Raw genomic sequence first — 137079 nt, forward strand, 5'->3', positions numbered from 1 at the left:
GACGAGTTCTGCAAGAATCAGTTGCACCGGTTGAACCGGTGAGCCAGCACCGGTCTATCTGGTAGGGCTCGAATGCACCGGTGTCCCTGCACCGGAGCAATATGCAGTGCTGGTGCCCACAATCAAGTGGCACCGGATGCACCGGTAGTGTCAAGATGATGCACTAGTGCAAGCACCATATCATGCATCAAAGAGCATGTCAAGTGGTCTGGACGAAGTTCTTCAGCACCGGTTGAACCGGTGGTACACCGAAAGAAGCACCGGTGTAATTTCGGGAGAGTTGCAAGAAAGAGAAGCTGCACCGGATGAACTGGGGACTGGACACCGGTCTATCCGATGACACCACGTCAGCTGTCAGAGACCCAACGGCTACCCCATGGCGCAGAGTGACCGGATGCACCGGTGCTATACCTTCGGATACACAGGTGCATGCGCAGAAAGTTAAGTAACGGCTCTAAACGGCTACTTCGACTTGGAGGCCTATATATATATATGCCATCCCCCAGCTATTTAAAACTTGCTGGAGTTCAAGAAAGTCACAAACACACCCAAGAACATCTCCAAGCCATCCAAGAACTTAGCACTCATATCCTTAGCCCTTAGCATATTTTGAGAGTGTTGTGTAAATATTAGCTCTTAGTGAGTGAGATTGCAAGGCCTTGTACCTTTGTGCTGTGGTTTCTGAGTGAACCAAAAGAAGATTTCGGTGCGCCGGCACCTTGGAGCTTTGAAGGCTCGCCGGCACGTCATCGACCCTCCGACTTGGTATGGAGTGGCGACGACAACTTTGTGCGGGGGATGTGGAGACCCCCATTCTTTATGGAGAAGCTACTTAGTGGAACACGTGGCCAAAGTGATCGTGATAGTGTTCATGGAAGAGACTTGGTGGCCGAGTAGCAATATTCTTAGTGAGTGCTACAACAACGTGGATGTAGGTGTGTTTTTGTGGCTAACCGAACCACGGGATAAACACCCGCGTTAAGAGTTTGTTTTTTCCTATCCCTCTCTTTAAGCTTCCGCATTTCATACTAGAAATTTGTGTCTTTATTTTCATAGAGTAGTTTCTTGATAGGAAAGGCTATAGGTTTGTCGATACCCTGCAACTGGGGTACCCACTCCTACTGTGCCAAGACTCGCGTAGTTATCCGTAACTACGCCCTAAGGAGCTGAGCAGCCGGACCCCTGGGGTCCGACTCCATCTCACCGGACCATCGGTCCCGGACCCGCTTCCCGCTCGGGGACGGGTCCGGTGTCACCACGTGTCCTAGAGGTGGAAATGCTCAGTACCTGTGGCCGCGGACCCGGACCCCCGCAGGTGGGTCCGGGACCTCCACGTGCCATCCAGACTCCCGCAGATGGGTTCGGGACCTCCACGTGCCTATCCGGACCCCCGTGAGCTCTCGGCTCAGCTAGCTGATAGGGAGGGGTCCGGAGCCACCACGTGTCACGCAGACGCGGGCACGGGCGCAAGCCTTCCGCTGGAAGCTCCCTCACCCACCCGCATTAAGTGCGAGTGGTCGAGGCAGGCTCTGCTTCCTCTGGGCACGGGGCAGCTTTTGTCAGTCCACACTGTGGATCGCCAGTTACCGAGGCGGCTCGTCAGTTACCAAGACAAGCATTAAATACTCAGCGCCGTACGCATGGACGACGAGTCATGATGACCAGCTACTGACTGGAGCAACAGTGCACGCTGCTATAGTGGACTAAGTCAGTAGTTCGGCGCTTCATCATGACCTCGACGCGCGGCTGCAGAGGCTAGACTCTACTCTGACAGGACAGCTCAAGACCATCCCTGGTCAGAAGCTACGCATGGTAGCCGACGACAAGATCTCGGATCTGAGGCATTGAAGGCCAAAGTGTAGTTTATAATACATCGCCGGGTCCACATGTCGACATTTGGCACGCCAGGTAGGGGCATTTAGCTGGTCGCAGTTCATCTCTTCCTCGTCTCCATGGTTCGTGTGGACGACGTGGAGATGACAGAGGGTGTGGCATCATCCGCGCCACACGCATCTCGCCTTCCTGCTCCAAGGGCAACCGTGCCTATGGAGCAACCACCGTCGGCGACGGCGCGCGCTGCTCGCCGGCAAGAGTCAGGGCGCCCATCAAGGGCCCCCTCACAAGCTGCGAGCGGCAGAGTGACAAATCCCAGCTCGCAGCATACCTCACTCATGTGAGGAAGCCCGCTCCGGCGGAAAGCCGACTCCGGTCGCACCAAGCCCGCTCCGGCGGAAAGCCCACTCCGGTCGCACTAAGCCGACTCTGGTGGCTCTCTCCGACGTTAAGCCGACTCCGGTCGCACCCCCGACTCTACATCTCTGTAAGTCCTACCCTTAGAGGCCCAGCAGGGAATAAAATATTTTCCTTTGTAACTAGGTAGTACTTCCGTGTGGTCCAGTCCGGTGAGCCTCCCCCGTGGAGGGGTCCGGACCTCTGCAAACCAGGTTCAGGGAAGCGTACTCACCCTCCGGGGAGGTCCGGAGCCGTGTAGCCGCTTAGCCTGGTTCCGTACCCTAAGCCTGCATGCTCTACCTCCCTAGGGCGAGTACCGTAGTACCTAAGACTGGGGGCCCGGAGGTCCGGACAGCTCCGGCCTCATAAACCCGTGTTCTGGCTTACATCGCACATCTCATTTACATCTAGTTATAAAGGAAAAGTTTATTCTCAGTTCGCCTCTAAGGATGTTACATTCCAATTTCAATCTACGCATTCTATTTGCGCTAACCCCCACGTGGCTTCTTACTCTTGTGCGGTGATTGTGGTCCGAATTGAGTTGGCTAGTTAGTGACTTAGCTCGAGACCCCTCATGGAAGAGAGGGGTTCGGACCCCTGGGAACCTGCAGGTTCAGGGAAGCGCACTCATTCTCCGGGGAGGTCCGGAGCCGTGTAGCCGCTTAGCCTGGTTCCGTACCCTAAGCCTGCACGCACCACCTCCTGTGAATGAGTGCCGTAGTACCTAGGACTGGGAACCTGGAGGTCCGGACTTTCTCTTAACCTAAAGGCCGGCCCCTTGAGCTCCGTTCACTGAACCTAGCTGTCTATCTCAAAGGATTACAGCCAACAGGATTTGGGACCCGTGGGCACGCTACTAAGCATCTACCTTGAGTCATGTGCAGGTCCAAACGTGATGATGCAGCAGGTGACCCAAAGGATGGACGACGCAGGACAAGACCCTTGCGGCGCGCACCGCTGGGCGCCAGAAGCAGCCAAGTTGCTCACAGTAGTGGCCCCACCTGCGGGTTCGTTGCCTTTCTCGAGGCGGGCCCGGGGGCCTCTGTCGGTACCCTGCAACTGGGGTACCCACTCCTACTGTGCCAAAACTCGCGTAGTTATCCGTAACTACGCCCTAAGGAGCTGAGCAGCCGGACCCCTGGGGTCCGACTCCATCTCACCGGACCAACGGTCCCGGACCCGCTTCCCGCTCGGGGACGGGTCCGGTGTCACCACGTGTTCTAGAGGTGGAAATGCTCAGTACCTATGGCCGCGGACCCGGACCCCCGCAGGTGGGTCCGGGACCTCCACGTGCCATCCGGACTCCCGCAGATGGGTCCGGGACCTCCACGTGCCTATCCGGACCCCCGTGAGCTCTCGGCTCAGCTAGCTGATAGGGAGGGGTCCGGAGCCGCCACGTGTCACGCAGACGCGGGCGTGGGCGCAAGCCTTCCGTTGGAAGCTCCCTCACCCACCCGCATTAAGTGCGAGTGGTCGAGGCAGGCTCTGCTGCCTCTGGGCACGGGGCAGCTTTTGTCAGTCCACACTGTGGATCGCCAGTTACCGAGGCGGCTCGTCAGTTACCAAGACAAGCATTAAATACTCAGCGTTGTGCGCATGGGCGACGAGTCATGATGACCAGCTACTGACTGGAGCAACAGTGCACGCTGTTATAGTGGACTGAGTCAGTAGTTCGGCGCTTCATCATGACCTCGACGCGCGGCTGCAGAGGCTAGACTCTACTCTGACAGGACAGCTCAAGACCATCCCTGGTCAGAAGCTACGCACGGAAGCCGACGACAAGATCTCGGATCTGAGGCATTGAAGGCCAAAGTGTAGTTTATAATACATCGCCGGGTCCACATATCGGGGCCCCGCTCAGTGTACGTGCTCCCCTTGGACATATAAAAGGGAGAGCACGCCCGCTAGAACACAGATTGACGGGGAGGCTCTCCGGACACACAAGTTCTCGCGAACTCTCTCACTCTCGTGGGAGGGCAATACAACACACAGTGGACGTAGGGTATTACGCTCCGGCGGCTCGAACCACTCTAAATCTTGTTGTGTTCATCGTGTTCTTGAGTGAGATCTAACTGGGACTAGCTAACCCCCGAGTACACACCCTCTGGGCTAGGGCGGGTGCCTTCCGCCACCCGGCTGTGGTTTGCAGCACCACGACAAGGTTGCTAAACTTTTTTAGGATAGGAGTTTCACACTAGAACAACCATAGTTGCACATCTAGATAGTATGCTTAGTTTAATTTTGTGTAAATAGTTGGAGTCTTAGGTCTAAGATTTTAGTTTATTTAATTCATCTTCTCTACTTCTTAGTCTAGAGCGCACCAGTCGTTTCAAATGGCAGCCAACGCAGCCGAGTTTTTCTTTTAACCGGCGGGTCTTTATATTCTAATCAAAGTGAAAGGACGCATGCTTAGATGTTTATTATTCCGCTGTGAAAAGTGATCTGATGATGCAACTAGCTTTAGCATTGATGGGGCATTGGAAAGCCTGCACGAGGACCACATGACAGGATCGTCCTGACCTCACACCTTTGGACCTGGTGCTGGTGGGCACCGCGTGTCTGCTGAATCGTTCCGGACATGCTCGTGTCCACGGCATCAGTGGCGGAGCCACCATTACGGCTTTTAGGCAAGATCCAGATCATACTATTAACAACAGAGGTAGCGTAAAACAAGAAGTATGATGGATCTAAGGAATATAGAAAAAATAGAGGAGAACAAGGAATTAGCTTTCAGAGGACAGATTACTTGAGTAAGAAGTAACAATTTATACAAATTGTTCGATACCCTTCCTCCTCGTATGCACTCAATATTTTAATCAGCAACTCTCTTGCATTTATATGGGTTGGGCTTGATACGTGCACGCAGGCACATCTAGCGAACCCATTTGCTGTCGCCAAAACTAACACTAGGATTCCTGGTGCGGCGACCCATAGTAGTAGATACTTCCTCCGGTTCGTGGGCGCTGACAATATCCCACGTTCTCAACTCCGGTAGGGGATCGTGACGATGTGATGGCGCCCCCCCCCGAAACGCTAGGATGACGGTCCTCTACTGCCGAGAGTCGCGAGACTCAGATTGGGCCATTGAAGCACTGGGCGAGAGGACTTCGTGATCTTGTCGGCCATCCGGTTGAGTGGGCTATTGCCTCTTGAGAGGTTCAGCCTAGCCCCAGCCCAACATTGCGTCTTCTTGCCACTAGATGCCGTTGGCGACTTTGGCAGTTCATCACCCCCACGCCCCCCCCCCCCCCCCGCCTGCAGTCCCGCTCAGGCACTCACGTCGACGCGTTGTTGTCATTGCGCGATGGCGCTTCGCGTCCGTCCGTCTTGCAACCCCGCATCGACACCCACCAGCCGCGTCAGTGGATCCCGTGCACCACTGCCGCGGGCGCCTGCAACCGGGCAGCAAGCATCGGCACCTCACTTTGGCTGTGCAAAAAAATTAACGTAGAACTCCGCCCTAGGTCATTTCTTGGGCTGGCTTCGCCACTGCGCGGCATTATGATCGTTCCGCGAGTTGGTTGATGGAGAACGGATCGCGATGGTGGACGTGGAAATCTTGTTCCAAAACTGGAGAGCAGCACAACGCATGAGGTGGACTGAAGACTCGGTTTAGACCTAACCAACAACGGCAGCTGTAGATTAGGCCATCCCTGTCGGAATTTCCACATGACAGACAACTGAGAGCGCACTATAAAAAAACGGGAGCATATCATTAGAGCTGAAATTCCTTTGAAGATTAGGTTTCTTAGTATCTTGTTAATACCATTAGAAGTTTAGAGCTGACTTGTAGAGACCATGTGCCCTTTGGAGTAGATGATCTCTTTTTTTTCATCACTTGACGCGCGGTACACAATGGGACCCTAAGGCGACCGTAAGTCCACATACAACAAGGAGCTGTTTTGAATAACCGGTAGCGTTTCCCTTTCTTCGTTCTCGTCATGATCAGTGCTCAGCTCCTCGGAGCAGGCCAGTTCAACTGGGCCGGCCGGGTGGAAAAAGAATATTGATGAAAAATTCGCATATGTGGAAACACGTCAGCCTCACTTTGTATACATCTATGATGCACTATAGACTATAGAGAATCTAGCGAGCACATGATTTGCGTACATCTTTTCCTAGCCAATACTTACTATATTATTAACATGTCCATCAGGAAGAAATGCATGCTAAGAGCAGCACAACAGATCCTGGCAAACGCCAACAAGCCGATGAGGATCGGAGGAACGACCCCTTCAAAAGCTTGAAGAAATGTTGACTAGCAGCTAGCTCTGATGCAGATTGCCTAACGCATGCCGCCCTCGCTCGCCATGCATGCGGCATGCGTGGTGCGGCCTGCAGCTAGCCTTGAAACGAACGGCTCTTCTATCTCCCTTCTTGATTCCCATTTCCGAAAATATCTAGCTGCAACGATCGAGCGCGAGCTCAAGCGCTGCTGAATGTTCAAAACGATTTGATATGAGGTTTTGGAAGAGACCGGAAAACGGATGCCGAATAGTCGCTGTCCCGTGCCGAACGAGTGCGCCTACTACGCTGTGAGCCGGTGACCGCCGCGTCAGGTAGTTTGCAATCTAGCGAGCGGCCAAGTCCGCGTCGGTCAACTGCATCGCCGGACGCTAGTGGGAAAAGTCCTGCTCTCGAAGCAGACCTTTGACATGTGCTGGATTTGCTTGCAGCTGGCTTGCTATCATGCTATCGATGGATCAAATGCAACTCCAACAAAGCTGGAAGCTCACATGCATGCGTGATCTCAGAAAATCATGCCAGGAACTAAGGATGGAGTGGCTCATCATCTGTTGATGCTAATGAACTTCAATTGTGGTGGTAATCAGCTGTACAAGCGCATCGTTATGGCCAGTGTATATCATTATCCTAACATAAGTGGGAGATGCTATGTATTATTCAGAGTAGTTCAGGATGACCAGCAGTACTTGGTACTAAATGCATGGACTGAAAGCTTTTGAGCTAGGCTTCCCGGCCGGCCTGGGAAACACCAGCATTGCGATTGCATACACGCAAGGACGGTATGGATACACCCATGAACACAGTCCTGGCACGCCTGTGGGGGTCGACTCCATCATTATTACCTAACGTGCAGGTCGTGCTGCGCTTGATTTCCATGGCCACACCACACCGTCTGACTTGCATACTACCAGCAGTACTTTATGGACGATATCCAAACAGATGGTGGAGCATGCTCATGTTTTGCATGACTTGTGAGACGATGGCGACTAGCTATAGACACCATATATGTTGACGAATCATGAACGATCCTCTCTCTCTTTTTTTTTTGGCAATATAATTCTTGTGTTCGTTCCAGGTCTTGGTTTTGGACTGGCACTTCTACGGGCTCGGCTTCAGGGTCACCTCTTCTGGAAATACGGCATTGGAAGATTCATACAAGAGACAAAAACATTTCGAAATCACTCGTACGTTGTTCTCAGTTTTGTAAACTAGCATACACGTACGATGATCTGACTAGTATGCATGTATTGGGAGTAATCTATGCACGAAGAAGGCATGCATGATCGAGCGACATGCGCCGTGGTGAGACTAGCTAGAGCAACTGCTACGTCTAACCATCCCTCCTAGACTTCAAAACCTGCCGAACTTGGCCAAGCACAGCACGGACGTTTACTACTAGTAAAACCGCAACTGAATTGATGTTGACCTCATCGTCAGCATTGTGTACTGCTGCAGTAGTGCTCTGCTGCATCTGCATCGTCGGTCGACCGATCTGCGCTATATAGTCCACGAAGAAAAGGCCTCTCTCGAACGAGAGAGCGAGCAAGGGGAAAATCTAGCTAGCGGGGCACGTCCCGGCCAGTCGATCCCTCTCTCTATATATAGCACCACCAAATTTAACTTCTGATTTACCAGCAGATCATTATTCCACCACGTACACGTACCCTAGCTAGCTAACACTAGCTGCTGCCACCGCTCGGTCATGGACTACGGCAGCGGGAGCACGGGCACGGGCACCACGGCGACGCCGCCGCCGCCGCCGCAGCAGCAGTATAGTAGCTGCCGCTCCGTTTCGCCGCCGTCGCGGGTGTCGTCGTGCTCGCCGCCGCCTGCTCCTCCCCCCGCCGTGCAGGTGGTGGGCAACGCGCCGCCGACCGTGGTGCTGAGCCCGTGCGCGGCGTGCAAGATCCTCCGCCGCCGCTGCGCCGACGGCTGCGTGCTGGCTCCCTACTTCCCGCCGACCGAGCCGGCCAAGTTCACCACCGCGCACCGCGTCTTCGGCGCCAGCAACATCATCAAGCTCCTCCAGGTAACGCGCGCGTCTCGTCGCGACACGTACTACTTCTACTTCTCCAGGTAATGTGATCGATGTGCTGATCGACGCGGGCGCGCGGCGTTACTGGGGGATGCGCAGGACCTGCCGGAGAGCTCGCGCGCGGACGCGGTGAGCAGCATGGTGTACGAGGCGGAGGCGCGGCTGCGGGACCCCGTGTACGGGTGCGCGGGGGCGGTGTGCCGGCTGCAGAAGCAGGCCAACGAGCTCAAGGTGCAGCTGGCCCGGGCGCAGGCCGACCTGCTCAACGCGCAGGCGCAGCACGCCAACCTGCTCGCGCTCGTCTGCGTCGAGATGGCGAACCGCCGCGACAGCCACCACCACCAGCAGCACCCGTCGCCGCCGCTGGTGGACGGCGGCGGCGACTTCGGCGCGGCGGCGTACCACGCGTTTTACGACTCGGACCTGGACTCGGCGACGTGGCCGGATCACGAAGCCCAGCTCTGGACCTGATCTGATCGGCAGCCGATAGGCCTTATCAGTGGCTCCGGTGATACAAGTACTTGGATAATAACACACATACGTGCTGCAAGTCTGCAACCGTGTAGTTAGTTTCAAAAAAAAAAATCTGCAACCGTGTAGCTCGGAACGGTAACGTTTCTCTGGTTGTTTGCATGCTGGCTGCTGCAAGACGCATAGTAGCCGGCCGAAATTATGGCTGTACGACTATAGTACTTCGTCAATACGATTAATTTGCTCTTGAATCCATGCAGTACCTGCCGATGTTGTTGGCGAAATGAAAAAAAATTGTTTTTGTTACGAACTTGCGATCATACAAACAAGCGTACTCTTACAGAAGTACTCCCCCATCATGAGGGCGTGAGGCGACGCAGACATGCAGTTACGTATGACGGTTTGAGCTGCCTTTTGCTAGCAGCTAGTTGGTAGCAGCTGTGTTTATTACTAGAAGGTCATCGCCTATTTTGCGCTATTGCTAGACGAACTGATTTTAGGCGATCGCCGGCTGAATGGACCTCGAACGAACGGTCATGTGCGGATCGGATACGCGAGGCAGCTGACCAGCTCCGTGCAGTTTGACTACGTCTACTACTATACTGATGATGCTAGCTCAACCCGGCCTGTCTGCATGATCACACGTAGTCTTGCAAATCAAAAACAGCTAGAGTTGGCAATCTGAAGAACATTGCGAAATTCATAAAGCTAAACACAGACTAATATCTAGTATATATATACCACTCTACGAGCTGATGCTCTGTTACTGTGATAGTGTGATAGCTAGATCATAATTTCGTGGACAATGCCCGCGTGTTGGTGTTGCTTTGCGTGGAACATGCCCCGCGCCCATCGCCACCAGGGTCGATACAGGTGTACAAAGGAGCGAGCAGAACGCACTGAGCACACACGCGTGAAAGGATCGGGTGCTCTGGCCTAAGAGGGGGAGGAGGTGAATTAGACATTCTAAAAACTTAGATCTATGACTCCAACTAGTTTGCACAAAATTTAAGCTAAAACAAGCTATCTAGATGTGCAACTATGGTTGATCTAGTGTGAAACCCCTATCCCAAAAGAGTTTAGCAACATATAGCCTTTCCTATCAAGAAACTACTCTATGAAAGTAAAGGCACACAAATTGCTAGTATGAAATGCGGAAGCTTAAAGAGCGGGATAGGAGATAGCAAACTCTTGACGCGGGTGTTTATCCCGTGGTTCGGTTAGCCACAAAGGCACACCTACATCCACGTTGTTGTAGCACTCACTAAGAGTATTGCTACTCGGCCACCAAGTCTCTTCCGTGAACACAATCACGGTCACCTTGGCCCCGGGTTCCACTAAGGAGCTTCTCCACAAAGTATGGGGGTCTCCACGTCCCCCGCACAAAGATGTCGTCGCCGCTCCACACCAATTCGGAGGGTCGATGACGTTGCCGGCGAGCTTCACGCTCCAAGGTGCCGGCGCACCAAGCTCTTGTTTTGGTTCGCTAATGAACCACAGCACAAAGACTCGAAGCCTTGCAATCTCACTCACTAAGAGCTAATCCTTTACACAACACTCTCAAAGTGTACTAAGGGGTAAGGATATGAACACTAAGCTCTTGGATGGCTTGGAGTGGTTCTTAGGTGTGTATGTGACTTCCTTGGACTCCAGCAAGCTTCAAATGACCGGGTGATGCCATATATATAGGCCACCAAGTCTTGTAGCCGTTGCTCCAACGGTCAGCAGAAATCTGCGCATCATCGGATGAACCGATGCCTCTGGCAGGGGTAGCGTCGGTTCATCCGGTCACTCTAAGACCCGAAGTAGCCGTTGAACTCCTGACAGCTGACACAGTGATCATCGGTTGAACCGATGCTTGACCGTCGGTTAAACCGGTCACTCACAGGTCACAGCACTCCGTTGGCCTTCTTCTCTTCTGCTGACGTCATTACACCGATGGTATGCACCGATACTTCACCGGTTCAACCGGTGCTGAAGTATCTTTTCCTGGGCGCTTGACATTGTCTCTGGAACATAGTATGCCCAATGCACCGATGCCCCTTTTTGAACCATCGGTTCATCCGGTGCCTATAAGCTGACTTAGCTTTGATTCCCTTCTGCACCAAAATACCATGGCGTCGGTTCTTCCGACAACCATCGGATGCACTGATGCTTATGCGTCGGTTCTTCCGGTGCTACCGACCGAAGAGCCTAACTTTTTCTATCTTTTCTTTGTCATCACTTGAATCTAAAAGCTTGAGAATGGTCATCTTAACAATCATATTAGTCCCAATGATTGCGTTGTCAATCGATCACCAAAATCACTCAAAATGGCATAAATGATGCCATGTTCGTTTCAACGCGCAACAGTAGAGCAGGGGCTGGAGCTACGCATGCATGACGACCCCATGGCCATGGGTCGGTCAGTCACTCTCGCAATAATCGCAGACGACACCAAAAGAAGGCCGCCTAACTCTATCTCCAAAACGTACTTGTTGCATTGGACACAGTTTGGACTGACAGGGAGGCGGCCGGCCGTCTCATTAACGGTTTCCAACAATATGTTATCAAAAAAAAAAACGGTTTCCAACAATCAGGTCTCTCGCATGCCAACCATGTGAGGTGAGCTGGCTGTTAGACGAGACGTCGTCTGAGTCTGACGCGCGCGCGGTCATCGTCGGACGGCGAAGGGGGAGACTAATTTAGTCGACCGTACGGAAGGGGTACGTACGGTCGATTTCCGACCGCTACATTTCTTTTTCATTTTTAGTAATTTTTTTGAAAAAAAATTCAAGAAAAAATAAAAAAGTTGAAGAAAAATTTCTGGAGAGCGGAAAAAAAATTCAAGGGCGAATGGAGAGCAGCAGAAATTTTTTTAAAAAAATTGGCGACCACAAAGATTTTTCAAAGAAAAAATTAGGGGAGAAGGAAACTTTCAAAGAAAAAATTTGGAAGGCTGTACGGAAACAAATTAAAAAATCTCATGAGAAAAACTTTTACATCAAAAAAAATATCAGGTAAAAAATTGAAAAAAAAGAAAAAAAACATGCCGGTGCGCAGGAGGCGGCGCTGCCCCGTCGCCGCCGCCTCCCCGCCACCGCCACCCCGCCGTGGAGCCCGTTGCCGCCACCGCCACTCGAGGAGCTCAGCCCCAGGGGAGCCCGCTGCCGCCGTCGCCGCTCGCGAAGGTCTGCCCCGGGGAGGCCCGCCGCCGCACAACTGATTCGCCACCATGGAGCCTGGCCCCATGGAGCTTCAGCAGCTACAACATCGCCGCGCCGTGCCTACCCGCCGCCGGCGCGCCGCGCCGCGCCTCCCTGCTGCCGGTCTTCCGCGCCGCTCGCCAAGGAGGGCGGAGCTCGCACGACCAGATCCGGATCTGAGAGAAGAAGAAAGAGAGAGAAGATAGAGAAGGGAACGGGATTTGGGAAAGGGAAAGAGAGCGCGGGGCTGGGAGGGGTATTCACGTGGGTGTGGGCTCCACCACGTGGGTCAGCGCGTCGACCACGAGTTCTCGTGTGGACGGTCGACCGGAAAACCAGCATTGCGGACAGCGAAGTACATGTTCCAGCGAATCGCTGAACAGCATCTGTCCGCGGCGTGCGATTAACCGCTCTGAAGTACATGTTCCAGCGAATGTGTCATGAGCATCGCCCAGAATTTAAACACACTTTACGAGCACAACAGTAATACCATTACATAGGCACGTCCAACACACGAGATTATATTACTGTTATCGCCAGAATTTGACCAGGATTGGTAGGCCAAATGTCAGAAGAAGCCCACGGTAAAGGAGCCCACTTAGCCAGGCTTATATCATAAGTTTGGCCAAATACAATGATAATTGGGCACTCAAGGGTCAAGCTGAGATGGGGTCACGGGCCTAATTCATATTGAAGCCCAGTCTATTCACGAAGCTGGATTGCAGAAAGAGACTGCACTCGTTGACACCTCCGACGTGCTACATGCGGCCATCAGCCGATCCCAGTCGACGTCTGCGTGGGAGGTCTGCCTCGCCCGACCCCACAGCAGGGGTTCCCGATGCTGCTGGAATCACGTCAAGATACGTTAGGAGTCGATGGGGATTGCCGAAACAATAAGATCTGCCACGATTGTTTCGGCTGATATCTGGAAGCTTCATGAAGATCTAGATTGACGGAAGGCAGGAGTCCAGATTTAGTTAGTTATTTAGATATTATATTTTGTTTCCTTTTGTTAGTTAGAGTTTGCCTTACGGGTCAAGTTATCTAAACTATAAATATATACCTATTCATTTAATGAAAAAGAAGAACGTCATCACGTCTCGCAACAATAATTCTCGGCGCACCGCCACCCCTAATCCTAGGGTTTCATCCAAGTAAGCGCCACGCTGCCCTGATCACTTCTTGCGATCAAGGCAGCATTGTTCTTGCTTTTACCTTGGTATTACTCGTACTGAAGTGTTTTTTATGGCGAGTAGTGCTAGTTATCCTGATGTTCGTAGCATGACCTTTAGTAGATTTATCATGCTTTTGTTGTTCATCATCTACGAATATCATGTTATCTCTGCGTGATCATGTATTAATCTTACGCTAATTCTCGTTGCATAGAGTTAGTCGCTTAGAGATAACACTATGCTTCTTTTCTATCTAATAGATCTAATCTATTATGGTTTGTTCTTATACTTAAGAATCGGCTTAATATCTATTAGGTTAGGTCTTGCAAACGGGTTGGACGATCCGGTGACGTATTAGATGTTTTGCCTTGATCTTAATAGTGATTGATCCGGGAATCGGCTTTCGCTTATTCTTAGGCCTCTATTCTGGTTAAGGTTTGGTTATCTATTACGCTCGTTAGGCCTAACTACGTGTAGGATGTTCCGATCTAGCAGTGAAGCTTTTACCGTCGTGGATTGGATTAGCTAGATCTAATTGAAGCAGTTTTTGCAGTTATTTGCTTTATCTATTAATATCCGGATATGCAGATCTAATCTGACACCGGGACTCGATCGGCTCTTTAAAGCCGATGCAAGAGTCATCCCGGGGAGCCGACCACGGCTCGGACTAATGTTTACACGTGTTTGTGCATGCAGGCAAATCGTCGAAAACACGTTTGCACCTTCCTGATCGGGTATAGGTCAGGTGGCACGCCCTGCATCTCCGGAAGCGTCGGCGTGTGCCAGGATCTGGGCCGTTGACCGAGGGACCGGTGCCAGCCAGCGCCCCGGCAGCCTCCCGGCTCTTCGTGTTGCCTGTCGCTACTCGCCGGTGGGTTTTGACCGACAACAATTACAAAGCGGTTCAAAGTTTAATACAACAAGTCTTCAGATTTTTTGCAGCGGAAATTCTACTACTAGCACTCCATACATAACGTAAAATAAGAAGGTAACACTATATGCCGATAGTGCCCTTCACATAGCTACCGGCCATCTACTCCTCACCCGCACCTCCGTCCGCGGGGTAGAAGTAGCCGAACACGGCCTCCGGCTGCGCATCACCTGCAACAATTTTAACGATAGCACCATGAGTACAAAAGGTACTCGCAGGGCTTATCCAATATGGGTATATACTATCCCGACCTCAAGGAGAATGCATTTGGTTAGTAGCAAGGATAGGGTACGGTATTTAACTTTTGCATAAAAGCATCTAACTTTGATCAAGTTGTAATAAGCAAAAGACAGAGCATCTATGATCTCTAAAGCATGCATCAAACAATTACATAAGTAAAGTGTTCATAAATCATAAACTCAATCTTCCATGAACTTCCTCGATAACTCTACGTTAAAGTCAAAGTACAAGAGCATGCTCAATGTCCGAGAGCGCGTCTATTGCAATAAATCAAAAACCCTGCAGGGGTGTACAACTTTTCCCACACGAGAACAAGACCAATGACCATACCCACGGCCAAGGATAAGTGTTGATTCATGCCTCAACCTTTCACACAAACACAACCGACTATGAGCGAACGGTCGAGAAGGACAAGTGCACCGAAAACGCCGATCACACTCCATCACAACTCGCACCGAATCCGATCAAGGCAAGGTGTGACTTATGCTAGTTGGCTTACTGTCTCATTTTATAGTATGTGGTTTGTACGAAAAGGTGCTCAAGTATCAAAGCGATTACGCATCGGTCCTTAATCAACTCAAGCAAGACTAACTATGTGAGCTCCATCCCAACATGGCACTATCATACTTGTCCAAGTCCGAATCATCTTTCATATTTGCTCAACTTTTATCCATTCTTGACTAATCATGTAAATTAATCAAACATCCTATAGCTCGCGAGTAGTGGTGACCTTGCCACCTCTCGTCTTGTACCGTAGCTAAGCATGGCTAAACATATAGTTCGTGACACCTATTCAAGCATACTCATCTAAGGATGATATCCTAATCAAGGTTGATAATGCATCAGATAGGTTCTACGCAATCAATGATATATATATAATAACTCATGCGCAAACGAGACACATATACTTCATTGATCTAAAATAGGGTGTAAGAAATGCTTAAGGGTCTGCCTTGAGTCTCAAAAGAAGCGTCGTCTCCCACGGGTTCCGGCTCACCCTCCTCTAGCTCCGGTGTCACGGTCTCTACATGAATGCAAATGATGTTTGAGAAATGATCATGCTATGAATGCGTGCAATGATTGCTAATGATAGGAGAATGCATGCTTTAACAAGGCTAAACTGTGGTATAGAGACTGGACATAAGGTACAAAGGTGGGTGGTACATGAATTAGTGAAAGGGTGCTGAACAGGTAATTGCGGACCGTCCGGGTTAGGGAAGCGGACCGTCCGGTCTGAACAGCGGACCGAGTGGTGGACTGTCCGCCAGTCAGTCGCGGACCGTGTTGGGTGGAAAATATGCTCTCTGACTAAATCGCGGACCGTCCGCGTGGGTTGAGCGGACTGTCCGCCTTTCAAATGTTGAAAGGCCAGAACTCGTGTAGAGGCTCTGTTGCATTTGGTCATGAGCTGGCGGACTGTCCGGCCATGTCGGGCGGATCGTCCGCGACACAGCCGAGGCTCACCGGCGAGTTCGTCGCCGGCGATTCCGGCCACGGGTTGGGGTGGGGTTTGTTCCTAGAGGTGCTTGGGAGTCTAGGGAGTTCACTTTGATAATTAAATCACACATGCATTAGGGTTTCGAAGCTCTAGGTCATCAATGGTGATTTGTGCTCTATGTGTGTTCTTGGCTTCGAATCCTAGGGCAATGCGGATGGATCGGGGAGGGGAAACACTCACCGGCGTCGAGTGGGTCACCGGTAAGGGCTTCAAGTCGTCGGGAAAGGCTTGGAGTAGCTCGGGGTCGTCCTCCTTGCTTAGGCTTGAGGAAGAGGATGAAGTAGAGGAAGAAGCTTGTTGGGGAAGCTCCTCCCCAAGGAAGAAGAGGAGATCGGGGTGGTGCAGCTCGTAGGCGTCGTTCTCCGGCGTTCTCCGGTGATGCTCCGGCGAGGTAGGGCTTCAATGGCAAGAGTGGAGGAAGGGGAGCTCCTCCATGGCTTTGCTAGAGAGAGAGGGTGTTTGGGGAGAGTGAGAGGGAGAGAGAGAGCAGAGGGGTGCTGGGGAGATGGAGAGCTCGGGCTGACGAGTGGACCCGAGGGTGGGACGTGGCGCCTAGACTCTGCGCGCGTGACACGCATCGGAGATGCGCTAGCGGACCGTCCGCGAGTAAGGTGCGGACTGTTCGCGGGTAGGGTGACGTGGCAGTGGATTCGATGTGCCCGAGGTGAACCGTGGTCGGCCACGTGGCATAGTCGCGGACCGTCCGCCGTATAGGGGCGGACTGTCCGCCACTACCAAACAGTGGATTAGCCTAAGGTTTAAGTCTCTCCTTAATTGCGAGCTAATTATACTTAATGCTTTAAGATGCACATGATGACATGTTTAACTAGTTAATCAACATAAGGCTGTTACAGTTTTGGGGCTCATGCGATCAGATATTCAGATATACCTTACTCCTCTTCGCCAAAGAAAAAAAGCATATGAATATCTCCTTTGAGAAATTCATGTTGGATAAATATCTAAGGAACATGTAAATATAATTGGATCAAGATGAAACTTTTTTGTAGACATAAAAAAAAACTAGGGACTATCCGATATCAACAGGTCGTAGTTCAGGATCACTTTTTTCCTATTTCAGAAGCCAAGAGCCCAAGAGTTGAAGCCTGTTAGGTGATTTGACAGGCCTTGTTGCAAAGAACTCCGACCACATAGATCAGGCCATCAACCGCCACGATCCATCAATTGGGTGATAGAACTGTGCCTTTTCAAGGCATAAATTCTTCCTGGCCAAGTGTTTTTCCCCTGACGCAAGAACGGAAAAGGGGTGGGCACCATCGTCTGGGCGCCCGGGCGGATGCCGGCATCTTCCCTTTTCCATCAGCTGGAGGATACGTTACATAAAGGCAATCGGTGACGTTCGTAAGCTTCCCACCGCACAGCTCGTTTCGATGTAGACCTGCCCATTTCTAGGTTCTTTGCAAATCTGTCCTCCTGGAACTTCAGTTTAGCACCTCAAGGATATGTAAATCCGTTTTTGCCTATTCTGAGAGTGCATATTGTTCAACGCAGGTAGAATGGGATTTCACATTTATAAGAGGGTATTTACGTCAGAAGTTTATAAGGATTAAAAATTGCTCCTTGGCTATGTCCATTGCCTTCTTCAACCACCAAAGGACATAAGAACGCGAAAAACAGGCAAAAGCTCTTCCTCCCCCTCCCTCCCACCATCAGACTTGCTTATCTTGACATTACTTCTGCCATGGTTCACATCAAGGAATTGTATCCTCCCTAAAGTTTTATGCTGACACTGCTTCCTGCCCATTTTTTTGTTTTCTGTATCTTTTAAAAAAAATGTTTGTGTTTTCTGTATGATTTTGGGCACACCTTGACTTCAATCTTGTGCAAAGTCGGATCGTCATGCCTATGTCCATGGAAGAGGTATAATGACAAAAGGAGCAGAAAAATGAAGCTTCGGCATTCCTGCGTTGAATTATGAACTGACCAAGCTCGATTCTTGTGTTACAGTATGAAATAGGCCTCAGCTACACCATCATGAAGATGGAGCAGGAAAACACAAACAGCAAGGAGGGCGTAGAGGTACTGCAGCCAGAATCACCCCGATTCCGACACGCGTGTCGGACACGATATGTGTCGGACACGGCGATTCGTCATTTTCCTAAAAATAGCGACACTGCGATACGTAAGATAAAATAAAATAAAAATAAAAAAATAGCAATCAACAGCACAAAAAGCAAAGTAAAATATGCTCCTTTCTCTCTTCCTATTTCTCCTCACCTCATTTTCTCTTCCCCGGCTCTCTCCTCCTTTACTCATTTTCTCCTCCCCTGCTCTGCTCTCTCCCTCTCCGCCGCGTGCCCCTCCCTCTCCCGTGGCGGCGTGCCCCCCTCCCTCTCCCTTCCCTCTCCCGCGCCCCTCCCTATCCCTTCCCTCTCCGGTGCGCGGCAGGGCAGCGGCCGTGGCAGGGCCAAGGTGCCGGCGGCGCCATGGGTGGAGGAGACGGAAACGGCGAGGAGGCAGGGGCGGAAAGCGGCCGTGGGCGCGGCGGAAAGCAGCCGTGGGCGCGGCGGAGGTGGAGGAAGCCGGCGGATCCCAACCTGCCCGCCTCCTCACGGCGGCGGCGGCGGAGGCCCGCGCGGCGGGCGCAGCATGACGGCACGGCACGGCGGAGGACACGGGGAGGCGGCGGCCTGAAGGGAGGCGGCGGTGTGTCGATTCGTGGAGGCGCGGCAAGCTGGCTCCCGGCAGCGCCGGCGTCGAGCTAGGGGAGGAGGCGAGGAGCGACGGCGGCGCGCGGAACATAGAGGAGGCGGCAGCTCGAGCGCTTATTGGGCCGGGCCGTGTCAGCGACGCGTCGGCGAGGTGTCGGAAATTGAAAATATTTTTTTAGATGTTTAATCCGCCGATACTCCTTCGATACGTATCGGAGACGTATCGGGGACGTATCGGTGTCGGACACGGTGTCCGACACCGACACGTGACTTCAGTGAAGTGTCGGGTAACAGAGACTGCAGTAGGTCCCATTTGAGGATGAGAAGCTTGGCAAGGGCCAACTCACCTCAAATGTCTATCATCTGCAGAGGTTGGAATTTATTTTAATTTTATCATCTACTTCTACTTGTTACTCTAGGTATACTTGGTGACCTTCACAAGTATTTCACGGTTAGCAAAGGTTTTTAAATTCAGAAACATGATTGTTAAGGCTTTATTTATAGATTTATGAATTACTTATTTTATGTACTACTCTTAAGTTTCTATGAACATTGTAAGACTGCCTTCCTTGGCAGGCATAACTGAATAGCTAGATGTCTGGGAAAAAAAACTAGGACAATAATTTTGGCCTGTTCAACATAGCTTCTTGTTCAACAATTACAACTAAATTATGTGCAGCAAAATTCCATCCTGGATGAAGGGCTTTGCTCCTGCCACTGCTCTCACGGTGCATGAGGATTCTTGGTGTGCGTTTCCAAAGAGCAGAACAGGTTAGCAATGGTCAGTTTAAAGCAGTCTGCAATGTAATGTTCAGTCCATGAGAATGTACGCTAAACTTGTTCTACTGTGCTTTGATGTATACTGTGAACTCCATCATCTCTGATGCTCACTAGTGATCAAGGTATTCGGAAGTGTTTCTCAAACCTTGACACTACATTGATAGCTGAATACTTCAGAACTAACTTGGTTGTCTTCATCATTTGTCGCCAGTGCCCACTTTTCAGCAAATGCTCATTGACCATCGACACCATAAACAGACCCGACAACGGCTGTTCCGAAAATGTTAGTACACTGAAATCATAATAATGCTTCAAAATCAGTCTTTCAGACAAAGTAAGAATACCAGGATATACTAATAAGAGAGTACTACTATACATCAGGCGCATAATCTGAACAGTGAACAATTAGCTGCGAGAGAAGTTGAGGTCATCGACATCGCATCTATATCCCGAGATTACTGGAGCAAGGTGATCAGTGCTCCAAATGTCGACCTGACAGCCTTCAAGTCGCAAAGAACAGAGCGAGGCCCTCTTCTGAAGGGATGGATGGTCTGCAGTCATGCAGACTTTTCCTCAACTAGTATGTTCAGAAGCTAGTGCTGCCATCGTCAAGAGACAAATCAGAAATCACATTACGCATGATGTTTGCTGTAGGATTCATGCCGTCCAGTCATGACCACATACAAGCTGGTGATCATGGATGCCCCAATCTGGGGCTTGGGCGAACGGCTCGAAGACTGCATCATTGCGGTACGCTCTGAATGTGCACAAGTTCAGAGCCTTTTTACTTCTTCTGGATTCAGAAGTCCAGAGCTAATAATGCAGCGTGCTTCGTCCATGCAGGGGGAGAGGGCGCTATTCTTGGCATGCCACCGGCTGTGCTTCGCGTGGATCGACGAGTGGTACGGCATGACCGTGGAGCAGATACGGGAGATGGAGCGGCAGACGGACATGCTGCTGAAGAAGGTCGGTGTCTCTAGGCCCTTATTCATCCGTTTGTCTGCCACAAATCTAATGTTGCTCGAGCGGAGCTTCTGAACATTGCCGGACTCTGACTGAATAATCTAATGCGTTGCTGCATTGCAGACGCTGAAAAAGCCTGGGAAGGCCGGGAGCAAGCACGAGGGCAAGAGGAAGACGCTCAAAGACGAGATCGCGGTGGTGGGGAGCTGCACGTAGTGCTAGTTCGGGTGATGGGCCATTTGATTCTGGTTCCCGTAGGCCTGATGGCATTGTCGCCTGAAGAAATGTAGAAAAAGTCTGCCAGGGCCCAGGGGACGGGGACGATTAGTTGTGGGTAGAATCTGGTGTACGCGTGTACATATCCATCCACCGACGATGCTGTATATATACACTCAGGGCATTCATGATCTGCACAAACCTAAAGTATCGAATGCTTAAATGATTCTTAAGATTCAGAATGAATCCTAGCTGGGTGAAGAAAGCTGTCTGTTTTAGTACGCGAGTTATTTCATCAGTCTGATGCTCTTTCATAATTGTGAAAATGGCCTTGAGGGAGTAGGCGGCAATTTGATATCCTTTACATGCCTTTCCTTACCTGATTGAACTGATTGGAATCTTGGATGACGAGGATGATCAAAGCAGGAATTTGTGAGAATCCCTTCCTTTGGCTCGCCTTCAATAGGTTTGTAAACTTCGAAAAGAAACAATTTAACCTCTGAAAAATGTCCTGAGCGCATCGAATTCGATCCAGAAATCCGCATATGTTGTTCAGTTCAGTCTGAATCAAAACCTCTGACCATAACAATTCAATCGGGGGAATGTACAACATTGGTTCTACATCAGGGGCCCTTCTGCAAAACAATTTTGTACCCCGAAGCCGCCTCGCCGTCTCGGTGGCCCGACGGCCTGTCTCCATGGCCATGCCCCGCCGGCCCCGGCCAGGGCACTCATTCCTCCGCCCGAAACCGCCGCGCCCATGGTGATGAATGACAGAGAGGAGGAGGAAGCGGCCATGGACTTCCGAGCCGCAAGCTTCAGTCGGTGCGCACCTGGAAGCTGCGCTGGGGTTGATGGGTGCGGCGACTTGGAAGCGGCGCGGCGGCGGAAGCCCATCTATAATTCCGAACGGTCAAGATGAAATTCCGAAGAAGATTACTAGCAACTGGACACCTTTTTCTGTACCAAGTGCAGCTGCTTTTTTTTTCTCCAAAAAAAGATCAAATTCTGAAGATTATTAACATATTTCCCAGACTTTCAATAAAGCAAAGGTGTGCTATATGGCGATTGATTCTGTTCAGACTGCCACTTTGGTTCTTTCAGATTTTATATCTTGTCCAGAAGGTTCAGCAATATATCATTGTGATGGTGTAACTATAATCTTGACCAGAAGATACAGCTAGTCCTGAAACAAAATACCCGGGTTAACTCTAAAAACATAACACCCGGGAAATAAGATGGTGCAATCCTCTGATAGGTTGCATAATGAGGATGGCGGATGCACAGCCGATCTTCTTGGCAGCACAACGACCCTTCCGAAGTACGAGTTACACACCATCTCTGCAATTTTCTGAAACTTTCACACGTCAACTTGTATGGCTCAGAAGGCCACACACAAACAGCTTGATTTTGTCTACTGTAAGTAACTAAGTATCATACCATGTATCATGGTGTACTTTTTGTGCCAACCGTGCGTCCAGCAGCAGGATTTGGCCTCGTGCAGGGAGCAAAAAATAGTACTTATGCAATTCTACAAATGGTTTTGTTTGCAGTTCTCAGGCCTGCGAACAAAACTTCAGAGCTCTGAATAATCCTGAATGCATCAGCTTGAGTCCAAAATCTGCACATGCTCGTTCACTGCGCTTTGTTGCATGAATCTTCGACCTAGACGACTTTGTGCAGGCAAGAGGCTGCTCATAATACAGAGGACTTATGCAGTACAGCTGAATCTGTAAACGAGTAATCCACCATATCAAGTGTGAAGATCACTTTGCCTGATCTTCTAATATCAACACAAGCAGCGTACCCTGACCAAACTTCCACTGTCAATCGGAGTATCTGACCAAACTTTGTTCTTCTTGTTTAATCTTCTTTTTTTATGAAGTTTTGGAAATTAGCTGCTGACAGTAATATGTGCTTTTCCTCTAACAAGGGCTGAAAGGGCACTAGAAAACTATACGCTAAGCTGAAGTCATGTTACTCTGGCGATCGCTTATGACCAGCATTCCTTGTTATGTTGTGCAGGCTAAAAGACTCAAGGCTATTATGTTGGTTGTTGGCTGCGCCTACCAGATCTACCAGACAGTGATGGGGGAACTGGCAACTGCAAGAACCTGGTTTTCTGTCAATTACTTGAAAAGAAGCTGCACACTATCGATAGCGTGGTGTCTCATGATCTCATCCATGCCTGCCACAAGGAGCTGGGTGACAAATTGCCTGTCAGCTGATCTGGAACTTATAACAATCTACCGAACCCAACCAGACCACAATGTTATTTTTGCTTAGCGTACTTATTCTACACCATTAAGTGGCCCCCACCACGAATTGTAAATACTCTCTCGAATGTACATGGCATTGCATGCAATTCAGAAAAGTTGTAGCTGTTTGTTGAGTTGTTGCTCAATCGAGAAATTAAGGGAAGCAATTATTGGTTAATGTATTTGGATTCCTTCGAAATAATCCGTCATCTTGGGTGTGCACTAGCAACTCCAATAGTTCCTTATTCCTCTTCCCTATACTTGTTTTTTAGAAAAAGGAAAAAAACATCACCAATAGTTCCCATATTCTAATTCTCCATCTCCTAACAATTGGCATATTTTCCATTTTGTGCTCAAAGATAGGCACCACATCGTGACTCACAATCCCTTTTCCCATCACCGTTTTTTTTGCCGACCCCTGTTCTCCCGCCCTTCTTGGCGCCGCGTCTGCTCCTCTTCGCAGCAAGATCGTCGAGGAAAGATCCAGGTATGGTTTTTTCCATCCGATTTGTAGGACTTGCGCCGGCATAGGGTTTGCGCCAGCCATGGGGACTTGGCAAAGGTGACCTGCAGTAGCTCTGGCCATTGCGCCGGCGTTTGGTGCCACAGAGGAGATGGCGGGAGAAATCTTGTGAGGCCAATTTTTTTCATTTATGGGAGGAAATAGGGAACTCTTGGAGATAGTTTTTTTTTCCTCCCTATATCTATTTGGGGACTTGGCAAATAACAAATTTTGTGAAGAACAAATAAAAAAACTATTGAAGATGCTTAGAACCTACCAGACTTGCACTTCCCCTTTCCATTAAACAAACTAGTGCCAAAAGACAATCTTGAATTGGATTTCCATAGTGACTCGGCTGAAGGTAGTATAACCTACTTGAAGCTCTTATAGTATCTCCAGTAACAGTCCTTATATTAGACTCTCTAAGTGTTAAATAGAGGTTGCTTCTATTTTTTAAAGACCTTCAAATTTGGTTCAACTCCAAGCTCTAGCAATAACCCTCAATTCTAACACATAATAGAGTCCTACCTAGAGACTCCTAAGGAATAGAGGGTGGATGGGTAAATTTGGAGGTCTCTCCAAAAATAGAGGGCTAAGCAGATAGTCTACTAGAGTGTATCTTTTTAGTCTAGTCCTCTAAATTTGAGATAGAGCTGTTTGGAGGGCTTGCTGAAGTTGCTCTTAGCTGGAGAAACAGAATGTCTGTGCTATTTGTAAAAATAAAAAAACTGCAAAAATTTCAAATTGCTGTTTGCATCATATTTAGGTATTTGGTAATTCGATCTGCTGATCTGCTCCCAACAAAGAGATAGACACGCCAGGGTTTTCTATTGGCTCATGAATCACGAGGGATGGGCTGTGCAGGCGAACCGCCAGCTGTCGCGACCGCAAAGGCATCGAGCCTAACTCTCAGTATTACGATATCCTCATCAGCCAGGCAAGCAGATGCTGACACCAAGATCAGAGGCGGATCGGCGAAGAAAGGCCCGCCCCCTTTCACGGAGAACACACCAGAAGAAGAGCCACCGAAAGCGTATAGTTTTACCCGCGTCCGGATCGCGCAGTTCGCCGCGGTGCCCGAGTCCCGCACGGAACAGCCGCCGGCCGGCGACGTGGTGCGAGGCCGCGCCCGCCGCGTGCCGCGGCGGCGGACACGTACGCCCCCTCTCTCGATGGGATCGGAGCAGTTGCTACGGAGTAGTACCACTTGTCCAACTAAAACCACCCTCTGAGTAGGCTTATTATATAAACAGGGTTGTGCGCCACTTCTGATCAGGCAGTTGCACAGTTCCAGGCGCATCTTCTTCTTCCTCGACTTCGACTCGGAGAGAAAGAGAGCGCCATCGGCAAGCGGATACTACGTACACGACGGTGTGCAGGGAGCCATGGGGACGGCGACGTTCGTGGAAGTGCTCCTCGCCATCTTCCTGCCGCCGGTCGGCGTCTTCCTGCGCTACGGCTGCGGCGTAAGTGACATGACATGACCCCGCTATGTGTGATACGAATACATTCTAGCTAGCATTCCCGCTTGATGACCTCGATTGGTTGGCTATCAAAATATGAACATGTAAGAATGTGGGTATACCAAAACTTGAACGTAAAATGTTGGTAATATTATAAATTGAGCTATTTTTTTATTCCAACCAAATAAGGGCTAGAACTTTAGCATACTCCATCCGTCCTAAAAAGAACGCAATTATGGGATTCGCGCCGGCCAAATTTGTTAAAGTTTGACCATGTCTATAATGATTAATATTAATATTTATGTATCGACCAAAATCTATTACGAAAATATATCACATCATTAATCTATTGATACTAATTTTGTATTATAAATGTTGATATCTTTTGCATAAATTTTGGTCAAACTTGAAAACCATTGACTCCTCGAGAAGCGAGAATTGTATTCTTTTTGGGACGGAGGGAGTACTCATATTTTGACATGGTAAATTTTGGTAGCCAACCAATTACATCCAACTGACTGTCATCATGGATGATGGATCGATCGATGATGCAGGTAGAGTTCTGGCTGGACCTGCTGCTGACCATACTGGGGTACATCCCGGGGATCATCTACGCGCTGTACGTGCTGGTGGCGTGAGGGCCGGGGGTGCCGAGGCAGCCTTGGGCCGGGGAACGGACCATGCCGCCGCCCGCCGGAGAGAGTACTACGAATGGTGTAGTGTAGCTTGTACCTGTGTCTCGGTGACGTGGATTCTGTCAGGGTGGCGACAAGCCTGGTGGTCCCTGGAGGGGTTCTGGGGGGTGTTCTGTATGCTCGAGCATTGTGCGTCGTTTCTTTCTTGGATCGCAACGCAGCATTGCAACTGCTGTAACGTAAAAATGGGGTGTATTGATTTATGTATTGTCGCCGTTGCTTATGGTGTGTTTACCGATGCCTCATGTCTGCTATCTGTGTGTGAGCTGAGCCCTGCCCCTGTGATTTACTAGGATTTTCCGGGCTAGTTTGGCTAGCAACGGGCCCGAAAAGTTTTCCTGGTTCTTTGGGCCTGCCCAACAAGGCCGCCGGAAAGACTCACGAAAAAGGAGAGGAAATTCCAGCCCAACTTACTCAACCGGGTCGTCTTCTTCTAGGGAAGAAGGGTGGTCTAACTCTAACGCGTCGGCGTCAAGCCGTCGTCCTCGCGAAGCACGTACGACGCTACGGCCAGGCCAGCTCGACAGAGGCCAAAATTTCCCCCGGGAACGACCAGGAAAAGCCAGAATTCTGTGAATCTCTGTTGTGCCATCTAGCGTCGTCGTCTTTGCCCGTCACGGTCCGCCCTGGGCGCGAACGCCTCTCCCGTCAGTCTCATCGGCAACAGCAACAGAAAGCCAATCGAAAACTTCCTCTTAACGCTACAGCATCAACGAAGTTGCAGCTGGAAAGTCGCCAATAAAATTAGGTGGAGCACCAAGGGAGGCATCAGCAATTCAGCACACAACGTTACAGTACACGCTATTAAAGATGAAGACGTAACAGATGGCACAACTGAATTCAGACGCTGAGTTCATTGGGCAAAGTTGCCAACCAGGATACTTGCTTGACTCAGAAGTCAGAACCTACAGGTGTACAGGTTACCGTGGACACCAACACCAGCGACTGCATTTCCAGATTATGCAGGGACAATGCATTGCCAGAGGCGAAACAACTAAAATACTGATTCTGAATGTTGCAGCACCAAGGAAAGCTTATGTACATACAGCACGGCCAAAACCGCAATTCAGGCTCAGCAAGAGCCAACATACAGTTCATAATTACACATGCTGGGAGCACAATTTATTTTACTACAACTATGTATATGACATTTGAGAAATTGAGTGTATCCAGTAAAGCTACAATAGAACAGACGAAGAGAAACGCTGCCACACTACCTATTTGAGCTTCTTAAGTATCCCGATCTATATTCCTCTGGGTGCATTGTAGGAGGCACATCCCGCAGCATAGCTTCTTATGTAAAACTGCAAACTAGGACTTGTGCAGTTTGCTCCAACATGAAGCCAGAGCCAGGCTGCAAAATTCTCCTGCTTTAGCTACGTCACAATGCATTCCCTGGGATCAGAGTTTTCCCTTTCGTCCCTTTCTGCATTTCCAAATCCAATGTAGAAAGCATCATCATCACTGGCGAAATCCGCAGCACCTGGCTCATTCTCCTGATGCAGTTCAGACTGTCTCCTATGCAACCTCAACACACGCATGATGACATCAGATGAAAGCGTCACTTCCGCTCGAGAAGCGTCAACCTCTCTCCCCCGTTCATTAGAGGCTATTATCTGTTACGAAATGATATAAAAAAACTCGACCTGCAAGGGGCTAGCCGCCCCCCGAGCATTCTTATAAGAAGGAGGCCTTCTAACGCAGGCCGAGAAACCCCCCGAACCCCGGCTCTTTCTGACCTTGGGTCTGGTGCCATTTCCTGGAACCGTTACCCGGGCCGGGACCGTTACCCACTGGGCCGGGAAACCGTGACGCCAGGCCGGGCCAGGCTGACTACACAGCCCAAGCTATCAGGAGCACAGCGAGGGGGTTTTTTCCCCACAGGCGGGGAAATTCGCCCCGGTGGGGGTTCGAACCCCCCACCTGTGGAGTGCCGCCGGTTGCTTCGCACCACTCGGGCTAACAACATTAGGCTTACGAAATGATATAACACATTGTAAGAAGTAAAATTGGAGGAAATGTAGCAAGTGCAAGCCCTAATCACTCGTATTTGCATAAGTAAAAACAACTTACTTCCTTTGCGTTTTTAGGCAGTGACATCACTTTTTTTGCGGAAGGTGTCCAAAGCTTGACAGTTTTGTCAATCCCACTAGTAGCCATGAAGGGAAAATGTGGGTGGGGTTCAATGCAGTTAACTACACTTTTGTCACCATTCATCATCCTCATCAATTCACCTCCTTTCTTTCTCCATATGAATACATTCCCACAATCTGATCCACTCACAACATATTCATCATTTGGTCCAAAGAAATTGACTCCCTTAACAGTTCGATAATTCCTGTGACCTGAGTATGCTTGTGGCTGATCGAGCATGTCAAAACACTCTGGCTGTGCTGCCACGGGATTTGGACCAAGACCCATATTGCTTTGGAACAAATAGACAAGTTCATCATTGTAGGAAACAAGTATCTCCCTTGCATAGGAATATGCAATACCTGTGATGCGGACCTTCCCGCCCTTAACAAGATGCTTAGGGCAGAAGGTATCTACAGGCTGGTTTATATTTCTTGAATCATCCAACTGGAATCTCCTCATGTCATACAATCGTACATACTCATCAGAACCACCAATTGAAAAATAGTAAGGGTTCTGTGGGTCAATGGCAATGCTATTCAGTCTTACACGACGTCTGCCATTCAAGAAAGAATAGCAGGTGAACAGCTTTGTTGCCGAATCACTTCTCAAGTCAAACTGTAAGGGAAAAAACGAGTTAAATCCCACTGCACTAATTGTGTACGTTACCAGATAATGGCTCAGTGACATACATGCTGTACCAAGCCATCCTCTCCACAACTGTAAAAAATATAAGGGCTTCCTGGTTCGATAGCCATCTTATGCACCCGGGAATCGTGCTCCCCAACTAATCTGGTTGTCACTTCACCGCCCTCCTTCAGTTGTCCCACTCTTACCTGTGTGGAAGAAGTGGTTCATTTGGTTGCAATGAAGAGAAGACTCTGCATGGTGTTTTAGCATGGAGTACAAGCAGCTGGCAGCCAGTAAAATCATTTCCAATATAATACCCAATAGGAAGGAAAAAAAAGAAAAGTAGGCAAATGCTTATATCAAAATAATATGCAGTGCAAGAAACACTGCTAGTTAAGCGAAGCAAATGCATCAGGACAAGGTCATAAAGATGCATGCAATCATTTGCTGGAATGGAGCCGTGTTGCCCTGTTTGCCAACAATTTCCACAATAACAAAGTTCTAATCATGTATATCCCTAACTTTGAAGGTAAATGCTCCAGTGAAGGCAAAAGGGATTGGAACGCTAAAAGCCTGAGACGGAAACAGAAGTATATGTGATTTGCCTTTTGTGTTCTTGCCTTCTTGGTTAAGGATCTTGGGCAATGCTGGTACAAGAATATAGATGCACTCTATGAATGGAATAAAAGTTGACATCATGCCACCTAGGTAAAAAAAACAAATAAGCTAGAACCATGGCAGAAGCTCAGCATGGTTTACAAATTTGTTGCCCAACTTGATGGCAAAGGGTTCGGTGTTCCACATACACCAGTATTTTTCATAATAATTGATTATGAGATTCTGTGCAATGACCTGAGTCTCTTTACACATGGTTCACATGCCAGAAAATAAATCATGATATAAGTTTCTTGAGCCGTTATGGTTTGTGCGACAGATAGAAAATGTATTGTATCCATTCAAATCATTGTTGGTAGAGACAAACCTGTCCATCAGCAGCGACAGTTACAATAGTGCTATCATCAGTAAACGGCATCACACGAGCATGGAAGACATTTTCATGGTGGCCAGAAGGGTAAACCAGCCTCTTAGTTTTAGCAAGCCAGTCCCATAGTATAATGTTGGTGTCATCTGAACTGGACACAAGGAGGTCACCAGCAGGGTTAAAGCTCACGGTATTAACACAGCCATCATGTCCACGCAACTTTCCATACTGAGTCATCCGCATCAGTATATGCTACACACAAGAAGAAAACGAAAATGACAAGCAATTAGCACTAAGAATGGTGGTTAATCTAGAAACCCAGAATTGTCGAAATAAATTATTAAATACCAAAGCTATGACAAAATTCATCAGCATAATCTGTAATACAGCTCGCCATTTCGGGTTGGACCATATTTGTAACGCATGTGATCCATTAAGACATTTATCAAGCTTGAAAATGAACAGTGACTAAAAGAAACTAGATAACAAGTAGAGATCAAACATGAACAAAACACATAAATCTTACCCTCCAGGTTACAAACAATACGCAGCATTTCATCAGTGTAACTATGTCTAGTATATAGGCTCTGGCATTGGCTAATTTTATAAAAACGATTAAAGATTTGATAATTATAGCACTAATTCCATAAATTTTGTAGATTTAAGTTTCTGAACTGATACAGACAAGCTCGCAACCACATCAAGAATACATAACCTACCGTCCTACCCTCCAGCCATCATATTCTACCGAACCGACAGATATATGAGCTCGTACACCTTCTCTAACAATGTGCACGCAGCAGATATGCTCGAATCATCTGCCGACTAATAGATATCGAAGATCGACGAAGTACTAGGATCGCATAGAACAATAATGGAGAAGAAAAGAACCTCGGAGCCGCTGATTCGGCGGGAGGAGGCGCGGGGAAAGGAGGAGCCGATCTCGCGCCGGCCGACCTCAAGGAAGCAACTGCCCTTCCGACCTCCAGCTGCTTTGACGGCGGCGGCCATGGTGAGCGGTGGAATGCGAGAAGCGAGCGCGGAGCAGCGGAAGGGATGGGGGATTTTGCGTGGGTTTTTTAAGCGGTAGAATCTGCTAGTCTAGTCGAGGGCTCGAGGCTCAGGGATGGTTCTGGCCTTTGGGGATTTGGAGTTTTGGACCCTCCATCATAAAAGCTTTTATTTTTCGTGTGCTTTCTTTTTCTTTCTTTCTTTCCGTTTTCATTTAGAGAAAAAGGAAAGATACTTCTAAGTTTTTTTATCTGATCAGATATGCCACGTCGAGCATCTCCAAAAAAACTCATTATATTAAGAAATAGAAATTTTGATTAAAAATTACCCTTCAATAGCCTCTTCAATTAGAGCAACTCCAAGAGACTCTCTATCCATACTAATTGTTAGGAATAGAGATTTTGATGGAAAAATAGCCTCCAAGAGCTTCTCTAAGTGGTTATCTAAATATAGACATTATCTATTCTGGATTTCTCACTAGTCAAAGATAGATAGCGAAAATGGCTCTCTAGAGTATAAGCAAAATATAAAAAAACTATTGGAGAGTGAAGATGTATAGAAAGTGATTTTTATGTACATGACTCTTCAAATGGTGATTTAAAGAGTGAAATTTAGAAAGACTCTTGGAGATGCTCATAGATGTCTAAATGTAGACCTCCGTTGCTCTGGATTTATGTTATTCTACTTTTCACATTATATAGAAAAGTTGTTGGAGAGTAAAGTGATTTTTACAAATGACTCTTTAAATATCATTTAGAGAGTAGATTTTAGAAAAAGTTTTGGAGATGCTCTTACTGATTTATGCAAAGTGTTTCACTCAAAAATTATACCATACTATAAGTGAAGTAAGTTTTAGATTCAATTTGCTAACTACACGGTATACTCGTATTATTCACTAGTTAGTTTTTTAATTGTACACCATGTTTTGAACTTGTCAATTTTCGAATCTATCGGTCCAATCCGTCAGAGTTGTAACAAAAACAGAGTAATTTTGCCCATCACAACAATAGTAAATAGATAAGACCCATTCCTTATTTCCTTAGCACCAAGAAGCACAATGAATGGGAGGTGGAATGATAGGCCTATTTTGAAGTATAAAATTTTGGTTTGTCAAGATATATAGATATAAACATCCATGCGGCTTCATCAAAAAATAATCATGTGAAAGGTAAGTGGGTTTTGTGTGCACGGCATGAGTATTTGTCTAATAGAGTAAAATGCAGCAAAATCGACGCTATGAATTTTATTGGTGCAGTGTCCTTGTCATTCGAAATAGAGACGGATGTGCCAAGGGTCTAAATAGAGGATTTCGTTGGCTGACCGTCTTGTCATGTATCGGGGGCATGGATTTTGATTGGATAGAGCCGTATTCGGGGCACCTAAACACATGTGTTTCGGGTGTAGCGTACCAAAGCGCGTCCGTAGGGAGCATGAGCAAAGCGACATGTCACGCTGCAATGCAGCCGCTGCTGGTCGATTCAGTCGTACTCACTACTGAAATATAATATAAGTCATTCTAGGAGTATGTTACTGTGTCCAAATTTATAGAATGTTCAATAAAATTAGACATACAATTTGTCTAGATTTAGAAAATATTCAATAAATTTTGTAAAATAGCCGTGTGTTTGGTTTGGGGGTGGGTTGGGTCCATTCTTGATTTTTAGGTCGAGTCCGACCCATCTAGTGTTTGGATGAGAAGGTTGGGTCCGACCCAATTTTTTGTTTGGTTAGAGGGTTATACAGGAATGGGTTGGGACTTGGGGCTTATTTTGACACCGTTAAAACAGTCCTCAATGGGGCCCACTTGTCATCCCCTCTATTTTTTCTTTCTCTTCCATCCTTTTCTTCCTCGTTGAGCTCGACGCTTGGCCCCGCCGGACCGGCGCCGGCTGCCATCGCCCTGCACTGCCGGCGGCCTCCTCGCCCACCCACCCTGCACCGCCGGCGGCCTCCTCCTCCGCGCCGCCTGCCCTGCACCGCGCCGGCCTCCTCCGCCCGCCCGCGCCCGCGCCGGCGCTGTCTCTCTCCGCCCGCTCCGCCACCACCATCGCGCCGGCCTCCTCCGCCCGCCCGCGCCCGCGCCGGCGCTGTCTCTCTCCGCCCGCTCCGCCACCACCATCGCGCCGGCGCTGGCCTCGCCCGCCCGCCCTGCACCGCCGGCGGCCTCCTCCGCGCCGCCCGCCCTGCACCGCGCCGGCCTCCTCCGCCCGCCCTGCACCGCGCCGGCCTCCTCCGCCCGCCCGCGCCCGCGCCGGCGCTGTCTCTCTCCGCCCGCTCCGCCACCACCATCGCGCCGGCGCTGGCCTCGCCTGCCCGCCCTGCACCGCCGGCGGCCTCCTCCGCCCGCTATGGCCGCCCAGCTCGAGCTCGCCCGCCATGGCCGCCTAGATCGAGGTCGGCCCCCATGGCCCCCAGCTCGAGGTCGGCCCCCATGGTCGCCATGGCGCCTCCTCCTCCTCTCCCACGGGCGCGCCGCACAGCCCCACCTCCTGCCAATGCCCACGGCTGCGCGCTCCGGAGCTCGGCTACGCCTCCCACGCGCTCACGGACTCACGGAGGAAGACGACGTCGATGTGGGTCGAGTTGCTCCGCTCGAATCGGACGGATCAACTCAACCCGCATCTAAGGAGTATATTCCTCTTCAGGGACCAACTCAACCCATACAACCCACCAACCAAACACGGGTCGATGTGGGTCGAACCCGTCCCAACACATTTCGACCCACCAACCAAACACACGGTAGCAGAATGGTTTATATTTCAGGACAGAGCGACCAGCTCGCACTCAAGTCGCAGGCGGAGCGGGTTCTTACATGAGCCCGCAAACCTTCCCCGCAAATTCATTGATTGCGATGCAAGCGGATCAGCTGCAATTTATTTGCGGCCCGCTACTGTCCGCATCACCAAGCCCGCGAGAACCTGCGAAGTCTCGCGAACCCTATCGCCAGTTCCGCCGCCATCGAACAACTCCACCCGCCGCCGCCCGCCGCCGTCTACTTCCGCTGCTGCTGTCCACGTGTTCCCGTCCCCGAGGCCGTTCATGGCGATGGCGCTGCCTCAGGTAGGGCTCCTGGACGGCTCCTCCGAGGGTCCCTCATCGGCCATGAGCCCCAACTCCATTCTCGAGACTAAGCAGTTCTGCTGCGTCGCCCCGTTCCTGTCGGAGCGGAGCCTCAGGCGCACACCACGTGAACGCGGCCGTCGCGCCAGAGCCGGCTGGCGTTGGCCTCGCTGACGTGCTCCGGGACCACGGGACGCCAAGCTCGGCGGCGGCAAGGTGGTGTTCAGGTCCCAGCTCCGGATCCAGTTCCCCTCCGGCAGGGCCGTCGAGCTGGTGTCCTCCCCGATTGAGTTCGGCTTCAAGAACCGGGACATGCAGCTGGCAGTGCTGTCGCCCGCCAGGAGGTTCCTGCCCAGGTGCATGCTGGATCTTCTCGTACAGATCCCCACCAATGTGATTGATCCATGGTTAAACACCTCAGGTGTTATTTTTCATTACCTGCACATTTCTGCTTCCCCTTGAGTTGCACTGGTCTGAATCTCATGGTCAGTGCAATTCAGACATTGCAATGTCAGGTGTCAATTCCCCAATTCAAGGTTTGGGATATCCTTCAGTACCAAAAAAAAAATTCTAATTACTTGTATTTTAGTAAGATTTGCCTATGAAAATGTAGGCTTTAGACTAGTAATAACTTCGGAAAAATGTTTCTGACTACTTTGATATAATTGCTATTTTGCCAAGTTCTTAGAACAGTAGATCTTGTTAGTAAGTAGTGCCTGTTTTGGCCTTCTTATTCACTATTGCTCTGAAATCAGAGTTATCAACTCTGCAAGAGTATCCAATACACTCTGATTGCTTGTTCAGCTAAGATTTCATATAATAGTCCGACTGCTCTAATCAAGATTTTTTCTTTTGATTTCAATGTACTCCCAGGTTGTGGTTGAAGGAAGAATGATCTGCAGCTACTCCTTTTTTTTTTACTTAAAATATTGTGAGATGCTGAGTTCTATTGCTGAACATGTTCATCTCAGATGTTGTAATCTATCCCAATTCTCGAGTTGTTAGTTTAATTAATTCGAATAGAACCATATGAGGATCCTGAATGTTAATGCATTTCTAAATCAGTGGTTTCTTCTAGATTTTTATTTACATTTTTTAGCACTAATACTCTGTTCTTAAATATATGACACCATTGATTTTTTTTCTTCATTTGACTATTCATTTTTTCTACAAATATTTATGCAAATAGCTAAATCTTCAAGTTAGATTCAAGAGACTCTTGATAATAGACATAAAGATACTTATTTTATTTTATTTAACTAACTAATTAATTAAATATTATTGGTCAAAGTTGAAGAAAAAAGTCAACAGTGTCGTATAAAAAAACGGAGGGAGTACTCGTGGCCTGGAAGCAAATAGATAAGTAGTGGGAAGCCAGCCAACCATGATGTACGCGTGGATCATGCGGGGTTGTGGGTTGTGCCACTATGCCCACGGAATACATATCAGCGGCATAGTTATAAATTTGTTATTTTTATAAATTATAAATGAAGTCGAGTTTGGACAAAATATTTTATAAGATTGTGTATTTTCATATTATCTATATATGTGATTTTTAGTGAATCTAGACGATTTTTTTACCGTGATTTGTACAGATTTTTACAAAAATTATAGTTTCCACCAGATATATTTGCTAATTAAATTTGCGGACGGTCGCAAACCCGCAAACTAATTTGGTGGCAAGCCTCGTCCCACGCCTGCAACGTGAGCTCGCACCGTCATTGCAAACTGAAGTGATCCCAACCCAAGATCCAAATATCTGACTGAGTTGGAATTGGAACCCGAGCGAAAAAAAATTGTTGCAGCGCGAGAGACTAGTCTGTTCGTCAGTCTCCAAGATATTGACAACTCTACCCGAGTGGGGAAAAAAAAACAGACTTGAGATATGCCATTGGCGGGCCACTACTCGACAGGCAAGTCCGACGTACCAGTTTACTTAAAGTGTCTGTGTCTTGTTTAGTTGCAAAATTCAAAATTCCAAAACTATTATATCGAAATAGAATCATATATGTATGAAATATTAAATCTATACAAAATAAAAAACGAATTGCATAATTTGCATGTAAATTGCGAGACGAATCTAATGAATCTAATTAGACTATGATTAGATATTAAATTGCTACAGTACATGTCGGCTCGAAATATGGCCGCCGTACAAACTACTCGATTGCTAGTGTGTCGTGCGTTGAATTGGAGTGATCTAACACACAATGACTCAAGAATTTAGACTGATTCGGGCCGGAAAATGCCCTACATCCAATTGGGGGTGATTCTCTTGTTGTATTGCTCGAGCCCAAGTGCTCAAAGTTGGAGGGGAGCTTACAAACATTCAAGCAGTGGTCTGCTCTCTCAAACTCCCTTGAATTCGAACCCCTCTCCTCCGCGGGGGCTTTTCCTTTTATCCTTCAAGGTGGGGCCCATTTACATAGTTCTATCGTGATATCTTGGTCCGCCCGGGGGTCCTTCGTCTTCGTCAGTCGGCGGGTCCCGCCCGGTCGGTCGGGAATGGAGATGTTGTGTCAGGTCGGTTTCCTTGGGCGACAGGTTGTCAAGCTGATGTCCCGTCTTGGTCAGTCCATGTGGCTTCGGTGCTCAGTCGGGGCTCGGCGGTCATCCTCTCCCCTGTCCGTCCGTATTGGCGCCGCACGTCCTTCCCCTCGTGGCTTCTGACCCAAGGACGACACGCTCGTTGAGGGCGCCTGACATGGTCAGGCAGCCTTGCCCTGTCGCAGTCCCTGGCGTAATGGCGTGGTGTCAGGGGGAGTCGTGATTATGGCGTGCAGGACGGAACTCGTTAACACCCTCTCTCATCCCCCATCCGTTAGGCCGAGTAGGTTGCACGGCCTGCACTGTGTTTATGTCAGGGGGCCATGTTGATCGTGCGTGCGTGGCGTGCTGCAGGATGGGGCAGCGCGTACGGGCGCACGAGGGCTGGCTTGACCGACACGCCTGTTGTACTGGGTGGCGTTCTTGGTGCGCACGGCACGGGGCGCGCGGTACGGCGCTGACCCGGCGGGTCCTCGGTCGGAAGGCCTCCACATGTTCCTCTTTGAGGGTCGGTAACCGACCGGGCCGGGCCCTGGAGGTTGGCATCTGCTCGTGCCCTTGGTTGGCTTTGCTGGTGTGCGCCTAATGGGATATTGGGTTGACGTTATTAAGGTGGGCACGCTGGGGACCCTGGGTCCGTGCCCCCATCACTACATATGTGCTAATGCCGAATTAATTAGTCTTAATAAATTCGTCTCGTAGTTTATAGACAAGTTCTGTAATTGATTTCGTAATTAATCTATATTTAATACTTCAAATGTGAAAAATTCTATTTCAAAAACTTTAACGCAACTAAACGAGGACTTTTATCCAGCACGACGACACAAACGGTTCCCGACTGAGAAAGATCCATTCTGCAGCAACCCCTCTTGTCGCCTGCAAAGATCACCAAATGTTCTGCCAATAACACTTGCTCGAAAAAGATTCTCAAACCTGAAGCGCTGCACAGAAGCCTCAGAGATTGATACATGATTTGCTACACTCAGGTTTAAACGATGGCAAGTATACGTCCATCAGTCCATGGAAGAGTGTGGTGTTCAGCCGTTCAGTCAGAAAAAAAAAGTCATGCAGCGAAAATTCATGCCATCAAACGAAATGGATTGGTAAGAGAAGGGCAGCGGAAATTATTGTTCAGTGCCCGGACTTTCCGAAAAGTTTCAAAGAAAAGGAACAGATACAATACCAGGTGAATTGCAGAGTAGCACTTGATAAAATCTCAGAGGTCCAAACTCGCTTCGCTAGCTTTGTTGATTGGGAACGTATCTAGTGCAAACCACAGTCTTCGTGAAAACTCATGCAAATCACGGTAAAAAAGTCGTCTAAATTCACCAAAAAAAATCACACATGTAGATGATATGATGATACACAAACGAAGTCGAGTTTGGATAAAATATTTTACAAAATTGTATATCATCATATCATCTACATGTGTGATTTTTTAATGAATTTAGACAACTTTTTTACCGTGGTTTGTATAGATTTTCACGAAATTATGGTTTGCACCAGATAGGTTCCTGATTTGATTGATTAGTTAGCTGAACAATACAGTCGTCAAAGATCTCCTTTGGCGCCAAAGTACTAGAAAATAGAAAGCGACCAGACACCGTTAGTTGGCCGGTCGGATCCGACTCAGTCCCTCTGGAGCTCACACGACTTGATCTGCACAGCCACAGTGGGAATCTACTAGCGAGTTGTGAGCTGACTAATCTCACTTGAAGGAAATGATGTGCACATTGACGCCAAATTCAGACAAGCCTTTTTATTTGACGCTACTCCTGCATTGCAGTGAGCGTGTCTTCAGGCAATCAGAGGAAGAAGATAGGTTCTTCAGTATGAACCGCAAGCCGGCCGTGCTGCCTCATCAGGGGAAAAACGAGAGCAAAACTCTCCCCAATTTAGTTCCGTAGTGCGAGAAGAGCAGTGGACAACCAGGCGATTCATCGCCGCACTGGCAGATGCCCGGCCGCCGTCCGTCTTCATGCGCATCTGAAGCCGCAGCCGCCGGGCCTTTTCCTCATCCACCTCCACCGTTGCTATCAATTTGTCGGGATCGGAGTAGCCCGCAGATCGATTTGGGTTCCGATGTAGGACGAATGGAGCGAAGCTCTCCTGTGACCTGTCCAGTCCTGGCCTACGTATTACCGATACGGCAAAGAGGCCGCCGTACCCGTATCCGATACGGCGGGATATGGAGATACGCCGCGATCCGCCTCTCTTGCACAGCCGCCGCTGGAAGGACCCCCTCTGCATGCACACGAAGCTGCTGGCCCCGTAGACAAGGAGAAAGGTCCTGCAGCCTCTAGGTTTCAAAGCTAAATCACAATTGCAACGCTAGCTATGATCGATGATAGGCTTGCCGTATCATTGGCATTGCTCTAAATGATAGCACATCCTTCAAATGCTTCATAATTAAGCTGCAAATGTTGATGATAATAGGATTTCTTCTTTTATGGGTAGGTATATCTTTCTAAAAAATGCTAAATAATTATTTTTTAAAATATATATATATGCCGTATCGGCATATTTTTATTTTTTGAGAGAAGCCATATCGCCGTATCCGTATTGGTATCGCCGTATCGCATATCGGTGACCCATAGGTCCTGGCTAGTCAGCACTTCAGCAACCGCCGCTTCTCCGCTGTGCATGCAGGCGGGGTCAGCAAGCTCGCCGTTGGATGAACGCACGATTCACATCGTAAACTTGGAGCGGCATGCTAGGTGTCTCCGGAAATCTTTCGTCCAACAGCAAAGGCGGCGGCGGCGGCGTTACATGTGGGCGAGAACGCGCCAGCGCGGCGAAGCCATCAAACGGCGGGGCGCCGGCGCGGCAATGCCATCCGGATTCTGGAGCCGCTCGAGGCGCCCAGCTCGAGGAATACTGAATACTGATGAGCGCGTTTTGCGACGGCAGGATTCAGTCAACCCCAGCGCCGCTCAACAGCCTGCCGGCGGCGGCGCGAAGGCGGTGGCCGCGGTCCGCAGCGGCGACGGGGAACGGGGTGGACGGCATGTTGTGTACCGACCGGGTGGACGGTATTTCATTTACCGTCCACCCTGAGTTGACGTAGGCCGTCAGATCAAGAACGGACGGCAGGATCCGAACAGGCGTAGGCGAGCAGGAGCGTCGTGTGGGCCGAAAGGCGGCCAGCACGGCCCAGTTTACTGCCGAGGCCCAGAAAACGAATACTAGGCTCGTCAGGTTTCGGCTCTTGTCACCGTGCCACGGGATGACGGCGGCCATACCGCCACACTCCACGGGTCCGTTCGTTCTGCGGGAGACGGCGATGAAGGTGGAGGCTGGTTCGGTCGCCGCAGGACGGCGCCGCCCCGGCTACCAGCTGCGCGCGCTATGAGCGCGGTCTTTTGGATCAGAGCGGACGGCCGGCCGGGTGCCGCAGACACGGCGACGCGGCGCTGCGCCACCCCAACAGCAGTGTGCGTTGCTTGTAGCGTGCGGATGGACCAGTTCGGAGCAGCTCGTGCCACCTGCTCGGCGGTGTCCGTGTGCAGAGGGCGGCGAGGCCATCGTCAGCATGCACGCTGTCAGTGGACGACGCGCGGCGCGGCAATGCCAGCCGAAGCCGCTCGAGGAGCACAGATCGAAAGATCCTGATGAGCGGGCCGTGCGACTGCAGGGTCCCGTCAACCCCAGCGCGGCAGCGCCTCTCAACAACCGGCGAACGGCGGCGCGAAGGCGGTGACCACGGCCAGACGGGTCACGGGGAACAAGCGGTGGACGGTATCTTGTTTACCGACCGGGTGGACGGTATTTCATTTCCCGTCCACCCGCTGGTCATGGAAGCCTCTCCGCGACAAGTCCCGCGTCGTCCCCTCCTTCACGGCCCGGTAGTCAAACAACAGAAGCGAGCCTGGCGCCCCCGTCACCATGCCCATGCCCCGCCGCCTCCGCAGAACCACAACCACCGGGGCGGTTATCACAAGACTTGCCAGGAGTGGAGCCGCTACCGGCTAGTCCGAGGATCGCCGTTGATTGACTTGCAAGTGTGGTGTGGACCGCTGTATGACTTGATCACTTGACAATCACAATTCATGCACATATTGGATCCTCAACTGGGCCGCTTGTAGGCCGGATGGACGAATGCCAGGATCTCCTCATCCTGGGCCAAGCTTCCCCGATTGCTATCGAGTTCATGGCCGGTTGGAGGCAGCACGCAGGTACGGGAGTTTTTTTAATTTTTATATTATTAATTTTTTGATTTCTCAAAAATATATGCCGCAATTTTTTTTTTTGTAAATCTGGCCTCCTGTCGCCAGTTCAACTGGCGGTAAGGACAGTACCCTATCGCCGGTTCATCCGGCGGTATTTTTTTTACCTAGGCAGCTCATTTTCAAAAAATCATAACTAATATATATGAACTTGGATGGAGATAAACTTTAAATGAAAATTGTAGATCTCGACGAGATCTACAACTTTGTAGTTCAAACTTTTTTCATTTGGAGCCATCTTGGTGCTCAAATAATCGATAAATGCTCCAGATCTAACATTTAATTTTGGATCTGAAACTTGTGACAATTATTTGAGCACCAAGATGGCTTCAAATGAAATAATTTTGAACTACAAAGTTGTAGATCTTGTTGATTTCTATAATTTCTATATAAAGTTTATCTCCATACGAGTTCATATAAATTAATTATGATTTTTTGAAGGTGTGCTGTCCAGTGTTGAGACCAAAATTTAAATTTTAGATCTAAAATTTGTGTCGATTATTTGAGCACCAAGATGGCTCCAAATGAAAAAAATTTGAACTACAAAGTTGTAGATCGCATCGAGATCTACAATTTTTGTATAAAGTTTATATCCATCCAAATTCATATAAATTAGTTATGATTTTTTGAAAGTGAGCTGCCCAAGTCAAAAGAAATTCCGCCGGATGAACCAGCGATAACACCGCTACAATACCCCTATCGCCCGTTCATCCGGCGGTATCTCCTTGCCGCCAGTTGAACTGGCGACAGGAGGCCAGATCTGCAAAAAAACAATTGCGGCATATATTTTTCAAAAATAAAAAAATTAAATAATATAAAAATTAAAAAAAGTCGGACGGACTGACGGAAGACGCTGTTGTTTTCCCGAAATTGAGAGACAGGGAGGGATGAGCCTCGAAGAGAAGAGAGAGAACCTATAGGAATTTCCACTCGATCGGGTACCGACAAGACGTCAAGAGGATCGGAACAGCCTGGTCCAACCGGCGGACACCCTGCAGCAAGCACATCGCGCCCTGCACCTGCACGCACGCAGCATACATGGCGACGCCGCGTCGCGGAAAAGGCCTCCCGACACGCTGTGACCTAGCAAGCTCGGAAACAGCGCAACCGAGCTGCTCGACGTCAGAACAGATCCCGAGTCCTGACGACCTCTCCACTCGGCGGCCGCTCAATCCCGCCCAAGCATGCACATGGAAGCCTCGTGTAGTCGCCTCATCGTCAGCTACTAGCGGATCCGTCGACGATGATGCTACGCCTAACGCCTCCCTCCAGTCTTCCGTCGGCGAGGCTTAACCGACACAGATCGCCGGTGACCTGGAATCGTGTACGGACAGCTTTTCGCCACTTCTTTCTTGGTTGTCCACTAATCAGCAGGCCATGCATGTACGGCGCGGTTGCAACGCCTTGATGTTTCTTTCTCGTCGATTTTAAGTGTCGTGGTGTGAAAACCCACAGTCGGGTGGCGTAGTGCACCCGCCTAAATCCAGAGGGTGGGTACTCGGGGGTTAGCTAAGATTAGCCCAATCTCAGAGGAAGAACACTATGAACACAGCTGGTTTAGAGTGGTTCGGGCCGCCGGAGCGTAATACCCTACGTCCATTGTGTGTTGTATTGCTTGCGCTCTCCAGCTGTGTCTCGAGAGAGTCTGAGGATCTGTGTGCATATGTGTTCTAGCGGGCGTGCTCTCCCTTTTATATGTTCAAGGGGAGCACGTACATTAAGCGGGGCCCCGACATGTGGACCCGGAGATGTATTATAAAGGAAAAAGCTATCCTACAATCAGTCGCGCTGAGATGCGAGCGCGCGACCGTGCGCAGGCCTGCCTACGGCCTAGTATGCATCCGCGGGCCGCGGCCCAGCAAATCCCATATACCAGACTGTGCTATACACCTATGGCCCAGCGATCCACGCACCTCTGCACGTTGTTGCTGTTGCATTTTTGTTTGTCCACGCACATAGCATTCATGGAAGGAAATGGACCCCTTTCTATATATGAAGATTTCCTAAAAAATATTTTATCTACTTCATAGTACCTCTGTTTCGAGAATCGATTGCACCAATGCGTTCTACGCGACAAGACGAACAAAACTAGACCTCATTTGCATATGTTTTAACGATGTTTTTCACTATAGCAACTTATGTGATCACTTGCTCTCTTTCTGTAACAACTTAAGTGTATGTTATATTAATGTAGTAACAACTTATGTGTATATCAACTATTATTTTGTGTTAACTCATATGTACCAATGTATGATTAATTCTATTTGCGGCAACTTGTACCTTATATGTGGGGAAACTCGTGTATGATAGATGTTGGTTTTGTGACAACTTTTATTTTTACATGTACGAATATTTTTATTTGTATAGCAATTTGTATATAAATTTATTTGTTTTAAATTTTATAGCAATTTGTATATAAATTTATGTGGACGACAAGTTACTCCTTTTTAACTACTTATGTGTACAACACTTTATCATTGTGACAACTTATTCATATTACATATATGACTGATTTTATTTTTGCGTATGACCGATTCTATTTTAACAAATTATGTTTTTTTGCCAACTTTATTCTTTCACAACTTATAATATTTCTTTTTGATAATTATTATCTTACATATACGATAACTCATATATTATATGCTTGGCAACTCATGTCATCATAAATTTTGTTTTTATGGCAACTTTCGTTTTACTTCTATGACAACTTTTATGTTTATGATAATTTATATATAAACTTATGAGTTTGATACTTACTTTTTTACTACTTATATGATTGTTCGTGGCAATTGATGTTTACAACATATTTTGCTTATGTGGCACTATTTTTGTGATAATTTATAAATATTTTTTATGACAATTTTTGTCATATATGTGTGGCAACTTATATCTTATATGTATGGCAACTCATGCGCATGAAATCTTCTGTTTTTGTGGCAACTTATTGTATAACATATAGCAACTTGCTACCTTTGCAAAATATCGTCAAAATATATACAAGTGAGATCTTGTTTTGACCGTCTCATCACATAGAACACAACGGTGCAATCGGTATTTAAAACGGTGCTCGCACGAAGGAGATAAAACATTTTTTAGAATGTCATTTTGTACTAAAAAAATTAGTGTAGTTTTAACTTAATATTGTACGTAGAAGTCAAAATAGAAGGGAGGGGTGTCGCGCGCTGCGCCTCCCGAGCGACTGGTCGCGCATTAACCTCCTCCTATTATAAACTACACTTTGGCCTTCAATGCCTCAGATCCGGAGATCTTGTCGTCGGTTTCCGTGCGTAGCTTCTGACCAGGGACGGTCTCGAGCTGTCAGAGTAGAGTCTAGCCTCTGCAGCCGCGCGTCGAGGTCCTGATGAAGCGCCGAACTACTGACTCAGTCCACTGTAGCAGCGTGCACTGTTGCTCCAGTCAGTAGCTGTTCATCATGACTCGTCGCCCATGCGCACGGCGCTAAGTCTTTAATGCTTGTCTTGGTAACTGATGAGCCGCCTCGGTAACTGGCGATCCACAGTGTGGACTGACAAAAGCTGCCTTGAGCCCAGAGGCAGCAGAGCTCGCCTCAATCACTCGCACTTAATGCGGGTAGGTGAGGGAGCTTCCAGCGGAAGGCTTGCGCCCGCGCCCGCGTCTGCGTGACATGTGGCGGCTCCGGACCCCTCCCGAGCAGCTAGCTGAGCCGAGAGCTCACGGGGTCCGGATAGGCACGTGGAGGTCCCGGACCCATCTGCGGGAATCCGGATGGCACGTGGAGGTCCCGGACCCACCTGCGGTGGTCCGGGTCCGCGGTCACAGGTGCTGAGCATTTCCACCTCTGGGACACGTGGTGACACAGGACCCGTCCCCGAGCAGGAAGCAGGTCCGGGACCGTTGGTCCGGTGAGATGGAGTCGGACCCCAGAGGTCCGGCTGCTCAGCTCATTAGGGCGTAGTTACGGATAACTACGCGAGTCTTGGCACAGTAGGAGTGGGTACCCAGCTGTACTGTACCGACATTAAGTTAAGGCCAGACGGGACTGGCTACTGACAGACAGGTTGATCATCAGACCGGGAGTACAAAACACTAAAACAAACTGACGCTGATCCACCGAGTTGAGTTCATCATGTAGCCCACACACACCGGACCGGAGCTGCTCGCCGGCTGGCGAACGGCAACAAGTGTCCGTGCTCATCAGCCAACCGAGATCGACACCCAGCATTGGCCTAGCACGCATCGCCGTCTCGGCCACTTGTTTTTTTTTATTATCCTTCTTTTTTCTCGTACCGGCCGGCCGCGTGAGAGCCCGCGCCGTTGCCAACTTGCCATCGCCGTCGTCGTGCACCCGCGCGCCAATGCCAATGCGTAGTAGCATATACGTACTGGCTGGTGGCGGATGGATCCACGGTCGCCGAACGTGGCAGGGGGTACTGCTGCAGTGGGTGGGGGGCCTCAAAGCGACACACCGCCGGCCCATCTTGAGTTGCATCCTCTCCAACGTGGTGGCATGACTCGATCGGAGCGGAGCAGAGAGACAAATGGTCTCCAGAGGGATGCCTGCCGCCTGCCGGCCAGCTCGCACGCGCATGTGCACCATCAGGACGTACGTGACCGATGGAGTTAAAAGGCTGGAGAGGCGGGAGCGCCTCGACGTGTGGCCATGCCCGTCATAGGCGTATTTTTTTTTAGACATTAGTTTAATTATTTGCGTCCATGGTATCTTAGCTTCATCTTCCTCGTCAAGCTTCCTTGTTCTTATTACTACCACATGGCACATGCAAGTGCATGCACCCTTGATTAGCATTTACGTACGTACTTATATTAAGCAGCAGGTAGTGGATGTACCTGTCAGAGACAAGTTTCTTCAGAGGCTCTGTACTTGAATTAATTGCCTGTGTTCACTTTGGAAATTTACTTTGGAGCTACAGCTTCTCAGCTGTATATGTACATGTAGCAGAATATATCGTTCAGAGAAAAACTATCTACACATGCAAACCGCAGCCTTTTTCAGGTTTCAGAAGCTTATTAGCAGTTAGCCGTACGCGTGAGCCATAGAAAAAGGCTACATCGCGGGCCAAATTGATGAGGAGCACAAAAGTTACTGCATGCACGGCCAGACAAGAACTACTAGCAGCACCCATCCATACATGGCCACATATGGGCCATCAACTGTCGTCCGTAGTATAATAGACGATAATGCAAAGTTGTGAAACACTGCCTGCTGCCCGGTGCCCGTCCTGGCAGCTTTTGTAAACCCCATCTGATGATGATCACCCCGGCGTTGTTTAGTGGGAACGACTCCCTCTCACTCCACTCCCCCCTCAGCCCTTTTCTTCCCACCAGCTCACTTCTCAGGTCTTACAGCTAGCTCCCATCCCGACCCTGTCCCTACCGCGTGCTCCACAGCTCCTCGCGCGAGCAGTCCCCTCCGGCCTCCGCTCCGATCCCCCGCCGGTCCAGTCAAACCTACCAACGTGATCCATCGATCCCTCTCCAGACTGCTCCAGCGCGGCAGTGCAGCGCAGTCCAGTAGTGCTGCAATGCCCCCTGCCTGCCGGAACGAGATCCGCTGCAGTTGAGTGCCCTGCAGTGGTGTCCCTGACACATGGGCCCCACACATACAGGCCCACCTGTCAGTGGCCCAACTGCAGGCTACCGAACTGCAGCGGATCCCTTTCCCTGCCTGCCTGCCGGTGGTGCCGGGCCACCGGTCGCCTCGTCCGGCCCGGGCATGTGGACAGGAGTTACAGTTGCCCACGTTGCGGCCACGCAGGGCGCGGCATGCAGTGGAATAGTGGATGACTGCCCGGGCGGAGGCCACAGGCCGGGCCGGGGGGACGGCGAGGAGAGGATCTCGCGGGCGGGGGAGCATGTGCCCCGCCCACCATCCGGCCCCGGCCACTGCGGGCTTGCGCCGTGCGCGTCGCGGCGGAGACGGGCGGCCGGATTCCCGCGATCCTGCCAATCCTTGCATTGGCGCGCCCGCCCGGCCATCGCGCCGGCCCGCCCGTCCCCTAGCTCGGTCGTGCATCGCCGCGCGCCGCCGGTGTAGATTGGAGCACGCGAGGAGCCAATGACGCGTCAGTGCGTCACGGTACTCGCGTAGTACGCCACGTGGGCTTTGGCCGCTGGGCTCCAATGGAGGGGGTGCTTTGTCCATGATTTTACTGCTAACTTTCTAATTTATAAGGTGGAAATTTAATGATTAGCATTGAGTTTTTGTTTCGGCGTGGGTGACTGGGCACCCCCAAACTCTACCTAGCTCCGCCCCTGGCTCGTGGATCTGGTCTGCTCATGCTCTGCGGTCTGCAGTCTGCGCTGGCAATTGGCGAGCAGGCGACGCGACGCTGGTGTTGCTGCGCTGATGTCGGGGGCCGTCAGCGGACGTGATGGGCTGTGTTCAGTTCCCACAAAAACCCCCACAAAAAACATCACATCTCCATCACATCGAAACATTAAATGTAGCAAATGACATATGCATGGAGTACTAAATGTAGGTAAATAAAAAACTAATTGCATAGTTTTGATGTACGTTGCGAGACGAATCTTTTGAGCCTAGTTAGGTCATGGTAGAATAATATCTATCACAAACAAACGAAAAGTGCCACAGTGTGCTACAGTGTATTTTCCCCACGCTACAGTGCATTTCAGGGAACTAAACACAGCCATGGTGTAAATTGGTGTTTGCCTGTTTGGGACTCTGGGTGCAGGCACGCATGGGACAGGAGACTTGCTGTTTTTTAGGAGACTAGGGGGTTGTTTGGTTAGGGATTTTTTTTAAGTCCCTGGAACTGTTTAGTATTTAGAAGTATTAAATAAAAGTTAATTATAAAACTAACTGCAGAACCCTGGGGTTAAATTGCGAGACGAATCTAATGAGGTATATTAATCTATGATTAGCGGATGGTTACTGTAGTATCATTGTAGCAAATTATGAATTAATTAGGCTCATTAGATTCGTCTCGCGAAAAAGCACTCAGCTGTAAAAAAACATTTATAAACAGATTTTATTTAATACTATAAAATAGTAAGATTCCTTTTGATGTGATAGGGATTTCTGAAAAAAGTTTGGTTCCAGGCCCTGTTTGGATCCGACCCGTAAACTCTTTAAACGCAAAAAAAAATGTCACATTAAATATTTCGACACATGTATAGAGTACTAAATGAAGTCTATTTATAAAACTTTTGGCATGTATGGCCGGTAAATCGCAAGACGAATAGCGTCATTAGATTCGTCTCGCGATTTACAACCCATCTGAGAAAAAAAAATTGTAAATAGACTTCATTTAGTACTTCAAATTAGTAAGATTCCTTTGGAAATTTTTTTGCAACAGAACTAAACACGCCTCAGTTGTTTTTGGGTTGCTGATGTTGCCTACGCGCCCCCGGTCCCCCCTACCTACTCGGTCAGAGTAACTCCACTGACCAATGAGTGCATCGGGAAGGGTAAACAGATGGATCAATGGCAATAGCTGATCAGATGGAAGAGATTCAAATGTACAATGCCACGGTGGCACTGGCATTGCACCCAGCAGCTACAGCGGCGTTAGATCGTGGCGACAGACGCCGATGGGACCACATGCCCTTCGCTGCCTGCTGATGACAGTCTGAATCAGCCACGTAGGTACGCGGTAGCCTCCTCCCCGCGTTGCGTCCAAAACCGTATCGTCGTATCTTTCTGATAGTACGATGTAACTCGCTCGATCATCTTTGCTCTGTAAAACAGCTGCTGTTGCCGCCCATCACAGTCACTGATTCACATGCTAGCATCCGGGCGCTGGCGCTGAAGAAAAGAAATTCGAGATTCCCATCTGAGCAACGGCATTTCTGCATGATCCCTTGGACAAATTGTCGGCTCTCTTGACTGGGCCTTTTAAGTTTTTTTGAGGGGTCAATTTGCTTTGCCAAAAGGATCGGGACGAATAGGTGCCGATCTTGCAAGCCCTAAAACAAACCTGTAAAGGAAAGGAGCCGATTGCTTTTTTATTTCTCACGAGGAAATAAATAAATGTTCAGTGCGTGCAACCGTGTCGCGTGACGGCGTACACGTACCATATATTTATACCCCCCGTGTACAGCATACATACATGTCCTTGAGGTATCTGCGCGCTCACGTACAGTGGTGGGGCCTATGCAGACTCCTTTCTTACCAGGCACGAATATCATGGAAGGAGTAGTCATCTTACATGAAACTATCTATGAACTGAAACTATCCATGAACTGCATACCAAAAACAAAATGGGGTCATTTTTAAAATTGACTTTAAAAAGGCCTATGACAAAGTAAAATGGTCATTCCTTCAACAAACGCTACGCATGAAAGGGTTTTCTCCTAAGTGGTGTAGATGGGTTGAAGGGATGATTTCTGGTGGAAATGTGGGGATCAAAGTTAATGACGAAATTGGTCCATATTTCCAAACTAAGAGAGGGCTCCGTCAAGGAGATCATATGTCACCCATTTTATTTAACATCATTGCAGATATGCTGGCTCTCATCATTAAGAGGGCGAAAGACGATGGTCAAATAAGGGGAGTCATACCTAACCTTTTGGATGATGATTTGTCTATCCTACAGTATGCCGATGACACCATCATCTTCATTTATCATGACCTGGAACAAGCTAAAAATCTTAAGCTGTTGCTTTGTGCTTTCGAACAGTTATCCGGGTTAAAGATGAACTTCCACAAGAGTGAATTTTTTTGCTACGGGACAACTAAAGAGATGCAGGATTTCTACACTGATCTCTTTGGTTGTAATGCTGGGGAATATCCTTTTAGATATTTGAGAATTCCAATGCACCATCGCAAGCTACTCAATTCTGAGTGGGGAAAGGTTGAAGAACGTTTTGAGAAAAAACTCTCTTGTTGGAAAGCTAAGTACCTGTCTTATGGGGGCCGTTTGGTCTTGTTAAATTCGATACTAAGTAGCCTTCCCATATTCATGATGTCCTTTTTTGAAATTCCAAAAGGGGTACTAAAAAATCTTGACCATTTTAGATCGAGATTTTTTTGGCAAGGCTCGTCGAATAAGCATAAATTTCGACTTGCCAAATTGGACATATTATGTCGTCCTAAAGATTAAGGAGGACTTGGCATCTTAAATCTGCAACTGCAGAATAAATGCTTGCTGGCAAAATGGTTAGTTAATTTGCTTAATACCAATGGTATTTGGCAAAGCTTACTAACGAACAAATATCTAGGTTTCAAATCCCTCACGCAAGTGAAGGCAAAGCCTTATGACTCTCATTTCTGGAGAGAGCTTATGAAGATCAAAGATGTGGTTTTTGCCCATAGCTCCTTCACTATTAAAGATGGGAGCAAGACTAGATTCTGGGATGATGTATGGGAAGGACAAGTGTCATTCAAAGATAAATATCCATCACTTTACAAGGTTGTGAGGAATCCTCATGCGACTGTGGCCAGTGTCATGGCCACAAGGCCACTCAATTTATATTTTAGGAGGGCTTTGGTGGATACCAAACTGGTTGAATGTCAAAACCTTGTAGCACAGATTGATCATGTTCAACTGGTGAGTGGGTCGGATACGTTTAGATGGAATTTGACCAAATCAGGGTCTTTTACTGTTCGATCTTTGTATCTGCACTGTTTAGATAGTCAACCACCCTTTAGACATAAGATGATATGGAAATTGAAGATTCCTCTAAAGATTAAGATTTTCCTCTGGTTTCTTCAAAGGGGATACTTTTAACTAAGGACAATCTTGCTAAGAAGAATTGGACAAGAAGCCAAAAATGTTGTGGATGTAATAGTAATGAGACTATACATCTTTTCTTGAATTGTCCTTATGCAAGAATGGTTAGGAGGATTATCTTTTATGCTACAGGTTTAACGCCACCAAGATCAATGCGCCATATGTTTAATTCTTTGCTGTCTAATCAATCTAAAAAGATTAGGAATGTCATCTGGGTGGGGGTTGCTGCTATTTGTTGGGCGATTTAGAGATGTCGCAATGATATTATTTTTAACAAAATCAAAGTTAACTCGATTTTGCAGGTCATCTTCAGGGGAACATACTGGTTTCGGTTCTGGGTTCAATAGCAGCGTGATGTGCACGCCAAGGACGCTCTCCAGCTTGAGCAGACATCTTGAGACAGTTGCTCTTGATTTAGTTAAAGGAGGGTGGAAGTATGTCTATCGCTTCCAATAGTTTTGGGTCTTTCTAGAGTTTGGTGTGCATTTTTTGTTTTTCAAACTTTGTTTCTTTGGCTGTGTATGCCTCGTCATAGAGACCGGATTGATTATTCTTTATCTAAAAATAATCTGCGCGCTCACGTGAGGCGTGCCTGGCAGGCTTCAGTCCATGCATTTGCGAGGCTCCCGTATGCGGCCAACCGAACCGGGGCAGCTCAGATCAGGTCTCCAGGCTGGCAAGGCAATGCCCCAAGCGGAGTCCTAAAGCACTGGACGTACGTACATGCGCGCGTACGTTGGCGAATGGGGCACCATACAACGACGACGGCGACCGGAGATGTATGTACCTGGCCGCGCGCGGGGCGCTGCCTCGCTGGCCAGATCGCCAGGGCCTGCTGGTGCTATAGCTTCACGAGAAAAGCGAGGAGACGAGGGAACGGGGCGCCGGCGATCGCGCGCGCGGTGGGCAGAGGGTACGACGACGGCGACGGGTCCGTCGTCGATCGGCCGAGGTAGAGGGAGGAGGCCGGGAGGACGGTCACGGCGCGATCGAGGTGTTCCGGCCCCCCTCTCACGTGCGATCTAGGAGGGGTTTGCCGGGACCGCGCTGCCCGCAGCCTCGCCGGGCCCGGCGTTGGCGTCACCCGCAGCCTCGATCTGCTTTTGCGCTGCCTTTGCCAATTGCCATGCCATGCCTCCTCGGCCGCGAGCTGAATAGCTGATGCGAGATCCCGTCCTGCCTATAGCTAGTACAAACAGAACGAAATGCTGGATCTGCCGAAAACGAAATGAACTTTCAAGTCTCGCGGGGAACGCTAGCTGACACGGCCGCCGGACGAGGATGCTCGGGATCTCTCTCGGAGGAGAAAGGCCAGCTGCCAGCACCCTTCTCGGTTTGAAAACATATATCTTTGCCTGGACCGCCTGGAGTAGTGGAGAGTTTACGTCAGCGCCAGCGGAGTGGCTGTTGCCAGCACCTGCGTACGTATAAAACCTGCGATGCGCGCGTATATACGTACACGAGTAACCGTACGCAGCGCTGCGGATCTAATACTCTGTGGTCACGGCCGTTTGTACTCCTGGTCGGGCGTGTCAGTCTCGTCGTGTTCTCCTGCCGAGGAACGACCATCAGACCGTCACGTGCGTTCTCCCCCTACCGATAAGATGTGTCTTTCTGGTGTAGTACTACCGTGTACGCTGCCCCCCCCCCCTCTCTCTCTTAAAAATACGCGTCGAACGCTTTAAAGACTGCTACTGTATACACAATATAATACTCACGCTTACTACGAAGCACTACTAGTATAAAAGGAAACGGAAAGGATTCCTTTTCAGAAGGGCTCGCCGGATCAACACGAATTGTTAATTGGGGGGGGGGGGGGGGGGGGGGTTGAAATACTAGGCGAGGAAAGCGGGGGAGAGGGAGGGAGGGAATGGAACGGGGTCAGCACGTTGTGTGGTTAAAGTCAGGCTCTGCAGACTGCAGCTGCGAGGCCAGCTGTTCCCCACCCGCTCTTACAGCTCGTCCACCTCGCTCGTTGCCGATCCGGTTCGGCTCGGCTGGCCACGCGCCCCAGCTGCTCCTGTCTCCGACCCGGCAGTCTGTACCGTAAACAAATGGATGGTCTCCTTATGAACTTGTATAATGACAAGGAGGAGAGGAGAAACAGATTGTAAACTTACAACTAGTTTTGACGTAACAACTAGGAAATTTTACAAGAGAGACACATGGATGATGTATTAATTTTGCTTTTTAACTAGAGAGTAGCGTGGTTAATCACGCACGACCTGGAGGGAGAAGAAGACATGCAGCCCTTTTCTGTTACAGTTGCAGAGCAGCAGGGGCAGAGGCCAATTGTTGCCAGGCTAGAGCCTAGAGGACCAGGAGTAGCCCTCTCTCCTGTTTCCGTTATCCGCCCGCCCAACCACGTCTCCCTCCCCCGGAATTACAAACTCCGCTCGATATAAAACCCCCGCACCCCGCCCAGTCGCCTCTCCTGCATTCGCATCCCCATTCCCCCCTCGCGCGCATCTCGTCGTCGAGCTCCGGTCCGCTCGAGGAAGGGAAGGAGCGGCAGCGCGCGGCCAGCCCGGCAATGACGATGATGGCGCCGCAGCCGCATCCCCTGCCGCTGGCGCAGCCGGCGCCGTTCGGGGACACCACGCTGACCAAGGTGTTCGTGGGCGGGCTGGCGTGGGAGACCCACAAGGACACGCTCCGCGAGCACTTCGAGCGCTACGGCGACATCCTCGAGGCCGTCATCATCTCCGACAAGCTCACCGGCCGCTCCAAGGGCTACGGCTTCGTCAGTGCCCCTCTCATCCACCCTCCCTCCCTAGTTTAATCTAGCCCGTTCGCCGGTCATGCATTGTCGCATGGAGTCGGTGGCGTTCCTCTTCTGAGTTCTGACGCCCGAGCGCTCGCGCGTGATCTAAACCTGGCTGCACGCATGGATACGACAGGTGACGTTCAAGGAGGCGGACGCGGCGAAGAAGGCGTGCGAGGACGCCACCCCCGTCATCAACGGCCGCCGCGCCAACTGCAACCTGGCCTCCCTCGGCGCCAAGCCGCGGCCCCAGCCGCTGCACCTCCTCCGCCCCTCGCTGCCGGCCACCCCGGCGCCGCACGCGCCCGCGCTCCCGTCCCCGCACCAGCCCGCGCCAGGTACGCTGCTGCCCCTGTCACTGCTCGGCTAATCACTGCCGGTTTAACGTGGGTACTGACGAGGGATCACATGCCTTTGGCTGCCGCGAATTCCACCTGAGTGCAGCCATCGCGGTGGGGTCCAGGGGCGTCTCGCCGGTGCCGTGGTACTACCACCCCTCCACGACGCCGCCGTCGGCCGCGCACTACGCCCACGCCGCGCACCAGCAGTACCACGGCGTGCTCCCGTTCTACCCCGCCGCCACCACCTACGGGTACGTTCCCGCACCCCCGCTCCTTGCCTCAAATTCCAATTCCCCCGCGCGCGACGTTTTGGATCGAGCCCAGAGAGAGAGAGACGCGCCTCGAGCGCCGCGAATTGTCTGCGCAGCCAGGTGCCGTGCCGGCTGGAACGGGACGGCATGCGGCGGCCAAGGGGCAGGAGGGCGCGGCGGGGACCGGACGACCGGTCACCGGTAGCGTGGGCGCGCGCACACACATGGTGTGGCAGTGGCAGCGGGCCGGTCCGGAGCGCGCGACGCGACGGGGCACGAGGCGCGGGCACAGGCTGGACCTGTGGGCCGCCGGACCGCGCGCCCGGCTGGGACAGCTGCTGCCTCGTCGTGCTCGCACGTGCCCACGTGCCGGCCTGCACGGCGGCAGGGAAAGGAGGGGCAGATTAATAATGCTACTGGCCATGTGTTAGGCCAAAGGACTCAGCTCAGCACCCTAGTTGAACGCTTTAAACAGTTACTAAACTAGTAGATTAACTACTACCAGACAATGGATCCGTCGTTTTTTTTCTGACATGTTTTACCGGTTTAAACTACGTGCTACCGGTACTGATCGATGTGTGGTTTTGGGCGACGTGTTTCTGTTCAGGTACTCGCCGAACTACGTCGCTGACCTGAGCTACAACGCGGTAAATGACCTGATCTCTCTCGGTTTTTTCTTCCCCTGCGCTGCACCGTTTCTCTCACTAACAATTATTACTGCCTGATTGGTGGGCAAAGTGCTAATCGCACTGTTTTTTCGGGTGCAGAAGCTAGGCCAGGCGGCGGCGGCCGCCGGCACGGCAGGGTCCTACCTGCAGGGGCACTTCACGTACCCGGCGGCGGCGCAGGGCGGCATGGTGGCGCCCAACGGCATGATGCCCGTGTACCCGTTCTATCACTACCAGTACCACGGCTCGCAGGGGCTGGGCGTCCCCGCCGCGCACTTCTTCCCGCCGGCCTCGGCTGCCGCCGTCGCCACCGTCCCGGCCATCATCTCCAAGCCCACCGTCATGGCGTCTCCCCCCAAAGGTAGCAAACACCGCCACACAACACCCAAATAAAATCAAATCAAATAACCGTGCCAAGTTGGCATGTGCGGCCGATCGGGCATCATGGCCGTCGCATGTGCGCGGCGCCATGACGCTCCCCTGCCGTGCCAAGTTGGCCCCGGCCGATCGGGCATCTCGTCCAGTCCAGCTGAGCTGATGGCCCCGGCCGCATCTTTTCGTACTGTGTGTACCCGCAGTGGAGCAGGTGACGGGTTGCAGCTGAAGGCGCACGCGCGCGCGGCGGTGACGGCTGGCTGGCGACGGTGAGCGGCGGTGCAACGGAAGGGGGAAGGAGGCCGAAGGTGCTCTGGTGGGTTTAACAAAGCTGCGCGTGAAGGCCGTCGCACTGCATTCGTTCAATTCCCTCTGTCTCTAACTCTCGTCGTGTGGGGGAGCGCGACCACCGGCAAGGAAGAAACCTCGCAAAAAAAAAACTGTAACAAATGATTCGATTCGTCTCTCGTTTACCACCGTATTTTTCCAATGGTAAACCCGTTACCAGTGTCTGTAGTAGTCCGATCGCTGCAGGGGGGCAGTGAACCTCGATCAGTAATAATGATGTCACAATCTTTCGTCGTCATCCTTTTGTCTGTTCGTGTGTGCTTGAAGAACAACCGTTTAATCGCAAACAGAGTCGCTGATTGAGCTCGTTGCTCGTAGTTCTGTAGACTTGTAAGGACAGCACAGCGTGGAGACAGATTTTGCGACGGTGAATCACTGAAGCTACAGCCTACAGGATGCAAGTGGCTAGATTGACCAGAAATGACAGAATCTTTCCTTATTCATTGAGGGGGTGTTTAGTTGGTGAAAAAGTTTGGATTTGGCTACTGTAGCACATTTCGTTGTTATTTGACAATTAATGTCCAATCATGAATTAATTAGCATCATTAGATTCATCTTGTAGGAATCAGATAGACTATGTAATTAGTTATTTTTTTCAACTGCATTTAATGCTCTATGCATGTGTCCAAAAATTCGATGTGACAGGTACTATACAATTTTTTTAGAAACTAAACGCATCCTGAGACTACAAATTATCATACGCTACAACAATTCAAATTGTCAGCAGGTATACCTCGGGAGTATGTAGCGACAGCAGGACGTTTACAGATTCCATAGGAGTGCAGTTGTAGACCCGCAGTTGAACTTTTTGTGCTTTCTTAACGAGTTGAAGGCTGGCAGGCACCAGGAATGCTCAGTCCATAGAATGACCAGAAATGACAGGTTCGCGCAGTCACGAATCATTCTCCATTTGCCGAGTTGGATCGACAGCAGATCACCAACCTCTGGAAATGAACTTGAGCATTCCAAATACAGATACGACTAAAATCAGAACATAAAAGCCTGAAACCAATGTCCTTGTAGAATTGTACTACCTTTATGTTCTTCCAAACCAATACATAAACCGACACTATCAGTAAAAACGCAGTACTTTAACATGCATTATCAATACACGGACGTGCTCTTTGCGCAGCTTCGGTTAGAGCAAAACTCATGCGTCCAAACATGCAGCATTTGACAGGGTTCATAGCAGTATAGCACCATCCCTGTGAGTCTACTGTACGCCCTAACTTTTAACGATTGCAATGATAAGAAAAATCCAACAGAAGAATTTTTCTTCATGCAAAAACGATACCAACTGTCGACAGTTGGATATAATCTTGAACCAACAATATAGACTGCATATTGGCAGTCATTTGATAAGGCAAACTACAACATAGCAGGAGAATACACCAACAGTCACACTAGTTGAGCTTAAATTCAGTGTCATAATATATTAGGAGGTCCTGGAGCAAAGTTTGGTACAGGCAGTCTTCAGAACAAAAGAAATGGAACTTACAACAGCAGACAAATAGAAGAGGACAATTTCCAAGAACTAAACGTATTAACCAATTCTGGCAGTGTGAGCCACAATTCTCTAACACAAAAAAATTATATTCTATCCATCATCACCATTAGCAAAACAAAATGCCTCCCAGATGCCAAGGGAACACTACAGGTATTATTGGACTTCTATCCTCAATGTCCAATCACTGAGGCGCCAAAGGGCATAGGATTTGTTGCAACCGCCCCGGTGTAGTTCCCCATCATATATTAGCTCTGGGCACTGACCGGACAAAGAAAGGATGGCCATATTTACTGTCTTCTAGGGTGCTCACGGCTTGTTGCTGCGCTTTTTGGACTCACTGTAAAGAATAACGCCTATAACTGTGAGAGTGTAACCAAGCATTCCTGTTATAGACACAGGATTCCTGAATATCATAATTGAGACGACAACTGCCACAGCACCCTTTGCATTTCCGAGAACCTGGAGAGACATCGATGTCAAATCTCTTTTAAACCATAATTTAAGGCAAACTATAACAGACATTATAGCATGTGGTAAATAAATCAATCTAGAGCAATATGATGTATACATCTAAAAGATGAGTAGAAAGCTTTACTTGTTTCACATGTCTTATTCGTAGGACAGTAAGGTACATATGTTACTTCTTTAAAATGGATTTTCGGAAGTGCAGTAGATCTCCAAAAAATTAAGACCAATAACATTCAATTCTGACAGATCTCTAATCAATTCAGTTTCCAAATATTTTCCAGTAAAAGACACTAAAAGCATTAGCTATTAGTGCAGCAAATCTATACTTTAGCCAATTACAGTCCCAATTTGAGTCATGTATAGTTCAGATTCAATGTTAAGTACTTCTAGCTATATACTTGCACAAGACAACAACTGTGTATTTCTAGCTCAGTGAAAACAGCAAATTAAAGGGGTTGAAAAAGGTCGAATATTACTCGATACTTGGGATGTAGGTAGATCTAAGTACCATTACCCAACACATCTTAAATAGCATTGATAAATTTTGAGATGTGTCAATGTGGATAAAAATTAAGATGTGTCTATGTGGCTCGTGAGTGATGCAGGATCATGGATAATTAACAGATGCAACTTCATTTTTAAACCCTAAAACTTTCAGCGAGAAAAGCCAAAGTCAAACATCTCGCACGCAACTAAACCCTAACTGAATTAAATTCTGCAGGAAAGATGAATTGATGGGTAATAAAGCATTTCGTACCTGTAGAGTCAGTGCACTAGTATGCTTGGTCACCAAGAAATTGGTCAGATTAACAAAATATGCCAAGCAGGAATTGAACAACAGCAACCAAACAATCGTGAAATCCTTTTTAGCCAGCTGAATTGTAACGCCAACAACATTGTCCTCCATAAAGATAGTTGCAGGAAGCAAGAGAATAACAGCTATTGGAGCCATGTACAATAACAAATTCATAGAATTAAGCTTCTCCCTGCGCGATATCAGCAAAAAGAAACACTCAGAATCCACACAATGTGCAAAATGAAACTAGTATATGAATACAAAGCAATGTAGCGAATTCATAAAAAAGGGAAAATGGAGTTACCCCTCAGAAGACAGAAGAATTCCTTGCAAAACCGTCTTCAACGCCCTTGCTGCAGTGGCTCCTATGCACATGATGAATCCAAACAGATGAAAGCTTGGCTCACCCTGGAAGTTCAATTTGTATGCTCCATATTAGTTGATGTAAAAAACTTAGGTCCAACAACAGCTTTACTTCGTACATACTAGCATGCATGAGTGATGCATACAAAGCTCTAGGATATCCACTTGATCAACATTTTGAGATATATATACTTGTGAGAATCATATACCTCCTAAAGATTTTTTGATAGCAAGAACTTCTATACTGAGATGCTACACATTAACACAAGATTCCCCACATTATTATAGGTAAGTGCCTCCAGTAGTCATCCGAGGCTTTGCTAATCTAGTATGCCGTATTGCACAAAGTAGCTATGATACAGTGTAGTTCATATTACATAGAACACAAAGGAATAAACCTAACAATGACACAATTAACGACACGATTCAGGTTCCATGAATATTAAAGCATTAACATTTCACAATTGCAATTTCACAGCTGTCCCTGTAGTATTTCCTGAGGGAACAAATATTAAAAAATGATCAGCTGATAAAGCTCAGTCAGCTGGATTATTCTCCAGCTGATCACATAGATAGTGAACAGCTGTTATGAAAGTTGACCACTTGGCCCTAACAAATAGCCAGCGCCTGAGATATAATCTACAGGCATCACGACACACAATGAATGGTTTCTATCTGATGATCCCAAAATCCTATTCCCAACGAAGGGAACACCATCCAATATTCCAATGAACTGAGGCTAGATGCTTGTCATTTTACTCCAATTATAGTTAGACGACAGATCCACCTCTCGCCGCCAGCTCGATCCCACTCTTACCGAGTTCCGAGCCAGGAAAACCAGAATTCCCCCCCAGATCCAACCCCAACTCCGATAGATCTACCGAACCGAGAGAGAAGGAAGCGGAGCAGGCGGTAACTTACGCCGCTGGCGATGATGACTCCGGTGACGACGGGCACGAGGGTGAGGTAGGTGACCCACGACTCGCGCTTGACGGTCATGACGTACGCGAACACGGCGGTGAAGAAGGGCGTGGTGGCGCCGACGGCCTGGTTGAAGGAGACCGGTAGGTACCGCAGCGAGACGTTCCCCGACACGACGGAGCCGCAGAAGACGAGGCTGAGCGCGGCGATCTTGGCGAGCTGGACGCGGGAGCGCACGAGCTGCATGGGCACGACGCGGAGCCAGGCGATGGCGGCGTAGGAGAGCAGGGCGCAGGCGGACATGTGGCACATGGTGAGGAAGATTGGGTACTTGAAGCCGTAGTTGCTGAGGAGGTACTTGTTGAGCAGGAGCACGCCGATGTTGGAGGAGTACCAGGCGGTGACGAGCCCCACGGTGAAGAGGCGCCCGGTCCCCGCCGCGGCCCCCGTGCCGCCGGGGGACGGCGCGGCGCCGCCCTTCGCCGTCATGGCGGTCCTCGGTCGTCGCCGCCGCCGGCGAAGGCAGCACCCCGGCGCGCGCGCGCAGGGGGGAGAGAGATCTGGGGGGAGGGAGGGAGGGAGGGAGGGAGGAGGTGGGAATGCGTGCGGGGGTCGGGTCGGGTCGCAGTTGAATTGGTGGTGGTGGACTGGTGGGTTTGGGCTTGGGCTTGGAGCGAGGCGGAGGCGTCCGCGTGAGCCTGCGTTTATGAGAGGAGCCGGGGAGGAGACGCCCGCGCGCGCCCCCTCTGTCGGTGGGTGGACGGAGCTCGCAGGGGAGATCCTCTCCGGCTTCTCTTTCTGCTGCGCTGTTCGCTCGCGTGTTCATGTAGGCTGGTTTTGTTTTGAGTAAATTCCCTATATGTTATTGGGAAATAGAAGTGATCATTTATATGTCATTGAAAATTATCTCATCTCTTCTATGTCATCATTTATAATTTTCCATCCCTTACATGCCATTGCCGTTAAATTCTAAGGTTAACACCGTCAATCTTTTTGTGCTGGGACGTTTTCACCCCTGCCTATTGCATGGCCCGACGCCCCTGCTGCCCATCCCCATCCGGAGCCCAGCGCCCCTGCTAAGCCCCCGCGAATAGACGTCGCTCGTCGAGAGGCTGCCGGCGCCGCCAATGCGCGAGCGGATGCTGCACTTCTCTGAGGGGTCGGTGTTGGGGCTCAAGGAACGCGCGCGGCAGGAGCTCCTGGCGGCGAGGGACGCGGCCGGCGTGTCCGCCGTGACGAAGTTCCAGGCGCTGGCGTTCTTCATGTTGCGGTGCTTCGCCCGCGCGTGGCACCTGGCGCCGGACGAGGAGATCGTCTTCGGCGCGGCCAGTGAGGGCCGTGGCGGTCGCGACGATCGGCAAGGAGCGCGAGCGCGGCGGCCGCGGCACCGGCGGGGAGCGCGCGCGGGGGCGAGGGCCCCGGCGGCCAGCAGCCAGTAGCCAGCATGACCGCTGGTGAGGGCCGCGGCAAGCACGGCGGCCGGCGGGGAGCGCGAGCGTGGCCGCCGCGGCGCCGGCGGGGAGCGCGAGCGTGGCGGCCGGCGGGGAGCGCGAGCGTGGCGGCCGCGGCGCCGACGGGGAGCGCGAGGGCGGGCGAGGGCCGCGACGGCCGGCGGCCAGCGCTGCCAAGGGCTGCGGCGGGAAGGGTGGCCGCGCGCCCCTTGGTGCGTTCGCGGAGTGCCACGGCGGCCGCGGTTAGCGTGGGCACGGAGGGCCACGTTATCGCGGCGGCCGGCGGCCGGCGGGGAACGCGGCGTCTGGAGCCCCGCGGGTCTGGCTGCTGCCGCGGGGGTAGGCTTGGAGCCGCTGCCGGTTCCAGCGAGACGCAAGGGCGCACGTTCCACCTGGCGGAGAGGGAGTCCGGCGACGGCTCGCCGCCAGCCGTCCGCGCTCGCCCGCCCGCCCTACTCCCGCGAGGCAGGCGGCCCTAGCGCCCGCCGCGCTTAGTGCCGCCCACGCTAGCGCCTGCGCGAGGGGGCACGCGGGGCCCGCGCGAGGGGCGCGCGGCGCGGGGCCTGCGCAAGGGAGGCGCGGCTCCTTCCCCTCCGGCACCGGCGCGCCCTCGCCCCACGGCGAGTCATGGGGACGCGGGATTGGCGTCGGGGATGGGAGGGGCGGGGCGCTCGGGGAAAAAAATGGCGGTGAGGAAACGGAGGGGTATTGTTGTCTTTTTCCCTGTACCTTTTAACGGATCTGTTAGAGAAATTAACGGCAATGACATGGAAGGGATGGAAAATTATAAATGATGGCATAGAAGGGATGAGGTAATTTTCAATGTCATATAAGGGATCACATCTATTTTCCAATGGCATATAGTGAATTTACTCTTTTCTTTTCATATTGTTTGGCAGCTCGGCGTTTAGGGTTGGGTGGTTTTCAAACGGGAAATGCATCATTTTATCCCTAGTGCATCGAGCTACAAGGTGGCTATAGGCGATATCTACCGGCCTATAGATATCTATAGTGGGGTTGGATATAAATTCGTCTACAGATCTTTAAATTTGTGCAGTGGAAGAAGATTGAGCTTTAGTGCTTTACCGAACTAATTGATGAAGAGTTCAGAAAAAAACATACTACTATGCATGCGGAGTAATGATTTGTTCAAAGGTTATACGGACTGGTATGAATCTATCAAGTAGTAGTGTTTTGTTTTCATACGTTTATCTGTGATGTAATTTGCGGACACATAAGTTTAAATGGCCACATCATATGTTTTACAAGATTAAATCAGTGCAAAAATTTGCGTTGAAGCTTCCTTTTGGCGACAATAGTCGTCATCAACTACAAGATTAGAGGACAATTCAGCCTCTTAAATTTAACACCAGTAGCCTCCCAGCGATCATGACTCCTAACTCCTAACTAGCACGCCCCACAAGGTCGACAGGTGCGTTTGGTCTGTAAAGTTCGGCAGGGAGGCGCAAATCGGCAACGACTTCGGAAGCTCGTTCGGCAGCCGAGCACAACAGCACCGGCCGCTCAGGAAACCCAGCCCAGCTCCGCACCCCGCTGATCGGGTCTCTCCCGCGAGTATAAAAAAAAAACTTTGACTTGCGGGGGTGAGACCGCCCCTACGATATTATTTGAGAGGTAGAATAACATTCTTACAGTAGGCCAAGCAAAAACCCCCGAACTCCTGCCCTACCCGCCCTACCCGTACACAGGGCCTATGCGAGCCGGGTATCGAACCCCCGACCTGGTGATTTTCGCTGCCGCACTCCACCAGCCGAGCTAGCGCTCGTTCGCCTCCCCCGCGAGTACAAAAATGATATACTAGCTACAGCCGGTGCGACGGCTACGTCTACGCTCTGCTCAGCACCGGCACGGGCCGAGCACGAGTGAGAGTGATTGCCTGCCTGCCTGCCTAATTCGTGGACCCGCCGACCCGGTCGCCCGGTCCGGTGGCACGGGTGCGCGTGCGTGTACGTGCTCGCTCATCTTCAACCAGCAGGAGCGGAGCAACGCGCCAAACTTGTGCTCGGCCTGATGATGACTCTCGGGTTGGCAATGGGCACAAACCCGCTGGATTTTGTCAACCCAAACCCGTGCCCGCGAACATGAAACCCGCCCGCGAAGAAACCCGTGACCCGTCACGGGCTCAGGTTTTTGCCCAAACCCGTGCCCGCTCGGGTCACGGGCGACCCACGGGTGACCCGTGCCCGATAATAGTAGGTTCCCCACCACGATATGGCAGCCGCACATTCACAGAATCACAAGAATCACAAGCCATATGCCCATATATTATCAGCAGCAAGCAAAAGAGATTAGCATGCAAGTAGTATTACAAGTCTACAAGTTCATTACAATTTGCTATTGACAAATCACAGTTCAATCAAAAGGAGAGAGGGCCATCAATAGTTCTTTGCAGGCTTGCATCTAGGGCTCTTGATTTGTTACTTGCTGCTTGAAGGTTCCCCCAAAAGAACAACACCACATGACTCGAACCAATTAAATTGAAAGCTCCTGCGTATGTACCAGATCGAGAGAGACAGAGTCAGAGAGAGAGAGATAGATCGAGAGTCAGAGAGAGAGAGAGATCGAGAGTGTATCAGAGAGAGAGAAGCACCATACAGCAAGCAGCGATGAGGAGCGGAGGGCGGGCGGCCGAGCGGCGCCGCATGGCCAGTCCTGCCGATGCGCCGTTGGGCGCTGCAAGGGGCTTGGCCGCTTGGGGCGTGTGGCTGCTGGGGGTGGGGAATAGGATTAGGGTTTGAGGGTGGCTGTGATATTTTATACCATCTATATTGGGTTGGGCTACTTGGGCCGTTTTGGGCCAGAATAAGAGATCTGATTTGTGGACCGGGTGGAAAAAACCCACGGGTTTACGGGTTCGGGTTCAATGTTCCCAGACCCATACCCGTAAACCCGATGGGTCTAACTTTTTACCCATTAGCAGACCCACGGGTCGAAAAATTGACCCAAACCCGTGCCCTAATGGAGCAAAAACCCATCGGGTTTCGGGTTTCGGGTACCCGTTGCCAACCCTACTCTCGCAGGGAGCAAGAGACAGAACGCCGCGCCGGATACGAACCCGGCCGACCTGGCGACGGCCAGGTGACGGTGTTTGGTGACACCTAGCCTCGTGGTTGGATCTATTGCGCGTGCCAGCCCAGCCATACACTCAACAGCGACGCGCTTGCTACCAGTGCTGTAAGGCCCTGTTTGGGACCGCTTTTCTGAAACTCGCTTATAAGCTGAGCAGGCTTATCTGATAAACTGCGGTCTGGAGAATCTGCTGTCTAGAATAAGCAAGGTGTTTGGCTGTCCTGATTATTGCTGGTAGATTATCTGTCCTGTATATAAAATGACTGCTATACCTCTAAGCAGCAGGGAGGAGGGGAGGCCGGCGGCGCCTCCTGGCGGGCGCAGCAGGGAGGAGGGGAGGCCGGCGTCGCCTCCCGGCGGGCGCAGCAGGGAGGAGGGGAGGCCGGTGGCGCCTCCCGGCGGGCGCAGCAGGGAGGAGGGGAGGCCGGTGGCGCCTCCCGGCGGGCGCAGCAGGGAGGCAGACTGGGACGGGGCCGGCGTCAGTGAGGAAGGAGAGGCCGGCGGCCGGCGCTAGGGTGGGAGAGGGGCGGCGGCCGGCGGTAGGGAGGGAGAGGGGCGGCGCCCCCCGATCCAGATCTGCTCGGGTGCGGGAGAAGGGGCCGAGGGTCTCTGAGGGAAAAAGCCTCGCGTTTCCAGAGAAGCGACGGTCGAGCCGCGTTTCAAAACGCAGTGCTACGGAGGATTTTTTGGCGTTGGCGTTGGAAATAAGCCAGTTGATAATCAGCACGTTTGGCGGGATTATTTTGTTTATTTCGCTTAAAATCTGAGTTGAGCGGTTCCAAACATGACCTAAGTTATCCGCGACCTCGACCGGTGGTGTGGACGTTCGCTGCCCGAACTGTGGGATGAGGATGGGGATGAGACCGGTCAGGTTCGGCATCGGAAAAAGGGCGACGAAGCTCGAGGGAGAAGAGGCGAGGCGCTGAGCGGGGAGGCATATTCCGAGCGCTCGGAGGAATGGGTTCTCTATCCTCTTCCCTCTACTCATCATCGCCCTTTGTGTGTGAAGTGGGGTCAGCTCGGGGCTCTGATCAACGAGGAAAATGCTACAAGCATGCTTACATCGTACGACGGTCAAGTGGGGGAAAGAGAGCACGAACTGTACGCGAACGGGCCCGAGACCGTTTCCTCACGAGATCCGAAGAAACTAGGCCACCAGGCCATGTGTACAAGCCCGTATTCGGCAGTAAGCCGAGCCGTTGACCTAGTTTTTCCCCAACTCCAACCTACCAAAGGTACCCAGTTCCCGTCGTCTCCACGCGTCCGTTCTCTTACTCGGTAAAACCTGACACTGACAGGATTGCTGATGCTTGATGATCCTGGAGAGAGAATAAGAGATGTTACACGAGGAGTGACGGCCAACACCGGTGCAGTCATTACGAGGCCGGTAATTCCTCGCATATTCTTTGACTGTCTCTTAAAGTTCCAGTTATTCAAAGGCAGAATAAACGGACGGAGACCGGAGAGCACATGGTAGAGCTCGGAGTGAAGAGCATAATCATATACTAAGCGAGAAGACCATGTGGGTTGCTCGAATGTTTCCTCCACAAAAGATTATTCTCCAGCTCCGCACCAATACTTAAACATCAGTTACAGAGTAGCAGGTTGTAAACTGGAGTCAACTTCCAGGCAATTACCTTGTAGACTATACAAAATTAACAACAGACCCATTTGACCTCGCACAGATAAAGGCAACGAACCAAACAGCCTTTCTTCCACGCACGGAAAGTTTGGCCATCGTCTGACCCGGAGGCATAGACTGAAAGAGCACCCATAGAGTCATCCAAATGAACAAGGAAACACAACAGTTCTTTGGAATTTTGCCATGATACTACAGTGCACATGACAGGATCATTGCTTGCCGCAATGACAAAACAGTTCAATTAAAACACATAAACTTTTTTAGGCAGCAGGAGGGTTTAAACAACCAAACTAACACACAAAACTATTCTGCTATAGCTGTTTTTCACAAATCAAATATCCAACCCTTGATCTATATATGCGTTCTAACAGGCTCCTGCATAATTGGAGATAAAAGAAATCATCTCTTTAAGGTATCCTCCTCGGTCCTTGCATAGAAGAACATCAGCAGCAAAAGATGTGATCTTCTTCCCAATATCATAACCAAATGCATGCCTCCCATGCTCTACAATTCTAATGCAGATAATCCATTTTGCCCCATCAAAATTACCAGTAGGCTGATAATTGCTCCTGTCTTTCCAACTGCCTGCCCATTTCACCCAGTTTCTGCAAATCCTGGATTAGAAGACAATTGTGAAATAGAATCCTTGAGGAAATAAATTATTAGTGTAGCGACAAAACTTTCCACATTCATAAATTATCAGATATATGCACACCCAGTACTCTCTCTCCATTTTTTCCATAAGGTGCAACAAGGTTTCTAGATTCAAACTTCATAATCTTTAACAAAAAAATTAGCCTATCAATTTAAATCTAATCACACAATCTCCACATGAAGCTCAGTATTCTACTTCAACTCGACCCAAGCAACTACAGGAACAGATATGATACACAAAAGCCTAGCACTCCCTCCATTTTTCCATAAGGTGCAACAAGATTTCGAGATTCAAACTTCATAATTTTAACCAAACAATAAGCCTACAATTTTGTAAATGTTTTCATGCAAATTGGTACCATTAAGATCTATCGTATTTTCTCTAGATCACGATAACCCCCCAAGGTAGTTGTTTGTTAAAAACTGAAAGCTGGCGGGATGTGGCTTGTGTATTGTAGGGTTAAGGAGGTTGGATTCTATCAATCTGATTAAAAAACACTGCATTTGTTAGCGTTTTAAAGCTGAATCCACAATCTGAAGCTAAAACAGATAGTTCCTGAGTTACTCAACTTCAATCACATTCAAATAGGTCTGGCATGTTTTTACCCATTTAAAATCGAAAAAATGCTCTACTTTCCTGACAAAACAGCAGACACAGGTATTCATTACTCACCAGCATGTGATCTGTAGATACTTGCTATCTAAGGTTCATTCACATCTGTAGGATAGCTTCCCAGGACTCTTAAAAAGGTTGCAAACTCCTGTGAATAAAGCAACATGAGCGCAGTTCTCTTTGACCAGATAGTACTAACCAAGAAAGAGCACCTTCAAATTTCCTAGAGCATTCTGAGTTTTTGGATCAGCCATTGAAGCCTCAAGGTCGACATAAAAGAGGTAATCGAAGTTCCTGATGCAACCAAGGATTGAATGGGTTAGTAGGATCTAAACATCAGAGGTAATGCTCGTAAACATGTATAATTGCAGGAAGTGAAATCGAATAATTTAGAAGGCCACAGGTTTGGCATCTAACTTTAATAGACAGTCATCGGATACACGAAGAGGCCTTTCCTTGTGTGGACGACTTTCAATCTGCAAATCCATTAAAAAAACGAGCATATAGTGAATCATTTCTACAACATGCATAAATGTGACAAGACAAAGTTATTGGGCAGACCTTTGTCAGATTGATTTGCCTCAGTGCGAATACAGCAAGAGCCTTGAAGAGCTGTCCAGGCCCTTCTTCTAGTGAAAAGACTATACTAGTCTGGTAAAACGACCATACAACAGATCAGCAGGGTTGTCATACAGCGCGGGTCGGGTCCAGGCAGCTAAATTGAAGATGAAAAAAAGTTTGCACAATGATTCGTACCTTGAATGGTTTATCAGTGCGAGGTATGATGGGTTCTCGAGCTAGCATCATAAAACGGGTGACATTATCTTTGTCATCCTAAAGGAAGTGATAGGGTAAATGTTGAGAACAAACAGAACATTCTCTCTTATTTTACTATTTTAACATGAGTTCACTATACCTGAATATTCTCAGCAAGAACATCTAGTCCATACAGTTTGGCAGCCAATGAACTAGCAATAGCACCAGTGTCCTGGAGCATTTCTTCTGCAACAAACTAGGAAGGAAGAGACATGTTATGATTGACGACAGAGAGTTCACTTGATGAGTAACTGAAATCACATTCTATCAAAAAATTCAAAAGATTTGCTAAACAATAATGAGAAAAAGAGAGATATGCGCATTAAAACATGACTCTTCCAGGTGAAGAAAACATCAGTCTACCTTTGCTGCGCCAGCAGTGTCATCAACAGCTTCTCTGTGCTCGATTCCTAACTCTGTCAATGTGTGCTCACATTGCGCAAGAGCCTAAGAATTAAAAGAAAATGATATGTTTGCATGATTACCTCCGCCAAATAAAAAGAATAAACGGTATTAATGCCAGATCAACCAAACAGTTCACCTGGGGATGACTCATAGCACTTTTCAGGTTTTCAATCTTCACGCCAGGATTGGCTAACAGGCAATGACGAACTGCAAGGCGAACTTCTCCAACAATGTGCAAACTATGCCGAAGCAAAAGGTCATAGTTACGATGAATGCTACCTCCCAATGAATTCTCAAGTGGCAGTACAGCCCTATCAGCCACCCAGTTTTGAACAGCCTGTCAAAGGAACATGCACAAAAAAAAATCTTTCATATCTATTCCTTGACTACAATACCTCATTCTATGTGACTATACATTTAAACAAAATGACTACATAAGTGTCTGAAGGGAAAATAGAAAACCTGAGCTCCAATTCTTATAGTATTTACATTTGCTACTAACCTCTCTTGACAAAACAACAATTGGTTTCAGGAAAAAGAAAGAGATTCTGTTACATGCTACAATGGCAGTAAAAGAGGTGCTCCCCTAGTAGCCTATTCCAGGAAATTAACAATTTAACATGCCAAGTGACTTAGTCTTATCTACCTCAATTAATAAATAATATATAAGCAGATACCCAGGTTTGGGCCATTTTCAGAACTACGATTAAATCTGCATGAACAACTATTGCTGCCAAGAGAATTTTTTCCCAGCACAACGGTGTTTAAATAAGGCAACAGTTTATGTATATCATGTGCTAGTGATAGGTTATTTGGACGAATTACTATCAACGAAAGCAACATGTATATCATCTGCATGAACAATTGCTTGATATATTTCATAAATCAAAATATCTAACCACTCCAATTTGACGTCCTTCTTCCAAAACTACAATATGAATTAGGTAAACTAACTAGGATATGTGTTTCAACAAGCAACACACTTAGCTACCTGAAATGCAGTATCGAAGTGCTCGCAGGGCACAGTCTCACAATTCGGGTATGCCTTTTTTGCTGCTGCCTCGCTGTACGCCCCAGGGCAACCCTGAATCAGACACCATAAGTCCATAACCAGACTCAAAGTCTCAAAGTCCCATTAAGATAATTCGAAACACACAAGCACAGACGATGTAAAAACTGAAACAGAAGACGCGTTTCGTCGAGCACCTGGTAAGCAACCTTGAGTCCCTTCCCATTCGCATCCAAGACGTCCGCACTAGTGAGCGGCCCTGAACACATTTGAAAAATAAAAAAGAAATAAATCCACACGCAGCTACCGCGGAATCAAGTGATTAACAAACCGGAATCATCTAACGGGAGCGTCGCCGAGCCCGCGCGACTTACGAGGCAACCAGTGGGAATCGCGGGCGCCAGGGACGGTGAGGCCGGAGACGGGCGCGGGCGGGCGGCGCAGCCCGTTGGCATCCGCCGACTCAACGCCGTCCGCCACCGTCGCCCGCGGTGGCGAGATCGGGGAGATGGAGATGGAATTGGGGCTGGAGATGGAGCTGTCGCCGTTGGCGGCGCTGCATTTCAGGGAGGGGCGGTGGGGCGACGGGTAGGTGGCGGCCGGGTTGGCGGAGCGGGCCGGGGCTCGAGCCGGGAGATAGGGGAACCGGAGGCAGGCCGTGGGCGCCATTGCCGCCGCCGCGCTGCGCGCGCAGGGCGTTTATGCCTGGTCGCCTGCTCCGCAGCTGGTCACACGAGACGAGAGGGACGCATACGCAGCGGAGGAGCAGAGGCGTGGAGAAGCGGAGATTTTCTTCTTTTCCCGGCTCGGCAAATGCTCTAGGCTGCTGTGTAGCCTGTGTGTGTCGCGTGTGGGCGTGCGGCCGCGTGAAGCACGTGCTGAACCAGATTTTCGTCGTTCTCGGGCTCACGCGGTCACGCCGACGACACCGGCCGGGAGGAACTCCGGAAGGAAGCTGCGGGCCTGTCGGCAGCCGTCTCTCTTACAAGGGGCCCGAGGGAGAACTGGGCTGTCCATTAACTCAAGTCTTGGGCAGGCCCAACATTTCGAGAGTTAGCTTCCAGCAAGTGTTAGTTTAGTGTTTGCTGATGCAGGGATCAGGCTCTCAATACTATCGCGATGTCACACCACCGAGGCACCGACGCCCCCTCTGCGAACATCGGCGCCAGCAGGTGGGCTTGGGCTGCCCTCGCCTCAACCTGTATACTTTATACAAGTTGTTGACCTCTACAACAACAATAACAACAACATAGCTTTTTATCCCAAGTGAATTAGAGTAGGCTAGAGATGAAACCCAAAAGACACAAAGATCACGGTTCAGTCACATTGATATCTAGTCTCCAAGCGCTCATATCCAAAGCTACTTCCTCAGAGATATCCCAATCTTTCAGGTCTCTCTTAACCGACTCGTCCCAAGTCAGTTTAGGTCTACCTCTACCCCTCTTTACCTTATCGACACGTTTTAGCACCCCACTACGGACCGGCACCTCCGGAGTCCTCCGTTGGAGATGTCCAAACCATCTCAACCGATGTTGGGTAAGTTTTCCTCAATTGGTGCCACTCCTACCCTTTTCCCGAATAACTTCGTTCCGGACTCTATCCCTCCTTGTGTGCCCGCAAAACCACCGCAACATCCGCATCTCTGCTACACTCAGTTGTTGGACATGTCGCTTTTTTGTAGGCTAATATTCAACACCGTATAACATCGCCGGACGAATCGTTGTCCTATAAAACTTACCTTTTAGTTTTTGTGGCACCTTCTTGTCACAGAGGACACCAGAAGTTTGATGTCATTTCAACCAACCAGCTGAGATTCAATGCCTAATATCTTCATCAATGTCGCCATCCTTTTGTAGCATCAAACATAAATACCGAAAAGTGTCATTCTGGGCCACCACTTGCCCACCGAGACTAACATCACCACCCTCATGCCTAGATGCGCTAAAATCGCACATCATGTACTCGGTCTTGGTCCTACTGAGTCTGAACCCTTTTGACTCTAACGTGCGTCTCCACAGCTCTAACTTCCTATTAAACCCTACTCTACTCTCGTCAACTAACACCACATCATCAGCAAAGATCATACACCAAGGGATATCACCTTGTATGCCCTTTGTGACCTTATTCATCACGAAAGCAAATAAATAAGGGCTCAATACCGATCCCTGATGTAGACCTATGTTAATAGAAAAGTCAGTCGCCACCACATATCCGGACAAACATCATCATATTTTTGTACATATCCTTGACGAGGGTAATATACTTAGTTTGGACTTTGTGTTTCTCCAAATTGTTGACCTCTGTATCTCTAAAAAATTTGGTCGCACATGGGTGCCCTCGCGCGAATTTTTTTACCCTTATACTCTTTTGGACGGAATGGAGACTAACAGTGGCGGCTGATGGAGGTGGATAAAGACGGTTGTACCCTTCTTATCTTCTTCCTTCCCCAGCTCCTCTCCTCGCGCTCCCGATGGCGAGCTGCCGCGTCGCCGCTTCCTACTACCTGTCGCCCTCCTCCTCAACCAACGTCGCAGCTGGCACAACGAGGGCGCCCAGGCTCTGCATAGGCTCCTGCTACCCCTCGCCTGCTCCCAGGGCGGCGGCCATGGCGGGCGGCAGCACCGCTCGGGCGCAAGGGAGAGAGGCCGGCCGGCGGAGGCAGCGGCCACCGTGGCAGGGCGGGGCCGGCGCGCCCGACGGCGTGGTGCAGGCCCCCGCAGGGGCGCCATGCGACGAGCGGGCGACGACGGCAGGCTGACCGGCGGCAGCGCGGCCGTGTTCCTAGCGACCAGGGCAAGGATGCCCAAAACCAGAGGGAGCACCACGAGGAGGATGACGAGGCGAACCCATTTTTGTGGTTAGCTCATGTAGAGGAGGTCGGGAGGTAGATGCTCACCGTGGAGGTCAAGTTGGCGGCCATGGTGGTCTAGGTTTCGTTGGCGGGAAGCTCCTTCGTCACTTGGCTGGCATGGCCGGTGGGTTGGGATGGTTGGGGAGCTCACAGGCTAGCTGATGGTGCCAGCAATCGAAGGATGGTGGCTTCAATAGGGTGAATTTGGGAAGGGGGCGGAGCTCGACCATGGGGCTGCCATGGCGGCCGCATGCACTCTGCGCGGGCATGGGAGGAGGACGAGGCGCGGGAAGCGGGGCGCACACGTGAGAAGGCTGATGCCGAGGGTGTGGAGGAACTCGGCTGCCCTGGCCGGTCGCGCTCTGGCCGAGCGGCGACAGCTGCGCGACCGGCGGACCTGCCCCGGCCGGCCTCGCCGCAGCTGCCGGCACACGGCGGCCAATGATAGCAGCACACGGGCCGTCCTCTTCAACCTCTGGACGCCGCCGCGAGCTAGGGTTTGGGGGAGGGGGTGGCCAGGGAGGGTGGGAGGTCGGCAGAGTGGCCGCTGGCGGCTGGGGTGGTGGCAGGAGGCGGCGGCCTTAGAGTCCGGGTTGCTTGGGGTGGGGGCGGCTCCATGTCTGCCGGCCATAGAGGAGGGTCCGGGTTGCTGGGGAGCGCCGCCAGCCGGGCGGAGCCGGACAATCGGTGGGCGGTGGCCGACGGCGGGGGCGACGGGATGGCGTGACGATGGCGGGCTCGGTTAGGCGGCGGAGGCCGCCGGTGTCGGAGGAGGTGGTCGGTGGTGGGGGCGACGGAAAGAACAAAGAAGGAAGAAGAAGGAAGAAAGAATGAGGGAGGAGGAAGATGAACAGTAGTATGAGGGAGTACCTATTCGTCGCGATGCTCTTGTGGCGTGAGAGCGTTGTCCAGTGTCCCCCGGGGGCGGGGGGAGCGAGGGAAAGGGCTGCCCTGGCCGCGCGGCGAGTGAACGAGCGAGGGAGGAGGCGAGGGGACAAGCGAGTGGGGGGCTGCCATGCCGCACGGCGGCCTCGCCGCGGCAGCCCAGGCGCGCGTCGCCGGGATCCCAGGGAGGGGATGGAGGGCGACCCCGAGGGCAATATTGACATTTTACATAGTGGGTCCCACATGTCAGGGAACCTTAACCATAGATACTAACGGCAGGTGGATGGAAGAATATAGGGGTAAAAAAAAGTTCGCAGCAGGATACACAGGTGATGGTAAACTTTTTAGGGGTATCGGAGTCAAGAGCAATTTTTATAAGGGTATACAGGTTAAAGACTCCGTCTCCCATGCAGTGCCTCAATGAACTTGGTAGAAGTGCCGCAGACTCCTCGCCATGATTTTTCCGATTTCCTCGTTCTCTCCTCACCCACGCCGCAACTACCTCGCCGAGCTACGCATCCATTGACTCCTAATCCACCTCCTGGTTAGGATACCCTATCGCCGCAACTCCTCACCGAGCTCCGCATCCATCGACTCCTGATCCGCCACCACGACCTATCTCGACAAGTAAACCAAGGAAGCCTCTCGGAACCGCCCAGTTGATCCAACTGCTCATAGCCTCCAGCAGATCCGGCGGCGCCCGTGCGGCTCCTACTCCTCCCCAGCCACAGGGATCGTGGAGCCGTGCAACTCCACCAGCAGCCAATTCCCCCGATTCGCCCGGCCTTTCCTTTTCTGCAACAATCGATTTGAGCCGTCCATTCGTTGCCTCATCCTCTAGGTGTCGTCCGTGCTCACCCCACGTCCCACGCCCTCACAAACCGCACCGAGGCAGATTGACGGTTGCTTTGCTCGCATGGTTAAGCATTTGCTTGCGCCTGACTAAGTTGAAGTGAAGAGTATGTATTATTGTAGCAACAGGAGTGTCATCCAGGAAAATAACAAGGAAGAAAACACAACACAATGTCATTATTTAAATTAAAAAAAAACACGGTGGAGAAAGATTCCCAACTAAAAGAAGCAACACACACCTTTATTTGGACGGAGCCCTGCCAGCCATGTTGAGCAGAGACCATACCGTTTTCTCTCTAAAGGAGTGAGGCTTGATACAATGCTAACAGTCAAGTGTATCTGATTTGGATAGGCCAGTGGGGATGATGATATGGAAAAGGCTCTTTTCTTTATAGGAGGCGTTAATTGCACCAACCATTCGAAAGGCATTTGCACCGAAGGAAAACCCTGCAATACCTAAAACCAGCACAAATCCATGTTAATGTCACTACTAGCATGCTAACATATGCACGGCAGGAAAATTGTTATAAATCTATGGTGAAGGCATTACTTCTAGAACAGTCCTCTTCTCCTTCTGATTGTACCAGCTGAGGTCATCCTCTTCTCCTTCTGATTCGAAAGGCATTCCTTCAGGAGAAGCAAGATACTTGAGTCTCCTCTTTTCGCACTCAGCTGTTGCAAAATAGCTCATGATCTGCAAAACAACATTTGTCAGAGTGGGCATATTAGTCATTGGCATCGACATATAAGAGCTATTGATAATTGATAATATATCAAACAACTGGAGAATGTGTACGAGATGAAGCATTCATCAATGAGGCAAAAGGATGTCAGGGCAATCAATCTTGCCTCAAAGAAATATCGACGAGGTGAAGCTGATGCAACATCCATTGTCAAAGCAACAAAGGTCTTCGGCTTGATGCGATCTGTCGAACTGTTCATAATCGAACAATTGGGAATACCAATCCTGCCTTTTGCTTCAATCTGGGTACAAAAAAGATTAAATCTCTTTGGTTAGCTGGATAATTACAATTGGTTGACCAGATAAAAAGCACCACCACCTGATGTATCCCTTTTAATGAACAATCCTAGGAGCGTTTGTTAAAAAAATATGGGTGTATTGTCTAAAGCAAAAATATGTTGATTTGGCAACCAATAATGTGCATACAGCTGCCAATATGGATGCAAAGTGTTGAGAAACTAAAGTTGAAACCACAACAGAGAAACACACAAAGAAACAACAAGGCTAAATCCGCAAGACAACAAAACAGATCAACATACCGTTATGTAACAATCTGGATCCAATTTACAGCATTCAATAAAAACATCAACAGCTGCTGGATTCTGAGTTGGTAGAATTTCTAGAGAATCACCAACTTGATAATTGATGCCCTAATATAAAAAGAAGGAAACAATCTTTCAATCTCGTTCAGCAGATAATTGCAAGTGAATATCATCTAGCCAAAGGAGAACAAAGAGCATACATAGCATGGATCTTCCAATTCGAAGTGGCGGACATCTCTTTCAGAGTCCTCCATAGTCAAACGTTGATTTGTTACCTACAGAGTTTAACAGAAAATAAATAAATAAAGATGGACACACTAAATTAGAACACAACTGTTGCACCATCCAATTTCAGTGGAGGATACCCACAATGAACCATTATATGTTATAGCAGTACAGATACAACCCAGCTATTATTTAGTAATTCTTCTTTTTCCTTGCTGGAAACTGTGGGGGTAAGTCCCCATAGTGAGAGCCATTTCTAATTTATACAGATCAAAAGCCAGTCCATAATATATACATAGGGAAAAAAGAAGAAGGAAAAAACAGATGATGCTAGGGAGTCAAAACCAAATTATGTCAAGAGCCACAATCCAAATCACGGCAAAGAGTCAAAACCATAAGTTAACTCATTTTAGGCAGGGCTGGTCATCCTAAAACCAAGTAGCATGGCATCATTCCTGAAGCACTGTTTCCACTGTGCCAACCTTGGAATTTTGACCTCGAAGGTTATTGCATTGTGTTGTTTTTAGATGCTTTAGGCAGTATTGGGGAAAAAATTCCATGAAGGGGGTTGAAAGTCAGACTTGGCATGGTGAATCATATAGAAGAAATTAGAAATTCAGATAAAAATGTAACATGTTAACATTGGACCAGAGATGGACCATACTGTAATGGCAGCTGAAAAAGAGATAAAAGGCATTGGCGGACACTTTTTAATATTTCCAGCATTGTAATATCCTTGTTGAAAGATGTTCTTTTGTGTTTAGGCTATCCATGAACCATATCAGCAAAACACCTTGAGCTTCATTGTGCAATAGCTTTTCCAGAGCCATTTGAATGGGAGTGGAGGGTTCTGTTTTTCGCAGCTCAGCATGTACAATTTCCTTGAGGTGTATGCGCCCCTGCCCATATATATTGATCATCATATCTCATGATGTCACACCACCAGAAGGATCCATCTTCTTTACCAGCATGTGGAGCAGCATGTCCTTCGTGTTATGAATCATATACGAGCTTCACCAGTTCACCAAAAGGTGATCATGTTTACTTAGTGATTCGCTGATTTTAGACTTTCTTTGTGTATGGTACTGAGCAAAACAGCATCACAATCATGACAGAAAAATAGAATGGACTATTTAGGTGTCTATAAAAGAAGCAACTGCATCGTACTCAAAGCTTGCCTATGGAGGAAATTGCCAAGTGAAAAAAAAAAGTTGCAAACTAAGCTATATCCAGCATAATATGCCACAATAGTCAATAGGAAATGAGAAAATTCCCCATTTGACACTGGTAAAATGGGCGGATCCTTGGCCCTCGAAAGTTCGAACTTCCCTATTTGACACAAAGCCTGAGTTTGGTTCCTAAAATGACACTACCGCCAATTATGTTAGTAATTTCCGTAACATGAGCTTCTCCCTTGTCAGTTTTGATATGTGTAGACAAAATTCTCCTGGTTACTTGATTCTGAAGAGGAAGAAAAAGATTGGCTACCCCTTTGGGGCTGCATCTCCCATTGTGTATGAATTTGTAACTTTCCTCATTATGTTCTAACACAATATTACTGCTACACAGCATGCTTGCATAAACAAAAATGATACTGCCTTTATGATATGATGTCCAAAATGGTGCTCAAACAAAGCCCTTATATACAAATACACTTTTCTGAAATTATGGATGGCAAAACTGCATCAGTTATGCTCAGGGGCAAAATGATGTATTCAACTGCCACTTAACACCATTTCTACTCAAAATGGATGGCAGTATCAATTTGGGAACAAAACTCAGACATAGTGTCAGATAGGGAACTTTAAACTTTCAAGGCCAAAGGAAGGAACCACTCATTTTACCAGGGTCAAATAGGAGATTTTCTTTCTATAAATCTACTCTGCATGGGCTTATGCATAATAAAATTTTACCACAAGGCCAGTGCAAAATAGCCTACTAAACTGTAGGTATGGAAACCTACTACTATACAGATTAGTTCAAACCCGTTCAACTACTGATGAATATGGTGCGTACAGGAGATGAAAGGTTCTGAGGAGCAAACAATTCAGCAAACTAATACATACAACAATATTTATGATGCAAAATATTTTCTAGACGAATGTATATCCATATCTAGAATTGCTAGATCGGCTAAACATGTATAAATGGGTGATAAGAATACAACAACAACATAGCCTTTTGTCCCAAGCAAGTTGGGGTAGGCTAGAGATGAAACCCAAAAGAAATAAGGATGAGAGAAACACAAAAAGAACACAAGACAGAAGGTAGAGTTAAGGATATGAAACCCATAAGAAATGGTGATAAGAATAAAATAAAAATATCTTATCTGTAAGCTCATGGAGAGGATACAGAACATACTATTCGTAGCATGTAGTGTGGCTCTCCATCATTGTAGAACTTAAGAGTAGGGGACATCGAGCGTGTGTAAGGATCGATGGACCAAGAGGGGGGGTGAATTGGGCCTTTTTCAATTTCTAAAGCAAAGTAAGGCAACCTTAACCTATGCAAAGCTAGTAGGGCACCAATTCACCAACCGGATAACTAAGCTACCTACACAAGCTAAGAGAGATAAAAACAAAGTAAAGCCTAGCAAGGTAGAGCTAAGTTATGATCTCTAAGTCAAGCACATGAGTAAATTGCATGAAGGAAAATGCTTGAATAAAAGGAATGGACAAGAGACAACCGGATTTTTTCCCGTGGTATCGATGTGTTGGCACACACCCCTAATCCACGTTGTGACACTCTCAAAGAGTCTTGTCACCTCCCAAGTCACCGAGACGAGGGCGCTCACTAAGAGTCTCCGTTCACCATCCCGGCGTGGTGGAGATCAAGCCACGTACAATCTTCTTCTCCGGGCTCCCACAATCCTTGGCAAGCTCCGCGAGAAACACCTCGATCACCAAGATCGCCTAGGTGATGCCAATCACCAAGAGTAACAAGCTAAGGCCTTCACTTGAGCAAGAACCGATCACCAAGAACGGATGCACACTAGCTTCTCTCTACTCAAGTCCTTAATCTTGCTTCTTGATTGATTGAATGCACAAGTATGTGAATGATGAAGCTCAAGGTGGCTCTTGACTATGGTATGAGTGTTTGGATGTTGCCTGGTGTCAAGAGTGGGCGAAATGACCCATTGGAGGGGTATATATAGGCAGCTCACACAAATAGAGCCGTTGGAGAAAAGCTGCCAGAAAACTGCGTAGCGCCGGTTAATCCGACGTACCCCCCATTGTCATCGTCGGTTTAACCGGTGAATGTAAACTGCCTCTTCTGAAAACTAGCCGTTACAACTGGGGCAGATTAACCGACGTAGCATCGGTTTAACCGGTGAGTGTAGTTGTCCACTGAACCACTGAAAAACCAAGTCTCTGGACAACTGCACCGACGTTAACTCAAACCTATCGTCGGTTTAACCGGTGAGTACAACTTTTAAATTCCTCTGAAAAACCATCTCACTGGTCAATTGCACCGACGTCTTGATTCAAACAGCGTCGGTTAATCCGGTGAATAGAACTTGAATTTCCCTGGAAAAACCAACTCTGGACCAATGCACCGACGTTAAATTCAAACACGTCGGTTTAACCGGTGTATTGAATTTGTCCAGACTCTGCTGACTTCGTTTAACCGACGTATAGAAAATTGAGAGCGTCGGTTAAACCGGTGTATAGACTTTTTCTGATTTTGTCTTTTCTGATTTGAGTCTTGAATGAAATCCAAATATTCTTGAGATATAGTTTGAGAACCACTTATTTGAACTTCTAGAAACCTGAGTGACCATAGTGTGCATCCATTTTCAAATGACCATGTCCATGCTCAAGTTACTAAGCCTTAACCCCTCTTAATAGTGCGATCACTACAAAACTATAAAACCTATACTAACCTAAGTGTCCTTCTCAACCTTGTGACACTTAGGACTAGAAAGATCCTTAGCCTTGACATATATAAGTTGAAAACCGAGATCGCCTTTTAGAATAACCGAAATTGAGGGGCCTCTTTTGACATATGACCAAATGAGCGATAATGATCTATTAAGCTGCACAAACTCATTAGTCACAATAATGGTTGTCATTAATCACCGAAACATACCTTGAGGGCCTAGATGCTTACAATCTCCCCCTTTTTGGTGATTGATGACAACACAAACATAAATAGCGAGAGAGTGAGAAAGATAAAACAGGATAAACACAAGCAAACTCGAAAGCAGGACCAAAGAGCTCAACGGCTCAAACGAAATCCATAGATATGTCTCAAAGAACGGCAAACTCAAGCGACAAATGTACATATCCATGAATTAACACCAAATGTGATACAAAGAATCAAAGTCCTGATAACTACGAGTTCTCTCTAGCTCTACCCTCCCCCTAACTCTGGTGCTCCCCCTAACTCCTCTCCCCCTTTGGCATCAAAGCACCAAAAGGCGAGCTACGGGTCGTGCTGTCGTGGTACGGCGACGAAGCGGTCCGGGTCGTCGTCGTCGGACGGAGAACTCTCACCCTCGGTGACAGACGGAAGCTGCTGGTCTGGGTCTGAGCTCACTGGGGGAGTAACTGTCGTGGAGGCTCTCGTGCTGGCACTGCCTGGTAGAGGATCCGTAGAAGTCGTAACCGGGTCAGCAGAAGAAGTATCAATATCTGAAGAAGTGACTGCTGAAGCTGCCGGCTGCGTCGACTGTGGAAGCAGGGACTCCTCTACTGCTCCTCCCCCTGAAGGTGCTGCCTGAAGTGAGGAGGGGAGGGCGACCGACTGAACCGCTGACGGTGAGTCCTGAAAGAGTGTGGTCGCCGGCAGTGGTGAAAAGAGCGGACGACCGGCAGACCCAAAGAGAGCTGACATCGAGAACGTGGTCTCCGGTGTCGCTGAGGTGGCTGGAGCTGCAGTAGGAGCTGGAGGAGGAGGAGCTGGTGTGACGGCAAGCTGAGGTGCTCCAACACCCTGAAGGCCTGGCTGTCCTGGCTGCTGCGGGGCGAGTCCGGTGTGAGAGTAAAGCTGTGAGATCATCCCGAACATCGCCATCATCCCCTGCTGCATCTGCTGAAACTGAGCGTCTGTCCTCTGTGAAACTCTGTCGATAAGCCCGACAAAACGCTCCTCGGTCGCAGCACGCTCTCGGGCTGCCTCTCTCTGAATAGCAGCAATCTGAGCCTCATGGGCTCTCCTGGCCTCCTCCTGAGCAAGTCTGTCCTCCCTCTGCTGGGTCACGAGCTGCTGTAGAAGTGAAGTGAGCTCGGACGGCTGAGTCACCTGAGACTCAGAGACTGTAGCAGCTGCTGGTGACTCTGGAGCTGGCTCTCTAGACCCCCCTGCCTCGTGGTCGTGACTAGCTGGGGCTGCTGCAGGGAAGTACTCTACGTCCTCGGAGGAGTCTGACTCAAGCTCAGACCAGTGTATCTCATCCTCTCCTCCGGGAAGCTGTGCCTCGGCGGCAAGCAGTGCCTCGTCCTCCTGTGCTACACGGGCCTGTGCCTCTGGTGACAACTGTGCCATGGCAGCTCTCTCTGCCTGTCTGCCCCTCCTCCGGTCCTGTGGAGCTGTCGGTCGGTAAACTGGGAACCGGGGAGCCTCGTCGTGACGGTAGGGAGCGCTGATGGGTGACTCTGCTGGCACAATCATAGAACAAATATAACTGATCCAGTGTGCAAAGGGAAACTGTCGCACCACACCCATCCCGTCTGTGATCACATCCTCTATCTCAGCCAGAATAAAGTCAACTATGTCAAACGGCTCGTGAGTGAGGATGTGTAAAAGCAGGAGCTGCTGCAGTCCTGTAAACCCCTCTGGGTAGCCACTCCTCGGTAGCAAAGTCCTCCGGAGTGCCATGTGTACTGCGTATGCCTCTGGGGTCAGCAGGCTGGGAACTCTGGCGTAGGAGGCAGGGAACGGCTGGCGGAAACACTGAGAGATCGCCTCATGAGAGGGTGCAATCCCGCCAATCATCGCTCTGCGCGGTGGATCTGCATCTCCGTAAACCATCTCGTGCAGCGAGACGTCAACTAAGTCAACTCCGAGAATCCCTGCTATCGTCGCTCTCGACAAACCAAAGACCTGGCCTCCATAAACAAAGTGTACTGCTCGACGCTCGGGAGCAATCCAGGCCGTGGCATAGAAGACTCTGACCCAGTCCTCAATATATCTGTTCTGCTCAATCTGGAGTAACCTGGGCAGGCCCCTGAAGTGAGCGAAGTGCTCTCTGACATCTGCTCCCCCTGCGGCTGTCCTCAGAGACACCCAGTCAAGCACTCTGTGTGGGAAGATCCTGTGACCCCGCCTCTGGTAGGTCTCGTAGAAACTGGCCTGAAGAAGCGTCCAGAACCTACGGTCGACCCGGCTGTCACGGGTCACGGGGAACCAGTCCTCCTCCTGAACACTCCACCTGAACCTCTTGACCTTCGCCGCATTGGCCTTGGTCAAGTTCTGGAGCAGCACGCCTGGCTCCAGACGCACAACAGTGTCCATACGGAACACTGCGCGCTCGGCCTCTAGGGCCTCGGCTCTGCGAGCTGCTGCTGCTGCAGCTGTGGACCTGCGAGGCTCCTGTGGCTGGTGACCTCCTCGCGTCCTCGGTCCAGTGCGACGCTCGGTCGCTGGTGAAGTCTCTGCTGCTGGGGATGTCTGCCGAGTGCGGCCAGACCGTCGTAGAGTCGGTGACTCCTGTGTGCTCTGCCCCTGAGACTGCTCGGACTGCTCTGCCTCTGTATCTGAATCTGCAGCTGTATCTGACTGATCTGACTCTGCTGCTGCTGCTGCTGCGGCTCTGGTGGCCCTGGCACCTCTGACTCTACCCATACCCCTGCCTCTGCCTCTGCCTCTGCCTCTGGGGTCCTCCCTGATCTGGAACGGACGAGCACGGCCTGATGCCTGCTCCTCGGCGGCCTTGGCCACCATCTCGGCCCTCTCAGCCTCCTTCTCTGCACGAGTCCGCTTACGAGCGGGCTTCTCGACCACAACCTCCTTCCCCTTCCTCTTCTCACGACCCATCTCGACAACTGGGAGCGACAAGGACGCGGCGCTGCGAGCTAGGGCGAGCGCGATGGTTCGGGCAAAACACCGAACACTTGGCGTGCGAGGCGAGGATGCGCGAGTAGGGTTTCGCGTGCGGCGAACTTGCGTTGTGTGGGTGATGTGGCTTGGTTTGCTTGGCTTGGGTGCGGAGAGGTGGAGCTGTGCGCTGGTGGCGGCAATGGCGGGGCGCAGGCGGCGGCGTCGCGGCGCGGTGGCGGTTGCGCGCGCGGGGCGGCGCAGAAAACACGCGGGCGGCACAAGGCAGCGGCGCGGGCGAACGAGGACAGCGTACTGCGGCGGCGGAGGCCTGCAGTGGCGGCGTACGGCGGCGGCGAGGTGGAACGGCGGCGGCGCGAGCGAGTCGGGTGCGGGAGCGGAGCGGCGGCGGCGAGAAGAATAAACTGAGAGAACAGAGGCCGCGGGCAAGGGACATATATGACAGGCGGGACCCGCGATTTTCCTTTACGCCGGTCGATCCGACGCCTAGGGTATGAGCGCCGGTTGATTGCGTCGGTGTAGTTCACCCGAGACTCTACCAGATCTGTTTTTGAACGCCGGTTGAACCGATGCTGTCAAAAATGAACTCGTCGGTTGATTGATCAAAGCACCGGTTGATTGCTAGGTCTGATTTGCATTTACTGTCATCGGTTGATCCGATGCTCTGACTTTTGTATACGCCGGTTGAATGCCTGAAAACTTGACAGAGCTGAGACAAACTTAGTAACGCCGGTTAAACCGATGATGAGGCTCCATTGAACGTCGGTTTAACCGGTGAACCCAAAAACCACACTCAGCTCACTCTTCTATGCTAAGTCCAATAAACTTATAAAATTCAAATAAACTCAAGTTAATGGACTTGCATAGGCGACTTTACCCCTCAAAATAAATAGGATAGCACACTTGCTTAAATAAATTTCTTTTTAAACACAAGGAAAAGCCGTAAGAGAGACAAAGCGCCAAATAAAATGTATGAGCCATGTCATAGGAATATTGAAGATAGAAAGCTTCAAACTCATCATGACATTGCTCACTAGGCAATAACGCACCTAACACTTTGCTCTTTTCACTTTTCATGAATTAAGATCTTGTATATGAAAACAAGTCTCATTTTCATCAAGTGATCTCCTTTGTGACCCTTACGCATGCAATGATGATGCAAACTATAACCACATGCGAAAGTATAGTAAACATGAAGTGCACACCTATATGACAAGAAATGCATAACAAGAAATTAAGATCTACTTGTCAAGTTTGAACCCACGGGAAGCTTCTTCATGATGAGCCTTTCTACAAGCCTAGAGGAAAACAAGTGGACCACCACCTCTAGCTAAACCCTTGCTCATCACTATCTTACCATGGTTAGACAAGTGTCCTATATGTATGCATTTTTCTATATGACATGGCAACTTACATGACGTTTGCCGCATCTAACACATTAAGCTCATTCCTTAGCCTAACAAAGGTACTCTCGTCTAAAGGTTTTGTGAATATATCCGCCAATTGCTCCTCGGATCTCACACCTTGAAGGGAAATGTCCCCCTTGGCTTCGTGATCACGCAAGAAGTGATGGCGAATATCAATGTGCTTTGTGCGAGAGTGTTGAACTGGATTCTTGGCAATTTTTACGGCACTTTCATTGTCACAAAGGAGTGGGATCCTATCTAGTTTCACACCAAAGTCCAAAAGGGTTTGCTTCATATATAGGATTTGGGCACAACATGCACCGGCCGCTATATATTCCGCTTCCGCGGTGGACAAAGCCACGGAATTTTGCTTCTTACTCGACCAAGAAACTAGAGAACGCCCAAGCAAGTGGCAACCCCCGGAGGTACTCTTGCGATCCACACGGCTTCCGGCAAAATCCGAATCCGAGTATCCCAAGAGATCTAAACTAGCGCCTTTGGGGTACCACAAGCCTATGCTAGGAGTGTGCTTGAGATACCGAAGGATCCTATTCACAGCTGAAAGGTGTGACTCCTTTGGGTTAGCTTGAAAGCGGGCACACAAGCACACACTAAACATTATATCGGGCCTAGATGCGGTAAGGTAAAGCAAAGACCCTATCATAGAACGATAGAGGGATTGATCAACCGGTTTACCGTCCACATCCAAGTCGAGATGCCCATTGGTTGCCATGGGTGTCTTGATTGGCTTGCACTCATCCATCTTGAACTTCTTCAAGATATCTTTGGTATATTTTTCTTGATGGATGAATGTCCCTTCCTTCATTTGTTTGACTTGAAAACCAAGGAAGAAGGTCAATTCGCCAATCATGGACATCTCGAATTCCCTAGACATCATGGTAGCAAACTCATGGCTTAGTAAATCATTAGTTGAGCCAAAGATAATATCGTCAACATAAATTTGACAAATGAAAAGATCCCCGTTGACGTCTTTTGTGAACAACGTGGTGTCCACCCTCCCGATCTTGAAGCCTTGCATGATTAGGAAGTCACGAAGCCTCTCATACCAAGCCCTTGGAGCTTGTTTTAGCCCATAGAGTGCCTTGTGCAACCTATAAACATGGTTAGGATTCCTCGGATCTTCAAACCCGGGAGGTTGCTCAACATAAACAAGTTCGTTAATAACGCCATTTAAGAATGCACTTTTCACATCCATTTGATACAACTTAATGTTATGATGTGAAGAGTAAGCAAGAAGGATACGGATAGCTTCAAGTCTTGCGACCGGAGCAAAAGTTTCACCAAAATCCAAACCTTCGACTTGAGAGAACCCTTTTGCCACAAGTCTTGCTTTGTTGCGTATCACCACCCCATGTTCATCTTGCTTGTTTCGAAAGACCCACTTGGTGCCGATGATGTTCTTGTCTTTCGGAGGAGCTTCGAGGACCCAAACTTCATTGCGGGTGAAGTTGTTCAACTCATCTTGCATGGCCATCACCCAATCCGAGTCCTCAAGCGCTTCCTCTATGCTAGTGGGTTCAATACAAGAAACAAACGAGTAATGTTCGCAAAATGAAGCATGTTTAGAGCGAGTTCTTACTCCCTTGGAAGGACTACCAATGATTTGATCAATTGGATGATCCTTGGAGATGCGACCATGCTTTACTAGCGGTACTTGTGTTGATGCTTGTTGGGGTGGATCATGAGTGACTTGTGCTTGTGGTGGAACACTTTGCTCTTCTTGTTCTTGAACTTGGGGTGTTGGTGTTGGCACATCTTCTTGAGGTTGTGAATCATCTTTTTCTTGATCTTTATCCACTTGGGGCGCCGTGGAGGTGCTTGGTGTAGATGAGGAAGGTCCTCCCCCTTGATCATTGTCTTCATGCATCTCTTCTGGCTTGATATCCCCAATGGACATCTTCTTCAAAGCTTCATCAATCTCCTCATCACCTACATTCTCATAGCCAACAACCTCCTCTTGGGAGCCATTAGATTCATCAAACTCCACATCACATGTTTCTTCAACTAACCCGGAGGTTTGATTGAATACTCTATATGCTTTGGAGTTTGATGCATAACCAAGAAAGAAACCTTCATCACATCTACTTTCAAACTTACCGAGCCTTTTCTTCTTATAGATGAAGCATTTGCAACCAAAGACCCGAAAGTATGATATATTGGGTTTCTTCCCGGTGATGAGCTCATATGGAGTTTTCTTGAGGAGTCGGTGAGGATATACTCGGTTGGATGCATGACACGCCGTGTTGATTGCTTCCGCCCAAAACTTCTCGGACGTGCCATAATCATCTAACATTGCTCTAGCTAGGGTGATGAGAGTCTTGTTCTTTCTTTCCACCACTCCATTTTGTTGAGGCGTGTAGGTGGCGGAAAACTCATGCTTGATGCCCTCTTCATCGCACCATTCTTCAATCTTCATGTTCTTGAATTCGGTGCCGTTGTCACTCCGGATCTTCACAATTGGGGAGTTGTACTCCCTTTGAGCTCTTCTTGCAAATGTCTTGAAGAGTTCCGGAGTTTCACCCTTATCGCCTAGAAACATAACCCAAGTGTAACGTGAAAAATCATCAACAATTACTAGGCAATAGAGGTTACCACCAATGCTCTTGTATGTAGTTGGACCAAAGAGATCCATGTGAAGTAGCTCGAGCGGCTTGGAGGTAGACAACATCGTCTTGATGGGATGATGTGTTGCAACTTGCTTCCCGGCTTGACATGCTTTACATAGCTTGTTCTTGTCAAAGGTGACGTCCTTCAAGCCGGTGATCATCCCTCTCTTGTGGGCTTTCTTGAGATTGCTCATGCCAATATGAGCAATTCTTCTATGCCAAAGCCACCCAAGAGAAGACTTGGTGAAGAGGCATGTCATGGTGCTTGTTTGCTTTGAAGAGAAATCCACCAAGTAAATGTTGCCATGCCTAAACCCCGTGAATACCAATGACTTGTCTTTTTCATGAGTTACTACAACACCATTCTTGTCAAAGGCACACGTTAGTCCAAGATCACACAATTGAGCAATTGAAATAAGATTAAAACTAAGTGCTTCTACAAACAAAACATTAGAAATAGATAAATCTTTAGAGATTGCTATTCTACCCAAACCTAAAACTTTTCCCCTTGAGTTATCACCATAGGTGACATGTTCATGATCGCCGGGGTCTTCAAGGGAGGTGAACATGCTATCATTGCCGGTCATATGTTGAGAGCAACCGCTATCAAGTACCCAATGTTTTCCACCGGCTTTGTAGTTCACCTACACACATGAGAGTTCACTTTTGAGTTTTAGGAACCCAAACAAGCTTTGGGCCTTGCACATGTGTGACAAGAGCTTTTGGGACCCAAAGTTGCTTGGGGAGCTTTTTCTTTGACTCCTTAGTGAGTTTGCCAATGAATTTGGCCTTCACCTTGCCCTTCACTTTACTCAAGAGAAAATGGTTATTTTCAAACATTGATGAGTAATTCTTAGGTAAAGTGGGAAGAGGACGTGATGGTAAGGTGCACTCCCTAGTGTGGTGCCCGGTGACTTGACAATGTTGGCAATATGATCCAACTTCCTTGATGAAGCTAATCTTGATCTCCGGAGAAGGAGTAGTAGCTATGTTTGGCTCCGGAAATGAACCAAGACCTCTCTTGCCATAGTCACGGGCATTGTTGAAGAGAATCTCTTTGTGGATGTATTCTCCTCTTGAGAGCTTCTCCACACTACTCTTGAGGCTTGCAACTTGATCCATCAATTCCTTTTCCCTAGAAGGTGCAAGCTCGGGCAAAGCATTAGTAGCATTTGCATTAATGAGTAGGTCATCACATGAAGTAGAAGCATTGACCTTCTCAATAGTTTCATGAGCAAAGTTCTCAAGACTTGGATCAATTGCTTCATAGGCAAATTCAAGTTCTTGATACTTGTGAGCCAACTCCCTATGCTCTTGTTTAAGCTTTTTGTGGCTCTCTTCAACTTGCTTAGCAAGTACAAGTGACTCATTGTGCTTTTTGAGCAAGTCATTGTACTTGCCAAGCAAATCGGAGTGGGCAAGCTCTAACTTTGCACGAGTGCTCTCAAGAATCTTGACTTTGCCCTTTTCCCTCTTGATGACGGATGTATACTCATTAATGAGGTTAGCAAACTCATTAGGGTCAAGCTCATCATCACTATCATCTTCACTCTCACATACCTTAGAGTTACCTTTGGCCATGAGGCACATTGGAGGTGGAGGTAGTGATGGTTCTTCATTTGTGAGGGCGATGGTGACTATGTCTTCTTCATCACTTGAATCTTCGCTTGATGAGACATCGGTCACCCACTCTTGTTTTTCCACCAAGAAGCTTCTCTTGGTGTGCCCTTTCTTCTTTGGGAAGAGCTTGGTCTTCTTGTCATGGCTCTTTTTCTTCCCAAGTCTCTTGTTTTTGTTCTTCCTTTCTTCTTCATCATCATCGCTTGAATCATGGCGATGCTTGCTCTTGTGATCCTTGTTTCTTTTGTCCGGCTTGGGGCAATTTGGACGGATGTGACCTTTTTCTCCACAATTGTAGCAAATTTTGTTCTTGACATCCATTGGCCGGAACATTCCCTTCTTAGAGTCAAAGTTGAACCCCTTCTTGTTGATCTTGTCATTCAAGCGGGTGAACTTTCTCATCATAAGAGCAAGCTCTCCATCATCTTCAACATCGGATGAGCTTTCATGATGATCATCTTCTTCATTGCTTGAGCTAGAATCTTGCTTGATCATCTTGAGCTTGCGGGCTTTGTTTGCCTTGGTCTTTAGAGCAATTGATTTGCTTGAAGTTGGCTCTTCGGACATACCAAGGATACTCATCTCATGAGCGCGAATTTCGCCCACAAGTTCTCCTACTTCCATTGTGTCAAGATTCTCCTTTTGAAGCATAGCATTGATGATGTTATACTTGGGCTTCGGGAGGAGCATGAGAATCTTGCGATTGATGGAGGCACTGTCAATTTTGGATATTTCAAGTGCATTAATGTCCTTGACAATGACATTCAAGCGAGAGTACATATCATTGCAATTTTCATGAGCTAGCATTTTAAAAGAATCATACTTAGCTCTAAACAAGTGATATTTTTGTTCACGGACTTTTGTGGAGCCTTCATGAATTTCAATTAGTTCTTTCCATATATCACTTGCTAAGTCCATGCCATTAACTCTAGCAAAGACTTCCTCACTAATGGCTTCGAAAATTGCATTTCTAGCCTTAGCATTCCATTTTAATTGTTCGGTGGTGGGACATCGAGCGTGTGTAAGGATCGATGGACCAAGAGGGGGGGTGAATTGGGCCTTTTTCAATTTCTAAAGCAAAGTAAGGCAACCTTAACCTATGCAAAGCTAGTAGGGCACCAATTCACCAACCGGATAACTAAGCTACCTACACAAGCTAAGAGAGATAAAAACAAAGTAAAGCCTAGCAAGGTAGAGCTAAGTTATGATCTCTAAGTCAAGCACATGAGTAAATTGCATGAAGGAAAATGCTTGAATAAAAGGAATGGACAAGAGACAACCGGATTTTTTCCCGTGGTATCGATGTGTTGGCACACACCCCTAATCCACGTTGTGACACTCTCAAAGAGTCTTGTCACCTCCCAAGTCACCGAGACGAGGGCGCTCACTAAGAGTCTCCGTTCACCATCCCGGCGTGGTGGAGATCAAGCCACGTACAATCTTCTTCTCCGGGCTCCCACAATCCTTGGCAAGCTCCGCGAGAAACACCTCGATCACCAAGATCGCCTAGGTGATGCCAATCACCAAGAGTAACAAGCTAAGGCCTTCACTTGAGCAAGAACCGATCACCAAGAACGGATGCACACTAGCTTCTCTCTACTCAAGTCCTTAATCTTGCTTCTTGATTGATTGAATGCACAAGTATGTGAATGATGAAGCTCAAGGTGGCTCTTGACTATGGTATGAGTGTTTGGATGTTGCCTGGTGTCAAGAGTGGGCGAAATGACCCATTGGAGGGGTATATATAGGCAGCTCACACAAATAGAGCCGTTGGAGAAAAGCTGCCAGAAAACTGCGTAGCGCCGGTTAATCCGACGTACCCCCCATTGTCATCGTCGGTTTAACCGGTGAATGTAAACTGCCTCTTCTGAAAACTAGCCGTTACAACTGGGGCAGATTAACCGACGTAGCATCGGTTTAACCGGTGAGTGTAGTTGTCCACTGAACCACTGAAAAACCAAGTCTCTGGACAACTGCACCGACGTTAACTCAAACCTATCGTCGGTTTAACCGGTGAGTACAACTTTTAAATTCCTCTGAAAAACCATCTCACTGGTCAATTGCACCGACGTCTTGATTCAAACAGCGTCGGTTAATCCGGTGAATAGAACTTGAATTTCCCTGGAAAAACCAACTCTGGACCAATGCACCGACGTTAAATTCAAACACGTCGGTTTAACCGGTGTATTGAATTTGTCCAGACTCTGCTGACTTCGTTTAACCGACGTATAGAAAATTGAGAGCGTCGGTTAAACCGGTGTATAGACTTTTTCTGATTTTGTCTTTTCTGATTTGAGTCTTGAATGAAATCCAAATATTCTTGAGATATAGTTTGAGAACCACTTATTTGAACTTCTAGAAACCTGAGTGACCATAGTGTGCATCCATTTTCAAATGACCATGTCCATGCTCAAGTTACTAAGCCTTAACCCCTCTTAATAGTGCGATCACTACAAAACTATAAAACCTATACTAACCTAAGTGTCCTTCTCAACCTTGTGACACTTAGGACTAGAAAGATCCTTAGCCTTGACATATATAAGTTGAAAACCGAGATCGCCTTTTAGAATAACCGAAATTGAGGGGCCTCTTTTGACATATGACCAAATGAGCGATAATGATCTATTAAGCTGCACAAACTCATTAGTCACAATAATGGTTGTCATTAATCACCGAAACATACCTTGAGGGCCTAGATGCTTACAGCGTGCTCTCTCAATCAATCTTTTGGTGCCTGCTGAATAGATACATAGAACCTTTAAGAACAAACATTACTCGATAGCTCACAGATTGTCGGCAAATTATCAAAACGTCACACCTGAAATGTTACCATCCTCTGGAGCCAAGAAATATCTGACTTCAACCTTTGCATCCCCCAAAATATCCAAATTAGGTTGAATAATATCTGTTATTTTTGGTAACAGTAGAGGATTTGTTTCATGCAGTGATGTCCACAAAGACTGCAACCACGGATCTAGAGCTCCTTCATATCTGGTATACAACAACAAATATCTTAGTATAGTTTTGGTAAATTCATTTCCAGCACAAAGAAAAAAAATCTTGAATTTTAGTAAAAAAACATATAGCATTTGACTTCTCCTAAGCTTACTTATGAACATAGAAACAATAGCGAATGAAAAAAAATGATAGATATTAAAATCAAACCCTGCAGGGTGTTGATCATCCCCTAAGCCTTTCTCTATAATTTGTTTTGCACCAAGATCGAGAAGCCTTTGATCAAGCTTCTTTGCAGGAAACTGCATCGAAGAGGTAATTAGAAACAAGGTGGCTGTATGATTTTGCTAACCAGAATAGTCATGATTTGTTAGTAACAAAGGACAACCTACTAGCCAAGACTTTCTTGAAAAAAATTATGAGCACAAAAAACATGGACTACAGCTGAATAATGACGAGAAATCATCATGGTTTAGCATGAAGCTAAATGCATGTTCAGAACATATGAAAACTGTGAATTTCTGAACAGGCCATAACTCCAGCAAGCTTTGCAATGTTTGCTCAATGTCTGAATCAGTTATTGCTACTCAAAAGAGGCAATAATGCATGTGAAGATTCTTTTCTAACCCTGTGCACCATTATGTATCGCTAGAACTGTTGAACGTCATATCCACAATTAATTCGCAAAACTAGTAGGAAAAAAAGCACAGTGCTGTACTAAAAGCAGCACATAGCGCAATAGCATCTTATAAAGTCATGGTTAGAAGACTCACGTTGTATTTCTGATATCCTGAATCACCAAGTCCAAACACAGCATAATGTAATCCTTCCAGCCACCATGCACCCAGATGCTTTTGGAGAAGGTATTTCCAGAAACCCTACCACGTGCAAAACCCATATCAAAGTTGTAGCTAACAAATGGATAATCCAAAAACTGCTATGTAAAAATAAATTTCCAATGTCCCTACCTTCATGGAATCAGGGGGATCACCCTGCCCCATGGTGGACTCGACAAAGATCATAAATCCTTCATCTGGCAAGCAACTCTACACAAACAAGTAGAAGCAGCAAGTGATATTTCACATGAAATCCAAGGGAAAGATCGTGAGGGTGGGTTTTGAGGGTTCGGATCTTACAGGATTGAATATGTCCATTGAGAGGACGTCAACGGCCAGACAGCCACCACGCTCAGCTTCACGGCATACATGTTCCGCGACGTCCATGGCGTTACCGGTTTGTGATGCGTATAGTATGATGAGGCAGCCATTCGACACTGGCAGCGGCGATGGTGGGGATGATGGAGGTGCCATGGAGTGGTGTGGCCACGAAAGGGACCAACAGAGTCTAGCATGCATGTTCCAAGTTTAGTTCATCTAGTGTACACATATAAATTCCCTTTGAAATAGATGTGAGCTTATTATGTTTTTCTTTTCATCTAGTTCAATTGTGATAACTTCAACAGGGATAGCCCACTACAAATTTATCAGCATTAGAAACCACATTCAAAAGCATGACCTCAGAAAGAATGTGTTGTGCAGCCCCTCTAGGGCATGACGGCCATAATCACCCAATACAATGTAAATCCAACTATAATCTTGTACTGACATTATTAATGTGATAAGAACAAACTAAAACAATTGGAAAGATCTGGACTAATTAACAAGACGTATACAACAACTAATGGCATCTCAATTTTGGCAAATATCCATTGAAAGCCAATCTAATAGGTTTCTAGGACAAGGGAGGAGGAGACTGATAATATTGTAGAAATTAATAAGAGCTCCCTATATTATGATTATAGTACATGCTTAACATTTTTTACAATGTGAAGTAGGACTTAACAATCACCCAAACCATGATGAAGATCCCAAGCTATTTTGTTTCGCAACGTATTGTATGCTAGTTTCTTTCTTTCTACCTGTTTATATATGTCATGATCATTAGTTTGATGATTTCAAAGGTGAGGTACTTAAAATTATATAGCTTGGGGTCCATGAGGTACCTAAATTACATACCTCAATAACCGATTAAATATTTCAGATATCCATTGCCTAGCTATATCATTAGGTGAGCCAGCAGCATTAGTATCCACCAACTGCAATTCTGGTGTTTGCCTCCCCAAAATTGATTTCAAAGGTGAGGTACATCATTGATTGTTTGGTTTTGTAATGATTGATGTTGGGTGGGAATCATATTCGCGACAGCCAAGGTTTTTAAGGCGTCGCCTAGTCGTCCAGGCGGGAAAAAAGTTGTGGCGTCCAGGGCGCCATGAATCCTCTGCATATGGCATCGGTAGTTCTCGGGGACCACGATCAGGGACACCCTAATCGGGGTACTAAAATCACCCTAAAACGGAAACACATATTAGGCAACTGGGCCCACAAAGGTCTACGGTCTCCTTCCAATCTGGAAGAAAGGAAAGGACTCAAAGAAACCCAGCATGCGCCCCATCCGCACCCCCCTTGGACTCGCGGGGTGATCTCCGACTCGCTCGAGACCTCCCATCGAGACCCTCGACCGCGCCCCGCGTCTCTGCCTCGCTCGAGGGTAGCGAACCTACCCTCGAGGAGGCAAATCATCTCCGCCCCGTTCGAAGGTAGCGAACCTACCCTCGAGCAGGGTGAATCATCTCCGTCTCGCTCGAGGCCACCCCTCGACGTAAAAGACAAACGGCCCTTCCGCTTACCCGCCCGTCGTACGGAGGCATTAAATGCCAAACCACTCCTCACAGCGCCCAAGACAGACGGCGTCAGGCCGCCATTCCCCACAGTGGCTGTGACCGGAGTCCCGTCCGCTAACTCCGGTCACTGCTCCGCCATCCCGGACGCTGTGGCAGCACTGTGGGAACCTGCGACGCGGGACGAGACGTGATCGGCACAGCTCCCGTTACTATTCTGCCAACTCCTACTGTCCGAACTCCACCTCACCACATCTATGGCCCCGGACCCGTCCCCTGCTCGGGAAGGGGTCCGGCGTCGCCACGTGCCCCCCGAGGAGGGATGCTCAACACTAGCAGCCGGAGGCCCGGACCTCCCCCTCGAGGGGTCCGGGACCTCCACGTGACTCCCGGACCCCCTTAGTGCACGCGCTAGCACCCCGCCCAGGGGGGTCCGGGACCGCCACGTGCCCCACTACCGCTGGCGCACATATATATGCAAGACCCTGACCTGCAGGGCCCACGAAACGCCACCACGCCACATCTGGAGGATTGTACACCCTACAGCAATGACCACGCCGCCTGCTGGGGCTGGCAGGACGCCGGTGCGATCTCCGCAAGACCAAGGACGATACCCAGGACGACTGCCACGCCCGACGCCACGCCCCACAGTGTACTTCCCACAGTGCTCGACCACTGCACCTCCGCGATTCGGGGGAAAGACGACGACTTCCGCGATCCCCTGTGCATGTACACCATCCCTCCTTGCGTCTATAAAAGGAGGAGGCGGGCTTCCTTTAAGGCGGTCGACGACGTCGCGCGATCAGACCCACTCGATAGAACGCAACACTCAGCACCACTGAGCACCCGATATTGGCACTCGCCTCAATCAACTTCTCCTCTAGCAGAGACTTGGGAGCCTCCCTCCCTTTCTCGCCTCACATGTACCTTCTACTACAGGCACCTCCGGTGCAAGATAATACAGTGCCCTCGCACACCCCCTTGCTGGACGTACGGCCCCGCGGCCGAAACCAGGATAAACCCGTGCGTTACTGTGTTGCCTCTTGCATCAACATCTGGGACGAGGAAACATGCAACATTATTAGTTGGGTCCGGACTGCCGGGTCGGGACACCGACAATAGTCGTCGCCTAGGCGGTCATGGCGTCGATTTTCAGCAAGGCGGGCGCCGCGCGGTGATTTGTGCGAGAGCGCGCGGGGAAAACGAGCGGGAATCCGCGCGCCTACACTTCCCGCCGCGATGTATCAGGTTGACGGCGTGGATTCAGAAGGAGAGAGGGAAAGAGAGAGGGGAAGAGAGGGCGCAGGCCGCTAGCACCTGGAATCCTCGGCGGCAGTGCTCTGCTCCATCTCTACCTCCCTGTCGGCACCCCTTCCTAGAGCGGCGGCGCTAGTGCTCCATCTAGGGGTGGCCGCAGCAGGGAGGAGGACCGGCACCGCTGGGATTGAGATCCTCTGCAGTACTTTGAAAGTACTGCAGAGAGAGGTGAAAGGGGTGAGAGCCGTCCGATCTGGAATGGATGGATGGGATTGCATGCTACAATCACATCGAATGTTTTGATACATGCATGGAGTACTAAATAAAGTCTATTTACAAAACTTTTTGTATGGATGGGCTGTAAATCATGAGACGAATCTAATGAGCCTACTTAATCCATGATTTGCAACAGTTATGCTACAGTAACCATCCGCTAATTATGGATTAATTAGCATCGTTAGATTTGTCTCGCGATTTACAACCCATCTGTGCAAAAAGTTTTGTAAATAGACTTCATTTAGTACTTCAAATTAGCAAGATTCCGTCGCAAAAAATTTTGCGCTCTATCTAAACACGGCCTCATTTTACTATTCTGATTTGAGTACTGCAGAGGATCCGGTTCCGCAGCGCTGGTGCTCCATCTAGGGTGGCCGCGAAGGGAGGAGCAGGCGAGCGGTGGCGCACGACGATATAGGGTAGCGAGGAGAGGGTGGGCTGACGGGAGGACTCGATGATTAGTTTATGGGCTGGTAGTGACTTGGTGGGCTGGGCCTTGCATTTTTCTTGGGCTTTTTCTCTTTTCTTTCTTGTTTTCTCATTTCTTTTCCCCTTTATACTGCTAATTATACTGCTAACATGCGTCAAATGGTTGAATTGTTTCTGACTAATGTTATTTAATTTTTAATCATATAGAATCCTTCAGGTTGGCACTCCTGTAGGCTTTGAGGCCTCTCCTGTGTAAGAATGTATCAGAGATTGTATGTAGTTCTTTCATTAATTTTCTTGCAAAAAGAGATCACTAAATTACTGGTTTCTTGGAAAGACCAACCAGGTAACTGGTGGTTCAGATTATTTTGTTCCCTGCATACTATAACTTGTTTTCATCCACAGTATCCTTTGGCAATCCTACATTTTACAAGCTGTTAACATTCTCATGATCGATGTATCTTGATTGTTCTACTTACCATTTACTATAACCCCCCAACCCCATGTCTCCACCCCACACACACACACACACTCACCCCCAAAAAGAGTTCTTTCATATCTGTGCTTGATCCTGCTCTTGCACTAACTTTCATTTCACAACTATGAGAGTAGTTATCATATTGGATGTTATGTGTCAGTACTTAAACTATTAGCAAGGCAATTTGTTATCACGACACTCCATTACAAACCCTGCATATTTTGAAGCGCGGATGTAGGAAACTGTGTTTATCTCTATATATTTTTTAGACGAACAGCACGTTGGGGGGCTACTGAAAAGTTTGCAGAGATTGTTGTGCTGGTTAACATATTTTAAGTTTATTAACAGATTTGCTTATTAGAACGAATTTTTAGTGATTAGAAATATTTAGTGATTGATGAACAAACCCAAATAGTTTGATTAGATGCTATTTTGCTCCAGACCTTGACTGCCATTGGCCTATACAGTTTTGGGGTTTCGACCAACATTGGCCTATACCGTTTTTATCATCAAGGGTATGATACTAAATATGTTCCAATAAGCCAAACCATCCAGTGAGTGTAATGTCCTTGTACTATGATGCTCGAATTTATGCATGCTTTTCTAATGTACTGTCATGTTAAGTGGAACAAGCATCCATTGTATTATGTATTTGTTTCTTTCAGCACCAAGGACCCTGGGCAACAGCAATTCTATTTCATCATTGGTAGTAATTTTTTGGGCAGTGTTAATCTGTTGTGACCACGGGTCCTTTTTTCAACAATCAAATATCGGTGGATGAAATTTTGTGGCGGCTGAATATTGTACTGCATATTAGGGAACTTCGGTAGGCAGAACATAAAAAAATGTATAGATCACTTCAAGTAATAACTCAAGGTGTTAAACCTGTATACCAAGAAGAACAAAAGTTTATTTACATATCTTCCTGCCAAATAAATTTTCATCTGGTATACTTGTGATGATTTCCCTTTTTCCCCTTGCCCAATAGGTTGTTTATGTTCAGATAATTTTTATTATAATGTTGATATAATGTTTAGGGCCACAGCGGTGGTGCGGCGATGGTAGAAAATATTGGAAGTAGCGTTCGAAGATGAAAAGTAGTGGACTGCGGTGCAAATTTTCAGTAGCTTTATTGGAGTTTAACATTCTTTGTATCATTGACATCATCAATCTATTTTAGGACATGGTGATTAGGATTTAGAAGTATCCTCGCTCTGATCTAGATTTGAGTACAGCAGGGAAGGAGTGGTTGTACCAAGGATAGATGTACCTATTTATGCATTTAAATTTTTGAGATATTTGAACCTTCATTTGGTGTACATCACTAACAAAATTTATATTGTTTTGTTCCTATGTTCAGATACACGCCGCACAAGTAGGGATTTTTTTAATGATGTTTTTACTATTCCTAATTTTTTAAATGACTTGTGGCAAACCAAGTACTCCTTTAAGAATGATCTGTCAAAATAAAAAATTACAATACCCCATTGTATTTGGCTTTTCATTTTGTGTTTGCAAGCAAAGCTAGAATAAAAAAGATAGATGTGGAAGTTTTTTTTGTTGTTGAATAATTTAATCCATATGATGCTAAATAATTATTTAAAACAAGTGGCTACTATTTTTAAGAAAAACTTGTCGACATCAAAAGTTACAATACCTAATTATATTTGGGTCCCAGTTTTGTGCTTGCAAGCAAAGCTAGAATAAAGAGATATCCTGCGATGCTATGTGTTTATTTATAAATCAGTTTTTATTAATTATATTAAATTTCTAAAACACGTGCCGCAGCCTCTCTACTAGTTACTATAAAGGTATCTAAAATATATTAAGATGTATCCACACCATTTTCTTTATCTATGTCTCGGTACTAATCAAAGCTGAGTGGTTCTTTTAAGTTATTTACTTGTTTAAAAAGTACATTTCCAACAGTTTACGGGTGCCCTAATCGCAAGGGAGAAATAACAACAAACCTACTTTGAAATTAGGTATTTCATATACAGCACTTGGTCTTGTGCTTATTGCTAAAATGGAACCCTAACACCATAACATCACGCATCTCGAGTTCTATGAAATTTAGAACTGAAAAACTAATTTATTTAGATAGTGCAAAACAGCTGAGCCTCACGCTAAACTCGTTAAACCAACCCCTGCGCGACGGCGACATTCACCTCATCACCCTGCCCAGCGTGGCACTATTGCCTTAGAGGTTGATGTGTTGTTGTTGCTCACCCTTATATACTTTGGGGGGACATGTTATATTTAAAGTCTTAGTTGAATACTATTGGAGTCCTACTCAACTGTGTCGGGTAGTTTCCTTGTGTTACAGCTAGTTCTACGTCTATTCGGGTAATTACAAAAGAGATAAGGTACATCCATGCACTATCCATTATTCTAGAACATTCTACACCTATAAGCAGTCCTGGTGCCCCGGGTCTGACACTTCGTACTCAATGTTTGTGCTGTGTGTGTTCAGCTACAGTGGGAGGAGCTCAGGAGTTCGGATCTCAAGGCCTAGAGGGTATGTTGAGTCCATATACCTCTAAAAGATCTGGAAATTTTTTGTGATAACGTCAGTTTGACAATCAAACCCTACGACTGCAGGGTCTACATTTGAAACTCTATAGATTTGCGTTGCCCTAAGTTTTGTGCTTATTGTGTAATAACTTTCATCTTGTTTTTATGATATAGATTCAGCTAGTGTGTGTAATATCTGATACTCCAATACAAAACGATCATGTAATCATGACTATGGAATTGTCGTATGGAGAAGGTTCGGGTGAAGCCCGACGGACTACCGAATTTATTCTATTTTAAGAGTGTTGCCTGGATTATATACTTGTAAATGATGATCGGGCGCTCTTAAGCCGGTATAAATTAAACGGTTCCGCCACAGCATTATCCGTGGTCCCTATTATTCATCGACTGGCCACTCAATCCGCCTCGATGTCATCACAGCAGACGTATCATGTACCTATCACAAACCAAAACGTCTTCGCGTGACGATCGTACTAGCAACGCGCAATTCAACTCTGATCTTGTTAATCGTACTGGCACGCCGAGTACGATATCTTATGAGACCTTTCAAACTAAAATACCCGGCAGAATCATAGAGATTTCGGCTTCGCAATCATGCATGGCCTCGGTTTCTTAGCCGCCCTCGTTCCAATCGGCCGGGCGATACACTACTGCTGGCAGCCTAGCACCAGTCCGCATCAATCAGTTGCCGGTGTTCCTCATCCGTTCGCCCATTTTTCCGGGAAAATTTAGGGCCAGGGGGTGCGGTACTGTGCCATCAGCTTGCCGTAAACTAATCTGCAACAGCAGCCCTTGCATCGAGCCGCCATGCCCCGACCTTGTCCTTTTGCAGGGCTGTCATGCTTAACGGTAAGAGTTTCCCCTTCGGCACTAATTAAGGTATCTCATGCTTGTGGATCAATTGGTGGCTGCGAGCATACTAGTAAAATAATAAGTTAACAATGTGATCACGATGTCTAATTTTGATCGGCAGTACACGCAGATGAGTTCGGATTTCTTCTGGTTTTCTGAACTGTTCCATAGCCTGAATTCGAATTGATTGGATATCCCGCACAAGGAATTCGATGGAAGATGCGACATTTTATTCCAGGGAATCGATCATTTTCACAATTGGATGACAGACCGGCCGTGCCTTCCTCGCTTCAGATCATTTTGCGAGTAAGCATGGGTGGGACGGCCGGTTCCACTTTCTCGGAACTTTTTCCGGGCACTGGATCGAGCTTCTCCACTGTCCCACAATCTTTCAGTCATTGTCGCTCGCCATCGCCGTCTTGGTGATCGCAATTACTGTCCAGAAGGAAGATCGCGGTGGGCACAACAAAATGGTTAATTCTAGGAACCTTCAGTCCCTGTCTCTATCCGTGTTTCAGATCTATTCTTTGTTTTTTATTTTTTTTGAGGGAACAGGAGGGGCAAAGCCCCTACTGGTTTATTCTTTGTTATTTTTCAATCTCTCTTTTCTGTATCTATACTTTTATCGTTGTGCTTTTCTAATCCGTGTTTTCACAACCAGTGTCTACTCTAGCCTACTAGATTTTGTTCGGTTCAGCGTAGACGGGTGCAGGAACACCGTAGCTTCGCAGGCGACAGAGCAGACGAGCTCACGACGGGGCACCCAAGAGACGGGCCCGGGAATCCCACAGCCCCCCGAGCTCAACTCAACAACCACCAGCTAGCTTCGGAGTCGAGTCGGCACCCGACACGCAGGGCTTCCAAGTTCCCCTTTCCACACGTCGCCGCGGCTCGAACCAGGAGGACGACGACGACGCCGCGGCCGGCCGGCCGGTCAAACGCCACCGCGCCCAGGCCACGGCCGGCCACGCAGACCGCATCATCAGCCCTGGCCCAACGGCCACCACCACCACCTCTCGCCCGTCCCCGTCCAACGCAGCCGCTAACGCCAACCAAACAACGCGTCGGCGGCTATCGCCTATCGGCCAATCCCATTCTGGACCGTGGACCCCTCTCACGCAGCCGCGCTCCGTCCCCATCGCCATCGGGGTCCACGACCGGGGCCACCCTGGCACGGCAGCCCCACCCGTCAGCCGAGCCGCGTGCCAGTGCCACGCCAGCACCCGACCGGGTAGGGGCGCCCTCGTTTGACCGTTGAAACGCCCCGCCCGCCGTTGGATCCGGCGCGGCCTCCCATCGGCGGCGCCCCGCCCTCGCTCCTCTCGTGTCGAGACGGGGCGCGGTCGTGCCGCGCCGGCCGTCTCGTCATGCAGGAGTGTGGAAAAACTTACCGGCGGTAAATCATTTACCGGACGTTACCGGTAACGGTAAAACACCGAAAACCGCCGGTTTACCGGATTTACCGTTCGGTAAACCAATTCAAATTTGAAACCACCGAATTTCGTATTTTTCGACCGGTTTTCGTTGTAATTTCAGTGGTATTCTCTGAGTAAGTACCGAAAAATGTTGACCAAGATAGAAAATAACAAATTGTGTTAAGAGAAGTGTAATATTTTCAGAGAATTATATCTAATTGTTATATATAATAGTTCAATATGCATAATGATTTTCTTACAAAGCAAATATTAATAGAATTGACGTAAAACATATGTATATCAAATTATCAATACAAACCACAATCCAAATGCAATAAAATATAGGTGCAACTTGTTAACACAATTTATAGGTTCAAATTTTTATTTCGGTGTTTTCCCATAGGAAAACCTTACGACCGACTGGAAATTGTTGTGGTTTTCCATATAGAGGACGCGGAGGGACAGCCATCGGATGTGGTTGTGGTGGCCACTGAAAGGAGGGTGCCGACGGGTAGCTGTAGGTGGAACTGACAGAGATAGAGCTACCATCATCCTCACCGTCGTACGGGGCCTAATGGACGAGTATTGCTTCTTGTGCGACGTTGAGAGCTGGGTGCTCCATGATCTTGATCTTGTGTGGCATGGGTGAAGGCAGTCTCTCTCGTAAATCTCATAGCACCAGTAACAACACCACTAGTAGAAGCACCACCACGATCATCCCCATCATCATCGTCATTGTCATCACCACCCTCATTGCCATCATCATCGTCGTCGTCGTCGTCGTCATCATATTCCAAGTCAACATATTGAGTACTTCGAGCTGCAGCATCTCTCCTACGCCTATCTTGCTGTCTTTCATACTTCTTCGCCTTTATCTTGTCCAACTCGCTAATGAAAAAGTTCTTCACTGCGGGGGGGACCGAAGGGCAATCAATAACATCATGACCTCTATGTGCCTAGTGGTCCTTGAACCGTGTTGCCCCTCCACCGCTCTTTGATGTGCCACAATACTTGCACTTGAAACCCGCTCCCCTTTTTTCTCCATGCTCCCAAACAGGGTCAACCATTTACCTGCAACGGTGCAACATTCATACACATACACATGCATATTCACATACCAAAAATACATGCACATTCTCAATTTGTCATACACATGCATATTAATTTTCACATTTGTACTCATACACATACATAACAAAACATGAATAACAAATACATGCACATTCTCGTTTTCTAATCCATAAAAACATTGTATACTTCTACTAATACTTATATTACACTACTTGCTACGATAAAAAAATTCAAACAAAAAAAAGCCTTACCCACAGCAGCCGGATCCGGTCGGGAGGGAGAAAAAAACCGGTCGGAATCAGAGGTTTACCGGCCGGAACGTCCGGAAAACCGCAAAAACCGGAGCAGGCGGAGGCTACGCGCGACCGGCGACGAAATCCGGCCGAAACACCCCGATTTCCGCTCGGGAAATGGCGGGAGCGGCCGGCAGCGGCACCGGCGCCCGCGCCCGCCCGGAAACCGCTTCTGCCGGTCGGAAACCGCCTCCACGAGCGCAGAAACCGGTGGGATCCGGTCGGAAATCGCCGGGAGACAAGGAGGGAGCAGCTCAGGTGTGGGAGGACTGGAGGAGGAGAAATGGGGAGGATGGCCAGCTGCTCGGGGCGTGCGAATGGATAAGGTGAGTGCTTCAACATTAAAAGCTCAGTTTCTTTTTTTTACACAACATATGAGGTTACATTTCAAAAAAAATATTAGTCCAAAATGCTCATAAAAATGTCTAATTTTTTATCAGATTTTTATCCTATTTTATATAATTTTTTTGAATTTTTCAAATTTAAAACCGGTAAATACGAAATCACACCGAAATTGGTTTCTCGGACACCACCTGTAACGGTAAATTTTCCGGTAAACCGGATTTACCGTTAGAAATTTTTTTCCTTGCGCAGGAGTCTCCTCGCGCTCGCTTTCTCGTAACCTTCCTTGGCTGTGGCTGCTGCCTGCTGGAGTCAGTCCATCTCTGGGCAGCGGGGCCAACAGCAGCGCCAGCTCCAGCCGCCCCTCTTTATATAAATCCTCGCCTGCGCTTCCTCTTTTGACAAATCAGTCGAGAGGGGGGAGAAGACGGTCGATAAAGTCAATCTGCTTGGTTGGCTTCGTGCTTGGGCCTGCGAAGAGGAGTGAGCCTGAGCCAGCCGCCTCCTCCTCCTCCTTCGACGAGGGGAGGGAATTAGGCTAGCAAGGGGGAAGGGGAAGCGAGGATGAGCGGAGGAGGCATGGACGGGGCTCCGGCCGCCGAATTCCGGCCGACGGTGACGCACGGCGGCCGGTTCCTCCAGTACAACATCTTCGGCAACCTGTTCGAGATCACCAGCAAGTACCAGCCGCCCATCATGCCCATCGGCCGCGGCGCCTACGGGATCGTCTGGTACGTTCTGTGCCACCTCGCCCGGCTCATCGATTTCTTGCGAGTTGCAGATGATTGGCTAGCAATTGGGTTAATTCATACTAGGTCATAGGAGGATGGTCATGGATTGGTAGGGCCAATCAGTTCATTTTTCTTTTTCTGTTTTTGTAAAAAAAATTACTAGAGTACTGCAATTGAACAACAAGTTTGGTTAAATTTAGTACTGCAGTGGTTGGTGAGCTTTTTCGAATCAAATGAAACGCTCCCAGCTTTTAAGAGTGGTTGAATGATTTTGTTCTGAAAATTCTGTACGGGCCCGCGCAGCTCGGTGATGAACTTCGAGACGAGGGAGATGGTGGCCATCAAGAAGATCGCCAACGCCTTCGACAACCACATGGACGCCAAGCGCACGCTCCGGGAGATCAAGCTGCTCAGGCACCTCGAGCACGAGAACGTAAGCGCAAGGACGCGGTTTGCGTTTCAGTTACATGTATGATGATGATTTGCGTTAGTTGCGCGCCTGAACCTGCTGACGCCGGCTGCTGCTACCATTTGGGCTCTGAACAAACAACAGATCGTTGGCATCAGGGACGTGATCCCGCCGCCGATCCCGCAGGCGTTCAACGACGTGTACATCGGCACGGAGCTCATGGACACGGACCTCCACCACATCATCCGCTCCAACCAGGAGCTCTCGGAGGAGCACTGCCAGGTAATGTAACTGAAAAACTCTGATGGCACCCAAGCTGTTCCTGACGACAGAGTCAGTCAGAAAAAAAGACGACGCCATCGATGGCCGGTGTCGCCGTCAGATTTTACACGGTCTGATCTGACGGGGGTAATCTCTGTACGTGTCGGCCGTCGCCGTCGCAGTACTTCCTGTACCAGATCCTGCGCGGGCTCAAGTACATCCACTCGGCGAACGTGATCCACCGGGACCTGAAGCCCAGCAACCTGCTGCTGAACGCCAACTGCGACCTCAAGATCTGCGACTTCGGGCTGGCGCGCCCCTCGTCGGAGAGCGACATGATGACGGAGTACGTGGTGACGCGGTGGTACCGCGCGCCCGAGCTGCTGCTCAACTCCACCGACTACTCCGCCGCCATCGACGTCTGGTCCGTCGGCTGCATCTTCATGGAGCTCATCAACCGCCAGCCCCTCTTCCCCGGCCGCGACCACATGCACCAGATGCGCCTCATCACCGAGGTAATTACCCTGCCCTCGCCGACCCCGCACGCACCGATCACTTGTTCTTGGGTTGCGCGACGCCATTCCCCCGACACTGATCGTCGTCGTCGTCGGCAGGTGATCGGGACGCCGACGGACGAGGAGCTGGGGTTCATCCGGAACGAGGACGCGCGCAAGTACATGCGGCACCTGCCGCAGTTCCCGCGGCGGCCGTTCGCGACCATGTTCCCGAGGGTGCAGCCCGTGGCGCTGGACCTCATCGAGCGCATGCTCACCTTCAACCCGCTGCAGAGGATCACAGGTCAGTCGCCGCCCGGCCGCCGCCGCGGTTTTAGCTTTTCTTTTTCTTTTCTTTCCTCCTTGTGCAACTCGTGCGGCTGCTGAAACTAGAGTACTACTACTACTACACGTGTGGTTTTCTGTTCCTGCGCGTGTTGACCAATGGTAGAATCACTACCATATTGACGTGTGAGGGGCACTCACTACAATGTGGTGGTGTGCATAGGCAAGGAAACACTGGCATATACTATTTCAAGAGAGGCGTCGAGTAGGGCATAGCAGTGTAGCACTGGCCTCCGGTCAAAGAATGAGGCGTGCCACGAGCTAAGTCTGATTGACTGGTCTGGTCTGGTCCAAATGCAATCTTCTTTGTCTGAAGTAGAAACTTTTACTAATCTGCAGCTACAAAACGGGAGGGTTTGGTCGGTTTCTTCGTTGAATTCAAACCATAACAGTCTAACACAATAGTTGGGGCGTCACTTCTGTCATTCTGTGATGAAACATAGTAGTGTTCTATTTAAGGTGCGCAGCTACTCTGCTAGAGTGAATCTTTTGTTTGTTCAGTTGTTGCCAACCGCCCAACTGGCACAACAGAACCACACTCGGATTGCAAATATGCAGCTAAAGGCCAAGAGACCTCAAAGGCTAAAGCTGATCCGTTCCAGGTTATCAAGTGGAGCATTGGACAAAGAGAATTACACAAACTTTCTATCTCCACAAGACAAAAACCCTGTCCAACTCTTCTTGTTTTTGGTTCTGTGTTTTTTCAAATATCACTCGTCGGAGTCATCAAAGTTCTACTTGCTGTGGAGTGTTCTCCATCTGCATCCAAGTGTGTGTCCCTACCTTTGCATTTCGACTTATATTCAATTTGCAGTGCTGCTGCTTTGACCCATCCTCGCTTATTTTCTGCCCTCTTTGTAGACCTCCGTATTGGTTTTGTCGAAGTGGCGATGACGACTATGTACAGAATAAACACGTTTAAGATGGGAAAAGTAAACGGTAGAGATAGTCTAATCTAAGGCTCTGTTTAGTTCCCAAAATTTTTTGCACAATATCCGTCACATCAAATCTTCGGACACATGCATGAAACATTAAATGCAATCGAAAAAAATAACTAATTATACAGTCTAACTGATTAGCACGAGTTGAATATTTTAAACCTAATTAGTCTATAATTAGACATTATTTGTCAAGTAACAACGAAATGTGCTACAATACCAAAACTCAAACTTTTTCACCAACTAAACACACCTAAAAGATGTAGATTAGATCCCCTGTACTGGCACCGGACTAGGAGGGTTTAACTTCAGAGATTACTCTATTGGCTTTAAACTATCACAGTTTGACTTCAGAGATTCCTGTGCTGGGTTCAGACTAGCAGAGTTTCAATTCAGAGTATTCGTCAGGGTCCAGGTCTGACTGATTTACTCCTGCTAATGGGGCGGGGTTTGATGGGTTTTTTGGGTGGGTTTTAATACGGGTACTATTGGATGGGTGGAAACGGGTGACACTATGAAATGGGTTGGGGCGGGTTGGGTTGACGAAATAGACGGGTTGGGACGGGTTGGGGCGCTATGGTAGTAGATCGGCACGTAAGTCGCATATCATCTTCCATCGTGACTTCGGGTTCGGGCGGGTTGGGACATTGGACCGACGGGATGGGTCGGGGCGGGTGGTAGTTAGGGCTCTTGAAATATGGGTAGGGGCGGATTTGGGGTGGGTTCAACCCCATTAGCAGGCGTAGACTGATTTCAGTTCTCACCGAAATTTCTTTTGCCGTGCAGTTGAAGAGGCGCTGGACCACCCGTACCTGGAGCGACTACACGACATCGCTGACGAGCCCATCTGCACGGAGCCCTTCTCGTTCGACTTCGAGCAGCAGGCTCTGACCGAGGACCAAATGAAGCAGCTAATCTTCAACGAGGCCATCGAGATGAACCCGAATTTCCGATACTAGATTCCGTCTACTTATGCATGTCGTTTGTAAATAGGCGTACGATTGAAGAGCCGGCTAGACTGAACATTGCATTTGTTTGTTTGATGAGATGTTCGAGCCCACCATCCTGTTAGTGTAAGGCTGTGCAAGCTGTTCCTGCGGGTTTCAGGCGTTGTTGTAATCGACTGTACCAAGAATAAAAGGTTTGGAGCATGGTTTTCGAGCATTTCGTATCTTAATTTTGCCTGCCAACTTAGCACATAACTTGTTAACAAGTGCAACCCAGATTCTGACTCCACGTAGAGAGGTATGAAGGGCTTGTTTGGAACTAGCTCGTGCAAGACACCTCAAGTGCCGATCTTTTTACAATTTCGTAGGAAGGGCATACCTATATACAGACCTTTCGAAAAGATTGGAACTCAGCACATCTACACTTGACCACGCAAAGTTTTTAATTCAAACCACGATCCTGTTCAATTCATTTGAAATGCAAAATGATAAGTTTCAGAAGCATATGCACTTCATGCCTATGGATTTGTGATGCTTGACAGCACGCCTTAGTGCCTATAGGTTGATGAGGCGAGTGATCACAACTGTTGAGATTAACTTGACGGGAAAGCAAGCGCATCAGACTATCAGTAGCTCAGAGGAAAATATGATCCAGATTGCCCGAAACCAACGTTCGAACCAATAATTCTCTTCTGGTCACAACAAAGAATCATTAGCCCTATAAGTAGCTCAAGCAGTCCCGCACACAAGTTTAACACCACACAAGCTAAGAATGATACCGAGGGAAGCCAGATCCAAGAACAGGGCAGAATAGCGCAATATCACAGGAATGCAACCATTCACACGGTTTGAGGTAACAGAACGTACTGCATTCATAAGGTAGATCATAGATCTTGTAGTTTCAGTGATACAGCATCAGAGTCTAGCCAAACACTGACTTGGTAACAAATTTATTACAGAGAAGATACTTAATCTGCTGGTTCACACTGACTCCAGATGCAAAACAAGATTACACGATCCCATACAAGCAGCAGCACGTAGTAGTCTAGGATACGCCATTTTATGCATCAGCGAACCTGAAATCCACAAGGGTATACAATCAGATTTGTTCTACTGACCAAGCACAAATTCTGAGTGGTGAATTGTTACTTACCCCAGTTCAGAGAGCTTGAGGTGGGCCTCCTTGTAGTCATCAAAGAAAGCCTTCTCATCCTAGAATGCAATCAACAATTAGCATGTCTCTTACAGATCTTCACAATCTGGATAATGTTAACTGGAGACATACCGCAGCATATTTCTCCACGAGAGGGCGGAAGACAGGGTCGCTCAGCAGGGCTTTGTCACTTGGGAGCTGAAGGAGGCCCTCTTTGTCACCACTCAGAAGTTCCCTACAGAAATAGTGAAGATATGGGGTGGTATTAATGCCTAATAACATTCAGCTGCCCAGGAATGATACAACAAAGGTAGACACTTTACATGCATCTCTTCATTAAATCTAATTGCTCTACCCCTCAAAAAAATTCTAATTATTTTTCTAAACAAGCTGTAGACTCACTTGAAGTAAGAGTTGTCAAAGACCAAAGGGTTTCTAGTCCAGGGCCCCTCAAAACCAGACCGCTCCTTGTGGCACCTTCCCTGAAGAAAAACTCAAGAAAACAACATCAATGCATGCATGCATGCATGCATATTAAATTGCTATGAAGTAAACATGAGTAGACAGCAACAAACCAAGGTGTGGCCACCAGAGAGGGCAACAATGTCCTGATCGCTCAAGCCCATCTGCTTGCCAAAGACTTGCCTCAGATGGTCAGAACCTGGTTAAAAAACAAAAAGCAAGCTGTAAGTGATGTTCCTCATGTCAATTTAAAAATAAGATTCAAGATAAATTTGACAACAAAGCCCCCGAGAAAAAATAATGAATATCAGCATTCATGGCAATAGTAGTGAAGATTGATATATACCCTTAGTAGCATCAGGAAGGCGGCCCTCAGGTGGGGGCTGAGGCTTGTCCTGAAAATGACAAATGAAAGATTACAATACACTGAGTATTGAAAAATATTGTCACAACAAAAAATAAGGACCAAACAAATAAAACTATCATTCAGTCATGTCTATCTCTATAGTAATTCGGAATTACACAAGGAAAAAGAAAGATTGAATAGAACAATGTTATCACCAAATGCTAATGTCACCTGTCACTCCATAAGAACAAATCATGGAAAATACTATCAGCTTTGGATGCCCTACAGAATTTGATGTCTTATAAGTGTATACTTTTACAACGTATCGACGGGGACCACATGTGTGCATAATGTACATCACCATCAGGACACAGCAATCATAACCATCAAGACATGATTTGAAGTTTATACTCGCACCTTTTATTTATTATACTCATACCCAATCCATAATGTGGCAAATTCAAAACATCCAAGAACACGACAAGTCCACATCTGGACCTCCCCTTCAAAGACTTGCGATATGGTATTGTATAGGCCAACACGTGTAGAAGGAAAAAATGGCCCCCGACACAACTGGACCAATACACCTACCATACTCACAATATATGCACAAGAATCCAACAAGTAACTGAGCATTCATAGATGGACAATACAAACAAATGTTTTTTTTTCCAAAATAAATCCAGCATTTCAATGGTACAATTCATAAGGAAGGCTATTTAGACATTATCTATATGCAAAACCAACACAAACAAACCATTAAAGTTGGATCTGGTTTTTTTAGAAACCTAAATTTGACGATAACTGATTAATTGCATCACCTCGCACTATTATAAGTATAAAACAATTAACAAACCATAGTCCTATACATACACTGAAAGCGGCATATCGTATAGTATAAACGAAGTTAGCATTATTTTACTTTTACAGAGGGCCCATTCCTAGCTGATACCATATTATATAAAAAAACTAAAGTACTAAATTAGTGGGCACATAAAAGACAAAAGCCCAAAGCATGAGCCTACCTGGAACATACACATTGTCAGGAGCAAGGCACGAACACAAACCAACAAACGATTTCAAGGGTGAAAAGGTACCCTTAAATGATAGGATAACGTGCCATGAATAAATAGAAGAACCCACCAAACCGATGATAATACGCTCATAAATCAGAAATCAGGGGCACTATTTGGAGTAAACAACCAGATCTCGCCCAACTACCTTCACACCCTCCTCTTGGGCATTTCGAATCAAGGCCTTAAACCCAGGGAAAACCCCAAAGGCAGTAGAAAAGGGATGAAAAGTCTCACCTCCCTACCGGGGTGGAAGGGGACCTCAGGTCCACCGGTCACCTCCACGGCCACAACTCCCGCAAGCTACAGCGGAACAGAAAGAAAAAAAAACGTTAGAAACAACATCCATTTTGGGGACAGTTCGAATCGCCCGACCAGATCGGGCGAACCTGGTACAGGTCGGCGTAGGAGAGGATGGGGAACTCCTCCTTGACGGGCTCGAGCAACCGCACGGCGATGTCCAGACCCGCGTTGGCGCCGTGCGCCTGCTCCGCCGGGTTCTTCATCGTACCGAAGGGGCCGCCGGTCCTCGAGGACACGTCGAACGTCCCCGCCGAGTGCCACCTGCGCAATCAAAACGAAAACCCAGATCAGGCCACCAAAACCTCCCCCAACGATCCGGAAGCACGCACGCGGACGGGGTTAGGTAGAGTGGAGACTTGAGAGAGGACTTACGCGAGACGGAGCATGAGGGGGGCGCAGCTCTTCTCGGCGATGAGGGCGCGGAGCTTGCGCCTGGCCTTCTCGACGGCCTCCTGGTACTCGGCGCTCACGGTCGGGTAGCTCTTCCCCATGGCTGCGAGCAGAGAGCTTCGGACCGGAGAATGCGATGCGGCGGTGGGAGAGGGAGGGATCGCAAAAGCTTATGGGTCGAATGGCAGCCACGCTCCCCTGACCGCAGGGGTTTATATGGCGAGGACGGAGGACTGGAGGAGGTGGGGAGGGTGCTCGGAGAAGGGTCGCTTCTCGTCTCGTCGTCGCAGGGCGGCGCAATCCTGGCCGCCGATCCGCGGTCGAACGATCGTGCGACCAGACGGGACGTGAGGTACATCTGGACGGGCGCCATTGGCCCCAGTGGCCTGCCATTTGGGCGCATGCGACTTTACGTATCTACCCCTGCACAGTAGGCATACGGTGGAAGGTAGGGATGGTGTTTCCGTCATTTCGTCCGTGGCCGCGTCCCCACGTCTGCGCAGTTAACGGCGACGGTTCACGGCTTCACGGGCGCGCGGGGCGCGTCAGCGGATGCGCGGCGGTTGGTGGGGTGGCCGCCTGGGCCGGTTGAAATATTGTATGCCTCGTGCAGTGTGCCGCCGGCCCGCCGCCCTCCATCCATCCTACCTGGGCTACTGGCAGATGGGCCCCATGTGTTTACTGCCCACCGGTGCCATGGGCCTTGGTTGTGATACAATTGTAGTGTGACAGGGCAGTCCCGATGCAGACTCCACTCATTGAGTCTAAGCCTCAAAGACTCCATCACAAGAAACTATATTTCTCAATGCAAAGTGTGTTACTTTAGTTATATGGCCCACTTGTCTCTCTCACATTCATTCTTGATTTGCGTGAAGACTTGGAGTCTAAATAAGACTTTGAGTCTTGATTTCTCTCCATCTCTTTTTCATAAATATACTGCCACATCAGCAAAACACAATAAATAGGAGGCTTAAACTCTATGTTAGAGTCTGGGTTGGGACTGCCCTTAGAAATAGTAATAATTTTGACCACTAATTATGTTGTCAAATAAAGTCAGTTTACAAAATCAACTTTAGAACCCCGCGCTAGTGACCTTGAAGAATCTAATGAGACTTTTGACCGCGCGATTAGATGATAGTTACTGTAGCATCACTGTAGTTAATTATCGATTAATTACCGTCGTTAAATTCGTCGCGAAAAGTTATACTCATCTCTAAAAACATTTTATAAATTGACTTCATTTAGTACACCATGCATATGAAATTATCTTCTCGAAAAATATGCGCGTTACGATTCTTGCGAAACCAAACAAGGCTATGAGCGGTGATGGAAACGATCAGACGGACGACCAGCAATGGGTACACCGGACCGCGCTCCCAGATCCGTTTCTGCTTCTTCACAAGTTTTGGTCCAAGTTTTCATCTCCTCCGTGTGATCCTTTTCTCACGCAGGACTCAGAAGCTCTAGAGTCATTTCTCATTTTTCTAATCCTGCGAATGGCACGAGCAGCCGGCGCTTGCAGAGGACTCAAGGAAACACTGCTCCGCGACACATTCCTCCACCGTCGCCCGAAAGCCAAAACCAGAGTGCACGACTTGCCATTGCGGCAGCCATTTTTTTCCGGTGCAGAATATGATGCCCCATACATAGGGGTGGTAAAGGGCCCAACATTTTGAACTAGAAAATCTAAGGATCGGGCCCTAAAAGGGCCGGGCTCTAAACATATGTATTTTTGAACTAAAAATTTTAAGGGCTTTATTGGGCTGTGAAGAGTCCCATACATCACTGGTTTGAAAAACCTTAGCTGCCGGGTCTGAAGCTGACCGTTTGGTCCTACCGGCCTTTCAAAAACCTTTTGTTGACGGGGAAGACGGGCGTGTGAACGGGAACTGCAAAGACATCTTTCTGGATGCAGCATTCAAGATTTCCAGTTTTAGTCAGGCTGAGTGGATCAGTGGCAGACCGCAGACGACCCCAAAGATGGGTTCAAGTTAACATTAAACCAAATGGAAGTTGCAAGTTTAGGTCCCAAAACTGCAGTTAGAAGGTGAAAGCACACGACCTCGAATCCATTCATCACCGCAGTTTGTTGTACAAAACAAAAAATAGTTAAAAAACGATACAAAAAAAGAAAGAAAGGCGTAGAGAAAGACGATAAAAAAACATGGTATCAGTGAAAGCCATGGACGAGGCTAGCGACGGAACGGAACGGAAGCATCTTCTTATCCGAGCCGCCCAAGGTGGCTAAAAAATAGCCCACCCCTCCTGCTGGTGGCCGTTGCCCGTTGCCATTGGAGCTGCGGGGAATCCACACCAACCGTATAAAAAAAACAAGCGCGCGCGGTGGTGATCGGCGCGAAACTGGCCATGGCCTATCGGCTTGCGCCCATGCCCGCGCGTCCGCGCCGCGGACGGCACAGCACTGGCGGCTGCCGGAAAATTATTTTTTGTCGTGGTATGTCAAATCACAGTCGGGTGGCGGAATACACTCGTCTAAGTTTAGAGGGTGAGTACTAAGGGATTAGTTAGGACTAATTCGATCTCGCTCAAGAACACAATGAACACAGCCAGTTTAGAGTGGTTCGGGCCACCGGAGCGTAATACCCTACATCCACTGTGTGATGTATTGTTTGAGTCTGGGTGAGCTCGGAGAGAGCTTGGTCTGTGTGTGCTTGAGAGAGGTTGTCCTGTGCAGCGAGCGCCTCCCTTTTATATCTCAAGGGAGGCGCGTACATGACCGTTGAGTCCCCGACAGGTGGGCCCCAAACGATGTAGTATAAGATAATGTATTGTTCATACATTATGGCGTTGCAGGTCAAGGAGATCTCATCCCCGGATTCCCCTGGTTTGTCCGTGAGAATCTTCCGACCGGCGTGCTTTGCCCCGTCTTGTCGAAACGGCGCCAGGGTGTAGCGTGCGGCGTTGCCTGCAGCGTAGCTGAACGGCCGTGTAGCTTGCGGCGTAGGCGGCATGAGGGAAAAGTGTCGTGTCGTCGTATCCATTTAATGCGGCAGACGGCTCTGCGCGGATGCGGCGCAAGCGAATGCACTGTGTATCTCGGTAATACGCGGTCTACAGTGTGACCTGACAAAGGCTGTCCGCGTGCCGTGGCGGCAGAGCGCGCCTCAACCACCCACATTAAATACGGTGGGTGGTCGAGCCTTCCAGTGGAAGACCCGCGCCCGCGCCCGCGTCTGCGGGACACGTGGAGCCTCCGGACCCCCTCCCGGCGGTATGCTAGCTCTACGCGCGTGGGAGGTCCGGACAGACGCGGGGAGGTTCTGAATCCCTATGAGGTCCGAGCCCTCGGCCGTTAGCTCGGAGCTTCCTCTCCTTAGAGACACATGGCGTCACCAGACCTGTCCCAGATTTGGGAGCGGATCCGGAGCCGTTAGTCCGATAAGGTAGGGGCCTCACCCATGGGGCCTGTCAGCCCCGCCCTTCATGGCGTAGTCGCGGATAACTAATTTTCCATTTTCCCCGGCAGCTCCACTTCGGTGGTGCTTTGCGGGATTCTCGGCGACGGCTCGCGCTGCACAAAATGATAAGCAGAAGTGTTCGTTGTCAGCAAGCAGGAAAGGAAGCAGATATGTAATGTTCGTGGCCCAACTGCACGCTTTTTTGGGCCTTTCTAAAGTTTGCCGACTAGAACAGTTACATCCGCAGGAGGACGGCCCATTCAGTTCTCCAAAGCAAAAAGTGCCGAAAGCAAACCTGGGCCTGCATCTCAAACCGAAGGCCCAAGGCATCCTAAACGCACGTAAATCAGACAATTCGCAAGCCCAAGATGTGATTAGTGACGACGACGAGTCGACGACCAACGAACCAGGGGGCTGGCTTTTGGCCCAAGTCCACTGAAAGTGAAAACCGGGCACGCACCACAGACGAACAAGCATGATCTGCATCCGGATTATCTTAGCGCCGAACCCATCTAGTGCGCGCGCGCAGGAATATTCGTCTTCTACTATAACCATGTGATATGATTCGGTTGTTGATTTCGAGTGAAGATCCCCAACCGTGCGAGTGGGCACTCGAACAAGTACGAAGTAGACAAGTCATCAGCATGCATGCGCACTCCCACCACACCGTGCGGAAAATCTCTAGAATTAGAGGGCCGGGTGAGGTCGCAGCCGACAGTGGGTTCAAGCAAGGTGACCCGAGACAGAAAAACAAAATTATTAGTCGAAGATCAATGCATTCACGCAAGAACCGCAACGTCGGAAGCGTGTATCAATGCAACACAGCGAACGGTTCGCTCGGATGCAGGTCCAAGCAGGCAGGCGCGGCCCCGTCCATTGATCCAGAGTTATTGAAGAACGCACACACCAGGTAGTGCTACTGCACAACCACAAGCAGAACAAACACACACACAAGACACAACCGTCCCCGCGCTCGTCCTCCACGGCCACGCATGACGTCGCACGCACAACACGACCCGCGGGCTTAATTAGCAACCGGCCGGCACTGCACCTGGCCTATAGCAGCTGCAAACCGGCGCCGCCCAAACACTTGATGATGAGAGCCACAACTAACGTACTCCGTACCAGAGACTACCATCTCCGGGGACTGCTCCCACGCCGCGCGCGCCATGCGTCAGTCGGCGCCGTACCCGGCTGCGGCCTGCGGCAGCGGCGGACGGGCGGAGCCGCCGCCTCCGCTGCCGTTGTTGCCTCCGCCGCCGGTCAGGTCCTTGATGATCTTCCTCTTCATGTCGCCCCTCCTGGGGTACGGTGAAAGTGATCGGATCGTATTCTAGTTTAGGAGGAAGAGGAAGTGAATTAGACAAGTTAAAATCTTAACATATAGTTCTAATTAATTTGTATAATATTAAACTAAAACATGCTATCTATATGTGCAATTACTGTTCTTTTAGTGTGAAATTTCTATCCCAAAAAAATTTAGCAACCTATAGTCTTTCCTATCAAAAAACTACTCTATAAAAGTGCACACAAGAATTGCTATTATGAAATGTGGAAACGTAAAAAGCAAGATAAGAAGAAGTAAACTCTCGACGCGGGTGTTTATCCCGTGATTCGGTTAGCCACAAAGGCACACCTACATCCACGTTGTTGAAGCACTCACTAAGATAATTGATTCTCAGTAATAAAGTCTCTTCCGCGGACTCAACCACGGTCACCTTGATCCTGATTTCCACTAAGGAGCTCCTCCACAAAGGATGGGGTCTCCACGTCCCCCGCACAAGGTCATCCACGCCGCTTCACACCAAGTCAGAGGGTCGTTGACGTTGCCGGCGAGCCTCCAAGCTCTAAGGGGCCGGCGCACCAAGATATCTTGTTGGTTCACTAAAGAACCACAACACAAAGACTCAAGACCTTACTCTCTCACTCACTAAAGAGCTAACCTAGCACTAACACTCTCAGATGTGTGCTAAGGACTAAAGATATGATCACTAAGTTCTTGAATGTCTTGGAGATGTTCTTAGGTGTGAGTGTGATGTTCCTGAACTTCAGCAATCTTCAAATGACCGACCGAGGGATCACACACACACACACACACACACACACACACACACACACACACACACACACACATATATATATATATATATATGCCTCCAAATCCATAGAGCCGTTGGGTCTTTTCTACGTAGGGCACCAATTAGACCGGTGGTAGGGCACCGGTATATCCGGTCACTCACAGCTCTGCACTATCCGTTGGCCTTCTGACAGCTGATGTGGCTGTCACCGGTTAGACCGGTCCATTGCACCGGTGGTCACCGGTTTAACCGTCCTGAAGGAATCTTCAGCTTCAGACGGAAATTACACCGGTGCCTTGCACTGGTGCACCACCGGTTCATCCGGTGCTGAAGAAACTTCTTCTCGGCTACTTGATATGCTCTCTGAAGGATAGCATAGTGTTTACACCAGTGCCACAATTTTGACATCATCGATGTATCCGGTGCCACTTGACTTTCTCTACGTGGTCTGGGCATTGTATGGCCCATTGCACCGGTGTATCCGGAGCCTACCGGTTAGACCGGTGCATAATCACCGGTGCAACCGATGCTACTGATTTCTGTAGAACTCATCCAATTCGACATTTTTTTGAGTTTTTTCTTCGTGTTTTGTTTTGCTTGACCTTTTTATTTCATCCCTGGGATATATTAAAATTTACTTGACAAACTTATTAATCTCATTAATTACATTATTGCTCAATCATCAAAATCACAAAACAATAGCTAATGGGCCATTTTCCTTTACATACGGGTTCCGTGGGGCTTCCTCGGCGGGTCGCCCCCGTCCATGGCGCCCACAGGAACGCTGGCGGGCGAGAAGAACCGCCGCCCTGAGGCTGGGAGTGGTTTTATGTGGGGGTGACAGCGCGAGTAATACTTGCGTAGTTGCGTGCACGGCTGGGACGGAGCTTTCTTGTAGAGGCAAGGGCCATTTGTTTAACGAGCGCTTTTGATTTTTGGGATTAGGGGTAAGACAATGACGCCGGCGACTAGTCTTTGTATCGAGCTCTCTGTATGACCATGTCTATTTCTCATTTGTCACAGGACCCCGGACAGCGCATCCAATCCCTGTCACCACTCACCACTCACGAAGTCACATGCTCACAGTTCGCGCGCGCACTCAGCTCAGGCCGCTAGCTGTAGCCTGTAATCACGTCGGGGGAAAAAGAAAAGCTAATCACCGTAGATTCTTGTCATTGGCGACGACATAAGTAGGCGAGCTCTCACCGATCGAGTCACCGTCGCATCGCGTCGTCAGAGACACCCACGGGCACACACGCTAAGTAATTTGTCATGCACACACGTAAATTTATTGTGCTGCTATTGGGCGGCAGATTTGCATGGGCGAAGAAATGCGTGAAACCATTGTCGTGTCGATCGGAGAACCGGATCGACTACGCCCTCCACGGTCAGATGCACGAACGAGCTCAGCAAGACAGAGGGGAGGCGCTGATCTGGAAATCAAAGGTCTACGACCACGCCGCAGGCGATGACGCAAGCCCCTGACGTGATGGGTGACGATCGACTACCAGCGAAGCGAGTGGCTGGCATGAGCTGTGTATCCGGACTGTCTTAACGCCGAATCCATCTAGTGCGCGCGTGCTCGTGAATATTCTACTAGGAACAGATCGAGAGCTAGTCCGAGCAGAAGATGCTCGAGCGGGATGCGAACCGGATGTGTTAGCTAGGTTTTATTTGTCCGCGATCCTATACGATTCGATCGGTTCTTGATTGGGATCCCTTCTTGATTTCCCGTGAAAGCCCCGCACGTGCGAGTGGGCAGCACGCCCGTGCGCACGTACCAAGTAGGATTTGTTAGAATGGAACGGATAAGATCGCCGCCGGCAATGGGTTTAGACTAAGGCGAACATGCATGCATGTCCCCCTGGATCTAACTCATTGTTCTTTTGGCGAAAATTAAAATAACTAAAGTGGCTGATTGCCAGCTAGTATTAGGGATCGGATGAGCAGGATTTTTAGTTTTCTAGCTAGCTCAGAGAGTAAGAGTGTTCTTTATTTGTCGAAAGTTCAACAGTATCAAATCGACACAGCAGCATCGACCAAATTAACCCATTTCCCAGTTGATACATGCGTATGCATGATTCGAGATGGCACAAACCCCCCTGAAAGATACGCACACGAATCCCATCGAGGAGATAACAGCAAAGACTAACGTAGATCCGGACGTTTATACAAGAAGATATATACCGATCGAGGCGATCATTCGGTGCAGCAAAAGTACACACTCGCAGAGATCCAAGAAGGTAGATAGGTGCGTGCGGCCCCATCGATCGATCCAGAGAAATATTTTTGGAAAAAGATGGTCCAGAGAATTATTAAAACTCAAGTTACACGACCAAGCAGCGGAAACACACACACACACACGGTCCACTTTGTACACCACCCCCACACACGATCCGCAGGCCTAATTATTAGGAACCGGAGCTGGCTAGCCTAGCAGCAATCCGGCCGGCCGGCGGCAGCCAAACTTGAGCAGCAAACGACTAACAGTAACTGACCATCACGGGGGCTCGCTCCCACGTACTAGGTTCAGTCGGCAGCGGTGGTGGAGCCACCGCCGGCGTCTCCGGCGCCGCCGTTGCCGTCGTCGCCGTTGCCGCCGCCGCCGATCCACCAGTCCTTGATGATCTGCTTCTTGACCGCTCCCCTCCTGGGGTACGGGTTCCCTTGGGGCTTCGTCTTCTTCTTGCTGTCGCCGTCCTGCCCGTCGTCCATGGCGAGCGAGCGCGCGGCACGGCCGGGACGTCGGTGGCGAGCGCGAGAGGCGGAGCCGCCCCAGGCCGAGTCCCGAGAGTGGGTTTGCGTGAAGTGACGGCCCGCGAGTGATGTGTGGAGCGAGGCTTGCACGGTTGTGGGTGGTCTATCTTATAGTAGGACTGTAGGACCAAAATAATTGGCCCGGCCGGCCGACGACTAGTCCTCATGGTGAGCTCTGCATCGAGCTGGGTATTACTAGCATCTGCATAATCATGATCGTTGGCTGGTGAGCGGTGGCAAGGCGCGCGGCCGGCGGCTCACTGCCACATGCATGTCACGGTTCGCACACTCTCTCAGCTCAGATCGCTAGCGCTCAAGTCGAGAGAAAGATAATCGCCTTTGCTGCTAAGTATTTCCTTTTTCTGTCCGTGCGTGCTAGAGTAGGCGTCATTGGCAAGGGCGTAGGTGAGTGCTCTTAGCCTCTTACGCTACGCCCACAGAGATGCACACACTCGCGAAGTTGTTTCATGTGCATACATGTGCTGTTTGTTCATTTGGTTCATGTGCTGTTTGGGCAGTTAATTTTACCGCAAAGAGATGCGTGAAATATAATCATCAGCCGGATCGGAGTACCTTGGTTATCCTCAGGTACACTCCGGCCGGTCCCCAATCTATCTATCTATTATCTTAATACAATAGTATTAAAAGAAGCCACCACGTTCGCCGAGAAAATCTAGAAATTCTCACGTTAATCCAAAAAAAAGAAGGATATATACCATTAGATTTTATGAAGATCCAATGATCTATATTACTCTAAAGAATCCATATCACATAAATATTGGATAAAAGGTTTGTATTTCCTATTTGACTCAGCACGTCAATTAGACTGGGACTCCAATTACAATTAGAGACTCAGCACATCAATTAGACTCGGACTCCATTAAGGAAACATCACATCATAGATACATGCATGTCCGTTTATGGATACAATAAAGTTTGAGCACCCTTTGTGTCCAGAATTTTTTTAAAAAAATAAGAAAACGTCACACGATAGCTTCCACTGCCAAACCTTTAGATAGATAAACTTGGAACTAGAAAATAAAAAAAATAGGATTTAATCCAATTATTAGTAAATAGCTAATTTAAGAATTAAAAAATTAGAAAAACATAAGACAGGATCAAAGAATTCATGTCAAATACAATTAGTAGATAACTAAATTAAATAAAAAATTAGAACTTAACACATTTGAAATTAAAAGATTAAGAAGCCACTATGTTCACCGAGTGGGTCTAGAAATTAGCTCGGTCTATAAATTACCATGTCAATTAAAAAAAAGGAAAGAGTTACACTATTGGATTTTTATGAAAATCTGTCGGGTCTACTCAACTAACATGTATCTGATACATCTAATAAATATATATAAATTCAAAATTTAACAAATAATCTTTCTCTTCCTAACTTAATTGGTGTCTTGATCAACCTGGATTTCGAAGTTTCCACATTAATTAAAAATATGACCATCTATTTTTAGAATCTTTTTAATCGTGTGATCAAGATTCAAAGCAGATGTATTATATAGTTTAATTCGGCCACCTCATCTTGCTGTTGCACCAAAACAACAAAAAAAGAAAGTACATGCATTATAAGCATCCACTATATGGATTGAAAGTTGCAAGGAAAGAGGAGAGTCAGGCCAGAGAAAAAGCAAATGCATTTGATTGCAAAAGCAAACCACGCCAAATAATTGAACTCAAATTTTGCAGCCGACTTGTACAAAAGACCAAGCACCCAAACTAAACTGTCGCTTCGATGGATCAGCCTTGAGCCCTTGAGCAAAAAGTTACCACATGATAACCTCATATTTATACATTTGACATAATTCAGCAAACCTGAATTACAACTAACAGTTTGACATTATAATTTGCCGAATGATGCTTTGATGTTAATTTATGGTTATGGTGTAACAAGTGATCCATGTTCGATTAGACATAGCATTACCATGGTGCCAGAAAGCAATTGCGGGATTTGACTAGCAAACAGTCACCCGTAAAGCTGCCCTCAACCAGGGATCCAACTAACCGAGAAAAAACCAGACTTTTATACTAGATGGATTGAATCAGCACCGTTATTCCTAAGAGAAACCTAGACTACGTCTAGCAATTTTTGACATAGCATACGAGACTAATCAAACGCTACCAGCGCTGATGGAAAGGCAACACATCATTTTGTACGTACCGGTGTGTAACTTAAAAATGTAATAGCTGATTATATGGGTAGCTGCAGTGCAGATCACATGATGCAATGATGGTTCACATACTCGAGCTATGATCTTAGATGATGCTTATAGCACATGTATGTGCTTCCTACGATAAAAAAGATTTATAGTTATAGCCTTCGTTGTCCTAGAGGAACACCCCAAGAGTATATAATTTTTGGAATCAAAACTTAAATATGGTTAAAATTTGTTGACTGTCTTACCTTCAAATTAAATTTTTTGAATTATTTTTAAACACTAGAGTCTATTTAGGTTGTTTGCCTTGCACATTACCATGCTCACTACGTTATGGATGTGTAATGGAGGAAAATAATTGCCAAGTTGGACAATGTGCATTGTGAAATAAAATTTGGGGTATGGCTATATTAGTAAGGATGCTACATAGAAGCAAAACTTAGTAGCAACAGTTTATACGGAACTATGATAAAAATAAAATAGAGAAAAAAATCAGCACGGTCCAATTACAAGATGGCCGGGTGATTACTATCATGGAGAAAAATAGTATTTTGTTAGCAAAAGTAAGTTTACGCAGATAACAACATATAGAGAATCAACTGTACAATCAGAAGATAGAAAAAAGAAGCACACAGTTAAAAATCGATTTCAATCTGGAAAGCAATGAACTGATAAGAGTGTATAGACTTGAAAAGCACAACAGTAATAAGAGTATGAAATTAGAGCATGGCAATAATAGCATGATGGTGACCCACAATATGATCTCAACCCATTCACTAGGTTGAGCATTACCTTGCGCAAACTACACTGTTGCTATTATTAAAGTATGGTATCACCACTAGCGACAATGAGAAGCATTGTGATTAGTTGATAGCTGAGATTTAAAAAATTAGGAGAGAAAAAATTGATGCAATCGTGGTAGAGGGCCAACGCGATCTAGAACAAAACATGTAAGGAAATTGATGTTTAACATGCATGCAGTATGTAGCAAGCCACAGGTAGGGTTCAACTAAAGGAAACGATGTGCTGCACCATAATGGTGCATCTTCCATGACCATTGTATAGCTATACCTAAGATAATATGGGAGTATGCATATATGGGGCTATATTAATGGGCGATTGAAGGACAAAAAAAGTATATTTTTACTTTTAGCACAAAATACCTAAATCTGTTTATAAAAATCTAGAGATAATTTATCATGCACAGTAACTAAAACATTTTACTCATGTCAAAAGTGTTTGCCAGCTTGGTCTTTAAAGATGCTCATAGGGGTAGGGTTTGCGTTCGTGCGTACATAAGGGTGAGTGTGCATGCATTTGTGAGTGTCTGAGTCGTATTATGTAATCTAGAAAAAGTAAATATTTAGCCTTACTTTCAGTAAATACCCAAAAAACATATTTCTGTATATAAGGTTCATTTCTCTTTTAAGTCATGTAAAAACATCACACCTATGTCTGTAATTTTAGTACAAAGGACTTATAATTATATATCTAAACAAATTATTTGCAACTATTACTTTGAAATAAAAAATCCTAAATATTAAAAGCAAGAACTAGGTACCCGCGCTATTTGCGCGGGGCACCTTGCTAGTTATCTTAATACAATAGTGTTAAAAGAAGCCACCACATTTGCTGAGAAGGTATAGAAATTCTCACATTAATCTAAAAAAGAGAAGAACCTACACCGTTGGATTTTATGAAGATCTAACGGTTAAGGCTAACTCAAAGAGTCCATATCTAATACAAATGTGACAATTTATTATTTCTATTTCTATACTGTAGCATTATTGTAGCAATTTAGCATCTAATTACAGCCTAATTAGATTCATTAGATTCGTCTCGCCATTTACAGACAGCAGTCGCAATGCGTTTTTTATTTCGTCTAGATTTAAGTCTCCATGCGGGTGCCGGAAATTTTTTTTTGAATTTGGAAGTTTGGAACTGAACACGGGCCTGGACAAGGACGGGAGGAGATGAAAGGTGGTTGGCTGTTAATATAAGGCACTGTTTGGTTCCAAACTTTTTTCAGAAGTCCCTATCACATCAAAAGAAATTTTACTATTTTATAGTATTAAATAAAATCTGTTTATAAATGTTTTTTGACAGCTGAGTGTTTTTTCGCGAGACGAATCTAATGAGCCTAATTAATTCACAATTTGCTACAGTGATGCTACAGTAACCATTCGTTATTCATGGATTAAGATACGTCATTAGATTCGTCTCGCAGTTTAGCCCCAGGGTTCTGCAGTTAGTTTTATAATTAATATTTATTTAACACTTCTAAATACTAAAAAGTCCCTGGGACTTTTTTTAGTCCCTATTCCAAAACACCCTCTAAGTCTCACGATCTAGTGTTCCGCTAAAAGGCATAGAGCGATGCAATAGTGGTTTTGGATGGCCTCCGCTAACTTCCCCGCGATTTCGTCATAGATGGATAGATAGAAGCAAAATATTGGATCAAAACAAGACAACGACGAGATTTAATCCGTTGGACCAATTATCACACATAGAAGGTTACCATGAACTCCAACAAAATTGATCCGCATGACCAGTTGTAAATTAACTCGGCTATTGTTTTAAAAGAAGATACCATGATCATCGAAAGGGTTTATAAATTACCATATTAACTTTTGGAAAAGAAATATATATACACTGCTGGATTTATGAAGATTAACGATCTAGACTAGCCTAAAAAGTCCATACTAAATAAGAACTATGGGTAACACTCATCCGGTAAATTAAAGTTCCTATGGTGGAACCTACCCATCGGATTTGAGTCATGGACTTGGTATGGATGCTCGCATTTTTCTGAATTTATTTTAGAATTTAATCGGTGCTATTCTTTCAGTGGTACGCGGTGTGCCCATTGACAACGAGACGCCTAAGATGACTTTGTTAATCTCAAAAATTTGCCGGCTCAGTCTTTTGAATATGCTTATAGAGGTAGGTTGTGTGCATGTATTCATGAGTGTGCGTGCATGCGTGCGTGTGTGTGTGTGTGAGTATCTACATATGTACTGTGTTTTGAAACAAAAAGAGTCCATACTAAATACAACTATTAATTAGATTTAAATTCAAATTTCAAAATAAAAAATAGCGGATTCGGGTCAATTTAATGATATGTGCCATCCATATTTCCATGAGGATACTATCAGAAGATACAAAAGAGATAGATGCGTGGGGTGTCACAATTTGAATTAGCATATTAAAGCATGCTCATTAGAAAAAAAATAGGTCACATTCCTAGCATATAAAAATAGAAAGGAAAATGAATTAAACACAAATGTATTTTCCAATCCCTCAGTTTTAGCAACATAAATGTGGTCAAATAGGTGTAGATATGACGAATTCAGTGATGGTTTGACAAAAAAAGTGTGCTTATGGATTCACAATAGATTGAATAGTATGACATAAAAAACCTAAATTTGAATAGGAAGCAAAGAAATTGAGTGAATTTGTGAGGGAATGAGAAGATGATTTTGATGAATCAGCTAAGAGCCATACAGTACAAGCTCGATTTTGCCTCCGCCTCAAATTTCACAATCATGACATCGCATGGGAAGCTAAAATGAGAAGAGAAGGATACGTCAACAGCTTTAGAATATGGTGTTCATCAATAATATCTAGCACGTTGTTGGTTCTTGGATGTAGTAAGCATGGTGCACATGGATAATCTTGAGATTTAGGCGAGAGCAATATGATTAGTTAAAGCTATCAAATGATGATAGAGAGGAGTGCAACTAGATGGTTGACGATGACAAAAATCCATAGGCATAAGTAATTACTGTTGGGTTCTCAGGCACACGCATCAACGCCAAAGGTGCCAAAGGCCATAGCTTAATTGGAGTAGTGATACAACTAGGTGATCAGGTAGCACATACCTCGAAGAAGGTCCACAAATTTTGATTATGAGAACTTTCAAATGAAAAAATATAAAAAATAGATAAATAAAAAGGTACAGGCCTAGAAAAGTCCAAAAAATAAGATAAAACTATCAACACAAGCAATCAAGTAAATGCAATAAATACTATTTTTAAAAAAGATCATCAAAAAAATCTTGATGTTACAAGAGGAGTGGCCGACTGGGTGAATAGTGAAGCTAAGAGTTAGTATTTTTTTAAAGACCAAAGCAAGGATTTTGTACTCAGCAAAAAGTGAATATATATGAAATATTATACACAATAAACCCATTTTAACTCAATGCTTCAAAATAATTATGTAAAAGACTAAAGAAATAACGTAAATGGCGAACACAAAAAAAACATGTGCACTTTGTCTAAAAGCTGGAGTGCATCTCATAGGATCAATGGCATGCGCTGAGGGAGAGGCGGTGAGGAGATCCGCCATCCTAGCGGAAGACTGGACAAAGATTAGTAGTGCATATTCAATAAACAAAAATGAGCGATTGAATCACCTAGCGGAAGGTAGAGGCTTCACCGTTGCATGGGAACAGATATATAGTAGGCAACAGTTACGCGACTTATGATTTGGAAAAAAAAGGCTAGGGGGAGGGAGAGGGAGAGAGAGGTGGAGGGAAAAAATTGATTTTCCCATAGCAAAGGAGGTGCATCTTAAGAACATATTCCCTATGTATTTTCCAATATTTTTAGATATAAAAAATAAATTAAGTAAAATTGGATATTCAAATGGAGTCCTACCAAATAATAGATTAGATATATTAGCTAATAGTTTTTACGTGGCTTCGGAATTGAAATAATCAAATAAAACTCTATTTCAAATAGATGTTTGAAATAAAAATAGAAGCGGCCATGATTTGTATGTAAACAAAAGGGAAAAATCAAAAGGCACAAAGTAATACCATCAATTTATTAGAAAAAACACATGGTTAGCATGAGGAGGAGGTCGTATATGTGGATGGTACCTTCAAAGTTTATGAAAATATTTATAATGCTTTTAAGAAATATATAAAACCATAGCTCTCCAAAACCAACATCCCCTTTATCATGAAAATAAATTCACATTCCACACTACAGAGTATGACGATAAAAATAAAGGACAATATCTTGGTTTCGGACACTTTAATAAAACAATGATAATGAAAAAAAATATTATTCAAATAAATTTATTTTTTCAAAATTTCAAGTAAAAAATACAAATAATAATATAAAAACAATCTAGCTACCCGTGCTATTTGTGCGGGCAATCTTGCTAGTTAAGCAGTACAATACAGTAGTGCGACACAGAGACACCCGATGCCGAGCAAGTGCGTTAGTCATTTTAAAACGACTTAACTTAACAAGCTACTTTTACAATGAATTGTCTTTTTATATATTTCTCTCATAGTAGTATCATATCTCCTAATTTGTGGAATGAACAAAAAAGAATGTTGTAAGTACCATGACAACAACAAGTCTTATAATGGTGAGGAAGCGATCTTATTGTTCTTAACTTTAGCTTATAAGACGGTGTTTCGTTAAATGACTGATTTGTTCTCTCTCTCCTCCACATCATTGAAAACCCTACGTGAGACTGCATGAGACAACGTATGAGACTGTTGATGTGAAGCAATTAGCTAAAGCGCGCTATCTCAATGAGAGATGTCACGTGCAGAGATCCACACAAATTCTAAATAGAAGTTGAGGAACACACAACAACAACAACAACAACAGCGCTCAGTGAGGAGAATGAGAACAGAGAACATCATACGGCACAACAAAAACGAGATCATTCTTCATAATTCATAGAACGGTAGATCCACCAGAACCCCCCCCCCTCCAATTGCGGCGAAGGCTTTGTTGGGTTATATGAGATTTATTCCGGACTGAGAATAATAGGTATAACAAGAAACTTATGAAAGGTACAACAAGAGGTTGCAATTTATTCTGTCCTAGCAGTTAATTGTAATAAAATAAACTCATAATAGATACAATAAAAGATCTAACAAGAAACTCGTGATAGAAGACCGGAATTTATTCCGATATGAAAACTAATTGCAATAAAATGGATTTATGATAGGTACTTCCTCCGTTTCAAATTATAAGTCGCTTAATTTTTCCTCCAAATTTAATCACTCGTCTTATTAAAAATTGTGCAAAATATAGTTAAATTTAAGTAATTTTTGAAAAAATATATTTAAAAAGCAAACATTTTGCATAAATTTTTGAATAAGATGAGAAGTCAAACTTAAAGTTAAAAAGGTTAATCAGATTATAATTTGAAATGGAAGGAGTAATACAAGAGAGAGACCAAGATCATGCAAATCGGCCGTCAAGTCACCGTCGTGGGTCTCGTAGGTTACGTCGCACGTGGCGCCCGGACGACTTGTTGACCCGGGAGGGCTTCGACCGTCACGCGCTCTTCTTTTTTTTCCCGGTGGCCGTGGCCCGTGGTGGTTCTGTTTGGTGGCTCGGACGCATCCTGGGCTCGTGGCCAGTGGCGCATTCCGCGCCCGATCCTTATCCTCAGTCGCGCCCCGACGACCGTCGCGTCTTCCGGTTCGCCGATCACCGGTTCACCCGCCGCCGCGCGCGCATCACCGGACGGGCACCGGTCTCCACCCACACTTGTGTGCTCTGGCACGGCGGAGCAGGGGTGCTACCGGCCTACCGCGCACGCACGCTGCTCGGCTCCCTCGTGCATTGGATAGCTGGATCGCCTCGTGCCGTGTCTAGTGACCTCGCCTGGATTCTGCCGTGTCTGTCTCCTGATGATGGCGCGCCCCACAGCCGGCCAGCCCCCACCCGGCCGGCCACGGGTGGCGGGCCACCAGGCCGCGTCCTTCTGTGGGGCTCCGGCGGATGGATCCGCAGGCATGTTCAATGAACATGTTCAGGTCGACCCGACGCGACCGTGACCGGCATCTGATCCAGCAGGGGTGGGGAGGCGAGGAGAGCCTCTCGCCCAACTGTTGGAGAGGTCGGCTTCGTGCTGGCCCGGCGTGTCGTCAAGCCATGGGGCGCCGGGCGGGGCGGGGCCTCACCCGGTGAGCCCTCTCCCAACCAAAGAGGCAAAAGTGGAGAGCAGTGGTGGCCTACCGTCGCGACCACGATTTCGGGGGAATCCCTGGCCGGGGAAAGCGAAATGAAACCGGAGCGTCACACTCATTGTTGGAAACAAAAGATAGTGGGCGAGGCGGCGAGCATTGCACTGATCTAGCAGCCACAGGATTGTATTAGCCTAGGGTTTCTTGGGGCAGAAGAACGGAGATTTGAATTTGAGGATCTGAAAAATATCTTCTTCTTTTTTAAAGAAAAACTACATCTACGCAAAGGATAGGATCCTAATATTTTCTCAAAAAATTCCGTGGAATATACTATCTTAGATCAATGAATGTTGGGAAAAGAAAGAAAAAAAAACTAGCATGGGCCCCTACCTCATGATTCCTTCATGCGGTATCTTGAGTTTCTGTGTTCTTTAATCTGTTTCCAATGTTCTGAATGGAACATCTATTTTTGGTTACATCATGTTGATCATTTGCTGGTTATTACGGCGTCACCCATTTCTTTGCTTCATGAGGCGAGATCCTACTGATCATATAGGTGATTCCCTAGCAACGATAGCATGCACTGGGGCAGCAAACAATTATATCGATCTAGTATTCACGACGAAAGACTCTGGGAATTTCATGGGCAAACATTACTACGCACCAATTGGGATATGTTTGAAGATTAACGAAAGCCCAGATGAACTATGACGCCAAGCGAGGATCCACACCGTTTTTAGCCAACCGGGGCTCGACACAACCCCCTCCCCGTTATCTACTATCTAGTGATCACGAGTCGTCCAAAAGAGAGAAAAGAAGACACCAAAACAGAGCAAAAAACAGGGGTCTTTTACAGAGCAAAAGCGCTGCACGCCATGAAAAAGAAAAGCAGTGGTTTCCGCCGGGGGCGAATGACGAAGACGAAGTCGCCGAGTTTTTCTGCTTCTTCAGTCCGAGTCGGCCAGTCACTGGGACAAAAGGCTCGCCACTTTTCTTGATCCCTAGCATAACCATCGATGCCGTGTCGGGCCCAATCAGCAGGTACAGCTTCCAGGGCAAGACTTCGCCATGAAGGTGAAGCACAGCACAAGCACCTCGATCTAGCACTGACAGCGACAGGAACCTCGCAATGAAGGAAACGAACCAACAACCTTGACAGCCTCTGGATCCAAGATTCAAGAGCATTGGGTGAGGAAAAACGGAACCTGATTGCAAGAAGAGCAAGAAAAACACACAGAAAGATGTATGCATCACATTGCCGTGCTTGTCCACTATGCGAGAATCCCATATGCGAGAATAAGCGAGTATCCACACATCATATTTTTCGTAAATATCGATGCATATAGATTAGAGAAGAGCAGTGCTTTTCAACGGAAGGAAGCAGATCGCACAACCGCAGTACAGAGCCAGACTAGAAATTCATCACCACTACATCAATACATTATGGCATGTTCGATATAAATACCCACACGACAGTGATCTCATAGAGGAAATAAATCCCCACACCACAGGATACAGCTAGAGAGTGTAGTGGTAATGCCGGAGTTCAGATTCCATTTGTTCTCAAATGCTTCCGCATGCTGGCATTCAGATCAGGGCGTGTTTAGTTCGCGATTTTTTTTGGGTTCGGCTACTTTAGTACTTTCGTTTTTATTTGGTAATTAGTGTCCAATCATGGACTAATTAGACTCAAAAGATTTATCTCATCATTTACAACTAAACTGTGTAATTGGTTATTTTTTAAAACTATATTTAATGCTCCATATATGTGTCAAAAATTCGATATAACAGAGAATCTTGAAAACTTTTGGTAACTAAACATGGCCTCATTCACTGCCCTGTCTGAATTCTGAAACTCTGTATCCAATACCTTTCTGCATCCATAGGAAGCAAGCATGTTCAGTGCTTGCCTGATTTGTATCGGAGGGGTATCTGTGTCGGATACCGAATGGAGAAGCATCTGTATCCAAGAATTCAGTATCCACGCATGACACATTGTACTTTCAGGCTTTCAGTAAGTATGAGAAGAAGAAGAAAAGCTTCTTGTTCAACTGAAAGATACAGAGTACACAACCACAATGTAGAGCAGAACAGAAATTCACCACCACTACATCAATTGCAACGTTCGACATAAATACCCACACGATAAGTGATCTCAAAGGGAAAGAGAAAAAAAAAAGGTTCCCCATACTACGGAGTACAGACTATAATTACTGCTAAAGAACTGAGACTGGAGTGTACAGAGCACTCCAGCCGAACCCATAGTTCAGAGACTCTATTTGATCACTGGAAGCTTCCGAATTCAGATTATCAACCAACGCCCCCCACCCCACCCCGACTCTCCGCCGGTTCAAGGACCGGCGGCGCCATGGCATTACTCACCGGGTCGCAGGGACCCTATTCTTGATTCTCCAGACCATCTTCCCCTTGCCCGGACCACATCAACCACCGGGGGAGACGCGGCGGCGGTCGCTGACCTCCTTGTTCTTGCCGTCTTCCTTGCGCGCTGCTGCCCTGGGGACGAGGCACCGGAAGAGGCTCGCGAAAATGCGCGCCTTGATCTGCCCGCGCCGCGGCAGGGTCCGCCTCGCCGCCTGCTGCTGCCGCCGCCGCTCCATCGCTGCCGCGGGTGTCTTCTTGCTCAGGAAGGCACGGAAATTTTGGGGCTGAAGAGCCGTGTGCTGTGCTGTGCTGTGTTGTGTCTGATGTCAGAGGAGGGAGTGACAGGGGGAGGCGACGGCTCTGCATTTTTATAGCCGTTGATGAGATGCTGGGCAGGGGAGGGCACTGGGTAGAGCAAGCTTCCTTGGGGAGCAAGGACCAAGGAGCTCCCCCGAAGTTTGAAAACTTCTGGAATCTCTCTGGGCTTGCACCTTTCAGTAGAGCACGTACTCATCCCCAAGGAAGCTTCAAATTCAGCAGTCTGTGTGAAACCATTCAGTCAGGCCCTGTTTAGATCACACCCGTAAACACAAAAAAAAACATCACATCGAATGTTTGGACACATACATGGAGTATTAAATGAAGTCTATTTATAAAAATTTTTGCATGGATGGACTGTAAATCGCGAGACGAATCTAATGAGCCTACTTAATCCACGATTTGTAATAGTGATGCTACAGTAATCATCTGCTAATTATGGATTAATCATAAATTAATTAGCATCATTAGATTCTTCTCGCGATTTACAACCCATCTGTGTAAAAAATTTTATAAATAGACTTTATTTAGTACTTCAAATTAACAAGATTCCATCACAAAAAAATTTTGCGTTCCATCTAAACACGGCCTCAATCGAGTGCCTGTGTGAAACCTTGAAATGCAGTGGCTGTCTTGTAATTCAGAAAGACTCTGGCCCGTTTAGTTTCTAAAAAAGTTCGCACAGTATCAGTCACATCGAATTTTCGGACACATGCATGAAGCATTAAATATAGTTGAAAAAATAACTAATTACACAGTCTAACTGATTATCACGAGATGAATTTTTTAAGCCTAATTAGTCCATGATTGGACATTATTTGCCATATAACAACGAAATGTGCTACAGTGCCAAAAACCAAACTTTTTCATCAACTAAACACACCCAGATGTCTGTGCTGCTTGGCATATTGCAATTCAGCAGCCTCTATGCGGGCGGTGTTTGGTTTCTACAGTGAATTTTTCGCGTACGTTTTTCGAGAAGAGAATCTCGCATGTATGGAGTATTAAATGAAGTCTATTTGCAAAACCTTTTTCAGGGATGGGTGTAACTTTTCGAGGCGAATCTAATCACGGTAATTAATTGATTATTTGCTACAGTGATGCTACATTGATGATACAGTAACCATCCTCTAATCACGCAGTCAAAGTCATCATTAGATTCGTCACGAGATTTACACGGAGAGTTGTGGAGGTGGTTTTGTAATTAGACTTTATTTAATACTCTAAATTAGTGGTCAAAGGGCCAAAAAGTTTTCGCGAAATTTTTTACACCCCAAACCAAACACGGTCAATGTGGATGAATTGCCAGCTGTACAATGTGAAAAATAATAGTAATAGAAGTACTGCAAATATGGGATAATCAACCATATTTGCTGGTTGCCAGCAATCAATTCTGACTTACAAGAACAATGGTGGCCAGTCAATGTAGTGTTTCAGCGTTTGGGTGTAGAAGTCACATAACTGATCTGAAAAATGTTGTATTACGACTGGCTAAGGTTCTCGATTCAGCATTCCAGCTGGGTTGAAATAGAAAAGTAGACCTTGTCTGGCTGTCCAGTTGCCCTTGGCGATTCTAAGCATTAATTTATCTCTAGCAATGAGGATAGGGGATGGGTCTCCAGACAAGAACAGGGGAACAAAATAAGAGAATCTTTGATGCCAGAAAGCTTTTAGATTCATCAGTACTGAAATCATGCAGTCTGGTTCTCTGTTAGACATGGATATTGCAAGTGCACAAAAAGCATACATAAACTAGGACATCTTTTGATAATCGGTACAATAATGCACAATCAATCAACCATTAAACTACAGACACAGATGGACCCGAGATATTATAAGAAATTATTTGGACATCCAGAGAGCACTTGACTTGAATGACACACTACCCCTGTGAGGCTGTGACCGATCTATTCCGTTCACATTGAGGATGAAAGTCTTGGTCATCGGCATGGACCAATTTTCTGTTTGCTAGTGTCTGGAATCAAAGGGAGTGCCAGAGTAACAAAAGAAGAACAAAATAACTGTCACGGTAACAACTCATATGATATGCACTGATTTTGGCTGAAACTTGAACATTTTCTATCATTAGTGAAGGAATGAATGTAATACGAAGCCAGCTCCAGATGCTCTCAACAATCTACCACCTTCAAAATGCTGAAACTTGGTTTTAATTTTAGTATCAGACCAGTCTCTCTTCACTAGACCAACACTGCAAGTCTGCAACAGCCCATAAGAGAGTCAAAACTTGGGGGATTGTAGGTCTGAAGGTTGAAAACGCCACTGTTTGACTTGATCCATGATGCTGAATATAAAGATGCATCAACCAAGCCACTTAAGATAAGGTGAGATCCCTGACATGTTATTTAGAAGTGCATTTACTCTATCCACTCAAAAAGATTTCGAGACACGCCATCCTGGTGCCTCCAACACAACAGACATATGGCAATTATTTAGGGCCTTGAAAACAAGGTTAGTTACATTGCTTTACATCTAAGCAAGATTCCTGTCTGTCTAGGGCTTATTATTGTATGAACACAATGATCTGTCCTTTTTGACTTGAGTTTGTCTGTAATAAGAAACGTGATTCGCATGGGCTCAATCAGTTTCTAACCGAAAATTTGCACATGCCCACTTGCCCAAGCAGTTCCAACACTACAAACTACCTGTCACTGATTAATACAGCTAATATTTTATTATCACACATTGCACCGAGAATATGCAAAAACGAAACCAGGATCATCGACACGGGCTATGATTATTGAATACTGATCAACATATTATTATTCTACCTGACCCAAATATTTCTCCGTTACAATGGATGAATCAAGATCCAAATATCAGAAATGGAATGAATGTGATATTATACACGACTTGATTGCATTTGAAGCAATACAGCTATAGTTGGTATAGTACACTCAAAATGTACAATACAGACTTCGCAGTTGAAGTCTCGGCTACAGCCCACTCCTAGTTACTTCTGCAGTTACTTGGGTGGGACAACTAGCGTATAGATTAGTAATGTCAAGACGATGATTATCGCCCCCACCAAGGTAAACTGGGGACTTGTCCACAGCATCAAGTTAGATCTTTCAGTTCTCTTGATTGGATCAACCTCTTCTGACAGTGGATACTCACTGCGTCGGGGGTTCCAGGTCACATACTTGTTTGGTGAGAAATCTGAAAATAGGGTTCTTTTCCCTTTCTTCTTAAATGTGGACCAAGCCTTGTCCCAGTCGGTAGAGGTTTCACCTGACAAGTAAGAACATAGATGTGTACTACCTTCATATAATATATAAACAAACTACCAATGGAGAGATAAGCGAAAGTACATATTTTGTTTTTGTTAAAAGGGACAGATTCCATTCTTAATTAAAAAGGGAAACAAGAAACTATAAAAGATAAACTCCTCATTTGGCTGGCTGGAAATGGCTGGCTGGGGCTGCGGCTGAACCAGCCAGCAAGCCAGCTCCAGCAGCCCACCGCCACACACAGGGTCACCCAGTACAAGGGCGACGGGTGGGGGGCTGCCGGTGACGCCCAGACCAGCCGTTTCCAGCAAACCGAACAGCCTGAAATTGGATTCTGCTGATAAATTAGATTCGCATCAGCAGATCTCAACTATCAAAACTTAAAATCTACAAAGAAAATAAATCCGATTGCTAGTAAAGCTGATGATAAAATTTAACCTCCTAATGCTAACTTTCTTTGAGAAATATTCTCCCAGATGAGGTAGTAGATTCTATCTGGTTGTGCGATTTGATTTTTGAAACACTCTATAGTTTGGTTCATTCCATATGTTCCACCAGGATTGGAACTTATAATGCTGCCGCATGCACCTTTCTTCTTTCCTTTGGAATCAACATTAGAATCCACTACCACCAGCTGACTTGGACGAATTTTACATTTGCAGACTGGAGCTTCAGTCAGCCATGCCCATCCATTTAAATTTTTTGTCCAAACATCCTGTGCAAAGGAACAATATAAGGTAATATGCGTTGTGTTTTGGGGCTGCTGGGAGCAAAGTTTGCGAATTAGAACAGTCTGCCAGGTATCCACAGTTCAAATTTTGTTTTGCAGAAGAGTCCAGGCCGTATCTTATCAGTTTAATATATGCTTGCTATGTTTAGGAATTGGTGGTGCCATTTTTTACAAGATATCCCCCCCCCCCCACTTTGCAGATCAAAGAAAAAGAAATCTGCCCACTGATGAACGAAAACGTAATTGTTTTCTTTTATTTGTTTTCCTTCAGGAGGGACCTGTAAATAGCCTTTTAGAACATTATTTTATCAATATCAAACATCAAGATACTAGTTTGCTCTTTTACTGTTTCCCTTCCAGAAGAGGAAAAAAAGTTGGATGAAACCAGTGGTCTGCTAATGCGTTTTTCATTTATCCAGTCTATCATCTTTTAGCAGCTTTGATATCAACACTAAACCTTCTAGGCTCTGTTTGGAACTGAGATGGCTTTTCAAAAGCCTTTTTTTTTTGTTTGATCAGATACAACAGTTAGTTGAAAGAACGTTTCAAAGGCATAGTGGCATAATCTCGTCTGATTGGCAAGGACTCCTCTAACAAATTAGATTCCGTAAGCAGCACAGCAACAAAAGACTGACCATGGCAGGTCTCACAGGTTATACACAGCATCGTATCATTATGTAGAATAGAATTTCTAAAAGTACCTTCAAGAAAGAAATTCACAATTCAACACCCAGTATCCACAAACTAAATGTATGGACAGGCAGCATCAAAGCAAAATTTTGACTACTCAGAGTCCAGGGATTAGTAATTTTTTGAGCAGATTATGCATAGTTTTGTCTCTTTATATGGAATGAACTTTTTGAAAATATCACAAAAAGGGGAATTCACAATTCATCAGCCAGTATCCACAAGACCTAATGTATGGACAAGCAGCATCAAGGCCAATCCAGATATAGACTACTCAGAGTCCAGCAATCAGTAACTTTTTGCGCAAATGGTCCTAAAAAATATAACACAATTCAACTGTGAAAATCTCCTGAAGGCAGACACACTATGTTCTATTCTTCAATCTAGTGGAGCATTGACAATTGGCAATAAAAGAATGTTTCCAGTTTGGTTAAGGAATTTACAATGCGAACCAACAATGGAGTACAAAATGGCTATGATTAAATTCAGTACCTACCTACTGAATTGTGAAGCGTAAGCCTCACTCTGAGAGGCATATAAATGCCAGCATAACTACACAAGGAGAATTATGGTTGACTTTTCCTCATCTCAGTACATTTCAATATTTCATTATGTCAAACCCAAAATGTACACACACCTTGGCTTACTGTTGCGCACAACAATCAAATCTTAGCACATGAAGCCCGACGACTTTTCCTGCTTGAAATTAACGGAAATAGCCGTTGCATTTAACTCGAATCTTAGCACAAGAAGCCTAACACGGTCCAGTGAGCGGATCACGTCAGACTGAACAAGGATCCAGGAAAGCAGGCAGTTGCATCCTGGCGAGACGGCTAGGCTATCAGTCATCTGTGATCTGTCATGCCTAATACACTACGACCAAACGGCCTGACTGACCCAGTACTGGTCCAATGATCCACTGCGGCATTTTATCAAACACCTTACAGTTTCAGGGAGCAGCAAGGAACCTGACGGCAAGCAGATCGCTAACCTTTGTCGCTGGGGCCTTTGTCCGGGGTGCCTCGGGAGCAGCGAGGGACGAGCGCGAGGGGAGGCCGTCGGGCCAAGAATCTCCCGGAACCTAGCAGTATATCCATGGCTGCCTCCCTTTCAAGATTCTACTTAGTCTGGCAGGCCTCCCGATCCCAGATTCTTTTTGTCACTCCTGTTTCTTTCGCCGCGCGGCTTCCCTTCCCTTCTTATCCCGGTTGCAGGGGAGACTGGTGGCCGAGGAGGCGGCGTGGCAGGGGAGAGCCGCGCGTTTCTTGGACAGCGAGAGGAGCAGGTTGCTTGCGTGAACGCGAGGGGGGCAAGGCGAGTCGTAGTGTCGTACTGCGCTGCGCCGCAGCGTGTGGCTCTGACTGTATGAGAGAACCGTGCCTTGGGCAACGGCAGCGCAGGGGAAACTCCAGTGTCCTATTCGTTGTTTTTCAGATGAGAAACTGCGAAAATCTGAGAGTTTGCTGAAGTTTGGTAGAATCATTTGTTTTTCTTGAAATTTATCGATCTGATTTGGCAGGATCTGACACCGTTTACCTTTGGGTTGCAGGCTTGCAGCTAGCACGATTATTCCAACACAAATGTTTATACGGAAGGGTGCAGCTAAATGTTGGGTGCCTGGAAGCAATGATGTTTTCAGACGACTATGTACAATCGTTCCATGTCTACCAAACACAATTACCCCCCCCCCCCCCCCCCCCCCCTTTCTTCGTTGATCTCTTCCTTATCGATCTTATTGTTCTGACGTAGAAATTATTCCCGGCAAACACCTACCTCTAGTGATTAATCAATAACAAAATGTTAATCAATCCACGTTGGCAGAAGTCTAGATCACCCCCAACTATGAGGGGTGGACTACGTAACCCCCTCAACTATAAAACCGGGTATTCTACCCCTTGGACTTTTCAAAACCAGCCAGATTACCCCCTGGGGCGGTTTTGAACGGTGGTTTTGCTACAGTAACACGGTTTTGCCATTTTCTTTTTTTATTTATTTCGGTTGAATCTTTGAAAATCATAGTAAATTACAGAAAAATCATAAAATGAAAAATCCATTTTTGTTGGACTCCACATGAGTAGATCTATACAGTGAATACATAATATGCTATGCTTTAGTACAAAGTTTTTTCTTTAAATTTAGATATATTTTTTTCTATAATTAAATAGAATAATTCATAGCCGCAGTTTCTATGGCTCAATTGAGGTGAAATTTTTATGGTGGCCTTACTATTGTATAACTAAGTTATACATGATCTAATGAGTATGAATTTTTTGTTATACATGATCTAATGAGTATGAAATTTTTACTACAGTTCAAGCATACAATAGTAAGGCCACCATAAAAATTTCACCTCAATTGAGCCATAGAAACTGTGGTTATGAATTATTCCATTTAATTATAGAAAAAATAGATATAAATTTAAAGAAAAAACTTTGTACTAAAGCATAGCATATTATGTGTTCACTGTATAGATCTACTCATGTGGAGTCCAACAAAATTGGATTTTTTATTTTATGATTTTTCTGTGATTTACTATGATTTTTCAAAGATTCAACCGAAATAAATAAAAAAAGAAAATGGCAAAGCCGTATTACTGTAGCAAACCACCTTTCAAAACCGCCCCGGGGGTAATTTGGCCGGTTTTGAAAATTTCAGGAGGTAGAATATCCGGTTTTATAGTTGAGAGGATTATGTATTCCACCCCTCGTAACTAGGAGGTGATCTAGACTTCTGCCATCCACGTTATTATTCCTCACCACACTTGAAGAAGCTCAGCGGCAACCAGCATAGTCCTTGCTTCACACATGTCGCTCTAGTGATTATCTTCGTCGTTATCTCGCTGGACTC

At 47.7% G+C, this 137079-nt stretch overlaps 10 protein-coding genes, 1 long non-coding RNA gene and 2 pseudogenes across 15 annotated transcripts; 6 read left to right on the plus strand and 7 right to left on the minus strand.

Moving 5' to 3' along the window:
• The first annotated feature begins 8019 nt into the window (after positions 1-8019).
• LOC120691932 (LOB domain-containing protein 1-like) lies at positions 8020-9234 on the plus strand. Its single transcript, XM_039975136.1, has 2 exons — positions 8020-8506; positions 8612-9234. Exons 1-2 carry the CDS (start codon positions 8180-8182, stop codon positions 8981-8983), a joined length of 699 nt encoding a protein of 232 aa, XP_039831070.1. The 5' UTR covers positions 8020-8179; the 3' UTR covers positions 8984-9234.
• An 8361-nt stretch (positions 9235-17595) lies between these two features.
• Positions 17596-20823, plus strand: LOC120693355 (annotated as a pseudogene).
• A 3828-nt stretch (positions 20824-24651) lies between these two features.
• On the plus strand, positions 24652-25798 carry LOC120687650 (low temperature-induced protein lt101.2-like). Its single transcript, XM_039969679.1, has 2 exons — positions 24652-24863; positions 25415-25798. Exons 1-2 carry the CDS (start codon positions 24783-24785, stop codon positions 25496-25498), a joined length of 165 nt encoding a protein of 54 aa, XP_039825613.1. The 5' UTR covers positions 24652-24782; the 3' UTR covers positions 25499-25798.
• A 752-nt stretch (positions 25799-26550) lies between these two features.
• Positions 26551-30455, minus strand: LOC120692173 (DDB1- and CUL4-associated factor 8-like). Of its 3 annotated transcripts, none has more exons than XM_039975412.1 (5): positions 30192-30455; positions 29301-29552; positions 28381-28524; positions 27629-28306; positions 26551-27171 (listed from the first exon to the last, which is right to left on the minus strand). In XM_039975412.1, the coding sequence occupies exons 1-5, from the start codon at positions 30309-30311 to the stop codon at positions 26932-26934; spliced, it is 1434 nt and encodes a 477-aa protein (XP_039831346.1). In that variant the 5' UTR covers positions 30312-30455; the 3' UTR covers positions 26551-26931. The 3 variants fall into 3 exon arrangements, with proteins under 3 accessions (XP_039831346.1, XP_039831347.1, XP_039831348.1); XM_039975413.1 differs by having other exon boundaries at positions 26918-27073; positions 30192-30454; XM_039975414.1 differs by having other exon boundaries at positions 26945-27082.
• Positions 30456-32999: 2544 nt separating this feature from the next.
• LOC120689295 lies at positions 33000-34460 on the plus strand (annotated as a pseudogene).
• A 17753-nt stretch (positions 34461-52213) lies between these two features.
• On the plus strand, positions 52214-54821 carry LOC120692781 (probable RNA-binding protein ARP1). The gene is made up of 6 exons (XM_039976166.1): positions 52214-52579; positions 52737-52938; positions 53045-53192; positions 53800-53839; positions 53960-54221; positions 54439-54821. Exons 1-6 carry the CDS (start codon positions 52370-52372, stop codon positions 54462-54464), a joined length of 888 nt encoding a protein of 295 aa, XP_039832100.1. The 5' UTR covers positions 52214-52369; the 3' UTR covers positions 54465-54821.
• Positions 54822-55990: 1169 nt separating this feature from the next.
• LOC120687207 (probable sugar phosphate/phosphate translocator At3g11320) lies at positions 55991-59317 on the minus strand. The gene is made up of 4 exons (XM_039969199.1): positions 58639-59317; positions 57659-57762; positions 57316-57544; positions 55991-56549 (listed from the first exon to the last, which is right to left on the minus strand). Exons 1-4 carry the CDS (start codon positions 59125-59127, stop codon positions 56397-56399), a joined length of 975 nt encoding a protein of 324 aa, XP_039825133.1. The 5' UTR covers positions 59128-59317; the 3' UTR covers positions 55991-56396.
• Positions 59318-62344: 3027 nt separating this feature from the next.
• On the minus strand, positions 62345-62866 carry LOC120687208. Its single transcript, XR_005680654.1, has 2 exons — positions 62706-62866; positions 62345-62597 (listed from the first exon to the last, which is right to left on the minus strand). It is a non-coding gene; the product is annotated as an uncharacterized LOC120687208 (long non-coding RNA).
• A 2101-nt stretch (positions 62867-64967) lies between these two features.
• LOC120687205 (arogenate dehydratase/prephenate dehydratase 2, chloroplastic-like) lies at positions 64968-69120 on the minus strand. 2 transcript variants are annotated; one of them, XM_039969198.1, is made up of 12 exons: positions 68693-69120; positions 68516-68577; positions 68301-68393; positions 67446-67646; positions 67268-67351; positions 67005-67100; positions 66845-66922; positions 66650-66739; positions 66506-66564; positions 66301-66382; positions 66149-66236; positions 64968-65426 (listed from the first exon to the last, which is right to left on the minus strand). In XM_039969198.1, exons 1-11 carry the CDS (start codon positions 68985-68987, stop codon positions 66177-66179), a joined length of 1200 nt encoding a protein of 399 aa, XP_039825132.1. In that variant the 5' UTR covers positions 68988-69120; the 3' UTR covers positions 64968-65426; positions 66149-66176. The 2 variants fall into 2 exon arrangements, with proteins under 2 accessions (XP_039825132.1, XP_039825131.1); XM_039969197.1 differs by having other exon boundaries at positions 64968-65435; positions 68693-69118.
• Positions 69121-73125: 4005 nt separating this feature from the next.
• On the minus strand, positions 73126-91332 carry LOC120689296 (NADPH-dependent diflavin oxidoreductase 1-like). Its single transcript, XM_039971597.1, has 11 exons — positions 91159-91332; positions 90991-91068; positions 90796-90900; positions 90233-90324; positions 89898-90058; positions 76777-76892; positions 74391-74465; positions 74188-74298; positions 73756-73890; positions 73457-73600; positions 73126-73362 (listed from the first exon to the last, which is right to left on the minus strand). Exons 1-11 carry the CDS (start codon positions 91330-91332, stop codon positions 73126-73128), a joined length of 1428 nt encoding a protein of 475 aa, XP_039827531.1.
• A 10705-nt stretch (positions 91333-102037) lies between these two features.
• Positions 102038-105996, plus strand: LOC120687988 (mitogen-activated protein kinase 5). Of its 2 annotated transcripts, XM_039970107.1 has the most exons (6): positions 102038-102378; positions 102682-102811; positions 102932-103069; positions 103231-103563; positions 103663-103846; positions 105612-105996. In XM_039970107.1, exons 1-6 carry the CDS (start codon positions 102212-102214, stop codon positions 105782-105784), a joined length of 1125 nt encoding a protein of 374 aa, XP_039826041.1. In that variant the 5' UTR covers positions 102038-102211; the 3' UTR covers positions 105785-105996. The 2 variants fall into 2 exon arrangements, with proteins under 2 accessions (XP_039826041.1, XP_039826039.1); XM_039970105.1 differs by having other exon boundaries at positions 103231-103846.
• Positions 105997-106619: 623 nt separating this feature from the next.
• LOC120687989 (L-ascorbate peroxidase 1, cytosolic-like) lies at positions 106620-109815 on the minus strand. The gene is made up of 9 exons (XM_039970108.1): positions 109482-109815; positions 109196-109370; positions 109044-109109; positions 107734-107782; positions 107501-107586; positions 107328-107407; positions 107058-107160; positions 106926-106984; positions 106620-106848 (listed from the first exon to the last, which is right to left on the minus strand). The coding sequence occupies exons 1-9, from the start codon at positions 109598-109600 to the stop codon at positions 106833-106835; spliced, it is 753 nt and encodes a 250-aa protein (XP_039826042.1). The 5' UTR covers positions 109601-109815; the 3' UTR covers positions 106620-106832.
• Positions 109816-132319: 22504 nt separating this feature from the next.
• On the minus strand, positions 132320-135585 carry LOC120690968. Its single transcript, XM_039973908.1, has 2 exons — positions 135224-135585; positions 132320-132816 (listed from the first exon to the last, which is right to left on the minus strand). Exons 1-2 carry the CDS (start codon positions 135327-135329, stop codon positions 132551-132553), a joined length of 372 nt encoding a protein of 123 aa, XP_039829842.1. The 5' UTR covers positions 135330-135585; the 3' UTR covers positions 132320-132550.
• Positions 135586-137079: the final 1494 nt, after the last annotated feature.

The sequence above is a fragment of the Panicum virgatum genome, chromosome 9N (genome assembly GCF_016808335.1).
Source record: "Panicum virgatum strain AP13 chromosome 9N, P.virgatum_v5, whole genome shotgun sequence".
Classification (NCBI taxonomy): domain Eukaryota; kingdom Viridiplantae; phylum Streptophyta; class Magnoliopsida; order Poales; family Poaceae; genus Panicum; species Panicum virgatum.

Excerpts from the sequence above, each read along its gene's own strand:
- LOC120690968 (XM_039973908.1), bottom strand. The coding sequence starts at position 135,329 with ATGGATATACTGCTAGGTTCCGGGAGATTCTTGGCCCGACGGCCTCCC. Across the intron at positions 132,817-135,223 it reads CAAAGGCCCCAGCGACAAAG|GTGAAACCTCTACCGACTGG; the intron begins GTTAGCGATCTG and ends CTTACTTGTCAG.
- LOC120687205 (XM_039969198.1), bottom strand. The coding sequence starts at position 68,987 with ATGGCGCCCACGGCCTGCCTCCGGTTCCCCTATCTCCCGGCTCGAGCC. Across the intron at positions 67,647-68,300 it reads ACTTCGATACTGCATTTCAG|GCTGTTCAAAACTGGGTGGC; the intron begins GTAGCTAAGTGT and ends TTCCTTTGACAG. Across the intron at positions 66,740-66,844 it reads GCACTGATAAACCATTCAAG|ACTAGTATAGTCTTTTCACT; the intron begins GTACGAATCATT and ends TCGTTTTACCAG.
- LOC120692173 (XM_039975412.1), bottom strand. The coding sequence starts at position 30,311 with ATGGCCGCCGCCGTCAAAGCAGCTGGAGGTCGGAAGGGCAGTTGCTTC. Across the intron at positions 29,553-30,191 it reads GCCGAATCAGCGGCTCCGAG|CATATACTGATGCGGATGAC; the intron begins GTTCTTTTCTTC and ends TCTTGTGTGTAG. Across the intron at positions 28,525-29,300 it reads CTGTCGCTGCTGATGGACAG|GTAAGAGTGGGACAACTGAA; the intron begins GTTTGTCTCTAC and ends TCTTCCACACAG.
- LOC120687988 (XM_039970105.1), top strand. The coding sequence starts at position 102,212 with ATGAGCGGAGGAGGCATGGACGGGGCTCCGGCCGCCGAATTCCGGCCG. Across the intron at positions 102,379-102,681 it reads GGCGCCTACGGGATCGTCTG|CTCGGTGATGAACTTCGAGA; the intron begins GTACGTTCTGTG and ends GGGCCCGCGCAG. Across the intron at positions 103,070-103,230 it reads TCTCGGAGGAGCACTGCCAG|TACTTCCTGTACCAGATCCT; the intron begins GTAATGTAACTG and ends TCGCCGTCGCAG.
- LOC120692781 (XM_039976166.1), top strand. The coding sequence starts at position 52,370 with ATGACGATGATGGCGCCGCAGCCGCATCCCCTGCCGCTGGCGCAGCCG. Across the intron at positions 52,939-53,044 it reads CCCGCACCAGCCCGCGCCAG|CCATCGCGGTGGGGTCCAGG; the intron begins GTACGCTGCTGC and ends ACCTGAGTGCAG. Across the intron at positions 54,222-54,438 it reads CATGGCGTCTCCCCCCAAAG|TGGAGCAGGTGACGGGTTGC; the intron begins GTAGCAAACACC and ends GTGTACCCGCAG.
- LOC120687207 (XM_039969199.1), bottom strand. The coding sequence starts at position 59,127 with ATGACGGCGAAGGGCGGCGCCGCGCCGTCCCCCGGCGGCACGGGGGCC. Across the intron at positions 57,545-57,658 it reads ATTCTTCTGTCTTCTGAGGG|GGAGAAGCTTAATTCTATGA; the intron begins GTAACTCCATTT and ends GATATCGCGCAG. Across the intron at positions 56,550-57,315 it reads CTAGTGCACTGACTCTACAG|GTTCTCGGAAATGCAAAGGG; the intron begins GTACGAAATGCT and ends ATGTCTCTCCAG.
- LOC120689296 (XM_039971597.1), bottom strand. The coding sequence starts at position 91,332 with ATGGCACCTCCATCATCCCCACCATCGCCGCTGCCAGTGTCGAATGGC. Across the intron at positions 91,069-91,158 it reads CAATGGACATATTCAATCCT|AGTTGCTTGCCAGATGAAGG; the intron begins GTAAGATCCGAA and ends TTGTTTGTGTAG. Across the intron at positions 74,299-74,390 it reads AATTGGAAGATCCATGCTAT|GGCATCAATTATCAAGTTGG; the intron begins GTATGCTCTTTG and ends TTTTTATATTAG.
- LOC120687650 (XM_039969679.1), top strand. The coding sequence starts at position 24,783 with ATGGGGACGGCGACGTTCGTGGAAGTGCTCCTCGCCATCTTCCTGCCG. Across the intron at positions 24,864-25,414 it reads TCCTGCGCTACGGCTGCGGC|GTAGAGTTCTGGCTGGACCT; the intron begins GTAAGTGACATG and ends TCGATGATGCAG.
- LOC120691932 (XM_039975136.1), top strand. The coding sequence starts at position 8,180 with ATGGACTACGGCAGCGGGAGCACGGGCACGGGCACCACGGCGACGCCG. Across the intron at positions 8,507-8,611 it reads ACATCATCAAGCTCCTCCAG|GACCTGCCGGAGAGCTCGCG; the intron begins GTAACGCGCGCG and ends GGGGATGCGCAG.
- LOC120687989 (XM_039970108.1), bottom strand. The coding sequence starts at position 109,600 with ATGGGGAAGAGCTACCCGACCGTGAGCGCCGAGTACCAGGAGGCCGTC. Across the intron at positions 109,110-109,195 it reads CCTACGCCGACCTGTACCAG|CTTGCGGGAGTTGTGGCCGT; the intron begins GTTCGCCCGATC and ends GTTCCGCTGTAG. Across the intron at positions 106,985-107,057 it reads TCGTGGAGAAATATGCTGCG|GATGAGAAGGCTTTCTTTGA; the intron begins GTATGTCTCCAG and ends ATTGCATTCTAG.